Genomic DNA, 144,179 nt, shown 5'->3' with positions numbered 1-144,179 from the left:
GCCGTGAATGGGGCCATGCTTGATGTTTCACGAAAGAACCGCCATTTGGGGCCTGGAGGTTTTGCCTGGGAGCAGGGCCCAGACGTTTTCAGGTTTGACGGCCGAAGGCGGGCGACGGCCAGCGAGCCGCTCCGTCGCATGTCGGAGTTTTTGGATGCCTAAAGGAGCCTGCAGCCCCAGGGTTAGTAGGGCCGTGAATGGGGCCATGCTTGAGGTTTCACGAAAGAACCGCCATTTGGGGCCTGGAGGTTTTGCCTGGGAGCAGGGCCCGGACGTTTTCAGGTTTGACGGCCGAAGGCGGGCGACGGCCAGCGAGCCACTCCGTCGCATGTCGGAGTTTTTGGATGCCTAAAGGAGCCTGCAGCCCCAGGGTTAGTAGGGCCGTGAATGGGGCCATGCTTGAGGTTTCACGAAAGAACCGCCATTTGGGGCTGGGAGGTTTTGCCTGGGAGCAGGGCCCGTACGTTTTCAGGTTTGACGGCCGAAGGCGGGCGACGGCCAGCGAGTCGCTCCGTCGCATGTCGGAGTTTTTGGATGCCTAAAGGAGCCTGCAGCCCCAGGGTTAGTAGGGCCGTGAATGGGGCCATGCTTGAGGTTTCACGAAAGAACCGCCATTTGAGGCTGGGAGGTTTTGCCTGGGAGCAGGGCCCGGACGTTTTCAGGTTTTACGGCCGAAGGCGGGCGACGGCCAGCGAGCCGTTCCGTCGCATGTCGGAGTTTTTGGATGCCTAAAGGAGCCTGCAGCCCCAGGGTTAGTAGGGCCGTGAATGGGGCCATGCTTGAGGTTTCACGAAAGAACCGCCACTTGGGGCTGGGAGGTTTTGCCTGGGAGCAGGGCCCAGACGTTTTCAGGTTTGACGGCCGAAGGCGGGCGACGGCCAGCGAGCCGCTCCGTCGCATGTCGGAGTTTTTGGATGCCTAAAGGAGCCTGCAGCCCCAGGGTTAGTAGGGCCGTGAATGGGGCCATGCTTGAGGTTTCACGAAAGAACCGCCATTTGGGGCCTGGAGGTTTTGCCTGGGAGCAGGGCCCAGACGTTTTCAGGTTTGACGGCCGAAGGCGGGCGACGGCCAGCGAGCCGCTCCGTCGCATGTCGGAGTTTTTGGATGCCTAAAGGAGCCTGCAGCCCCAGGGTTAGTAGGGCCGTGAATGGGGCCATGCTTGAGGTTTCAGGAAAGAACCGCCATTTGGGGCCTGGAGGTTTTGCCTGGGAGCAGGGCCCGGACGTTTTCAGGTTTGACGGCCGAAGGCGGGCGACGGCCAGCGAGCCACTCCGTCGCATGTCGGAGTTTTTGGATGCCTAAAGGAGCCTGCAGCCCCAGGGTTAGTAGGGCCGTGAATGGGGCCATGCTTGAGGTTTCACGAAAGAACCGCCATTTGGGGCTGGGAGGTTTTGCCTGGGAGCAGGGCCCGAACGTTTTCAGGTTTGACGGCCGAAGGCGGGCGACGGCCAGCGAGCCGCTCCGTCGCATGTCGGAGTTTTTGGATGCCTAAAGGAGCCTGCAGCCCCAGGGTTAGTAGGGCCGTGAATGGGGCCATGCTTGAGGTTTCACGAAAGAACCGCCATTTGGGGCCTGGAGGTTTTGCCTGGGAGCAGGGCCCAGACGTTTTCAGGTTTGACGGCCGAAGGCGGGCGACGGCCAGCGAGCCGCTCCGTCGCATGTCGGAGTTTTTGGATGCCTAAAGGAGCCTGCAGCCCCAGGGTTAGTAGGGCTGTGAATGGGGCCATGCTTGAGGTTTCAGGAAAGAACCGCCATTAGGGGCCTGGAGGTTTTGCCTGGGAGCAGGGCCCGGACGTTTTCAGGTTTGACGGCCTAAGGCGGGCGACGGCCAGCGAGCCACTCCGTCGCATGTCAGAGTTTTTGGATGCCTAAAGGAGCCTGCAGCCCCAGGGTTAGTAGGGCCGTGAATGGGGCCATGCTTGAGGTTTCACGAAAGAACCGCCATTTGGGGCTGGGAGGTTTTGCCTGGGAGCAGGGCCCGAACGTTTTCAGGTTTGACGGCCGAAGGCGGGCGACGGCCAGCGAGTCGCTCCGTCGCATGTCGGAGTTTTTGGATGCCTAAAGGAGCCTGCAGCCCCAGGGTTAGTAGGGCCGTGAATGGGGCCATGCTTGAGGTTTCACGAAAGAACCGCCATTTGAGGCTGGGAGGTTTTGCCTGGGAGCAGGGCCCGGACGTTTTCAGTTTTACTGGCCGAAGGCGGGCGACGGCCAGCGATCCATTCCGTCGCATGTCGGAGTTTTTGGATGCCTAAAGGAGCCTGCAGCAACAGGGTTAGTAGGGCCGTGAATGGGGCCATGCTTGAGGTTTCACGAAAGAAATGCCACTTGGGGCTGGGAGGTTTTGCCTGGGAGCAGGGCCCAGACGTTTTCAGGTTTGACGGCCGAAGGCGGGCGACGGCCAGCTTGACGCTCCATCGCATGTCGGAGTTTTTGGATGCCTAAAGGAGCCTGCAGCCCCAGGGTTAGTAGGGCCGTGAATGGGGCCGTACTTGAGGTTTCACGAAAGAACCGCCATTTGGGGCCTGGAGGTTTTGCCTGGGAGCAGGGCCTGGACGTTTTCAGGTTTGACGGCCGAAGGCGGGCGACGGCCAGCGAGCCGCTCCGTCGCATGTCAGAGTTTTTGGATGCCTAAAGGAGCCTGCAGCCCCAGGGTTAGTAGGGCCGTGAATGGGGCCATGCTTGAGGTTTCAGGAAAGAACCGCCATTAGGGGCCTGGAGGTTTTGCCTGGGAGCAGGGCCCGGACGTTTTCAGGTTTGACGGCCTAAGGCGGGCGACAGCCAGCGAGCCACTCCGTCGCATGTCGGAGTTTTTGGATGCCTAAAGGAGCCTGCAGCCCCAGGGTTAGTAGGGCCGTGAATGGGGCCATGCTTGAGGTTTCACGAAAGAACCGCCATTTGGGGCCGGGAGGTTTTGCCTGGGAGCAGGGCCCGGACGTTTTCAGGTTTGACGGCCGAAGGCGGGCGACGGCGAGCTTGATGCTCCGTCGCATGTCGGAGTTTTTGGATGCCTAAAGGAGCCTGCAGCCCCAGGGTTAGTAGGGCCGTGAATGGGGCCATGCTTGAGGTTTCACGAAAGAACCGCCATTAGGGGCCTGGAGGTTTTGCCTGGGAGCAGGGCCCGGACGTTTTCAGTTTTGACGGCCGAAGGCGGGCGACAGCCAGCGAGCCGCTCCGTCGCATGTCAGAGTTTTTGGATGCCTAAAGGAGCCTGCAGCCCCAGGGTTAGTAGGGCCGTGAATGGGGCCATGCTTGAGGTTTCACGAAAGAACCGCCACTTGGGGCCTGGAGGTTTTGCCTGGGAGCAGGGCCCGGACGTTTTCAGGTTTGACGGCCGAATGCGGGCGACGGCCAGCGAGCCGCTCCGTCGCATGTCGGAGTTTTTGGATGCCTAAAGGAGCCTGCAGCCCCAGGGTTAGTAGGGCCATGAATGGGGCCATGCTTGAGGTTTCAGGAAAGAACCACCATTAGGGGCCTGGAGGTTTTGCCTGGGAGCAGGGCCCGGACGTTTTCAGGTTTGACGGCCGAAGGCGGGCGACGGCCAGCGAGCCGCTCCGTCGCATGTCGGAGTTTTTGGATGCCTAAAGGAGCCTGCAGCCCCAGGGTTAGTAGGGCCGTGAATGGGGCCATGCTTGAGGTTTCACGAAAGAACCGCCATTAGGGGCCTGGAGGTTTTGCCTGGGAGCAGGGCCCGGACGTTTTCAGGTTTGACGGCCGAAGGCGGGCGACGGCCAGCGAGCCGCTCCGTCGCATGTCGGAGTTTTTGGATGCCTAAAGGAGCCTGCAGCCCCAGGGTTAGTAGGGCCGTGAATGGGGCCATGCTTGAGGTTTCACGAAAGAACCGCCATTTGAGGCTGGGAGGTTTTGCCTGGGAGCAGGGCCCGGACGTTTTCAGGTTTGACGGCCGAAGGCGGGCGACGGCCAGCGATCCATTCCGTCGCATGTCGGAGTTTTTGGATGCCTAAAGGAGCCTGCAGCCCCAGGGTTAGTAGGGCCGTGAATGGGGCCATGCTTGAGGTTTCACGAAAGAACCGCGATTTGAGGCTGGGAGGTTTTGCCTGGGAGCAGGGCCTGGACGTTTTCAGGTTTGACGGCCGAAGGCGGGCGACGGCCAGCGAGCCGCTCCGTCGCATGTCGGAGTTTTTGGATGCCTAAAGGAGCCTGCAGCCCCAGGGTTAGTAGGGCCGTGAATGGGGCCATGCTTGAGGTTTCACGAAAGAACCGCCATTTGGGGCTGGGATGTTTTGCCTGGGAGCAGGGCCCGAACGTTTTCAGGTTTGACGGCCGAAGGCGGGCGACGGCCAGCGAGCCGCTCCGTCGCATGTCGGAGTTTTTGGATGCCTAAAGGAGCCTGCAGCCCCAGGGTTAGTAGGGCCGTGAATGGGGCCATGCTTGAGGTTTCACGAAAGAACCGCCATTTGAGGCTGGGAGGTTTTGCCTGGGAGCAGGGCCCGGACGTTTTCAGTTTTACTGGCCGAAGGCGGGCGACGGCCAGCGATCCGTTCCGTCGCATGTCGGAGTTTTTGGATGCCTAAAGGAGCCTGCAGCAACAGGGTTAGTAGGGCCGTGAATGGGGCCATGCTTGAGGTTTCACGAAAGAAATGCCACTTGGGGCTGGGAGGTTTTGCCTGGGAGCAGGGCCCAGACGTTTTCAGGTTTGACGGCCGAAGGCGGGCGACGGCGAGCTTGACGCTCCATCGCATGTCGGAGTTTTTGGATGCCTAAAGGAGCCTGCAGCCCCAGGGTTAGTAGGGCCGTGAATGGGGCCATGCTTGAGGTTTCACGAAAGAACCGCCATTTGGGGCCTGGAGGTTTTGCCTGGGAGCAGGGCCCGGACGTTTTCAGGTTTGACGGCCGAATGCGGGCGACGGCCAGCGAGCCGCTCCGTCGCATGTCGGAGTTTTTGGATGCCTAAAGGAGCCTGCAGCCCCAGGGTTAGTAGGGCTGTGAATGGGGCCATGCTTGAGGTTTCAGGAAAGAACCACCATTAGGGGCCTGGAGGTTTTGCCTGGGAGCAGGGCCCGGACGTTTTCAGGTTTGACGGCCTAAGGCGGGCGACAGCCAGCGAGCCACTCCGTCGCATGTCAGAGTTTTTGGATGCCTAAAGGAGCCTGCAGCCCCAGGGTTAGTAGGGCCGTGAATGGGGCCATGCTTGAGGTTTCACGAAAGAACCGCCATTTGGGGCTGGGAGGTTTTGCCTGGGAGCAGGGCCCGAACGTTTTCAGGTTTGACGGCCGAAGGCGGGCGACGGCCAGCGAGTCGCTCCGTCGCATGTCGGAGTTTTTGGATGCCTAAAGGAGCCTGCAGCCCCAGGGTTAGTAGGGCCGTGAATGGGGCCATGCTTGAGGTTTCACGAAAGAACCGCCATTTGAGGCTGGGAGGTTTTGCCTGGGAGCAGGGCCCGAACGTTTTCAGGTTTGACGGCCGAAGGCGGGCGACGGCCAGCGAGCCACTCCGTCGCATGTCGGAGTTTTTGGATGCCTAAAGGAGCCTGCAGCAACAGGGTTAGTAGGGCCGTGAATGGGGCCATGCTTGAGGTTTCACGAAAGAAATGCCACTTGGGGCTGGGAGGTTTTGCCTGGGAGCAGGGCCCAGACTTTTTCAGGTTTGACGGCCAAAGGCGGGCGACGGCGAGCTTGACGCTCCATCGCATGTCGGAGTTTTTGGATGCCTAAAGGAGCCTGCAGCCCCAGGGTTAGTAGGGCCGTGAATGGGGCCATGCTTGAGGTTTCACGAAAGAACCGCCATTTGGGGCCTGGAGGTTTTGCCTGGGAGCAGGGCCTGGACGTTTTCAGGTTTGACGGCCGAAGGCGGGGGACGGCCAGCGAGCCGCTCCGTCGCATGTCAGAGGTTTTGGATGCCTAAAGGAGCCTGCAGCCCCAGGGTTAGTAGGGCTGTGAATGGGGCCATGCTTGAGGTTTCAGGAAAGAACCACCATTAGGGGCCTGGAGGTTTTGCCTGGGAGCAGGGCCCGGACGTTTTCAGGTTTGACGGCCTAAGGCGGGCGACGGCCAGCGAGCCACTCCGTCGCATGTCGGAGTTTTTGGATGCCTAAAGGAGCCTGCAGCCCCAGGGTTAGTAGGGCCGTGAATGGGGCCATGCTTGAGGTTTCACGAAATAACCGCCATTTGGGGCCGGGAGGTTTTGCCTGGGAGCAGGGCCCGGACGTTTTCAGGTTTGACGGCCGAAGGCGGGCGACGGCGAGCTTGATGCTCCGTCGCATGTCGGAGTTTTTGGATGCCTAAAGGAGCCTGCAGCCCCAGGGTTAGTAGGGCCGTGAATGGGGCCATGCTTGAGGTTTCACGAAAGAACCGCCATTAGGGGCCTGGAGGTTTTGCCTGGGAGCAGGGCCTGGATATTCTCAGTTTTTACGGCCGAAGGCGGGCGACAGCCAGCGAGCCGCTCCGTCGCATGTCAGAGTTTTTGGATTCCTAAAGGAGCCTGCAGCCCCAGGGTTAGTAGGGCCGTGAATGGGGCCATGCTTGAGGTTTCACGAAAGAAATGCCACTTGGGGCCTGGAGGTTTTGCCTGGGAGCAGGGCCCGGACGTTTTCAGGTTTGACGGCCGAAGGCGGGCGACGGCCAGCGAGCCGCTCCGTCGCATGTCGCAGATTTTGGATGCCTAAAGGAGCCTGCAGCCCCAGGGTTAGTAGGGCCGTGAATGGGGCCATGCTTGAGGTTTCACGAAAGAACCGCCATTAGGGGCTGGGAGGTTTTGCCTGGGAGCAGGGCCCAGACGTTTTCAGGTTTGACGGCCGAAGGCGGGCGACGGCCAGCGAGCCAATCCGTCGCATGTCGGAGTTTTTGGATGCCTAAAGGAGCCTGCAGCCCCAGGGTTAGTAGGGCCGTGAATGGGGCCATGCTTGAGGTTTCAGGAAAGAACCGCCATTTGGGGCTGGGAGGTTTTGCCTGGGAGCAGGGCCCGGACGTTTTCAGGTTTGACGGCCGAATGCGGGCGACGGCCAGCGAGCCGCTCCGTCGCATGTCGGAGTTTTTGGATGCCTAAAGGAGCCTGCAGCCCCAGGGTTAGTAGGGCCATGAATGGGGCCATGCTTGAGGTTTCAGGAAAGAACCACCATTAGGGGCCTGGAGGTTTTGCCTGGGAGCAGGGCCCGGACGTTTTCAGGTTTGACGGCCGAAGGCGGGCGACGGCCAGCGAGCCGCTCCGTCGCATGTCGGAGTTTTTGGATGCCTAAAGGAGCCTGCAGCCCCAGGGTTAGTAGGGCCGTGAATGGGGCCATGCTTGAGGTTTCACGAAAGAACCGCCATTTGGGGCCTGGAGGTTTTGCCTGGGAGCAGGGCCCGGACGTTTTCAGGTTTGACGGCCGAAGGCGGGGCGACGGCCAGCGATCCATTCCGTCGCATGTCGGAGTTTTTGGATGCCTAAAGGAGCCTGCAGCCCCAGGGTTAGTAGGGCCGTGAATGGGGCCATGCTTGAGGTTTCAGGAAAGAACCGCGATTTGAGGCTGGGAGGTTTTGCCTGGGAGCAGGGCCTGGACGTTTTCAGGTTTGACGGCCGAAGGCGGGGGACGGCCAGCGAGCCGCTCCGTCGCATGTCGGAGTTTTTGGATGCCTAAAGGAGCCTGCAGCCCCAGGGTTAGTAGGGCTGTGAATGGGGCCATGCTTGAGGTTTCAGGAAAGAACCGCCATTTGGGGCCTGGAGGTTTTGCCTGGGAGCAGGGCCCAGACGTTTTCAGGCTTGACGGCCGAAGGCGGGGGACAGCCAGCGAGCCACTCCGTCGCATGTCGGAGTTTTTGGATGCCTAAAGGAGCCTGCAGCCCCAGGGTTAGTAGGGCCGTGAATGGGGCCATGCTTGAGGTTTCAGGAAAGAACCGCCATTTGAGGCTGGGAGGTTTTGCCTGGGAGCAGGGCCCGAACGTTTTCAGGTTTGACGGCCGAAGGCGGGCGACGGCCAGCGAGCCGCTCCGTCGCATGTCGGAGTTTTTGGATGCCTAAAGGAGCCTGCAGCCCCAGGGTTAGTAGGGCCGTGAATGGGGCCATGCTTGAGGTTTCACGAAAGAACCGCCATTTGAGGCTGGGAGGTTTTGCCTGGGAGCAGGGCCCGGACGTTTTCAGTTTTACTGGCCGAAGGCGGGCGACGGCCAGCGATCCGTTCCGTCGCATGTCGGAGTTTTTGGATGCCTAAAGGAGCCTGCAGCAACAGGGTTAGTAGGGCCGTGAATGGGGCCATGCTTGATGTTTCACGAAAGAAATGCCACTTGGGGCTGGGAGGTTTTGCCTGGGAGCAGGGCCCAGACGTTTTCAGGTTTGACGGCCGAAGGCGGGCGACGGCGAGCTTGACGCTCCATCGCATGTCGGAGTTTTTGGATGCCTAAAGGAGCCTGCAGCCCCAGGGTTAGTAGGGCCGTGAATGGGGCCGTACTTGAGGTTTCACGAAAGAACCGCCATTTGGGGCCTGGAGGTTTTGCCTGGGAGCAGGGCCCAGACGTTTTCAGGTTTGACGGCCGAATGCGGGCGACGGCCAGCGAGCCGCTCCGTCGCATGTCGGAGTTTTTGGATGCCTAAAGGAGCCTGCAGCCCCAGGGTTAGTAGGGCTGTGAATGGGGCCATGCTTGAGGTTTCAGGAAAGAACCACCATTAGGGGCCTGGAGGTTTTGCCTGGGAGCAGGGCCCGGACGTTTTCAGGTTTGACGGCCTAAGGCGGGCGACAGCCAGCGAGCCACTCCGTCGCATGTCAGAGTTTTTGGATGCCTAAAGGAGCCTGCAGCCCCAGGGTTAGTAGGGCCGTGAATGGGGCCATGCTTGAGGTTTCACGAAAGAACCGCCATTTGGGGCTGGGAGGTTTTGCCTGGGAGCAGGGCCCGAACGTTTTCAGGTTTGACGGCCGAAGGCGGGCGACGGCCAGCGAGCCGCTCCGTCGCATGTCGGAGTTTTTGGATGCCTAAAGGAGCCTGCAGCCCCAGGGTTAATAGGGCCGTGAATGGGGCCATGCTTGAGGTTTCACGAAAGAACCGCCATTTGAGGCTGGGAGGTTTTGCCTGGGAGCAGGGCCCGGACGTTTTCAGTTTTACTGGCCGAAGGCGGGCGACGGCCAGCGATCCATTCCGTCGCATGTCGGAGTTTTTGGATGCCTAAAGGAGCCTGCAGCAACAGGGTTAGTAGGGCCGTGAATGGGGCCATGCTTGAGGTTTCACGAAAGAAATGCCACTTGGGGCTGGGAGGTTTTGCCTGGGAGCAGGGCCCAGACTTTTTCAGGTTTGACGGCCAAAGGCGGGCGACGGCGCGCTTGACGCTCCATCGCATGTCGGAGTTTTTGGATGCCTAAAGGAGCCTGCAGCCCCAGGGTTAGTAGGGCCGTGAATGGGGCCGTACTTGAGGTTTCACGAAAGAACCGCCATTTGGGGCCTGGAGGTTTTGCCTGGGAGCAGGGCCTGGACGTTTTCAGGTTTGACGGCCGAAGGCGGGGGACGGCCAACGAGCCGCTCCGTCGCATGTCAGAGTTTTTGGATGCCTAAAGGAGCCTGCAGCCCCAGGGTTAGTAGGGCTGTGAATGGGGCCATGCTTGAGGTTTCAGGAAAGAACCACCATTAGGGGCCTGGAGGTTTTGCCTGGGAGCAGGGCCCGGACGTTTTCAGGTTTGAGGGCCGAAGGCGGGCGACGGCCAGCGAGCCGCTCCGTCGCATGTCGGAGTTTTTGGATGCCTAAAGGAGCCTGCAGCCCCAGGGTTAGTAGGGCCGTGAATGGGGCCATGCTTGAGGTTTCACGAAAGAACCGCCATTTGGGGCTGGGAGGTTTTGCCTGGGAGCAGGGCCCGGACGTTTTCAGGTTTGACGGCCGAAGGCGGGCGACGGCCAGCGAGCCGCTCCGTCGCATGTCGGAGTTTTTGGATGCCTAAAGGAGCCTGCAGCCCCAGGGTTAGTAGGGCCGTGAATGGGGCCATGCTTGAGGTTTCACGAAAGAACCGCCATTTGGGGCTGGGAGGTTTTGCCTGGGAGCAGGGCCCGAACGTTTTCAGGTTTGACGGCCGAAGGCGGGCAACGGCCAGTGAGCCTCTCCGTCGCATGTCGGAGTTTTTGGATGCCTAAAGGAGCCTGCAGCCGCAGGGTTAGTAGGGCTGTGAATGGGGCCATGCTTGAGGTTTCAGGAAAGAACCGCCATTTGAGGCTGGGAGGTTTTGCCTGGGAGCAGGGCCCGGACTTTTCCAGGTTTGACGGCCGAAGGCGGGGCGACGGCGAGCTTGAAGCTCCGTCGCATGTCGGAGTTTTTGGATGCCTAAAGGAGCCTGCAGCCCCAGGGTTAGTAGGGCCGTGAATGGGGCCATGCTTGAGGTTTCACGAAAGAACCGCCATTTGGGGCTGGGAGGTTTTGCCTGGGAGCAGGGCCCGAACGTTTTCCGGCTTGACGGCCGAAGGCGGGCGACGGCCAGTGAGCCGCTCCGTCGCATGTCGGAGTTTTTGGATGCCTAAAGGAGCCTGCAGCCCCAGGGTTAGTAGGGCTGTGAATGGGGCCATGCTTGAGGTTTCACGAAAGAACCGCCATTTGAGGCTGGGAGGTTTTGCCTGGGAGCAGGGCCCGGACTTTTCCAGGTTTGACGGCCGAAGGCGGGGCGACGGCGAGCTTGACGCTCCATCGCATGTCGGAGTTTTTGGATGCCTAAAGGAGCCTGCAGCCCCAGGGTTAGTAGGGCCGTGAATGGGGCCATACTTGAGGTTTCACGAAAGAACCGCCATTTGGGGCTGGGACGTTTTGCCTGGGAGCAGGGCCCGGACGTTTTCAGGTTTGACGGCCGAAGGCGGGGCGACGGCCAGCGAGCCGCTCCGTCGCATGTCAGAGTTTTTGGATGCCTAAAGGAGCCTGCAGCCCCAGGGTTAGTAGGGCTGTGAATGGGGCCATGCTTGAGGTTTCAGGAAAGAACCGCCATTTGGGGCCTGGAGGTTTTGCCTGGGAGCAGGGCCCGAACGTTTTCAGGTTTGACGGCCGAAGGCGGGCGACGGCCAGCGAGCCGCTCCGTCGCATGTCGGAGTTTTTGGATGCCTAAAGGAGCCTGCAGCCCCAGGGTTAGTAGGGCCGTGAATGGGGCCATGCTTGAGGTTTCACGAAAGAACCGCCATTTGAGGCTGGGAGGTTTTGCCTGGGAGCAGGGCCCGGACGTTTTCAGTTTTACTGGCCGAAGGCGGGCGACGGCCAGCGATCCATTCCGTCGCATGTCGGAGTTTTTGGATGCCTAAAGGAGCCTGCAGCCACAGGGTTAGTAGGGCCGTGAATGGGGCCATGCTTGAGGTTTCACGAAAGAAATGCCACTTGGGGCTGGGAGGTTTTGCCTGGGAGCAGGGCCCAGACGTTTTCAGGTTTGACGGCCGAAGGCGGGCGACGGCGAGCTTGACGCTCCATCGCATGTCGGAGTTTTTGGATGCCTAAAGGAGCCTGCAGCCCCAGGGTTAGTAGGGCCGTGAATGGGGCCGTACTTGAGGTTTCACGAAAGAACCGCCATTAGGGGCCTGGAGGTTTTGCCTGGGAGCAGGGCCCGGACGTTTTCAGGTTTGACGGCCGAAGGCGGGCGACGGCCAGCGAGCCGCTCCGTCGCATGTCGGAGTTTTTGGATGCCTAAAGGAGCCTGCAGCCCCAGGGTTAGTAGGGCCGTGAATGGGGCCATGCTTGAGGTTTCAGGAAAGAACCACCATTAGGGGCCTGGAGGTTTTGCCTGGGAGCAGGGCCCGGACGTTTTCAGGTTTGACGGCCGAAGGCGGGCGACGGCCAGCGAGCCGCTCCGTCGCATGTCGGAGTTTTTGGATGCCTAAAGGAGCCTGCAGCCCCAGGGTTAGTAGGGCCGTGAATGGGGCCATGCTTGAGGTTTCACGAAAGAACCGCCATTTGAGGCTGGGAGGTTTTGCCTGGGAGCAGGGCCCGGACGTTTTCAGGTTTGACGGCCGAAGGCGGGCGACGGCCAGCGATCCATTCCGTCGCATGTCGGAGTTTTTGGATGCCTAAAGGAGCCTGCAGCCCCAGGGTTAGTAGGGCCGTGAATGGGGCCATGCTTGAGGTTTCAGGAAAGAACCGCCATTTGAGGCTGGGAGGTTTTGCCTGGGAGCAGGGCCCAGACGTTTTCAGGTTTGACGGCCGAAGGCGGGCGACGGCCAGCGAGCCACTCCGTCGCATGTCGGAGTTTTTGGATGCCTAAAGGAGCCTGCAGCCCCAGGGTTAGTAGGGCCATGAATGGGGCCATGCTTGAGGTTTCAGGAAAGAACCACCATTAGGGGCCTGGAGGTTTTGCCTGGGAGCAGGGCCCGGACGTTTTCAGGTTTGACGGCCGAAGGCGGGCGACGGCCAGCGAGCCGCTCCGTCGCATGTCGGAGTTTTTGGATGCCTAAAGGAGCCTGCAGCCCCAGGGTTAGTAGGGCCGTGAATGGGGCCATGCTTGAGGTTTCACGAAAGAACCGCCATTTGGGGCCTGGAGGTTTTGCCTGGGAGCAGGGCCCGGACGTTTTCAGGTTTGACGGCCGAAGGCGGGGCGACGGCCAGCGATCCATTCCGTCGCATGTCGGAGTTTTTGGATGCCTAAAGGAGCCTGCAGCCCCAGGGTTAGTAGGGCCGTGAATGGGGCCATGCTTGAGGTTTCAGGAAAGAACCGCGATTTGAGGCTGGGAGGTTTTGCCTGGGAGCAGGGCCTGGACGTTTTCAGGTTTGACGGCCGAAGGCGGGGGACGGCCAGCGAGCCGCTCCGTCGCATGTCGGAGTTTTTGGATGCCTAAAGGAGCCTGCAGCCCCAGGGTTAGTAGGGCTGTGAATGGGGCCATGCTTGAGGTTTCAGGAAAGAACCGCCATTTGGGGCCTGGAGGTTTTGCCTGGGAGCAGGGCCCAGACGTTTTCCGGCTTGACGGCCGAAGGCGGGGGACAGCCAGCGAGCCACTCCGTCGCATGTCGGAGTTTTTGGATGCCTAAAGGAGCCTGCAGCCCCAGGGTTAGTAGGGCCGTGAATGGGGCCATGCTTGAGGTTTCACGAAAGAACCGCCATTTGAGGCTGGGAGGTTTTGCCTGGGAGCAGGGCCCGAACGTTTTCAGGTTTGACGGCCGAAGGCGGGCGACGGCCAGCGAGCCGCTCCGTCGCATGTCGGAGTTTTTGGATGCCTAAAGGAGCCTGCAGCCCCAGGGTTAGTAGGGCCGTGAATGGGGCCATGCTTGAGGTTTCACGAAAGAACCGCCATTTGAGGCTGGGAGGTTTTGCCTGGGAGCAGGGCCCGGACGTTTTCAGTTTTACTGGCCGAAGGCGGGCGACGGCCAGCGATCCGTTCCGTCGCATGTCGGAGTTTTTGGATGCCTAAAGGAGCCTGCAGCAACAGGGTTAGTAGGGCCGTGAATGGGGCCATGCTTGAGGTTTCACGAAAGAAATGCCACTTGGGGCTGGGAGGTTTTGCCTGGGAGCAGGGCCCAGACGTTTTCAGGTTTGACGGCCGAAGGCGGGCGACGGCGAGCTTGACGCTCCATCGCATGTCGGAGTTTTTGGATGCCTAAAGGAGCCTGCAGCCCCAGGGTTAGTAGGGCCGTGAATGGGGCCGTACTTGAGGTTTCACGAAAGAACCGCCATTTGGGGCCTGGAGGTTTTGCCTGGGAGCAGGGCCCAGACGTTTTCAGGTTTGACGGCCGAATGCGGGCGACGGCCAGCGAGCCGCTCCGTCGCATGTCGGAGTTTTTGGATGCCTAAAGGAGCCTGCAGCCCCAGGGTTAGTAGGGCTGTGAATGGGGCCATGCTTGAGGTTTCAGGAAAGAACCACCATTAGGGGCCTGGAGGTTTTGCCTGGGAGCAGGGCCCGGACGTTTTCAGGTTTGACGGCCTAAGGCGGGCGACAGCCAGCGAGCCACTCCGTCGCATGTCAGAGTTTTTGGATGCCTAAAGGAGCCTGCAGCCCCAGGGTTAGTAGGGCCGTGAATGGGGCCATGCTTGAGGTTTCACGAAAGAACCGCCATTTGGGGCTGGGAGGTTTTGCCTGGGAGCAGGGCCCGAACGTTTTCAGGTTTGACGGCCGAAGGCGGGCGACGGCCAGCGATCCATTCCGTCGCATGTCGGAGTTTTTGGATGCCTAAAGGAGCCTGCAGCCCCAGGGTTAGTAGGGCCGTGAATGGGGCCATGCTTGAGGTTTCACGAAAGAACTGCCACTTGGGGCTGGGAGGTTTTGCCTGGGAGCAGGGCCCAGACGTTTTCAGGTTTGACGGCCAAAGGCGGGCGACGGCGCGCTTGACGCTCCATCGCATGTCGGAGTTTTTGGATGCCTAAAGGAGCCTGCAGCCCCAGGGTTAGTAGGGCTGTGAATGGGGCCATGCTTGAGGTTTCAGGAAAGAACCACCATTAGGGGCCTGGAGGTTTTGCCTGGGAGCAGGGCCCGGACGTTTTCAGGTTTGAGGGCCGAAGGCGGGCGACGGCCAGCGAGCCGCTCCGTCGCATGTCGGAGTTTTTGGATGCCTAAAGGAGCCTGCAGCCCCAGGGTTAGTAGGGCCGTGAATGGGGCCATGCTTGAGGTTTCACGAAAGAACCGCCATTTGGGGCTGGGAGGTTTTGCCTGGGAGCAGGGCCCGGACGTTTTCAGGTTTGACGGCCGAAGGCGGGCGACGGCCAGCGAGCCGCTCCGTCGCATGTCGGAGTTTTTGGATGCCTAAAGGAGCCTGCAGCCCCAGGGTTAGTAGGGCCGTGAATGGGGCCATGCTTGAGGTTTCACGAAAGAACCGCCATTTGGGGCTGGGAGGTTTTGCCTGGGAGCAGGGCCCGAACGTTTTCAGGTTTGACGGCCGAAGGCGGGCAACGGCCAGTGAGCCTCTCCGTCGCATGTCGGAGTTTTTGGATGCCTAAAGGAGCCTGCAGCCCCAGGGTTAGTAGGGCTGTGAATGGGGCCATGCTTGAGGTTTCACGAAAGAACCGCCATTTGAGGCTGGGAGGTTTTGCCTGGGAGCAGGGCCCGGACTTTTCCAGGTTTGACGGCCGAAGGCGGGGCGACGGCGAGCTTGAAGCTCCGTCGCATGTCGGAGTTTTTGGATGCCTAAAGGAGCCTGCAGCCCCAGGGTTAGTAGGGCCGTGAATGGGGCCATGCTTGAGGTTTCACGAAAGAACCGCCATTTGGGGCTGGGAGGTTTTGCCTGGGAGCAGGGCCCGAACGTTTTCCGGCTTGACGGCCGAAGGCGGGCAACGGCCAGTGAGCCGCTCCGTCGCATGTCGGAGTTTTTGGATGCCTAAAGGAGCCTGCAGCCCCAGGGTTAGTAGGGCTGTGAATGGGGCCATGCTTGAGGTTTCACGAAAGAACCGCCATTTGAGGCTGGGAGGTTTTGCCTGGGAGCAGGGCCCGGACTTTTCCAGGTTTGACGGCCGAAGGCGGGGCGACGGCGAGCTTGAAGCTCCATCGCATGTCGGAGTTTTTGGATGCCTAAAGGAGCCTGCAGCCCCAGGGTTAGTAGGGCCGTGAATGGGGCCATACTTGAGGTTTCACGAAAGAACCGCCATTTGGGGCTGGGACGTTTTGCCTGGGAGCAGGGCCCGGACGTTTTCAGGTTTGACGGCCGAAGGCGGGGGACGGCCAGCGAGCCGCTCCGTCGCATGTCAGAGTTTTTGGATGCCTAAAGGAGCCTGCAGCCCCAGGGTTAGTAGGGCTGTGAATGGGGCCATGCTTGAGGTTTCAGGAAAGAACCGCCATTTGGGGCCTGGAGGTTTTGCCTGGGAGCAGGGCCCAGACGTTTTCCGGCTTGACGGCCGAAGGCGGGCGACAGCCAGCGAGCCACTCCGTCGCATGTCGGAGTTTTTGGATGCCTAAAGGAGCCTGCAGCCCCAGGGTTAGTAGGGCCGTGAATGGGGCCATGCTTGAGGTTTCACGAAAGAACCGCCATTTGGGGCTGGGAGGTTTTGCCTGGGAGCAGGGCCCGAACGTTTTCAGGTTTGACGGCCGAAGGCGGGCGACGGCCAGCGAGCCGCTCCGTCGCATGTCGGAGTTTTTGGATGCCTAAAGGAGCCTGCAGCCGCAGGGTTAGTAGGGCCGTGAATGGGGCCATGCTTGAGGTTTCACGAAAGAACCGCCATTTGAGGCTGGGAGGTTTTGCCTGGGAGCAGGGCCCGGACGTTTTCAGTTTTACTGGCCGAAGGCGGGCGACGGCCAGCGATCCATTCCGTCGCATGTCGGAGTTTTTGGATGCCTAAAGGAGCCTGCAGCAACAGGGTTAGTAGGGCCGTGAATGGGGCCATGCTTGAGGTTTCACGAAAGAAATGCCACTTGGGGCTGGGAGGTTTTGCCTGGGAGCAGGGCCCAGACGTTTTCAGGTTTGACGGCCGAAGGCGGGCGACGGCGAGCTTGACGCTCCATCGCATGTCGGAGTTTTTGGATGCCTAAAGGAGCCTGCAGCCCCAGGGTTAGTAGGGCTGTGAATGGGGCCGTACTTGAGGTTTCACGAAAGAACCGCCATTAGGGGCCTGGAGGTTTTGCCTGGGAGCAGGGCCCGGACGTTTTCAGGTTTGACGGCCGAAGGCGGGCGACGGCCAGCGAGCCGCTCCGTCGCATGTCGGAGTTTTTGGATGCCTAAAGGAGCCTGCAGCCCCAGGGTTAGTAGGGCCATGAATGGGGCCATGCTTGAGGTTTCAGGAAAGAACCACCATTAGGGGCCTGGAGGTTTTGCCTGGGAGCAGGGCCCGGACGTTTTCAGGTTTGACGGCCGAAGGCGGGCGACGGCCAGCGAGCCGCTCCGTCGCATGTCGGAGTTTTTGGATGCCTAAAGGAGCCTGCAGCCCCAGGGTTAGTAGGGCCGTGAATGGGGCCATGCTTGAGGTTTCAGGAAAGAACCGCCATTTGAGGCTGGGAGGTTTTGCCTGGGAGCAGGGCCCGGACGTTTTCAGGTTTGACGGCCGAAGGCGGGCGACGGCCAGCGATCCATTCCGTCGCATGTCAGAGTTTTTGGATGCCTAAAGGAGCCTGCAGCCCCAGGGTTAGTAGGGCCGTGAATGGGGCCATGCTTGAGGTTTCAGGAAAGAACCGCGATTTGAGGCTGGGAGGTTTTGCCTGGGAGCAGGGCCCAGACGTTTTCCGGCTTGACGGCCGAAGGCGGGGGACAGCCAGCGAGCCACTCCGTCGCATGTCGGAGTTTTTGGATGCCTAAAGGAGCCTGCAGCCCCAGGGTTAGTAGGGCCGTGAATGGGGCCATGCTTGAGGTTTCACGAAAGAACCGCCATTTGGGGCTGGGAGGTTTTGCCTGGGAGCAGGGCCCGAACGTTTTCAGGTTTGACGGCCGAAGGCGGGCGACGGCCAGCGAGCCGCTCCGTCGCATGTCGGAGTTTTTGGATGCCTAAAGGAGCCTGCAGCCCCAGGGTTATTAGGGCCGTGAATGGGGCCATGCTTGAGGTTTCACGAAAGAACCGCCATTTGAGGCTGGGAGGTTTTGCCTGGGAGCAGGGCCCGGACGTTTTCAGGTTTTACTGGCCGAAGGCGGGCGACGGCCAGCGATCCATTCCGTCGCATGTCGGAGTTTTTGGATGCCTAAAGGAGCCTGCAGCCCCAGGGTTAGTAGGGCCGTGAATGGGGCCATGCTTGAGGTTTCACGAAAGAAATGCCACTTGGGGCTGGGAGGTTTTGCCTGGGAGCAGGGCCCAGACGTTTTCAGGTTTGACGGCCGAAGGCGGGCGACGGCGAGCTTGACGCTCCATCGCATGTCGGAGTTTTTGGATGCCTAAAGGAGCCTGCAGCCCCAGGGTTAGTAGGGCCGTGAATGGGGCCGTACTTGAGGTTTCACGAAAGAACCGCCATTAGGGGCTGGGAGGTTTTGCCTGGGAGCAGGGCCCAGACGTTTTCAGGTTTGACGGCCGAAGGCGGGCGACGGCCAGCGAGCCGCTCCGTCGCATGTCAGAGTTTTTGGATGCCTAAAGGAGCCTGCAGCCCCAGGGTTAGTAGGGCTGTGAATGGGGCCATGCTTGAGGTTTCAGGAAAGAACCGCCATTAGGGGCCTGGAGGTTTTGCCTGGGAGCAGGGCCCGGACGTTTTCAGGTTTGACGGCCGAAGGCGGGCGACGGCCAGCGAGCCGCTCCGTCGCATGTCGGAGTTTTTGGATGCCTAAAGGAGCCTGCAGCCCCAGGGTTAGTAGGGCCGTGAATGGGGCCATGCTTGAGGTTTCACGAAAGAACCGCCATTTGGGGCTGGGAGGTTTTGCCTGGGAGCAGGGCCCGGACGTTTTCAGGTTTGACGGCCGAAGGCGGGCAACGGCCAGTGAGCCGCTCCGTCGCATGTCGGAGTTTTTGGATGCCTAAAGGAGCCTGCAGCCCCAGGGTTAGTAGGGCCGTGAATGGGGCCATGCTTGAGGTTTCACGAAAGAACCGCCATTTGAGGCTGGGAGGTTTTGCCTGGGAGCAGGGCCCGGACTTTTCCAGGTTTGACGGCCGAAGGCGGGGCGACGGCGAGCTTGAAGCTCCATCGCATGTCGGAGTTTTTGGATGCCTAAAGGAGCCTGCAGCCCCAGGGTTAGTAGGGCCGTGAATGGGGCCATGCTTGAGGTTTCAGGAAAGAACCGCCATTAGGGGCTGGGACGTTTTGCCTGGGAGCAGGGCCTGGATATCCTCAGTTTTCACGGCCGAAGGCGGGCGACAGCCAGTGATTCGTTCCATCGCATGTCGGAGTTTTTGGATGCCTAAAGGAGCCTGCAGCCGCAGGGTTAGTAGGGCCGTGAATGGGGCCATGCTTGAGGTTTCACGAAAGAACCGCCATTTGAGGCCTGGAGGTTTTGCCTGGGAGCAGGGCCCGGACGTTTTCAGTTTTACTGGCTGAAGGCGGGCGACGGCCAGCGATCCATTCCGTCGCATGTCGGAGTTTTTGGATGCCTAAAGGAGCCTGCAGCCCCAGGGTTAGTAGGGCTGTGAATGGGGCCATGCTTGAGGTTTCAGGAAAGAACCGCCATTAGGGGCCTGGAGGTTTTGCCTGGGAGCAGGGCCCAGACGTTTTCCGGCTTTACGGCCGAAGGCGGGCGACAGCCAGCGATCCGTTCCGTCGCATGTCGGAGTTTTTGGATGCCTAAAGGAGCCTGCAGCCCCAGGGTTAGTAGGGCCGTGAATGGGGCCGTACTTGAGGTTTCACGAAAGAACCGCCATTTGGGGCTGGGACGTTTTGCCTGGGAGCAGGGCCCGAACGTTTTCAGGTTTGACGGCCGAAGGCAGGTGACGGCCAGCGAGCCGCTCCGTCGCATGTCGGAGTTTTTGGATGCCTAAAGGAGCCTGCAGCCCCAGGGTTAGTAGGGCCGTGAATGGGGCCATGCTTGAGGTTTCACGAAAGAACCACCATTAGGGGCCTGGAGGTTTTGCCTGGGAGCAGGGCCCGGACGTTTTCAGGTTTGACGGCCAAAGGCGAGCGACTGCGAGCTTGACGCTCCATCGCATGTCGGAGTTTTTGGATGCCTAAAGGAGCCTGCAGCCCCAGGGTTAGTAGGGCCGTGAATGGGGCCATGCTTGAGGTTTCACGAAAGAACCACCATTAGGGGCCTGGAGGTTTTGCCTGGGAGCAGGGCCCGGACGTTTTCAGGTTTGACGGCCAAAGGCGAGCGACGGCGAGCTTGACGCTCCATCGCATGTCGGAGTTTTTGGATGCCTAAAGGAGCCTGCAGCCCCAGGGTTAGTAGGGCCGTGAATGGGGCCATGCTTGAGGTTTCAGGAAAGAACCGCCATTAGGGGCCTGGAGGTTTTGCCTGGGAGCAGGGCCCGGACGTTTTCAGTTTTACTGGCCGAAGGCGGGGGACGGCCAGCGAGCCGCTCCGTCGCATGTCGGAGTTTTTGGATGCCTAAAGGAGCCTGCAGCCCCAGGGTTAGTAGGGCCGTGAATGGGGCCATGCTTGAGGTTTCACGAAAGAACCGCCATTTGAGGCTGGGAGGTTTTGCCTGGGAGCAGGGCCCGGACTTTTCCAGGTTTGACGGCCGAAGGCGGGGCGACGGCGAGCTTGAAGCTCCATCGCATGTCGGAGGTTTTGGATGCCTAAAGGAGCCTGCAGCCCCAGGGTTAGTAGGGCCGTGAATGGGGCCATGCTTGAGGTTTCAGGAAAGAACCGCCATTAGGGGCTGGGACGTTTTGCCTGGGAGCAGGGCCTGGATATCCTCAGTTTTCACGGCCGAAGGCGGGCGACAGCCAGCGATTCGTTCCATCGCATGTCGGAGTTTTTGGATGCCTAAAGGAGCCTGCAGCCGCAGGGTTAGTAGGGCCGTGAATGGGGCCATGCTTGAGGTTTCACGAAAGAACCGCCATTTGAGGCTGGGAGGTTTTGCCTGGGAGCAGGGCCCGGACGTTTTCAGTTTTACTGGCTGAAGGCGGGGCGACGGCCAGCGATCCATTCCGTCGCATGTCGGAGTTTTTGGATGCCTAAAGGAGCCTGCAGCCCCAGGGTTAGTAGGGCTGTGAATGGGGCCATGCTTGAGGTTTCAGGAAAGAACCGCCATTAGGGGCCTGGAGGTTTTGCCTGGGAGCAGGGCCCAGACGTTTTCCGGCTTGACGGCCGAAGGCGGGCGACAGCCAGCGATCCGTTCCGTCGCATGTCGGAGTTTTTGGATGCCTAAAGGAGCCTGCAGCCCCAGGGTTAGTAGGGCCGTGAATGGGGCCGTACTTGAGGTTTCACGAAAGAACCGCCATTTGGGGCTGGGACGTTTTGCCTGGGAGCAGGGCCCGGACGTTTTCAGGTTTGACGGCCGAAGGCAGGTGACGGCCAGCGAGCCGCTCTGTCGCATGTCGGAGTTTTTGGATGCCTAAAGGAGCCTGCAGCCCCAGGGTTAGTAGGGCCGTGAATGGGGCCATGCTTGAGGTTTCACGAAAGAACCACCATTAGGGGCCTGGAGGTTTTGCCTGGGAGCAGGGCCCGGACGTTTTCAGGTTTGACGGCCGAAGGCGAGCGACTGCGAGCTTGACGCTCCATCGCATGTCGGAGTTTTTGGATGCCTAAAGGAGCCTGCAGCCCCAGGGTTAGTAGGGCCGTGAATGGGGCCATGCTTGAGGTTTCACGAAAGAACCACCATTAGGGGCCTGGAGGTTTTGCCTGGGAGCAGGGCCCGGACGTTTTCAGGTTTGACGGCCAAAGGCGGGCGACGGCCAGCGATCCGTTCCGTCGCATGTCGGAGTTTTTGGATGCCTAAAGGAGCCTGCAGCCCCAGGGTTAGTAGGGCCGTGAATGGGGCCATGCTTGAGGTTTCACGAAAGAACCGCCATTTGAGGCTGGGAGGTTTTGCCTGGGAGCAGGGCCTGGACGTTTTCAGGTTTGACGGCCGAAGGCGGGGGACGGCCAGCGAGCCGCTCCGTCGCATGTCGGAGTTTTTGGATGCCTAAAGGAGCCTGCAGCCCCAGGGTTAGTAGGGCTGTGAATGGGGCCATGCTTGAGGTTTCAGGAAAGAACCACCATTAGGGGCCTGGAGGTTTTGCCTGGGAGCAGGGCCCGGACGTTTTCCGGCTTGACGGCCGAAGGCGGGCGACAGCCAGCGAGCCACTCCGTCGCATGTCGGAGTTTTTGGATGCCTAAAGGAGCCTGCAGCCCCAGGGTTAGTAGGGCCGTGAATGGGGCCATGCTTGAGGTTTCAGGAAAGAACCGCCATTTGAGGCTGGGAGGTTTTGCCTGGGAGCAGGGCCCGAACGTTTTCAGGTTTGACGGCCGAAGGCGGGCGACAGCCAGCGAGCCGCTCCGTCGCATGTCGGAGTTTTTGGATGCCTAAAGGAGCCTGCAGCCTCAGGGTTAGTAGGGCCGTGAATGGGGCCATACTTGAGGTTTCACGAAAGAACCGCCATTTGAGGCTGGGAGGTTTTGCCTGGGAGCAGGGCCCGGACGTTTTCAGGTTTGACGGCCGAAGGTGGGCGACGGCCAGCGAGCCGCTCCGTCGCATGTCGGAGTTTTTGGATGCCTAAAGGAGCCTGCAGCCCCAGGGTTAGTAGGGCCATGAATGGGGCCATGCTTGAGGTTTCAGGAAAGAACCGCCATTAGGGGCCTGGAGGTTTTGCCTGGGAGCAGGGCCCGTACATTTTCAGGTTTGACGGCCGAAGGCGGGCGACGGCCAGCGAGCCGCTCCGTCGCATGTCGGAGTTTTTGGATGCCTAAAGGAGCCTGCAGCCCCAGGGTTAGTAGTGCCGTGAATGGGGCCATGCTTGAGGTTTCACGAAAGAACCGCCATTTGAGGCTGGGAGGTTTTGCCTGGGAGCAGGGCCCAGACGTTTTCAGTTTTACTGGCCGAAGGCGGGCGACGGCCAGCAATCCGTTCCGTCGCATGTCGGAGTTTTTGGATGCCTAAAGGAGCCTGCAGCCCCAGGGTTAGTAGGGCCGTGAATGGGGCCATGCTTGAGGTTTCAGGAAAGAACCGCCATTTGAGGCTGGGACGTTTTGCCTGGGAGCAGGGCCCGGATGTTTTCAGGTTTGACGGCCGAAGGCGGGTGACAGCCAGCGAGCCGCTCCGTCGCATGTCGGAGTTTTTGGATGCCTAAAGGAGCCTGCAGCCCCAGGGTTAGTAGGGCCATGAATGGGGCCATGCTTGAGGTTTCAGGAAAGAACCGCCATTAGGGGCCTGGAGGTTTTGCCTGGGAGCAGGGCCCGTACATTTTCAGGTTTGACGGCCGAAGGCGGGCGACGGCCAGCGAGCCGCTCCGTCGCATGTCGGAGTTTTTGGATGCCTAAAGGAGCCTGCAGCCCCAGGGTTAGTAGGGCCGTGAATGGGGCCATGCTTGAGGTTTCACGAAAGAACCGCCATTTGAGGCTGGGAGGTTTTGCCTGGGAGCAGGGCCCAGACGTTTTCAGGTTTGACGGCCGAAGGCGGGCGACGGCCAGTGAGCCGCTCCGTCGCATGTCGGAGTTTTTGGATGCCTAAAGGAGCCTGCAGCCCCAGGGTTAGTAGGGCCGTGAATGGGGCCATGCTTGAGGTTTCACGAAAGAACCGCCATTTGAGGCTGGGAGGTTTTGCCTGGGAGCAGGGCCCGGACATTTTCAGGTTTGACGGCCAAAGGCGGGCGACGGCCAGTGAGCCGCTCCGTCACATGTCGGAGTTTTTGGATGCCTAAAAGAGCCTGCAGCACCAGGGTTAGTAGGGACATCAATTCCTGGGGAATTGAGACCATGATAAATGATTTCAAGGGAGAGATTGCAAGTGTTAGAATGACCGGAACTATAAAATGTGTGGTAACAAATGTGAAATTTGTCTCAGGCACAATCGTCAACATTTTAGACGGCCACCTATGGGAGCTGTTAGAAAAAGGAATAGTCCAGGAGATTTTTCTGGCAAATAGATTTTTCTGAATTGCCCCATCAAAATGGTTAGCGACGTTTAGTGGTGCTAGCAGACACCTTTTCTGGATTGCCGGAGGCTTTTACCTGCTGCCCCAACAAGGCTAGAGAAGTCATAAAGGCATTAATGAAAGAAATGATTCCCAGATTGTATCCCACCGGTCTCTTCCAGGATCCCAAACCTTGAGCAAGGACTCCCAGAGCCAGGTGAAACCTTTCATGAACGAACAATTCAAAAGTTGTAGTCAGATTTGGTAATCCTAGAGCTGGGGCCGTTCTTTGAAGTGACTCAAAGGCTCAAGGACACCGCGAGGTCCAGAGCAAGCTGTCTACTGATTCTTTCAATGCCTTGTCAAGAGGTGGTACTATTAAGCCCTAGTCCATTAGCCATAACCTGCACCACCCCGCCGTTGCCTTTTTGAAGTTGGTTCCGGTATTGGACATCTAGCTTCTTGCCTCTCTGTCCCCAGGCTCCACAATCCTTGGGAAATAGTGAAGCCTAACCATACTACTTGTTGTTTTAGTAGAGGAGCCTTATTTTTTTACACTCACTAGCCAGCTTGTCCCAAGAAATATCAAAGGCTTATAGTGATTTCCGTACACTGCTCAGGTGACTCGGCTGCAATTAACACATGATCCACATAGTGCAGTAAAGTCGAGTCTTCATTATGCCGCTTCTAACTCTTTGGCTACTTGATTCCCCAAGAGAGTGGGGCTATTTTTAAACCCCTGGGGAAGAACTGTCCAAGTCAAGTGAGTTTTTCGCCCTGTCGTGGGGCTTTGCCATTCGAAGGCAACCAGTTCCTGACTCCCTTTTGTCCAAGGGGATGCAAAAGAAAGCATCCTTGAAGTCCAGAACTGGGAACCACATGTCCGTTTCTTTACTTGTCCTAAGTAGCAGATATGGGTTAGCCACCACCGGGTGGATATCTTCTCCAGTTTGATGGACAGCTCTCAGGTCTTGTCCCAGACGGTACTCCTTTGAATGAGGTTTCTTTACCAGCAGTATTAGTGTTGCACACTGACTAGCATTCAACCAAAAGCCCGAATGTTTTCAAATTGCTGATTAACATCTCTAATCCCACGCTAGCCTCTAAGCGTAAAGGGTATTGTTTCTGCCTTAACGGTTAGCTGCCAGCTTTAACCAGATCTTGACGGGTTCCATGGCTCGCAACCTTCCCGCAGTTCCACTGGCCCGTACCAATGGGATTACTGCCTTCTCGATTTCCTGTGGGATTTCTGCTTCCGTTCGAGCTGGGTCCTGTAACATAGCAACTTGAGCATCAAAAGACTGAGGTTCAGGTGTTTTTACACAGATCCTTCCTCTCTGGAAGTTATTTGTGGTCCGACTTTGGTGAGGAGGTCTCTTCCCAGCAAGGCAACAGGGCCCTCTGGCATAGAGAAAACCAGATGGGTTACTTGCTGTTTCCCAGTATTAAAATCTAGCGGTTGAAAGAAGGCTCTCTTTTTCCTTTTTCCCTCTAGCACCACCACATGCTCTTGGCTGAGCTTCCCTTTGGCATACTGCCTGGCAGTGACTTTTAAGAGCTTCCTGAAGGCGGACGGAGATTCATTTGGTTCTCGCTTAACCTCATATAATTTGGACCACTTGATTGCTTGCAGACGGGGATTAATTTGGTTCTTGCTTAACCTCATATAATTTGGACCAGTTGATCGCTTTTGGCATAGCATGCCCTATGCCAAAGAGTACCCATCTCTGAAAGCTTGCTAAAAGGCCCCGGGATCCCGGCTGGTTGGGATCCCGGCCTGGGTCTATGGCAGGAAAATTCTCATCTACTGTTCCCTGCAAATCCCTATTAGCATGTGCCCCTTCCACCTGTTTCCGAGCAGTGTTTAATACTATCTTCTTTTCAGTTTCCTCTAACAATGTGTCCATGACAACCTGCCTGTCATTCCAGTCAGGATCTTGAGGTTTAATGATGGTTTTAAACAGCTTTGCCACCCTTTCTGGGTCTTCCCTATAAGTACCCACCATTTCTTCCCAGGATCTCAGATCCGTTATTGAAAATGGCGCTTTAACTGGTACTGGCCCATTGTTGCCAACTCCTTGCCTGAGAGGAGCTTGAATACCTGCCCTTGCCTCTTCCTGTCTCACCCTTGTTCTTCCTGCAATTGGGCTAAACCCCTCTGCCCCGCCAAATCGTCCTTCTCGTTCGTGACTACCTCCTCCTGTCTCTCTTGCGCTTCTAACTTCACCATCCTGTCTATGACCGCTCCCTCTCGCTCCTCTTATGCTATTATCGTCATCGTGCTCATCCACAGGGTTCTCCTCTCCCCATCTCCATGGCATCAGGGAGCAACCATGAACTCCACATCGTCCTCTTCCTCTCTCACACATTTCAAGCACCTTTTTCCAAGACCTTTAATGTCCCTTAATGAAAAGAATGCCTTTACCTTCCCAGGGGTCTTGCTCAGAGCTCTTTGGTCCGGGGATCGGAGGTTCTCCCTGAGAAGCCCTCGGTGCCAGCTGGAGGTGCTACGATCCCGTGGATCTGTCAAGGTTCAGAAGCAGAGTCCCATCTGGGTCGCCAGAAACTGTTAGCAAAAACCAGCAAAGAACTCCTTAACCCTCCTGGAGTATTAGAGAGCAAGTGTTCTTTATTACAGTGCCAGATGCACAGGGGGATAGTTCTATTGCACCTGCCTTATAATGAAAAGTTCATTCTTTGTATACCTTAATGATATGAATATTCATACATTTTCTGAGTAGTCTCCACCCCTCCGCCTGTCTAGTGCAGTCACATAATGCAGCATTGCAATACCATACTATGTATTCACGGGGGTTTTGCGTAGTCCTCGGTGGTCATTTTGGGAGGTAGCCGCCCCATACACTCCTATTTCCCTTTTATGGTCACAAGTTTTGAGGACAATTTCCTCTCCTTGGACGTTTCTCAACTCTCTTGTCCAGCCAAGCTGTTCTTTCTTATGAACCTTGTTTGAGCAATCCAGGCAATAAGGCTCTATTCTCAAGGTTAGGATATCTTCTCCAAGCACATTAATCACTCACTGGCCTTGTTAAATTCAAAGCTCATCATTGTTTTGTAAAAGAATTTCTCAAGAGGGGCAATTGCAGGGCCATTTGTAACAAGCATGCATCAAGGTAACCAGGAGGCCAAACACCCACTTTCCCTCTGTCCCCCCCCCAGAAACTATCTACCCAAGGCCTGCAAGCAAATGAATCCCCAAAACATTCGTCGGCAAAGCTCCCAACATCATGATTGCTTCTGTTATATCGTCCTCCCCAGGCAGCCAGCATTTAACTCTGACTGTTTGCTGAGGTCAGGAATTTCCAAAAATGTCAGTCAAATCTGTTTTCTGTCTGTAGCTGTACAATTGCAGTCCGCGACATGCTGCCTAAATGCAGGCATTTGAGCCCCAGTATCTACTAAAAGGTGACTGGAGTTTTAAGGGAAGGCTGGGGAAAAAGTGATGAGTAGATCTCCTTTAATGTTTTCTGTGAGCCTCCTTCAGTGAACCCACTTAAGGGGGGGGTGGGGGGGTGGGGCGTGCAAAGTGCAAGGTTGCCTTGGAGTAAATTAAGGTGAAATGACACCAAACGATCACTTAAGTATTTTATTTAATTATGGGGCAATATAAATGTCTCTCTCCCCCATGCCTCTGAAAGCGTTGGTGGAGCAATATAAATTCCTCCCCCCCCCCCCGCCCCGCCGGGAAAACGTTGATCTGTAGTGGTTTGTTACAAGAAAGGGAAAAAGTGGAAAGGAGGAAAAAGAAAGAAAATGGAGACAGGAAAGCTGAGGAAACAGCACCCTTGGATCCCACGGCATTCCGAAAGCCAATCCTCAGGTGGTGGGAGTGTGCAGCTCTAATGAGGGGGGGAGCAGGGGGGGCACGCGCGGTCTCATAGGTGCAGCCTCCTGATAAACGTAGTTCATTTGCATGCGAGGCGAGATGGGGTAGTAGGTAGTCATCAGTCCCTGCCTTCAGTCTTGCTTCATATGCTAATTTTTCCGCATGCTCAGTCCTCCTGAATCTGGCTGGAAAGGGGGGGGGCGGTATGTGTCTCCAGTGGTCGCTGTGCCCCCTCTACGATCGTGACTGCGGGGGTGACCCCGGTTCTGCGCATGCGCAGTAGTTGGCAGTTGTGGATCCGAAGGAGGCAACGGGATCCGAAGCAGACATTATATACCCAGAACTTCTATTCCTGTTATCCAAAGGTCACTGGAAAACAACTTGGTGAAGGCATACCATTTGTGCTACTGATCTGGTTCATTACAGGTGGGTAGGCAAACCCACACTCTTAGGACTCTTTAGGTGGCTAGTTAAGCTCGCAGCCCCACTGTTAGTTGGGCTGTGAAAGGGCTGCTGAGAGCAGGTTCAGGACAGAAACAACTTTTAGTGCTGGCGTCTTTTGTCTGGGAGCATTGGCTGGGCTTTTTTTCGTTTGTTGTTGCTTTGAGGCTGGAGTCTGGTAGACAGCAAGAGAGACTTAAGGCACTGTTAGGACTGTTTAGGTGGGTAGTGAACCCTGTAACACCACTGTTAGTGGAGGTGCTGTTGTCCTAAAAGTAGGGGTTCATTTACCCAGTGTGCAACACGCCAATATACGCACACAGACCAGAGGTATTTTCTTGCATATTTGTGCAGATATGGGTGTCAGTGTGTGGTGGGTTGTGAGCTGCTCTATCAATCACTCCCCTTCCTTAACTAGACAGGGAAGAAAAGATACAATGAAAAGCTTGTGGGTCGGGATAAAGACAGGGAGAGATCACTTACTAATTGTTGTCACTAGCAAACCAGACTGAATTTAGAGAAAAATTCATCTACTTTATTCCCAAGCAAAACAGAGTAGAGCAATGAGAAATAAAATCAAATCTTAAAACACCTCCCCCCACCCCTCCCATCTTCCTGGGCTTAACTTCACTCCTGGTTTTCAACCTACTTCCCCCTCAGCGTCACAGGGGGAGGGGGAATGGGGGTTTCAGTCAGTTGATCACACGCTGTTTCTGCCACTCCTTCGTCCTTCGGGGGAGGACTCCTCACATTCTTCCCCTGTTCCAGCGTGGGGTGGCTCTCACAGGAGACAGTCCTTCATGAACTTGTCCAACCTGCATCCTTCCCACGGTCTACAGTCCTTCACAAACTGCTCCAGCGCGTGTCCCCCACGGGGTCACAAGTCCTGCCACCAAACCTGCTCCGGCATGGGCTCCTCTCTCAACGGGTCTACAGGTCCTGCCAGGAGCTTGCTCCAGTGTGGGTTTTCCACAGGGTCACAGCCTCCTTCGGGTGTCTCCACCTGCTGTGGCATGGGGTCCTCCATGGCCTGCATGTGGAATCTCTACACCCCCTCATCCTTCCTCCATGGGCTGCAGGGGGACAGCCTGCCTCACCATGATCTTCACCACGGGCTGCAGGGGAATCTCTGTTCCAGCACCTGGAGCACCTCCTCCCCCTCCTTCTGCACTGACCTTTCTGTCCGCGGAGTTTCTTACATCTTCTCGCTCTTCTCTCTCTGGCTGCAAAAGCTCCCTCTGACTTGTTTTTTCCCTTCTTAAATATGGTATCACAGAGGCACTGATTGGCTCGGCCTTGGCCAGTGGCGAGTCTGTCTTGGAGCCGGCTGGCATTGGCTCTGTCAGACATAGGGGAAGCTTCTAGCAGCTTCTCACAGAAGCCACCCCTGTAACTCCCCGGTACGAAAGCCTTGCCACACGAACCCAATACACTGTCCCAAGGCAGCACCCCAAAGCTCCAAATCAGTGGTTATTTATACATACAACATCAACATACTCATCTTTCTAGTACATATGCATTGTTATCCTATTAAATTATTTGTTTAGATTTCTTCTTCTAGCATGCAGACTAGAATGCATGCTCAGTTCTTTTCTCCGCCTTTGTCTTTTGAGTCGGTGGTCTAATTGGGGTAGGTGTGCCATGGGTTGGTGGTTGCAATTCCCCTTGCTGGAATTAACTTTCCCCTAGTTTCCCAGTACTTTTAGCAAGTTCAAATGGTTCTTCAAGGCTTGTTGGTCAACCTAACAATTTATCAGTTATGCTTCTACTTCCTGACAATCACGTCTTCTTTAGTACATTGTTTAGATATACATTACCTAACATAGGGATTGGCCTATACAATGGTTGCCCTTAGCAGCAATAGTCTTGTTTACATTTCATTTTGCTGTAATACTGTGAATGGGCTGCTGAGGGAAGTTTCAGGCCAGAAACACCTTTTAGTGCTGGCGTCTTTTGTCTGGGAGCATTGGCTGGATGTTTTTGGTTTTCAGGCTGGACTCTCGTAGACAACGAGAGAGAAATAAGGCACTGTTAGGACTGTTTAGGTGGCTAGGCAAGGCCATAGCCCCGATGTTAGTGTGGTTGTGATATGGCTGCTGAGCGAAGTTTCAGGCCAGAAAAACACCTTTCAGTGCTGGCATCTTTTGTCTGGGAGTATTGGCTGGATGTATTCTGTTTTGAGGCTGGACTCTCATAGACAGTGAGAGAGACTTAAGGTGCTCTTAGGATTCTTCAGGTGGTGTCTCAAAGCCAAGCTACCCTGGGTAACATGGGCGGGGGGGGGGGGGCGCCATGCGGGGTGCGAGATTCCCTTGGAGTACATTAAGGTGAAATGACACCAAACGATCAATTAAATATTTTATTTAATTATGGGGTAATATAAATTTCTCTATCCCCCCCACCCCCTCCTGCCCTGAATGTGTTTAGGAGAGATATAAATTCCACCCCCCACTCCCCCTACCCCCGCAAAAACATTGGTCTGTACTGGTTTGTTAGAAGAAAGAGGAAAAGTGGAAAGGAGGAAGGAGAAAGAAATGGAGACAGGAAAGATGAAGAATCACCACCCTTGGATCCAGCAGAGTTGTCAAAGCCAATCCTCAGGTGGTGGGCACGTGCAGCTGTAATCAAGTGGGAGGGGCACACGCGATGGCAGTATGCGCTACCCCTTGAGAAGCTTAGTTCATTTGCATGAGGGACAAGAGGGGGTGGTATCCGGTCATCATTCCCTGCCTTCAGTCTTACTTCATCTGCTGATTATTTTGCATTCTCAGTCCTCCTGGATCGTGCTGGAAAGGAGTTGGTGGTGGTCAGGGGGTCTCCAGTGGTCGCTGGGCCCCCTCTACTGTCATGACCATGGTGTGACCTGGCTTCTATGCAAGCGCAGTTGTTGGCAGTTGTGCCATGAGGAAACTGGATCCAGGAGGAGACACCGTCCCACCTGTGGAGAACTTGACTCTTCCTGTTATCCAAAGGTCACTGGAAAACAACTTGTTGAAGGCATACCATTTGTGCTACTGATCCAGTTCATTACAGGTGGGTAGGCAAGCCCGCACTCTTAGGACTGTTTAGGTGGCTAGGCAAGCCCACAGGCCCATTGTTAGTGGGGCTGTGAAAGGGCTGCCGAGGGCAGGTTCAGGCCAGAAACACCTTTTAGTGCTGGTGTCTTTCTTCTGGGAGCATTGGCTGGACATTTTCAGTTTTGAGGCTCAACTCTGGTAGACAGTGAGAGAGACATAAGGTACTGTTAGGATGCTTTAGTTGGCTTGGCGTCGTGGTTTTACCCCAGCTGGCAGTTGAGCACCATGGAGCCGCTTGCTCACTCCCCTGCATCAGTATTGGGGAGAGAATTGGAAAAGTTAAAGTGAGAAAACTCATGGGTTGAGATAAAGACAGTTTAATAGGCAAAGCAAAAGCCACACACACAAGCAAAGCCAAACAAGGAAATCATTTACCACTTCCCATCGGCATGCAGGTGTTCAGCTATCTCCAGGAAAGCAGGGCTCTGTCACGCATAATGGTTACTTGGGAAGACCAATGTCATCACTCCAGACGCCGCCTCCGCCCCCTCCCTCCCCCCTCCCCTCAGTCCCTCCTTTTCCCCAGGCTCCTTATAAACTGAGCATGATGTCATATGGTATGGAATATCCCTTTGGTCAGTTTGGGTCAGCTGTCCTGTCTGTGTCCCCTCACAACTTCTTGTGTACCCCAAGCCATCCCACTGTCAGGGCGGTGTGAGAAGCAGAAAAGGCCTTGACTCTGTGTAAGCACTGCTCAACAGCAACATCTAACAAAAACATCCCTGAATTATCAACGCTGTTTCCAGCACAAAGCCAAAACATAACCCCATACTAGCTACTGTGAAGAAAATTAACCCTCTCAGCTGAAACCAGGACATTATGCACCCCTTATTGCATACTATTTACATCATGCTCAGGTCCCACACAATCCAATACATCCTCATTAATCACCACCCCCCCCTTTTAAAATGTCCATAAAATGTCCATAAAATGTCCATTGGGTTCACTCAGTCCATAACCTTGGGCTCCATCCACCATGGTGTTCACTCAGGACAGGAGCGGTGCCACAGCCCCAGTGTTAGTGGGAGTTCAAAAGGGCTGCTGAGGGAAGCTTCAGGTCAGAAACTTTTCAGTGCTGGCATCTTGTATCTGGAGCATTGGCTGGACGTATAAAATTTTGAGGCTGGGGACCTGTAGACAGTGAGAGAGACATAGGGGACTGTTAGGTGGCTAGAGAGTGCAGAGCCCCCAGGGCTGTGAAAGGGCTGCTGAGGGGCATTTCAGGCCAGAAACACCTTCCGGTACTGGCATCTTCCGTGTGGGATCATTCTCTGTACACTTTCAGTTTTGAGGCTGGGACACCTGTAGACAGTGAGAGACATGTAGAGGACTGTTAGGTGGCATGGGGAAGCGCAGAGTCCCACTTGTTGTGGGGCTCTGAAAGGAGTGCTGGGGGAAGTTTCAGGCCAGAAGCGTTTTTTAGCTCTGGCATCTTCCATGTGGGAGCATTGGCTGGATGTTTTGAATTTTGAGGCTGGACATGGGTAGAGTTTGAAGGACACATATGGGACTGTTAGGTGGCTAGGCAAGTGTAGAGGCCTACTGTTAGTGGGGCTATGAAAGGGCTGCTGAAGAAAGTTTCAGGCAAGAAAGATCTGGAAAATCATGAAATTATTTTTGATCTCTTACAAGACTATTTACATCTCCAAACCACCATTGAGACATTTTGAACTGCTCCTTTCAAATAAAGGGAAGAAAGAGGAAAAAAAGTTTCTTAACTGGCTGTGTTTTGAGTAAACATATACTTTAAATTCTAAAACCATAACAGTTACATTAATCTTCTGGATTTTTTTTTTCTCTCATAAACCACTAAGGTTAGCTGCTATGTGTTGGTGCCAAACTTTGTTCGACCCTTTACCTTTTTAGCACTTCTGCTTAATTTATGACAGTAGTCAGTGTTCTTTATTCAGCAGCAGTGTAGTGACTTCTCTGTTCTGAAACTAGAAGAAAGTTCCAAAAACTGTAGAACTACAATGATTCTATTAAACTGCAGTGTTAATGGAGGTGATTTAGTTTTACTTAAGTAATTTTCAGTGAAGAATTCCTTCTCATAGCATAATTTGTTTAAAAATGCTTTCCTTATTCATGAAAGAAATATAAAGTACTACTCAGACTTGTAGTGATGGAGCATAAATAACAAAAGGAGGTGATGTGTGCTGAAGATATCGCACTGTATAATAAAGTGCCAGAAAATGAGAAGCAATATACCCTGGTCACTGATGTGTCCTGTCACATTGTGGGAAAGCATCGGAGGTGAAAGGCTGCTGTATGGAGTCCTGTACAACAAGCTAGAGTAACTGCGGAAGGAGAAGGTGAAAGCTATCCAGTTGGCTTTAGACATTGCTGAAAAAGTGGCTGATGCTCTGCCTCTGTACTGACTCATGAATGGTGACATGACAGGATGATGGTCCTGTGAGGGTGGTTACAGCAATGGAAGCAGAGCAACAGACAGTGCAAAGGCAAACCCATCTGGGCTGCCCCATTGTGGCAAGATATTGCTGCCCGGTTACAGCATGTAGATGCTGACATACCCAAGAGTCAGGCCACTGAGGAACATCAAAACAACCAGCAGTTGCAAAGATTGAAGTGGCTCAGGTGAATTTGGACTGGCAACGTAAGGGCTCCCTGGGCCCATGACACGTCAGGCCATCAAGGAAGAGATGCAACATATAGATGGGCTTGTGATCAAGGGGTGGACTTTACCGTGGACGCCATCTCCACATGTCAGCCAACAATGCGAGATGATCAAGCAAGCCAAGCAGTTAAAGCCTCTGTGTTATGGAGGATGATGGCTGAAATACAAATATGGGGAGGCCTGGCAGATTGATTACATCACACTCCCACAAGCCCATCAAGGCAAGCACTATGTACTTACAATGGTGGAAGCAATCACTGGATGGCTGGAAAAACACGCTGTGCCCTGTGCCACTGCCCGGAACACTATCCTGGGCCTTGCAAAGCAAGTCCTGTGGCGACATGGCACCCCAGAAAGAATTGAGTCAGACAATGGGACTTACTTCCCAAACAAGCTCATAGACACCTGGGCCAAAGAGCATGGCATTGAGTGGGTGTATCACTATCCCCTGTCGTGCCATGCACCTGCCTCTGAGAAAATCGAATGATACACTGGGCTGTTAAAAACTACACTGAGAGCAATGGGTGGTGGGACCCTCAAACATTGGGCTACACATTTAGCAAAGGCCTCCTGGTTAGTTAACACGAGGGGATCTGCCAATCGAGCTGGCCCTGCCCAGTCAAAACTTCCACATCCTGTAGAAGGGGATAAAGTTCCCGTAGTGCGCATGAAGAATATGTTGGGGAACAGTCTGGGTTGTCCTTGCTTCAGGCAAAGGCAAGCCCATCTGTGGGACTGCTTTTGCTCAAGGACCAGGGTTCACTTGGTGGGTGATGCAGAAGGATGGGGAAGTCTGATGTGTACTTCAAGGAGATCTGATTTGGGATGAGGTTAGGCAATTATTTCAGTTGTATGATGTTAATTGCTAAATAACCCTGTCATTGTATGTCATCACTACTACAATTGCTATCTGTTTTATCAATGGTATTACAGTAAGAATCACCCAAATTAATGAAGGATGAACTTTGATGAAACTGAGCAAAGCACGGCGGTGATGGAATTAGAAGTGACTTCAGCAACTGGTGCCCAGCAACCTCCTCGAGATCATCACCTTCAGCCTGCAAACCATGGGCAGGGGCCATGCCAGATACACCAGCCACAAGCACTGGATGCAGCATGCAACAATAGTAGGGCTGTGGTGGTTTAGGCCCAGTTGGCAGCTAAGCACCACATGGCCACTCATCCCTGCCCCCGCCCCCCCCAGTGGGATGGGGAGGACAGTCAGAAGAAAAAGGTAAAATTCATGGCTTGGGATAAGGACAGTTTACTGGGGCAGCAAAGGAAGAGGGAAAATAACAACAGTACTGATAACAGAATATACAAACAGGTGATGTACAATGCAATTTGCTCACCTGACGGTGAGCTCTCCCAGCCCATTCCCAAGCAGCAGCCTGTCCTCTCTGGCCAGCCCCCTTTATACCATCGTATGGTATGGAATACCCCTTTGGCTAGTTTGGGTCAGCTGTCCTGGCTGTGTCCCCTCCCAGCTTCCTTGTCAAAATGAACTGTATCTTAGCCAAAAACCAGGCTAGCAGCTGGTCAAAAGAGGTGCTTATCCTGCCGTATTTAGTGTTGGTGCAGCCTCACCTTGAGTATTGTGTGCAGTTCTGGGCTTCACAATTTAAAAAGGATGCTAAGGTCCTTGAATGCATCCAGAGGTGGGCAGCAAAGTTTATGAAGGGGCTGGAAGGCATGTCCTCTGAGAAGTGGCCGAGGATACTGGATTTGTCTAGTTTGGTGAAAAGGAGACGTCATTGCTTTCTAACAGCTTCCTGAGCAGGGGAAGTGGAGAGGGAGGTGCTGATTTCTTCTCCCTGGTATCCAGTGCCAGGATGTGCGGGAATGGTTCAAAGCTGCATCCCTCAGGAGAGGTTTGGACTGGACATGAAGAAACATTTATTTACCAAGAGGGTGGTCAAACACTGCAACAGGCTTCATGCCTGTCAGTGTTGAAGAGGCATTTGGACTTCTGGTCCCTGAAGTTGTCAGGCAGTTGGACTAGATGATCATTGTAGGTCCTTTCCAACTGAACTATTCTTGTTCGTGGTGGTGTTTTGTTGTGACCAAAAAAAAAAAAAAAGTATACATTTGCAATACCTACAACTATCTTACCCATGTGGTGCATCTGTACATTAACTTAGCCTTCCTGTAAGGCTCTTAACAGAACTGCATAAATAACATAGGGACTTGTCTTGTGCAGCATAGGCAGAAAATATATTCTACGTTCGTTGTATACCTTAGAGAATGAGAAAGCAAGAGAAAACATACCATGAACCACTGAATCCTTAAAGTTTACACTGATACATGACAATCCTCAGTTCATATATTGAGCTGCTATACCAGTTTGCAAAAGAGAAAAAGGGAACCTTTCAAACCTGAGAAGAACAAAGATCATAGCCTAAATACTTTCTTTCCTCATTGAGATTGCTATAGCATTCAAGCAAGAATGTGTCTGACTGCAAAATTCACAACATCAATACTTGATTCTCTTCTACAATCAAATCTGCAACAGTCAGCAAAATGTGGGGAAGACAATTTTTTTTATTTTTTGTTACAGAAGGTACAGCAGGTTCTCTAGTTTTGAAAGAGGAACAGCTGCCTTCAAAGTCAACACAACTAGAAAAAAAAAATCACTCAGGGTTTAGGGAAGTATCATTTTTAAAATAGATGAAAGTAAAAGTAGTTGGTACCCATGTATTGAATGTGCAATTTGAAAGGAGGATGTTTCTTGGGCCAAGGGTTAGACATGAGAAATAATTTACAGCTTGTGCAAAAAGGAAATGTTAACAAGGAGGAAAGGGAGCATACTGTTGCATGCCACCAATATTTCTACTGATGTTTATAATTTTTGATATATTATACACCTATGATTTTTAGCTCCCACCTTTATCTTTGGAAGAAGTTTTCTAGGATTTCCTAGAGAATTAGGAGACAGTGCACTTGTCTTCTGACAAATCTAATAGGTGGATGTTTTTATCCATTGATAACACAAATTAATTGTGTTGAATAGTGGTTGTTTTTCAGCTACAAATATGATGCACTGGTGTAAGTACATAAAGTAAAATCACAGGTGCAGGATCCAAAGATATCCATCTTGATGGATAAGTTACTGCTAAAAGGAGGAGGAGGAGGTGGATTTGTGGATGGTCTTTGGCAAGGTTAACATTTCCTCATAGTCTAGATTAATCTTCGGTATATTAGAATTGTAGAATGGTTGACGTTGGAAGGGACCTCCAACCTCAGCCAAAAAGTGGTATTTTGACTCACTAGGCAGAATCTGTTTCTTATGGTTAGATAATGTTTGGAATTTGAAGACTGCAAATAATTCAGCATAGACTACAATTTCCTAGCAACTTCCTACAAACATGGTCACATGAGGTTCCGTTCTGTACAAATAGGGTTCTAATATGGGCAGTCAGTGAGGGTTTTTTGTTTTACCCTGAAGTAATTGTATTTTGGTGGATATTTTAAAAATGCAGTTCACTTACTTGACTGAAAACATTTGGTGCACAATAGCTTTCCTTAGCTTACTGAGATGGATGTTAGAAATTTTTTCACAAAGTAAGTTTCTTGATGTCTAATGGTCTGTCTATATAGTGTTTTAGGCATGAATTGGATAGTTGTTTTTAGAGAAGTGGGTGTATTGTCCATGAATTTTCCATTAAATGTAAGATTTTGGTGGTGTTTGAGTTTAGTTTTGTTTGTTTGATACTGGAAAATATTGCTTTATAAATAAAAGCTGAAGCACTTTGACAGACAGGTGATGTTTATTGAATTAATGGCAAAAGTACAGAAGGGAATGGATGTCTTGGCTTTCATATCTTATTGCTTCTTCCAACTCAGAAAAACATACTTTCCAACAGCAAACATTCCAGACTATGGGCAGAGATATGCCAAGCTTTCAGAATATAGTTTCAAAGTTCCTTGAAAAGGAAATTAAATATGTAGTTTTTAAAATCCCACAAGCCCATGCTATACCTATGATACAAAAATAACATCTTTTATTATAAAACTGGCCTTATTTATTGACTTCATTCTGAAATGCAATCAGCTAAATCAGACTCCTCATCCACAAGTCAGGTTCTTGAGGAATACTGAGGGAATCTATCCTCCTCTTGTAGCAGGGGCACATGGGTTAGTTTCTAATATTTTTACCAAGCAGTCCAGTTCTTTCCATCTTTATAAAACCATGAACTTACCAGACCACCCTCTCACTCTTTTATTTAAATTACTCATTATCATGTCAGATTGAAGTTTTGTATCACTGTTATCTTTGTTTGAATCAAATTTTCATTAAGTTAAATTTCAGCTTTACAGTTGTCGCTGTTTAACCCTAGCAGCCGCTTGCTCACTCCTCCCTCGGTGGGATGGGGAGGAGAATGGGAAAAACAAAGACAAAGCCTCGTGGGTTGGGATAAGGACAGTTTACTGGGACAGCAAGGGAGAGGCAAACAACAACAACAGTAGTGATAATGGGATATTCACAATGGGTAATAACAGAAAGCAATTTACCAATTCCAGGACCCACCGGACACTCAGACCACCCTGGAGCCACGCCAAACCCACCCCTCCCCAACTAGCCCCCTTTTATGGTGAGCATGATGTCACATGGTATGGAATAGCCCCCTGGCCAGCTTGGCTCGCCTGTCCTGGCTCCTTGTGAAAATTAATTCTATCCTAGCCAGAATCAGGACATTATCCACCCCTTATTCTATACCATCTACATCATGCCCAGATTATTCACAGATACCATTCCCTTTCTCTATGGGCCATCACTCTAAAATGTCCATCGAATTCATTTAGTCCATGGCTTTGGGCTCCATCTGTCACTACAGTCTCTCAGGGCAGGAGCAATGGTGCGTGCTGCTGGACTGTTGCACGCTGCATCCAGAGTTTCATGGCTGGTGTATCTGGCATGGTCCATGCTCACAGTCTGTGTGTCGAAGATGTGATTTTCAATGAAGCTCCTGGGCAGCAGTTGCTGAAGTCAGTTCTAGTTCCATTGTCATGGCACTTTGCTCAGTTTTAAAGTCCATCCTTCGTTAGTTTTGGGTGATTCTTATGGTCATAGCATGGATACAGTATATAGCTATTAACATCATACAATTTAATTTATTGGCTATTCTCACCCAAAATCAAATCCCCTTGAGGTACACATCGGACTTCCCCATCCTTTTTCATCACCCACCAAGTGCACCCTGGTCTTTGAGCAAAAGCAATCCCACAGCTGGGCTTGCCTTTGCCTGAAGCAGGGACAACCCAAACTGTCTTCCCCAACATATTTTTCATGCGCACTACGGGAACTTTATCCCCTTCTACAGGATGTGGAAGTTTTGACTGGGCAGGGCCAGCTCGATTGGCAGATCCCCTCGTGTTAACTAACCAGGAGGCCTTTGCTAAATGTGTGTCCCAGTGTTTGAGAGTCCCACCACCCATTGCTCTCAGTGTAGTCTTTAGCAAAACATTGGTCTGTACTGGTTTGTTAGAAGAAAGAGGAAAAGTGGAAAGGAGGAAGGAGAAAGAAATGGAGACAGGAAAGATGAAGAATCACCACCCTTGGATCCAGCAGAGTTGTCAAAGCCAATCCTCAGGTGGTGGGCACGTGCAGCTGTAATCAAGTGGGAGGGGCACACGCGATGGCAGTATGCGCTACCCCTTGAGAAGCTTAGTTCATTTGCATGAGGGACAAGAGGGGGTGGTATCCGGTCATCATTCCCTGCCTTCAGTCTTACTTCATCTGCTGATTATTTTGCATTCTCAGTCCTCCTGGATCGTGCTGGAAAGGAGTTGGTGGTGGTCAGGGGGTCTCCAGTGGTCGCTGGGCCCCCTCTACTGTCATGACCATGGTGTGACCTGGCTTCTATGCAAGCGCAGTTGTTGGCAGTTGTGCCATGAGGAAACTGGATCCAGGAGGAGACACCGTCCCACCTGTGGAGAACTTGACTCTTCCTGTTATCCAAAGGTCACTGGAAAACAACTTGTTGAAGGCATACCATTTGTGCTACTGATCCAGTTCATTACAGGTGGGTAGGCAAGCCCGCACTCTTAGGACTGTTTAGGTGGCTAGGCAAGCCCACAGGCCCATTGTTAGTGGGGCTGTGAAAGGGCTGCCGAGGGCAGGTTCAGGCCAGAAACACCTTTTAGTGCTGGTGTCTTTCTTCTGGGAGCATTGGCTGGACATTTTCAGTTTTGAGGCTCAACTCTGGTAGACAGTGAGAGAGACATAAGGTACTGTTAGGATGCTTTAGTTGGCTTGGCGTCGTGGTTTTACCCCAGCTGGCAGTTGAGCACCATGGAGCCGCTTGCTCACTCCCCTGCATCAGTATTGGGGAGAGAATTGGAAAAGTTAAAGTGAGAAAACTCATGGGTTGAGATAAAGACAGTTTAATAGGCAAAGCAAAAGCCACACACACAAGCAAAGCCAAACAAGGAAATCATTTACCACTTCCCATCGGCATGCAGGTGTTCAGCTATCTCCAGGAAAGCAGGGCTCTGTCACGCATAATGGTTACTTGGGAAGACCAATGTCATCACTCCAGACGCCGCCTCCGCCCCCTCCCTCCCCCCTCCCCTCAGTCCCTCCTTTTCCCCAGGCTCCTTATAAACTGAGCATGATGTCATATGGTATGGAATATCCCTTTGGTCAGTTTGGGTCAGCTGTCCTGTCTGTGTCCCCTCACAACTTCTTGTGTACCCCAAGCCATCCCACTGTCAGGGCGGTGTGAGAAGCAGAAAAGGCCTTGACTCTGTGTAAGCACTGCTCAACAGCAACATCTAACAAAAACATCCCTGAATTATCAACGCTGTTTCCAGCACAAAGCCAAAACATAACCCCATACTAGCTACTGTGAAGAAAATTAACCCTCTCAGCTGAAACCAGGACATTATGCACCCCTTATTGCATACTATTTACATCATGCTCAGGTCCCACACAATCCAATACATCCTCATTAATCACCACCCCCCCCTTTTAAAATGTCCATAAAATGTCCATAAAATGTCCATTGGGTTCACTCAGTCCATAACCTTGGGCTCCATCCACCATGGTGTTCACTCAGGACAGGAGCGGTGCCACAGCCCCAGTGTTAGTGGGAGTTCAAAAGGGCTGCTGAGGGAAGCTTCAGGTCAGAAACTTTTCAGTGCTGGCATCTTGTATCTGGAGCATTGGCTGGACGTATAAAATTTTGAGGCTGGGGACCTGTAGACAGTGAGAGAGACATAGGGGACTGTTAGGTGGCTAGAGAGTGCAGAGCCCCCAGGGCTGTGAAAGGGCTGCTGAGGGGCATTTCAGGCCAGAAACACCTTCCGGTACTGGCATCTTCCGTGTGGGATCATTCTCTGTACACTTTCAGTTTTGAGGCTGGGACACCTGTAGACAGTGAGAGACATGTAGAGGACTGTTAGGTGGCATGGGGAAGCACAGAGTCCCACTTGTTGTGGGGCTCTGAAAGGAGTGCTGGGGGAAGTTTCAGGCCAGAAGCGTTTTTTAGCTCTGGCATCTTCCATGTGGGAGCATTGGCTGGATGTTTTGAATTTTGAGGCTGGACATGGGTAGAGTTTGAAGGACACATATGGGACTGTTAGGTGGCTAGGCAAGTGTAGAGGCCTACTGTTAGTGGGGCTATGAAAGGGCTGCTGAAGAAAGTTTCAGGCAAGAAAGATCTGGAAAATCATGAAATTATTTTTGATCTCTTACAAGACTATTTACATCTCCAAACCACCATTGAGACATTTTGAACTGCTCCTTTCAAATAAAGGGAAGAAAGAGGAAAAAAAGTTTCTTAACTGGCTGTGTTTTGAGTAAACATATACTTTAAATTCTAAAACCATAACAGTTACATTAATCTTCTGGATTTTTTTTTTCTCTCATAAACCACTAAGGTTAGCTGCTATGTGTTGGTGCCAAACTTTGTTCGACCCTTTACCTTTTTAGCACTTCTGCTTAATTTATGACAGTAGTCAGTGTTCTTTATTCAGCAGCAGTGTAGTGACTTCTCTGTTCTGAAACTAGAAGAAAGTTCCAAAAACTGTAGAACTACAATGATTCTATTAAACTGCAGTGTTAATGGAGGTGATTTAGTTTTACTTAAGTAATTTTCAGTGAAGAATTCCTTCTCATAGCATAATTTGTTTAAAAATGCTTTCCTTATTCATGAAAGAAATATAAAGTACTACTCAGACTTGTAGTGATGGAGCATAAATAACAAAAGGAGGTGATGTGTGCTGAAGATATCGCACTGTATAATAAAGTGCCAGAAAATGAGAAGCAATATACCCTGGTCACTGATGTGTCCTGTCACATTGTGGGAAAGCATCGGAGGTGAAAGGCTGCTGTATGGAGTCCTGTACAACAAGCTAGAGTAACTGCGGAAGGAGAAGGTGAAAGCTATCCAGTTGGCTTTAGACATTGCTGAAAAAGTGGCTGATGCTCTGCCTCTGTACTGACTCATGAATGGTGACATGACAGGATGATGGTCCTGTGAGGGTGGTTACAGCAATGGAAGCAGAGCAACAGACAGTGCAAAGGCAAACCCATCTGGGCTGCCCCATTGTGGCAAGATATTGCTGCCCGGTTACAGCATGTAGATGCTGACATACCCAAGAGTCAGGCCACTGAGGAACATCAAAACAACCAGCAGTTGCAAAGATTGAAGTGGCTCAGGTGAATTTGGACTGGCAACGTAAGGGCTCCCTGGGCCCATGACACGTCAGGCCATCAAGGAAGAGATGCAACATATAGATGGGCTTGTGATCAAGGGGTGGACTTTACCGTGGACGCCATCTCCACATGTCAGCCAACAATGCGAGATGATCAAGCAAGCCAAGCAGTTAAAGCCTCTGTGTTATGGAGGATGATGGCTGAAATACAAATATGGGGAGGCCTGGCAGATTGATTACATCACACTCCCACAAGCCCATCAAGGCAAGCACTATGTACTTACAATGGTGGAAGCAATCACTGGATGGCTGGAAAAACACGCTGTGCCCTGTGCCACTGCCCGGAACACTATCCTGGGCCTTGCAAAGCAAGTCCTGTGGCGACATGGCACCCCAGAAAGAATTGAGTCAGACAATGGGACTTACTTCCCAAACAAGCTCATAGACACCTGGGCCAAAGAGCATGGCATTGAGTGGGTGTATCACTATCCCCTGTCGTGCCATGCACCTGCCTCTGAGAAAATCGAATGATACACTGGGCTGTTAAAAACTACACTGAGAGCAATGGGTGGTGGGACCCTCAAACATTGGGCTACACATTTAGCAAAGGCCTCCTGGTTAGTTAACACGAGGGGATCTGCCAATCGAGCTGGCCCTGCCCAGTCAAAACTTCCACATCCTGTAGAAGGGGATAAAGTTCCCGTAGTGCGCATGAAGAATATGTTGGGGAACAGTCTGGGTTGTCCTTGCTTCAGGCAAAGGCAAGCCCATCTGTGGGACTGCTTTTGCTCAAGGACCAGGGTTCACTTGGTGGGTGATGCAGAAGGATGGGGAAGTCTGATGTGTACTTCAAGGAGATCTGATTTGGGATGAGGTTAGGCAATTATTTCAGTTGTATGATGTTAATTGCTAAATAACCCTGTCATTGTATGTCATCACTACTACAATTGCTATCTGTTTTATCAATGGTATTACAGTAAGAATCACCCAAATTAATGAAGGATGAACTTTGATGAAACTGAGCAAAGCACGGCGGTGATGGAATTAGAAGTGACTTCAGCAACTGGTGCCCAGCAACCTCCTCGAGATCATCACCTTCAGCCTGCAAACCATGGGCAGGGGCCATGCCAGATACACCAGCCACAAGCACTGGATGCAGCATGCAACAATAGTAGGGCTGTGGTGGTTTAGGCCCAGTTGGCAGCTAAGCACCACATGGCCACTCATCCCTGCCCCCGCCCCCCCCAGTGGGATGGGGAGGACAGTCAGAAGAAAAAGGTAAAATTCATGGCTTGGGATAAGGACAGTTTACTGGGGCAGCAAAGGAAGAGGGAAAATAACAACAGTACTGATAACAGAATATACAAACAGGTGATGTACAATGCAATTTGCTCACCTGACGGTGAGCTCTCCCAGCCCATTCCCAAGCAGCAGCCTGTCCTCTCTGGCCAGCCCCCTTTATACCATCGTATGGTATGGAATACCCCTTTGGCTAGTTTGGGTCAGCTGTCCTGGCTGTGTCCCCTCCCAGCTTCCTTGTCAAAATGAACTGTATCTTAGCCAAAAACCAGGCTAGCAGCTGGTCAAAAGAGGTGCTTATCCTGCCGTATTTAGTGTTGGTGCAGCCTCACCTTGAGTATTGTGTGCAGTTCTGGGCTTCACAATTTAAAAAGGATGCTAAGGTCCTTGAATGCATCCAGAGGTGGGCAGCAAAGTTTATGAAGGGGCTGGAAGGCATGTCCTCTGAGAAGTGGCCGAGGATACTGGATTTGTCTAGTTTGGTGAAAAGGAGACGTCATTGCTTTCTAACAGCTTCCTGAGCAGGGGAAGTGGAGAGGGAGGTGCTGATTTCTTCTCCCTGGTATCCAGTGCCAGGATGTGCGGGAATGGTTCAAAGCTGCATCCCTCAGGAGAGGTTTGGACTGGACATGAAGAAACATTTATTTACCAAGAGGGTGGTCAAACACTGCAACAGGCTTCATGCCTGTCAGTGTTGAAGAGGCATTTGGACTTCTGGTCCCTGAAGTTGTCAGGCAGTTGGACTAGATGATCATTGTAGGTCCTTTCCAACTGAACTATTCTTGTTCGTGGTGGTGTTTTGTTGTGACCAAAAAAAAAAAAAAAGTATACATTTGCAATACCTACAACTATCTTACCCATGTGGTGCATCTGTACATTAACTTAGCCTTCCTGTAAGGCTCTTAACAGAACTGCATAAATAACATAGGGACTTGTCTTGTGCAGCATAGGCAGAAAATATATTCTACATTCGTTGTATACCTTAGAGAATGAGAAAGCAAGAGAAAACATACCATGAACCACTGAATCCTTAAAGTTTACACTGATACATGACAATCCTCAGTTCATATATTGAGCTGCTATACCAGTTTGCAAAAGAGAAAAAGGGAACCTTTCAAACCTGAGAAGAACAAAGATCATAGCCTAAATACTTTCTTTCCTCATTGAGATTGCTATAGCATTCAAGCAAGAATGTGTCTGACTGCAAAATTCACAACATCAATACTTGATTCTCTTCTACAATCAAATCTGCAACAGTCAGCAAAATGTGGGGAAGACAATTTTTTTTATTTTTTGTTACAGAAGGTACAGCAGGTTCTCTAGTTTTGAAAGAGGAACAGCTGCCTTCAAAGTCAACACAACTAGAAAAAAAAAATCACTCAGGGTTTAGGGAAGTATCATTTTTAAAATAGATGAAAGTAAAAGTAGTTGGTACCCATGTATTGAATGTGCAATTTGAAAGGAGGATGTTTCTTGGGCCAAGGGTTAGACATGAGAAATAATTTACAGCTTGTGCAAAAAGGAAATGTTAACAAGGAGGAAAGGGAGCATACTGTTGCATGCCACCAATATTTCTACTGATGTTTATAATTTTTGATATATTATACACCTATGATTTTTAGCTCCCACCTTTATCTTTGGAAGAAGTTTTCTAGGATTTCCTAGAGAATTAGGAGACAGTGCACTTGTCTTCTGACAAATCTAATAGGTGGATGTTTTTATCCATTGATAACACAAATTAATTGTGTTGAATAGTGGTTGTTTTTCAGCTACAAATATGATGCACTGGTGTAAGTACATAAAGTAAAATCACAGGTGCAGGATCCAAAGATATCCATCTTGATGGATAAGTTACTGCTAAAAGGAGGAGGAGGAGGTGGATTTGTGGATGGTCTTTGGCAAGGTTAACATTTCCTCATAGTCTAGATTAATCTTCGGTATATTAGAATTGTAGAATGGTTGACGTTGGAAGGGACCTCCAACCTCAGCCAAAAAGTGGTATTTTGACTCACTAGGCAGAATCTGTTTCTTATGGTTAGATAATGTTTGGAATTTGAAGACTGCAAATAATTCAGCATAGACTACAATTTCCTAGCAACTTCCTACAAACATGGTCACATGAGGTTCCGTTCTGTACAAATAGGGTTCTAATATGGGCAGTCAGTGAGGGTTTTTTGTTTTACCCTGAAGTAATTGTATTTTGGTGGATATTTTAAAAATGCAGTTCACTTACTTGACTGAAAACATTTGGTGCACAATAGCTTTCCTTAGCTTACTGAGATGGATGTTAGAAATTTTTTCACAAAGTAAGTTTCTTGATGTCTAATGGTCTGTCTATATAGTGTTTTAGGCATGAATTGGATAGTTGTTTTTAGAGAAGTGGGTGTATTGTCCATGAATTTTCCATTAAATGTAAGATTTTGGTGGTGTTTGAGTTTAGTTTTGTTTGTTTGATACTGGAAAATATTGCTTTATAAATAAAAGCTGAAGCACTTTGACAGACAGGTGATGTTTATTGAATTAATGGCAAAAGTACAGAAGGGAATGGATGTCTTGGCTTTCATATCTTATTGCTTCTTCCAACTCAGAAAAACATACTTTCCAACAGCAAACATTCCAGACTATGGGCAGAGATATGCCAAGCTTTCAGAATATAGTTTCAAAGTTCCTTGAAAAGGAAATTAAATATGTAGTTTTTAAAATCCCACAAGCCCATGCTATACCTATGATACAAAAATAACATCTTTTATTATAAAACTGGCCTTATTTATTGACTTCATTCTGAAATGCAATCAGCTAAATCAGACTCCTCATCCACAAGTCAGGTTCTTGAGGAATACTGAGGGAATCTATCCTCCTCTTGTAGCAGGGGCACATGGGTTAGTTTCTAATATTTTTACCAAGCAGTCCAGTTCTTTCCATCTTTATAAAACCATGAACTTACCAGACCACCCTCTCACTCTTTTATTTAAATTACTCATTATCATGTCAGATTGAAGTTTTGTATCACTGTTATCTTTGTTTGAATCAAATTTTCATTAAGTTAAATTTCAGCTTTACAGTTGTCGCTGTTTAACCCTAGCAGCCGCTTGCTCACTCCTCCCTCGGTGGGATGGGGAGGAGAATGGGAAAAACAAAGACAAAGCCTCGTGGGTTGGGATAAGGACAGTTTACTGGGACAGCAAGGGAGAGGCAAACAACAACAACAGTAGTGATAATGGGATATTCACAATGGGTAATAACAGAAAGCAATTTACCAATTCCAGGACCCACCGGACACTCAGACCACCCTGGAGCCACGCCAAACCCACCCCTCCCCAACTAGCCCCCTTTTATGGTGAGCATGATGTCACATGGTATGGAATAGCCCCCTGGCCAGCTTGGCTCGCCTGTCCTGGCTCCTTGTGAAAATTAATTCTATCCTAGCCAGAATCAGGACATTATCCACCCCTTATTCTATACCATCTACATCATGCCCAGATTATTCACAGATACCATTCCCTTTCTCTATGGGCCATCACTCTAAAATGTCCATCGAATTCATTTAGTCCATGGCTTTGGGCTCCATCTGTCACTACAGTCTCTCAGGGCAGGAGCAATGGTGCGTGCTGCTGGACTGTTGCACGCTGCATCCAGAGTTTCATGGCTGGTGTATCTGGCATGGTCCATGCTCACAGTCTGTGTGTCGAAGATGTGATTTTCAATGAAGCTCCTGGGCAGCAGTTGCTGAAGTCAGTTCTAGTTCCATTGTCATGGCACTTTGCTCAGTTTTAAAGTCCATCCTTCGTTAGTTTTGGGTGATTCTTATGGTCATAGCATGGATACAGTATATAGCTATTAACATCATACAATTTAATTTATTGGCTATTCTCACCCAAAATCAAATCCCCTTGAGGTACACATCGGACTTCCCCATCCTTTTTCATCACCCACCAAGTGCACCCTGGTCTTTGAGCAAAAGCAATCCCACAGCTGGGCTTGCCTTTGCCTGAAGCAGGGACAACCCAAACTGTCTTCCCCAACATATTTTTCATGCGCACTACGGGAACTTTATCCCCTTCTACAGGATGTGGAAGTTTTGACTGGGCAGGGCCAGCTCGATTGGCAGATCCCCTCGTGTTAACTAACCAGGAGGCCTTTGCTAAATGTGTGTCCCAGTGTTTGAGAGTCCCACCACCCATTGCTCTCAGTGTAGTCTTTAGCAGTCCATTGTACCTTTCAATTTTCTCAGAGGCAGGTGCATGACAGGGGATGTGGTACACCCACTCAATGCCATGTTCTTTGGCCCAGCTGTCTATGAGCTTGTTTGGGAAGTCCCATTGTCTGACTCAATTCTTTCTCGGGTGCCATGTCACCACAGGACTTGCTTTGCAAGGCCCAGGATAGTGTTCCGGGCAGTGGCACGGGGTATGTTTCCAGCCATCCAGTGATTGCTTCCACCATTGTAAGTACACAGCACTTGCCTTGGTGGGTTTGTGGGAGTGTGATGTAGTCGATTTGCCATGCTTCCCCATATTTATATTTAAACCATCATCCTCCATACCACAGAGGCTTTACCCACTTGGCTTGCTTGATTGCAGCACGTTTCACATTGATGGATGACCTGTGAGATGGCATCCATGGTAAAGTCCACCCCTTGATCACGGGCCCATATATATGTCACATCTCTTCCTTGATGGCCTGAGGTGTCATGGGCCCAGGGAGCTATAAACAATTCACCCTTATGTTGCCAGTCCAAATCCACCTGAGCCACTTCAGTCTTAGCAGCCTGATCCACCTGCTGGTTGTTTTGATGTTCCTCAGTAGCCCAGCTCTTGGGTATGTGGGCATCTACATGACGTACCTTTACAACTAGCTTCTCTAGCCGGGCAGCAATATCTTGCCACAATGGGGCAGCCCAGATGGGTTTGCCTTTGCGCTGCCAGTTGCTCTGCTTCCATTGCCATAACCACCCCCGCAGGGCATTTGCCACCATCCACGAGGCAGTATAGAGGTAGAGCATCAGCCACTTTTCCTCTTTGGCAATATCTAAAGCCAGCTGGATGGCTTTCACTTCTGCAAACTGGCTCAGTTCACCTTCTCCTTCAGCAGCTTCTGTGACTCGTCGTGTAGGACTCCATACAGCAGCTTTCCACCTCCAATGCTTTCCCACGATGCGACAGGACCCATCAGTGAACAGGGCATATGGCTTCTCATCTTCTGTTAATTTATTATACGGTGAGGCCTCTTTAGTGCGTGTCACGTCCTCCTCTGGTGACATTCCAAAATCTTTGCCTTCTGGCCAGTCTGTGATCACTTCCAGAATTCCTGGGCGATTGGGGTTTCTTATTTGTGCCCACTGTGTGATCAGTGCAACCCACTTACTCCACATAGCATCAGTTGCACAGTGTGTAGAGGGGGCCCTCTCTTTGAACATCCAGCCCAGCACCGACAGTCGGGATGCCAGGAGGAGCTGTGCTTCAGTACCAATCACTTCTGAAGCAGATTGAACCCCTTCATATGCTGCCAATATCTCTTTTTCAGTCGGAGTGTAGCAGGCCTTGGATCCTCCGTATCCCTGACTCCAAAACCCCAGGGGTCGACCTTGAGTGTCCCCTGGTGCTTTCTGCCAGAGACTCCAGGTAGGGCCATTCTCCCCAGCTGCGGTATAGAACACATTTTTCACATCTGGTCCTGCCCGGACCGGCCCAAGAGCTACGGCATGAACTATTTCTTGTTTAATTTGTTCAAAAGCTTGTCGTTGTTCAGGGCCCCATTTGAAATCATTCTTCTTCCAGGTTACGTGGTAGAGAGGGCTTACTATCAGACTGTAATTCGGAATGCGCATTCACCAGAAACCCACAACGCCTAAGAAAGTCTGTGTTTCCTTTTTGTTGGTCAGTGGAGACATGGCTGCCATTTTGTTGATAATATCCATTGGCATCTGATGACATCCATCAAGCCATCTTACTCCTAAAAACTAAATCTCCTGCACAGGCCCCTTGACCTTACTTCGTTTTATGGCAAAGCCAGCTTTCAGCAGGATTTGGATTGTTTTCTTCCCTTTCTCAGAAACCTCCTCTGCTGAGTTGCCCCATACAATGATGTCATTGCAGGTGCTCTGGGGCTTCACCCTGTTCCAGCGCAGTCTGGATCAGTCCATGGCAAATGGTGGGGCTGTTTTTCCATCCCTGGGGCAGTCGGTTCTAGGTATACTGGACGCCCCTCCAAGTGAAAGTTCTAGCATGTCTGGCACGGCAGTATTCATGGGCGGCGTGACTTCATTCAGGCCACAATAGTCTACTGTCAGCCTCCACTCTCCATTGGACTTCTGCACTGGCCATATGGGACTGTTAAAAGGTGAGCAGGTTCTGCTGATCACTCCCTGACCCTCCAGTTGATGAATTAGCTTGTGGATGGGAATCAGGGAGTCTCGGTTGGTGTGGTATTGCTGCTGGCGTATGGTTGTGGTAGCGATTGGCACCTGTTGTTCTTCAGCCCTCAGCAACCCCACAACAGAAGGGTCCTCTGAGAGACCAGGCAAGGTAGACAGCTGTTTAATTTCCTCCAACTCCAAGGCAGCTATACCAAAAGCCCACCGGTACCCCTTTGGGTCTTTGAAGTACCTTCTCTGGAGGTAGTCTATGCCCAGGATGCACGGAGCCTCTGGCCCAGTCACAATGGGGTGTTTTTCCCAGTCATTCCCACTTAGACTCGCTTCAACCTCCAGTACAGTTAACTGTCGGGATCCCTCTGTCACACCAGAAATAGAGATGGGTTCTGCCCCTTCATAGCTTGATGGCATTAAGTACACTGTGCGCCAGTGTCCACTAGGGCCTTGTACTCCTGTGGGTCTGATGTGCCAGGCCATCGGATCCACATAGTGCAATAAACCCGATTGTCCCTCTCCTCCACCTGGCTGGAGGCAGGGCCCTTCTAATCCTGCTCATTATATTCACTACTGACTTCTTGCAAAAAGGACTTAGAAGTCCCTTCAAGAGGATCATAAGTGTGAGCAGGCCTTTCATTCAATCTGGGGGGCTGCCCGCTGGAAACTGGAGCAGCATTTTTCCTGGAAGAATCCCTTTTTATGACTGTCTTGCCTTGCAGCTCATGTACTCGTGCCTGTAGGGTTGAGGTAGGCTTTCCATCCCATTTCCTCATGTCCTCTCCATGGTCGCACAGGTAAAACCACAGGATACCTCGTGGTGTGTATGCTCTATATCCCCTCTCTGGAGCAGAGGAACACTTACTCCTAATAGCTGAAATACTGGTCTGTGCAGGTGACGACTAAGACATATCCTCTTTGAGCTGCCGGACCTCCCGGGACAGTTTCCCCACAGCTGAGACAGGGGAGGAAGAGAGACTCTCTTCATATTGACAGAGTAGGCCAACCACTTCATCCACTGTTGGTGCCTCTTCGCTTTTCCAGTCTATTACCACCAGTGAGTTGGCGTACGATGATGGTGCGCTCTGTACAAACTTCCGCCACATGGGTCAGGTACATTGGAGTTCATCGGGGTCTGTGCGTAACTGCGCGTTTTCCGGGTCATAATAAACCATCTCCTGCACAGCTGATTCCCTCAGGTATTGAATACCTCTCTCCATGGTGGTCCACTTGCCTGGCTGACATACAACATCTTTGCTGAAGGGATACCTTTCCCTCACACTTGACAGGAGTCGCCTCCAGAGGCTGAGGGCCTGTGCCTCTTTCCCAATTGCCTTGTCAATGCCCCCTTCCCTAGACAGAGATCCCAGCTGCTTGGCCTCCCTACCCTCAAATTCCAGGCTACTGCCCCTGTTATCCCAGCATCAGGGCAGCCAGGTAATAATGTGCTCCCCTGGAAGGCAGCTGAAATCTTTTCTCATATCTCGCAGCTCACTCAGGGACAGGGATTGGGTGATTACTTCTGGTTTGGGCTCTTCTTCCTGTTCTCGTGGTGGTCCCAGTTCATCATGATCCCTCATTATGCGAACCAATTTCCTTGTGTATTTCTTCTTGTGTACAGGGGCGACTGATACTGGTATAGGTTGGTCTTTTGGCTCGGCTACAGTGCCTGTTGTGGGGGTTTGGGTAGCTGCAGTGCCTGTTGCAGGGGTTTGGGTATCCGCAGTGCCTGTGGGTCTGTTCTCCCTCTCTCCCCCCAGATGGTGCTGTCTACTGTCAAGCAGTGTTTGGTAGATCATGGCCAGGGCCCAGCACAGCACAGTAAGTTGTGCCTCCTTGAAATAGCCACAGCATTTTCCTTTCAAATATTCTACCACTTTGTCAGGGTCTTGCAGTTGTTCGGGAGTGAAGCTCCAAACCATTGGGGGTGAGAAGGTCTCTAGATACCCACCCATATTCTCCCACATGCCATGCCAGCCCTGACTATTCAGCCTCGGGGAAGATCCCTGGGCGGTATTCTTAAAACAATTTTTGGTAACCCTGAACAGGACTTGAAACACATTCTGGAGACCTAGCAATAGGAATATATTGGCCTGAACATTCCAAGGGTATTCAAAATTCTCAAAAATTGTTGTAACCAGCCAAAAGGGAAAAAGGGAGGTGAAAGAGTGCGAGAAGGTATCCCCCCCCATCTTCCCCATAGATTGGGTGCAATTATTAATCAATTCTGAGAGATGTTGACTGAGGTACGGACATGACAGAAATGCTACATACAAATAGCAGCTTAGACTCATGACTGTCGATGTTATCATAAGTCGGTATCACGCAATACAATAATACAAACCCCTCTCCCAGAGGTGATAAACAGCACCGCAGGGATTACACAGAGTAAACATGGGTTTACATACCAGAGCCATGTGACCAAACAGAACAACATTGTGACCAGCGACTGCTTAAATAACATTATAAATGCTTACAATAACTTTGTTTTAACACATGTGGGTCAGACTTGTCCTTATCACAACCCTTCATGCCCCACATTGGGTGCCAAAAAGGACCGACCGGTTCAGCCCCAGCCGGCAGCTGAGCACCACGTGACCGCTCGCTCACCCCTCCCCCGGTGGGATGGGGAGGAGAATGGGAAAAACAACGGCAAAGCCTCGTGGGTTGGGATAAGGACAGTTTACTGGGACAGCAAGGGAGAGGCAAACAACAGCAACAGTACTGATAACGGGATGTTCACAGTGGGTGATAACAGAAAGCAATTTACCGATCCCAGGACCCACCGGATGCTCAGCCCGTCCTGGAGCCACACGGAACCCACCCCTCCCCAACTAGCCCCCTTTTATGGTGAGCATGATGTCACATGGTATGGAATAGCCCCCTGGCCAGCTTGGCTCACCTGTCCTGGCTCCTTGTGAAAATTAACTCTATCCTGGCCAGAACCAGGACAACAGTTTAAAATATAACAAAAAGTAGGACTACCTCACAATATAATGTACACTACATAGTATGATCTAAAGAATTTTTTAAAGCATTATCTCATGCAGCTTAACAGGATTTTTGCCATTTCTCTGCTGTCTCCATTAGAAGATACAGACTGGAGAAGGTCAAAACTGTTGACAATTTATTTGGCTATGGCAATACCTCTAAGTAGGTGATTATGAGAGAACCACAGTAGGTTGATTAACTTTTACATAAATTGACAGGGAACTGCCAAAAATAAACTCCCATACCCCTTAGAGAAAAAACAAAATGCTTCATAGTCTAATTCTAAGAATGAAGTAGTTCTCCAAACACACTGGTCTTGTGATCTTCTTTAAACAGTATATTTGTCAATGGTCATGTGCTGATTCAGCATCATGTAGCACAGATATTTTTAGCACCTTATTGTCTGAGATTAGTTCTTACAGAATTACTACTTTCTCAACCACTCTGAGTGCCCAGTGTTGCTGGCACTAAAATGTTCAAGATGGGGATAAAACTTGCTATTTCTCAAAAGTTTCTTATGAAAAAAGAAAAGTTTTTTATGAAATCCTTCTAATGTTTATTAATCCTTGTATTTGAGTGGAGCAGTAACAGCAGCAGGAGCACTAACAGATACAGCACTCACTTTTTTCCAGCATTTTTATCCACAGGTCAAGTGTTCTCTGAGCAGCTGACATGACACCTGTACCTGGGAGTTATAGCTACATTACAACCATTGATGATACAATTTATATCAGAAAATTCTGCTAGGACAGAAAACTTAGGGAAGATCAGCAAGCATTTGGATTGCACTTTTCCATTATATACTTGATCTGCTTAAAGCTAACCAAAAGTGAATGCTTATATTCAGAATAGGTTATAACTTTATGAAACATTTATTTTGTTAATACTTAATTCCTGTGCTGATGTCAAAATTGAGAATTCTGTACTTCAGAAGCACCATTCCCAAGTAAACACAAAAATACATTACCAAAGTAGTTATACAGCTCAGCTACACTTTTCTGGTTTGTTTTGGGGAGGGGCGAAGAATTTTGCAACACTATATGTTTTCAGGTCCACATCTAAATTTACAATTCTAGAGACACCTAACTGGCCTATTTAGTTCCTCTCCTCTATCTTTCAACACACAGTGCAAACAATTGGTACGTGATGTAATGCTGTTCCTGTGCATGGTCATGAAAATTGAAGGAACAGTAGCAGACTGCTATTCAATTACTTATCTGTTGATTTGGACTTCCTTCACCAACTATTTAACATGCTGTTCCATTCACCATCAAATGTCTCAGAGAGGAAGTCACCAAGTTATATGAGCAGCCATAAGAGACCTTATCAGAAAGGGAAAATTACTGAAGAGAAGAAATTGCCTGCCAGCCTGGGAACTAGGTCTTTGAACCAGAAGCATCCTTGAAAAGTGCAGCTGGAATTTTTGAAGCACAGCTGTGTGCCTAGACACTAGAGACAGCCTGAGATAGGTAAGGGCAACTAACAATGAACTATATTGGCAACTTATCATCTGAAAAGGTGAAAAATAGTCTGGAAAAAGGGGAAAACATCCTGAAAAAGTAAGAATCAGAATAACTTGTTCTAACTGCAAGAACAGGAAAACAGTCTGCAAAAATAAAAACTGGTCTGCAAGAACGGAAGACATCGCCACCTGTTGTCTATTCCAGGTGAAAAATCAGTAGCACCTATTGGCTGCTTGAGGTGATGGAGTTCTATGCCCTCTTATGTCTCTATGATATAAAAATTACTTACTTTTTAAGCAAAATGGAGCATCTCTCTCTGAGCACTTTCCCTGCTGCATGTACTTTTCCCTTTCCTAAACAGGTTGAACTCTCTGCACAAACTTTCTTTGAGATCTTGGACCATTGCTGGGGATGCCTGGCTGACTCCAGACTCTGTGATGTGGATAATCTTTGAAGTGAGACTCTGTTACTTCATTGGTCCTCCTCTGGGCCCACTTCTGGGGTTGGTTTGGTTGTCCTCCTATGTTTGGGATGGTTGGGTCCTCCTCTGGGATTGGTTTGTCTGCCCCTCTGGGATGGTTTGGCCCCTTCTGGCATCTGTCTAATTCACTTGATACCAGTATTATATATCCATACAAGTAATTTATCGTAAGCATATCTGCTGTTACATTGCTGACAAGTTTGCTTCATTAATGATAAGTTTGGAGTAACCTATAATAATATATATTTGGTTGTTGCTTTAATATTAATTTTTTGCTGTACTATTAATTGGTGCCATATTATTGATTGCTGATACGGATGGACATAATTATATATTCACTTTATTAATCATAGTCATACTTGCAAGTATTTTTGTGGTAATATATTTGTAGTGGTGATTTCTGTGGTATTTGTGGTAATCTGTAATAAAGTAAAGAAATTTAGAGGATGAAGTGGTGCATGATCTGATTCTCACTGGGCACTAAAACTATGGTCTCTACATACTTCTGGACTAGAGAGTCATAAATAGACAGCATATATATGTAAGAGTGAAAATGGAAGACAGGCAGGAGTTTGTGGGAAGCAGAAGGAGGAGGAAATAAGATAAAGCAGTGGACCAGGACTGGCTTTGGGCAAGGAGAAAGCAGGGAGATAGCTGCATAGGCAGCAGTCTTCATAAGGCATCTAAATATTCTGAAACAAGAGCTGATCTCTGAACAAGCTATTTTGTTTGCACGGAAACAGGAGGGACTGGCTGTTGTAGCACAACTTGCTTCCAAAATGGCTAACCTTCACCTCCAGGTACAACCTGTTAGCTGGCACTGCTGCTAGGGTGGAGGAATCACCACACATAGGTTTTCAGCTATTGTACATGGAATGTCCTCTCCCAGCAACACGAAGCGCCATTACTCATCCCAAAGGAATAAATCCTTGGCCTAGCAAAATTCAAACCACTTAAATCTGATTGAGAAGTCATGGGTCGAGTCTAGACTGGAAAGAACGGCATGGTCGAGGGAGGGAAAGGTAAAGAGTAGAGGCAAGGATAACACAGCACGTGAAACTCTATCCAAATATAAGCAAGACAATGTAGAACCCAATTCTGGCATTTTCTAAATCACAGCTGCTTGAATCAGCAACCTAGATTACACCTTTTTTTCTTTTTTTTAGCACTCTGTAAACATAAACAGGTCATGTCCATTCACTTTCAATTTTACCATCATATGTTTAATCAATAAAAGGTGTTAGAAGGAAGAATATAAGCTACGAAGGCATCAAAAAATAATTTAAATGCATGCTGTGGGACCTGTAAGTTCTGCTTAGTACTCAGTCCATTATTTTTTTTTTTTTTTTTTTTTGTAAACTAGGATAGTAGCTGCTTGCGTATTCTTATTTTGGATAAACAGAAAGCTTCATAAACCAGCACCGCTTAAATGAAGAATGTTTCTTCCTTACCTCAGATGATGAGATCCCTTACTATTTCAAGTAAGCTGCCTTTGTTATCTTAATAATGATCTTTAGTATGACAATGATACCTCAACTCTTGCTACAACGTTCACTTTCAGGTGTTGTTTCATCAAGTTTTCATGAACTGTTAAAGTATATTTGATAGCAGAGTGCTGGGCATTAACATGATCATTTTACCTTTCTATTTTTGGATCACCTAGAAGCTAACCAAGACTCTAGTTCTAATCGGAGCAGTTTGGGCTCTGGTAGGAGTTGACAGAGGCTGTCAGCTGAGGTCTCAAATTGACTGACAATAGGTAAGATTTGCTAATAGCTTTCTCTTTGGTCTGTCCGCAGTTATTACAGGTGAGAAGCTGAGTAGACTATGCCACTCGCCTACTACCCGGGGATTCCTCCCTCATTTATAGTAATCTCCCCAGATTTGTTTTGTGGCCCTACTGCTACATCCTGACACCCTGTCGGCCCACGTTCCAACAGTGTGTGTGTGGGGTCTGGGATTCTGTTTTTCTCTGTCACTCAAATACATTTCTTGCACTGGAGCTTGCCAAATAAACGTGATTCTCCCAGGCACTGGTTTAAATTCTGCAGCAGAATGATACACAGTCCTGGCAGAAGAGGGCAGTATTTTAAGCAGATGAACTACTACTTACTCAGCAACCTGCCTTGTCCCTTTCCCACATTTTTGAAATTGGCATTGGATTCATTTTCCTGCGTGTGTTTTCAACACTAGTCTTTTTTGCGTTATAACCACTGGCCTAGGCTTTCTTTAAAACAGCTGAAAGCAGCAGGGTACATTCTACCAGCCAAGAAGCCAATTCAGCAAAGGGAGCAGCTTGAGGCACTTACCTGCTGACATCACAACCATGGCTGTGCAGCACTGTCCTGGTACACCTTTGTAAAATACACTTTGCAAGAGCTTAGGCAAAGCTCTCACAGGCTGCTTTATATTGCTGGGGTAAGTGGGGAGAAATCCCCTGCTGTCAGCCAACCATTTGGTTTGCTGCCTCCTTAGTATGGAACTCCTCACCAGCACAATGTATTAGACAAACTGTAATTCCCCGTGCAAAAGGAGGTTTATCATGCTTGCCTCTGCAGAAGAGAGGTGCAGGGACATGGAGGCTGTTATACATGCCCCACTGATGGGAACGTACTAGATAAAACACAGACTGGTGAATTTGGAAGGCCAAGGGCAAAACCAAAAACTGGTTTAGGGAGCCATAGGTGACGATAGGTTCACAATCTTTGGGACATCCTGCTGGACTTGAGAAAGGATTGTCCTATGTTTTCTGTAGTGCCATAAGCCTCACTGCTAAATCCAGAGGAAACTGTATAAGAAATCAGCCAAGCTTGGACACCTATTGTTTTACTGAGAAGCAGAGTGCTTTTGTGTAAATTAATAAGCTATTAAGGGTCCTCCCCTCTTTTGAGAGCATGAAAGGCTTATGAAAGATGTATGCAATATAGTGTAGTTAAAATATCTCACATGATCAAAGGCTATTCAAACAGAAGTAAATTCAGCTGAGAAATCAAAAAACCCCCTCGAGACTGATCAATGAAGGCACAGTTCTAGAAAAGACTAAATTAACTTCTGACAGAGTTAATTGACAGAGCATCTCATCACCACTATGTTATACCTTTAACTCATTTTGTTAAGAGTAGTGAACTTTTCTAAAGTCTCTTTGAAGGACTTGATCAAGTAAGCTCCCAGTTCATTGTTTGTCTCCTGAATAGCTGCATCATAACTGCCAAAGAGTGGAGTTGAAGCCTTCACATCCTCCCTATTTGCTTGGAGTAAAATGAGGTTAAGCTCCTCTGCTACACTTTCATATTTTTGGTGATCAAATCTGCAGAGACTGGCATCATCAATTGGGTAGGTAATGCCAATAGGGTAGCAGTCCCTTGGAACTGGGAACTCCACATTTTTCAGCATTGGTAACTCACAGAGAAATGTGAAAAGGTGTTTAAGTGCTTGGGATGACAGTGGGTTTCCAAGAAACTTAAACTCCTGTAGTTTCTGACAGGGGCTTAAACTTAAAATCAACATGTTGACATGAGTGTCTTGGATGTTACAGTCCTCCAGGGTAAGACTCCTGAGCACTGAAGAGGAATGGCTGAGAAGCTTAAAGAATATTGATGGGTAAAGGTCAGGTATATTGTGACCACTGAGGTCCAGGGCTTCTAAGTGATTAGCATGGAAGCTACTGGCTAAATAGGCCATATCAGCATGGTTCAATGAGCAGTTAGAAACATCCAGCATCTTCAGTGGAGTTTTTAGTGGGCTGCAGAATTAAAGAGAAAAAAGTTTTATGGAATAAAACATTGAAAAGCTACATTTACAAAATATCATACAACTATCCACGTTATGAATGCAGCCATCTACCACATTCATTATTTTTTCTAACCTTTTTTGAGAAAAAGAATCATGTGCCAACAAGGACAAGTATAATTTCCTCCTGAAATCTGTTCCATGAATTAGGTCCTACTTTACATGACTCCAACTGTGTTGTTTTAATGAAGATTAATTTGGTAACATTCCATGTGTCTATTTTGTAACCAGTTATGTGTTGTCAGGTGTCTATAACTTGCTGAATTAATAGCAAGTCATTACTACCATAAAAGCATTGGTGGCTGCTTCTTGTAGAAATAAATCCATTATAATTCCAGAGATTTGGATCATTGCCATTAAGGAAGGATTAATGCCAAGATGAAAGCCAATCAGTATTCTAACAAGATATCTGCTTTTGTTTCTAGCTTTGTTTCTACTATGTTTTTAAATGCCCAAGAGGCATTGTGCTGGATTTGCAAAGAGAACTTCTGATGAAGAAGACAACTGGAAGAAGTGTACATTCTAGTTGAATATAAAATAGTTCTAACATGAAAATCAAGAGATCCCTTTCATACATACTAAATCTTAGTAAGACTTCTGCCACAGATCTCGGCTGGATCAAGGTTAAAAAGTTGTAATTTATTTCTATCAATATAAACAGTGTGCCATTCACAACTTTTAAAGGAAAATATTTTTGTATACAGGAGGAATTTTAGACCAAGGTGATTTGTCTCGATGAAATTTTTATCTGCTTTTTTACGATGCTCTGAAAAGCATACAGTTAACTTATTTTCTGTTCAAATATGAACATGATTGCCAATTTTTCCTCTCTTGCCTTGAGATCAACAAACAACTGAAATAAAAGTCTTAAAGTTGTTTATCCCCCTGCCCACTTGAAAATACAGTATCTGTGTAATCTTAGTATATTTACTGCCTGTTCTTTAGAGGACAAAAATTCACTAGAGATCCTGAAAAATACTTGGAATCTGGCCCAAAGGCCGACCCAAGCTGATTGAGATATAACCTCAATGTGGCAAATCACATATGTCTGGGTGTACCCCTCTCTTATGTGATAGCCAAATGTTTGTTCTCATCATACTCATCAGATGGGTTCTGGAAGACTAATAAAAACAATCAATTCTTCTAAGTGTATTAGATATACATTGGCTTCCAGTTCTCCCCAATGAATACTCTGACCTAGTTTCCTGCTGCCCCTTCTCACACACACCCTGAGATATACTCCCCTTATTCTCAGAGATTCTCAGCTTGCTGATGGCACAAAGGGCTTTTCTTTACAGTTTGACTGAAAGCAGAATGACCAAATTACCTGAGCAGTTTCTGTATTCTTCCTGTGAGTATAGAAAACGGCATACTCAGCTCAGTCAGCTGCATCATTTCACCCATCTTTTCTCCAATGTTAGTAAGCATCCGTTCATCTGTAGCCGTGAACCTCTGCACATTAAATGTTCGTGCTGGCAAGGTCAAGGACATTAATAGAGGGAAGTGGATGCTGTTGAAGAGTATTTCCAAGTGCTCCATATCCAAGCGAACATTGTGAACTATTTCCAGTTTGCGCAACAAAGAAGGATCAGCGAGCTTTATGATATAGAAGAATTTCTGCAAAGCCAAGTTGTCAGATCTGAATGCCACACAGCAGATCTTCAGTGGACAACAGTATTTCTTCAACAGGGCCTGTACTACCAGGTCATAGTTCCGCTCTGTAACAAACAAGTCAATTAGCACATCAATACTGATTTCAAAGGTACCTGAATTGCACTGTGTTTGTTGCAGGTAAACCACCAGTTCTAAACAAAGCTTAGAAAGCAGCTGTGTCCTCGCCCACCTGCCCATTGTCTTCTTACACTCACAAAATTGAACTTCAGCATCTTTTATGCCCGTCAGATCGACCACTTTCAACCTTTTCACGTAGGGAGAAGGATGATTCAGCACGTAGTCTCTCAGCCCTGTCAGACAGCTTTCCAAACACACTGAGCATGTTCTATGGCTCAGGTCTTCCTGGTAGTCCACAGTAGTTCCCAAAAGTTTGCCCATGTTAAAGTCAGTAAGTGGCCAGTTCTCTACCAAGTCATGAATCACTTCCCCTTGCTCCAGTAAATAACTGGCTTTAAAAAGAAGAGGAAAAAGATTATGGGCAACATTGCTGAGACTCTTCCTGGCAAACTCTGCATTTGACACGAATACTTCAGCACTAATGAATCGGAGAGACTTCATTGTTGCTCTGGACTCCTTGCCATCATGGAGAGCAAATTCTGCATTTAACTAAAGATCATAGTTGCATATCACCTTCTATTTTTATCTGCAGCTGCTGTTTGCTGCTAGTGAAAGCCTTGCTGGGAAGGCAAAATGAACAGTCACATGCTGATCCTCTGCTTTCTATTTTTGAGCTATACTGTGATTCTGCAGTAATTACCTGTAGATCTTTAGTCACAGAGCATTTATTCATTCAAACTCTCCTATTTATAACAAAGTTAACTCAGCTAAGTACAGGCCATTGCCTAGCAAGAACAGTAAGATCAGGGCAGCACACATACATGAGAATATTTCTGTATCTTTCCCATGCCATACAAAAAGGCACTTATGGTTCCAACGTAAACATGTAACATGATCTCTATTCCACTTTCTTCCATGAAAGATGATAAGCTGGGGAATCACATGCTGATTTCAATGGGGAAGGTTTCTCAGAGTTACCGTAGAGCTTCTGCTAAAAACTATTCCCATAAGTAAAGACTGAGGTGCTAGTCATTGAGCTACACAAAGTGCCTCCATTTTGCCCTTCTTATCAGCAAGGAATAGTGGCTCCAATGGAAAAGACAAAAGACTCTAAAAGAGCTCAGAGTCTTGGTGACCAGGATAGGTCACGAAGACCTTGCCTGTGATAGGAGACTAAGGGTTAAGACAAGGTGAACAAGACAGAGTACAGAGTTAAAACTTTCTTATAACTTCCTAAGCAAGTATCCCATTGCTGTTGCTTTGAGCAACAGATGGGTGTTTTCTTTCCTGTTACTTGAGAAATCATGCTTTCATTGTGATACAGAATGGGAAAACATTTGAAATGTGTTATCTTTTCAGGACAGGAGAAAAACCTTTCTCACCCAGGTGTCACAGAAGCAGAGATGATGTTTGTTTCTTTCAACCTGATACTTGCCTGTTCACCTTCACCCTCTGCAGATGACCTCTACCTCTTCCGTTCTGCACCTCCCAATTCTCCAATGTAATTTGTACAAAGTTTTCTGAGATAATCTGCATGGCTGGCAAAAGTGGCTGTCTTGAGAGGCCTTTGTTCAAATCCAGAAGAGGTCCTGTCAGATTTATTGACTTGAGTTCCATGCCATGCCCCACCTTATTGTTGGAAATGGACAATATGGAAGATTAAACTCCTGCTGAGAAATGCATCAGGCTCTCACATTACCCTGCTGAGCTGAAAAAGTTGCAGATGACAATACCAAATGTAACAAGGAAAAAAGTATTAAATTTACTGTTTCTTTTAAAACAATTATGAAAGAGTGGAAGGAAAGAGTCAAACTGTGTTCCCCAGCAAAGCAGCAATAACTATTTTGTATATAGAAGCAGCTACAAATATTTATTTCAGTTTTTTACCTCTATAAATGTTGCTCTATTCTAATGAAAATCTAGGACGTTACTAGAGCAGTTTATGTTGGAACTTTTGGACCACTGGTCCAAATATACTAAGTAAGCAGATAAAAAGTTGTGTATATATGTTAATAATTAGCTGTTTAAGTTTTGAAAGGTAGTAACTCCATTTATAAAAGTTTCAAGCATTTTTTACATTTTTCTTGTCATACAAGAATAAATATTAAATTAATTTTAACAGAATAAAAAAATTTTTTTCAGTTACTATTGAAAAGAACTCATCAGAGCAGTGTAAAAAATGTTCATCAAGTGGATTTTAATAGGTTTTTAACCTTTAAAAACAGTATATTAGAAAAAAAAGTATTTAATGATAAAATAGCTGGTTTTCAAATTAACTTGAAGTAGGCTACCACTGACAACCTCCGAACTGTCACGCTAAATGTGTGAAGAAACTAATTATTACTGAAATGGATCAAATATGGAAGAAAGTTTGATTAAGAATTTCACTTTTATAATCCATTACAGGATATATACATCTATCAGCAGCTACAGAAGCAATTCTGGGCCAGATCAAAATGAGATGGAGCAGAGGAGAAGACAGGTAATCCATTACTTTTGCACTGATCTTGCAAGTTTATTTTGTTTACATTCAACATTTATTGGCAAAGCAAAATTCAGAGGTTCAGGTTTGCAAAGATGCAGCTCTGGCATAAATGAGGGAAAAGAACACAGACTGATTTACGAAGGAATGAAAGTTAAGCAAAGAAGGGAGTATAGAACTATGTAACAACACAATGAACGAAGTTCATTTTAAATTCAGAAGATGCTGAGAAGACTGCTCTGCAGAGAACGTAGGGGAAGGCAGGCATGACAGGTCTAATTATTTTTGTGGGATTTCTCAGTCCAAAAACAATCTGTCACTATAAACATTTTCTGCAAAATTTTTTGTTACAATTATAATCTATATTTTCTTTGAGGTGTTACAGAGATGACAATAAAAATTAATTAAAAATTACAAAGATTTCTCACTTGTTAAGAAGTCATCTTTCATATAGATTTTGTGGTTCTCAGGAAGGCGGAGTTCAGATAGTTATGTTGATAGTTATGCGTGACAATGTTTTAAAATTCCCACAGAAAACAGCACTCCTGGAGTGCATTGAGGATAACTTCTTAAGCCAAGTAATAGGCAGCCCTACCAGAAGGGATGCGTTACTGGACCTGTTGAGTCACCAACACAAGTGAGCTAATCAGAGATGTCAAGATTGGAGGCAGCCTGGGCTACAGTGATCACGCACTGGTGGAGTTCACAGTCCTGAAGGATATGGGTCAGGTGAAGAGTAAAGTTAGGACCCCAAATTTTAGGAAAGCAAACTTCCAGCTGTTAGTCATCATAGAATCATAGAATGGCTTGGGTTGGAAGGGACCTTAAATATCATCTAGTTCCAACCCCCCTGCCATGGGCAGGGACACCTTCCACTAGGCCAGGTTGCTCAAAGTCCCACCCAACGTGGTCTTAAACACTTTCAGAGATGGGGCATCCACAATTTCTCTGGGCAACCTGTTCCACTGCCTCACCACCCTCATAGTGAAGAATTTTTTCCTAATATCTAATCTAAATCTACCATCCTTCATCTTAGTCAATAGGATCCCCCTGGGAAACTACCCTCAGGGACAAGGGAGCAGAACAGAGCTGGTGGATCTTTAAGGACAGATATCCTGGGAAGAGTACAGCAACATTGCCTGGTTGTGCAGGGATGGTTCAGGAAGGCCAAAGTGCAGCTGGAGCTGAACTCGTCAAGGGATGCTAAGAATAATAATAAGGGCTTCTATAGGTATGTCAGCCAGAAAAGGAAGGTCAAAGAAAGTGTACTCCCCCAATGAACACGACTAGCAAACTGGTAACAACGGACAAGGAGAAAGCTGAGGTACTCAATGTTTTTTGCCTCAGTCTTCACTGGCAATCTCCGTTCCCACATCTCTCGAGTGGATGGACCTCAAGGCAGGGACTGAGGGAGCAAAGTCCCTCCCACTGTAAGAGAAGATCAGGTTCAAGACCACCTGAGGAACCTGAACATACATAAGTCTATGGGACCTGATGAGATGCATCCCAGAGTCCTGAGGGAATTGGCTGATATAGTTGCCAAGCCACTCTCCATGGTATTTGAAAAGTCATGTCAGTCAGTTGAAGTCCCTGGTGACTGGAAAAAGGGAAACATTGCACCTATTTTTAGAAAGGGTAGAAAGGAGAACCCTGGGAACTAGCCTCACCTCTGTGCCCAAGATGATGGAACAGATCCTCCTAGAAGCTATACTAAGGCACATGGAGAACAGGGAGGTAATTCAAGACAGCCAGCATGGCTTTACCAAGGGCAAGTCTTGCCTGACCAATCTAGTGGCCTTCTGTGATGGAGTGACTACATCAGTGGACAAGGGAAGAGCTGCAGATGTCATCTATTTGGAGTCCTCTAAGGCCTTTGACATGGTCCCCCACAACATCCTTCTCTCTCAGTTGGAGAGAGATGGATTTGATGGGTGGACTGTTTGGTGGATAAGAAATTAGCTGGATGGTCACATTCAGAGAGTAGTGGCTGACAGCTCAATGTCCAGATGGAGATCAGTGACAAGTGGTGTCCCTCAGGTCTCTACTGGACCAGTATTGTTTAATATCTTCATCAATAGCATAGACAGTGGAATTGAGTGCACCCTCACAGCAAGTTTGCAGATGACACCAAGCTGAGTGGTGCAGTTGACATACCTGATGGATGAGATGCCATTCAGAGGGACCTGGACAAACTTGAGAAGTGGGCCCATGTGAACCTCATGAGGTTCAACAAGGCCAAGTAAAAGGTTCTGCACTTGGGTTGGAGCAACCCCAGTATCAGTACAGGCTGGGGGATGAAGGGATTGAGAGCAGCCCTGAGCAGAAGGGGTACTGGTGGATGAAAAGCTGGACATGAGCCAGTAATGTGTGCTCATGGCCCAGAAAGCCAACTGTAGTAGGACCTGTAGTGATAGGACAAGGGGTAATGGTTTTAAACTAAAAGAGGGGAGATTCAGACTAGATGTAAGGAAGAAATTTTATAAGATGAGGGTGGTGAAACACTTGAATAGGTTGCCCAGAGAGGTGGTAGATGCCCCGTCCCTGGAAACATTCAAGCTTAGGTTGGGCGGGGCTCTGAGCAACTTGATTTAGTTGAAGATGTCCCTGCTTATTGCAGGGGGGTTGGACTAGATGACCTTTAAAGGTCCCTTCCTACCCAAACTATTCTAAAATTGTTTCATTTCAATTTTTTTTTTTTTTCAAATTTTATATTTTGGGTGAGGATATTTTGCAGTTTAGTTTAAGGTTTTTAATGCTTTACAAACAGTTTAAGCCTGAAGTGATCAATACATTTTTCTGTCTATGCAAGAAAATTCCATGTATTCCCTTTCTCAGCAAGCTACTATCTTTGCACAAAAAAAGGGTTGTGTTTGTAACCCACCCTACATGAAATATAGCCTGGAGTTGTACTTGTTGGTCCCCACAGTCAGAAGGATGGAGACAGCTCATGCCTAATTCTCTGAAAACTATCACAATGAAACATCTCATTATGATGCTATCTATAGGTAACTCAGAGATGACAAAGGTTGCTAATGAGCATGGGAAGCAAGAGAATTAAACAGAGCAGTGGTAGAGGTTTTATTTGCCTCACAGTGACAGACTAATACCCATGTGGCCAACTCAGCCTTCCATATACCCAGAGAGTCTCGCAACCTTCCATAACTTAAGCAATCTGATCCAGTTCAAAAGGGTATTAAGTCAGAAGTGTATTTGCACATTTTCTGTTTGATTATTGCATTGGTACAAACATCAGTGTTTAAAATGAAGTACTGGAAACATCTGTCTGTACATACCTAATACGCATGAATCACAAAGCACAGGTAAAAATGCATTGCTCTGCTTTATGTCAGAGAATGGGCTTAATCCATGATACTACATCATTTCATATTCTTATAAGCTAGCTGCTGCATGAAAGTGACAGTGCTCTGAGAAATGCTGACCATTCAAGTTGAAATAAGAAAACAACTTACAAGAAGGAGGTCCACATAAGCTTTCCACCAGACTACCCTTACAAAAGGTAAAGTCATAAAGTCTCATAAAGTCTCCAGATCTGAAAAGTCTGTCTGAGAGAACCAAGCACACTGCTATAAAAAAATTTTGTTTCAGCCAGAAGACACCCTATCATCTCAAAAGCTCTGCTGAATTACAATCAGTATGGATGTGATTTATTCCTGTAATGCTATCTCAACTGTTTAAACCAAACTCATGAGGCCAGACTCTGCCATCCTCGCACTGGGCTTGGACTTCTGTCATGAGAAGTCTTACTGAAAGATGTATATCACCACTGCCAGAAAAAAGCAGCACAGCATTGTACAACAGAGACAATAAAATAACTTAAAGAAAAATGTTGGCACTCATGTAATGAACTACACCATGAGTTAATGTGAGATAGAATCTATTTTTTTACTCAAGCAAGTCACTCAATAAAAGTATAACTGAAGGCAGAAATTTAAATCAGTGAATTGCTTTAAGTAAATTAAGTTAGGAAATAAATCATTTGACAACTGTGCATGTGGGACTAATATTTCTAGTTTCTCCCAAATTGATTCTAAAAGATGGATTTTTAAATGCATCAAACACAGAAGAGTAAAATAACACTGTATGGGGTAAGATGCTACAAGCCAAAGCCTGCCATACTTACCAGTTACGTCACCATTGCAACACAAAGCAAAACATGGCAATTTTGCAACACAAAAGAAATCAAAATACGGCAGGTAGGCAACTGACGGTTTAATTTAGTTACTCATCCCATGGAGAGCAGTTTGACGTCCACAGGAGCTGGATCTTCAAGAGACCTCAGCATTAGGTCAATATTGCATTTTTCTAAGATGACAAAGATATGCAAAATAAAAATTGACTGGCTTTTTGCCAGTAACAGTACTTACAGGTGTAACATGTTGCACTTTGATCTGTGATTCTTCTCGTGGAGAAGAATCTGCACTGTGAGAAATATTTAGAACTAGCACTTGAAACATCTTAATTCAAAAATGTCTCTGTAGTAAGCTGTGACAACTCAGAATCGGCAGAAATACTAAAACCACTCACACTTTCACCTGAAGTGCACTGAGATTACTCCAAACTCTCTGTGACTAAGAAGAGGAATAACAGCACACAAAAAGTGAAATGCACTGTAATGCACAGCATGAACTCCAACAACACAACAGAAGAAAGTAAACACCTGGTTTCCAAAATCTTAAGACTATTTTTGTCCCAAACTGAACATAAACCCCCAAAGATGATATAAATGAATGTTAATAATGTGAAAGACAATGCCTCTGGACTTTCGGTATTTACCTGTCCGACACCACACAGTACATTGACGAAACACTGTCATTAAAATGCATGTGTCCAAAGAAGAGCAATGAAGCTGGTGAAGGGTCTAGAGAACAAGTCCTGTGAGAAGCGACTGAGGGAACTGGGGTTGTTTAGCTTGGAGAAAAGGAGGCTGAGTGGAGATGTTATCGGTCTCTACAACTACCTGAAAGGAGGTTGTAGCCAGGTGGGTGGCAGTCTCTCCTTCCAAGTAACAAGCAAGTAAAAATATCCTCTTCAGCCAATGCTGAAATCCATTTACTCATTGAAGGTTGACTTCCTGTTTCTTGCTCCAGTTCATCTTCCTCAATGCAGGTGCAAATATCATATGACCAGTGGTAGAAGGGTAGGCCTAAGAACCCTGAATGTGATAGGCTGGAGCAGACATGCAAACTCAATGAACCTACAATGGATAATGATGTCTGGTTGCTTGAGGAAGATGTGCTACTACTAGTGATAGAATGTGGTCTCCTTAGTGGTATGGAATGGTCAAAGACAGACATTGCTATTGATGCTCAAGATCTTGACTCTGTAAGAAAAAGACATTTGGGTCATTATGGAAAAAAGGGGGGAACATTATCTTGAAAACAATATCAAGTACAACACTGAGAATTTACATTTGACCAAGTATTATCTACTTCACAAACCAATCTTAGTAAACTGTGATAAAATCTATTCAGTTCTAGGACTACCTTGAAGCTCTTGTAACAAGGGAAGAAGAAATACAGTGATACACTCTATTCTCAACTTTCTTGGAAAAGAAAGAAAAAGTATGAAACAATTATTGAAAGCTGTCTTCTGACTGGACCCAGATGCAGGGAAGAAGAGAGTCTGTACAACACAGGTAATATATCATACCTTTTCCCTTCATGATGTAGTCAATAGCTTGATTGCCTAGGGCTGCTTCACTGGGTTCAATATCCATGAAAGGTTTATTGCCTATTGCCATTGATACCATCTCTTGCATTCGAAGTTCTAAAATGGATGTTGCACACTAATAAATTTTAGGGAGCTCTTTGAAGATTTACTGCAGGAATAAAACATCTTAAACAACCAGACATTTCCTATAGGTAATTACTGACTCCCTACCAGAAATTCATTAAGTACAAAATAACAGATGCAAGCGTTCCTGAACCTTGGTGCTTTTGCTATTATTTTCTTTAGAAATATAAAAGAGATTTCAAGGATGAGTCTCTCCCCTCTTCGCCCTCCTCTGGCCCATACTGTCACCATCATAACTGACTGTCTCCCAGTTACTTCAGTTATACTACAAACTTGCTTTGTCACCTAGCAAGGTAAAGATTTCTTTCAAAGGGAAACAGTGTGATGATTTTTCCCATTATAGCTTTGTCAATGTTCAAGACATTACTTTCCTCTGGTCAGCTAATTTGAAGTCCAAAGCAGAAATCATCATGTTCCTCTGATCTAAAGTAATACCCAAGAGTTAGACTTATACTGTAGGCACTTACACTTTGTATTTGTACTAAAACTGCTACTGAGAGGTAGTGATACCTCCTGGGTACTACACAAGTGGTCTTCTATTGAAAACTGAGGGACATGCATGATAACAAACCTCTCAACCTCAAAAATATTTTGGTGCTGCCAAAAAACTATAAAATAGAAGGTGGTGTTTATCTGCCCAGCTTCATGCCTGGAAAGGTAAATGCAAACTTTCCTAAAATCCCTTCTGCAAATAAAGAACAGAGGCACTTTCTTGTTACAGTAGAGCCAGATAAGATGTGGCACAATCAAATGTGCAGGGCCAATGGAAAGCTGCAAAACTGGGAAGTCCAACAGCAACAGCATTTTTTTTAAATGACAGAAAAAAATGCCAAGCACATTCATCCAGCATGTATATCCACTGTGAGGTGGTGGAGACCTAGAGAAGAACAGTACTAGATTCAAAGCCATAAAGAAATACTCCCATACTATCAGAATTTAGAAGGATCTATCTGATTTGTCCTGTAGCTAAAAATTTTCACAGTATAGAAGGAAAAGAGGCACCAGCATTAGCAACATATCTATACAATATCTTTTTGATTACATTCTTTCATTTCAGTTTATTGTTGTTTTCTCACTGAATTTTTTTCTCTTTTTGTGAACAAAGACTTTTAAAGTTAGCTGCCAGCAGAACAGCACAGAGAAATGGAAAACCAAAACAGAAACTGCCATAATTTCTTTATTTCTAGATGTTGCTGCGCTGACTTCAGTGAATCTTCTTGCACCTATCTTCATCCTTTCTTCTCCTCCTTCAATTTATGTTTTGTGTTATACCCTTCAGAAGAAAACATGTTACAGAAAATTCTCATTCAAGATGGTATATCTGCGATATTCCATTCTTGAACTTGCAGCATTTTGCAAACATTTTTCAGTGGGGTTTGGTTAAAAAAAAAAAAGAAGTTAAATTTAAAAATAAGTCTTACTTATCTTCAAAATAACCTGGAGGAAGGTAAAAAATATTCTTCAGCATTAACTTTATGGTCACCTTTACTGTACATGTGTACTGTAATACAGATCACCAAAAGGTATACAGTTATTGCTTTGGTTTCAATCAGCATGTACAAAAATTTCTTTGCATCTGCTTTTTTGACAGATCAGAAAAAAAGCTGCAAATTGCAAAGATAAAGCAGTGACAATCTGGTGAAAACAGTGGGGAAAACAGATGTGATAATTTAAAAAAAGTGGAATAGGCAAGTTAACAATTTGTAGTGACTCAGTTTTAAATGACAGGACACAGGCTGACAAAAATTAGTTGGCTAAAGTACGATGCAGAACTTTTAATATCACTTAGAAAATTTTGTAGGATTCTACACTTTCCCTTTCTAGGGAACTTAAAGGAGTTTTCTGTTACAACTTCTACAAAGGAAGAATCCTAGGATTCTACAGAGGTTTCTAAGTGATCATCCTTAAAATAACAATTAATTAAAAAACCCTGTAGAACAAGAAACCCTGCTTGATGTGTAATGTTTATGAAGAGACACTGTGCTGATAAGGTGAGACAACTAACATAAACAAAATATTGCCCTTGACTATTTTCACAGAAATATTTGTCCAACAGGTTTCAGCACCCTTGGATCACTTGTTAAATAGTCTTCTTTTCCTAAGTGAAACATTTAACTGCTAACTAACAGTTTATTTCCAGAAAGCAATGATGGTATACAGTATCTTATGTCTTATGGAGAAGGCTTAAAACTCAAAAAACATTTTGTTTCCCATTTCCCTGTTTAAGGCTTTTGTGTTTGAGGGAGAAGAAGAAAGACTGAATTGTTAAAGTTTGATTTTGCCTTATTTTTTTCTAAGAGAGAGTACGTATGATTGCAGAATAGACAGGATCACTGATACAGTGAGAATGAATAAGAAGGTCTTTATTTCTAAAATCATGGTGACATCTCACAGCATGCTTAAGCCAACATAAAATTAGTCTGAGAATCAAAGACATACTGGTTAACTGACAGGTGAGATAAGCAGCAATACTAAAGCATGGAGGCTGGCAGGAGAGTGAAGGAGAAGCTATAGCAGATCACTGAAGCTCCCTTTTCCTTTCAGCTTCTACCAGTTGAAGACACAGCAGGTGACACTATATGCACAAGGTGAACTCCGGTTATGACTCCAGTTCAATGGCTACAGAAGTTTAAACATGCATTTAAATTAAGCATAAGTATCGGTATTTTGGCAATCCACAATCAACAAACAACAGTGGACATGTCCATATTTTCAATCCAGGTGACTGCAAATTAAAACTTCATATATTTACCCATTGTTGTCCAAATGGTAAGACTCTTAAGCCTTTTGTGCTTCTTATGCACTTACGGCATAGAAAAACTGAATATCCATATTTTACTTATTCAGAGTTTCTCCAAACTCTGAAAAAAACCCAGCTTAATATCTTTTCCCTAGAACAGTTATAGTAAAAAATTATTTGTAATTAAATTTACAGATTGATGCTGGTCCATTCACCCAATACTGCTAAAGACAGCACATCCCTGTTCAGGGCAGGCTACTGAGAAAGGAGCATTGTGCATTATATAATTTTCCCAATAGGACAACAGGATTTAATTTACCTTGAATGATTGTTTGTATGTATGGATGTCATATCTCCTATTAATCTTTCTTGTTTTGCTAAACAAGATCTTCAGAGGAAGACATGCCTCAAATACTTCTTCCTTTCACACCAAACAATAAACTCATCCTGACATTGCAGTTACCCTTGCTCTTTCACATTAACCTGTTGTGAGAAAAATGACAAAGTTCTGACAGATAAGAGAAAGTTGCATTGATTTCACCATGTATAATGAAGGAGAAGGGGAGACTCCAGAGCTGAAAGTAAGCTAAGCTACAGGGAAACATGGCATAATATTCTAAGAATACACTGTTCTGGGTGCACAGCTGCATTTGCACTACAATTAAAGCAGAGCAATGTGAATCTGCCAGAACCACTTTCAGATCTGTCAGATAACTGAAAGGTTCAGGTATCTCTTCATCGTGCTCACATGCAATTCCAGAGCCAAACAGCATGTCTAGGCCCTCTGCTGCACACATGTCCTACAAGCAGAAGCATTTTAGGATTGGCATGGCTTCTCCCCACACACTGTTTTCTTATTTATGGTGTACAGCACTGGGCACTGCAGGATTTTGATCCATAACTGAGTCTTATAAGCTCCAGAGCAGGACAAATCATAGGTGTTAAAGCACTCCTTTCTGTCTGTCTTGGTGACATGTTATCTTGGAGAAAAACACGGCAGGAAAGTCAAGAGAACAGCAAAGTAACAGTGGAAAAATGCTTACATCTCATCCTTGAATATCATCCATAGCAAGCAGATCATTTCCAGGTGTAGTTGGAATTTCACCATCGCCTCAGTAGCTGTCAGATCACTGAGCTCCTGCTCCTGGGCTTTTGTGCACTCCGTGATCATATCCTCCAGCAGAAGTGCATACTTATTCTGCTGAAGCAGCAGAAATGGGTAAGTACTGCTAAGCTATGTTCTCTAAGCAACTATAAAATCAACAAGTCATGATCACACAATTTTCATGAAGTGAGGAACTAGACAGTAATTACTTTAAAGATGTCATTTCTATGGCTGATTAGGAAGGCATCCAATAGTAGCTTGTTCTTGCTGTACAATGTATACATGCCAATCTGTTCTTCCTAAAAAAAAAAACCCCAAACCCCAGAGAAGGTGCTGTTAGTCCTTGCTACTTCTGTATCATTAGTTCGTTTCTACCATTAGAATTTTTTCCAGTTAAAAGAAGCAAAAAATTTTGTCTGCATATAGATTTAGGGAAGTTTTTTCTAAACTGTAGCTGTACTGTTTTATCCAGCCAGACATTAGCAGGACAACCAAGGACTACATATGCAGGGAATTTAGCTTTCTATAGGCATCAACCCTTCCAGATCCAACACTCTGTAAAACCAGGCAGTTGTAGTCATAGTTATTTAATTTTTCCAGAGCAAAGGCTAATATATTATCAAAATTCCTAACCAGTACAGTTAGTCTTAAAACAGTACTAACATCCTATCTACCCCATCGAATTTTTTTAATATATGAATACAGAAGAATCCTATGAGAATGGGCTAATATCTTGTAGCATTAACAACCTGCAGGAGTTGTAAGAGTTCAGCTACTGAATGCAGCACAGACAGAAACACAGATGCTTCACTGCACTACTCCCCTGGTGAGAAGATGGGATCACGCCCAAATTAAGGGCTACTAAGCCTTAACACAAGTTTCCCTTAAGCTTCCTAGAAAGGGGAAATAATAAGAGGGAGACAGAAAAAGAAACAGGTTGCCCAACATCCAGCAGTATCATGGGAAACTCTCTTGTCATCTGCTTAGAACACTGAATGAGAAAAAAAACCGCTTGAAATGTGCGTGTCCCCATCTTGGGAAACACGAGTATCTTCCTAGCTTTAAATTAAAATGTTCAAATCTATCATCCAAAGGTAAATAAACAGATCTTCCTTTCATGAAACAACCTGACCAATGAAATACAGCAAGAAGGGTTTGCTTTCGAGAGTCAAACACAAACATTTTATTATCTTCCATCATCTGTTTTTTACCTATTGTGAATCCAGCCAGACACTGATGTGCCCTAAAGGTATTAATTGCAAGACTGAAGCATAGCTCTTTTGTTAGAGAATACAATCATAAAAAAATCAAAGTGAAGGATTATAGTCCTTTTCAAATAAAAAGCACGACATCATTCGGCATCCTTCAGATCTCTTATTTTCCTACATATATGTCATTTACATCAAAAGGTAAAGCAAAAACCTTACCTTCCCACTCAGAAATATTTTTTAACACAGATTTTCTAACAATAATTAAAGAGAAGTTTATTTTAAAAATGGATCTGACCTAAGTGATGATTAGCTCCTGCATCAGCATTTTTAATGTCATCAAAGAAAACCTCTCCATTGCTTCTGATTATATTAAAGGCTTGTATTCTTGTCTCCCTGCCCCCTATTTTGTTACCCTAGCAGAAAACATAGCGACTGTTAATGCTAATGAAATTCTGTAATGAGAAAATACCACAGCCTATCTGAGAATACATTGCTTCAAGGCCAAAATTCAAGCGCATTTTTTCCATAATAATCCAAATACAAGAAGCATTCTTTACACTGACAGTCCTGTAGGTAGCTGCAGGAAATCGCCTCTGTGACAGGGCACATTTTAGCTGCTTTTAGGACAGAAAGCATTACCCCACTCCTGATCCCAGGATGAACAACTGTTCATTCTCTGCTTGGAGACTTGCTGAGTAGTGAGACATTACTGTCTGCAATAGTTGAAAAAAAACTTGATCAGAGTAGCTAGATGGAAAGATACAATTTGGAAAAGTCCTGCTGCAGAAAAGCCTGGTTCCCTCTTCTGGCACTCACCAAACAAGAAATTCTCAGGGAAAGCCATCTGGAGGTCAGCTCTGAAGACCAGCAGTGTTATGAAGTAGTCACTGCTTATACTTACCACAATGCATTTCCTGAATTGAGCCATCCTACACAGACACTGACTCTCCTCCTATCACAAGCAGAAAAACTGAGAACAGGCATAGAACAACTCTCCTCTCAGCTACTTACCAAGCATGAGCCAAAGAAGGATATGGGGAAAACAAAGTGTTACAAAAAGGCGAAAAATACACAAACTACAGAATTGGGCAAGGCTTCACCCAAAGGTTTCTTCAAAGTGACTTTGGGAATTCAGCAAATGTTTGCCATGCAAACTATCATATCTCCTGTAAATATTACAGTGGGCTGAAACCAGCTACCATAGGTCATTTACAATTTTTCCAGTTTACTGTCATAAATAGAATGTGGCTTTTCCTTCGGATCAGCTAGAAAAAGCATGATTGTGCTTCCAGCTGACAAATAGGACTAAGTATGTCATTGTCCTGGTTTTGGCTAGGATAGAGTTAATTTTCACAAGGAGCCAGGACAGGTGAGCCAGGCTGGGGGGGGGGGGGGGGGGTGCTATTCCATACCATGTGACGTCATGCTCACCATAAAAGGGGGCTAGTGGGGGAGGGGTGGCGCAGCTCTGGGACAGCCTGAATGTGGGCTAAGCATCGGTAAATTGCTTTCTGTTATCACCCATTGTGTATATTCTGTTGCAAGTACTGTTGTTGTTGTTTCCCTCTCCCTTGCTGTCCCAGTAAACTGTCCTTATCCCAACCCACAAGGCTTTGCTTTTGTTTTTCCCATTCTCCTCCCAATCCCACTGGGGAAGGGGTGAGTGAGCAGCCACATGGTGCTCAGCTGCTGACTGGGGCTAAACCATAACAGTCGTTAATGATCATTTCAGGATTGATATCTCAGAAAGAGGCACAACAGTGATTTTCTCAAACAGCTTGAAGAAAGAATATTCCAGATCTATTACTCTACATAATACACTGATGATGCAGAAAAGAACCAGAAACTGAAATCTCACTTCTTTTGTCAGTTCACCACAACAGTTTTTCAGCTTTGCACATAGACTTCAAGGCATCCTGATATCAGAAGCAAAACAGATTTTTGTTCTGGCTTAGTCATCAAGAGAAAAATGAAGTAACAACTGAATTTCCAGATTAGCTAATTCAAACAAACAAGTTTCATTTTTCACAACATGTAGATGTTATTTCAAAACAAATGTACTCTCAGTTACTAGGCTGTTCTTTTCCCTAACAGTACTTATGCAGATTTATTTGGACAAACCAAACAGAATACCACATAAAAGTTGATGCCTTCTTTTCATCTACAGCCTCATAATGCTCTTGAATACAGGCATGTAATGGCAGAAAATAAATTCAAAACATGCTACTGGAAACATATGAAAGTGAAGTGGGTTCAGAAAGAAAGGGGGAAAAAAAAACCCAAACATGCAACTTGAAGTCACTAGGTTTAATCCAAGACCATTTTAATGACATAAGAAGGTGGGCAACTATTTACATAAGAAAAATAAAATAGAACCCAAAGATCATAGTCTTTTTTGGTGAAGATGCATATTCATTTTGTAATGCACATCACTAAAGATTTTCAAACCTTGACTAGACAGGACCCTGTGCAACATGATCTAGCTTTGAGATTTGCCCTCCTCTGAGGAGATCGTTGATCTAGAACCTTCAGAGGTCCGTTCCAATCTAAAACATTCTATGATTGCATGATTCCACACTTTGATTTTCACGTTTGTGTGACCCACTGAAATGACAGTATAGAAAGCTGCAATCTGGCAAGAAAACAGCATTATATGAGATGAAATTACTTTTACATGTTCCAATTCGTTTTTATGGTGACAGAAACATCGTTTATCTTCATAAAAAAATTCATTTCCAGAAACTATCTTGCCAAGCTCAAACACAGGAAAACAAGGCCTTTCTGCTCCTACCACAACCAAAAACACTGTAAAAGCAAACAGCAACTAGAACTCTGCCAGCCCTTCCATCTGTATCCAAGCACTTCTATATGAAAAACTACCCAGCTTCAGCAGTTTGTCTAACCTTGCAAGGGTCTCACAAATTCCAGTTGTGTCTACCCTAACAGACAAATGCTGAAGAATTCATTCTTCCTAACTCTTACAGCCTGAAAATAATTATAAAATAGACACCAAATTCAAGGATCTCTGTATGTGCTTTGTTACACTCAAATGTTTAGGAAACGCTTAGCAAACGACTTAAATGCTTAGCAAATAACTCAAATGCTTAAGCAGAAGTTAAGTTGAGAGGAAGATGGAGAAAGAACCATTTACCAAATATGCCCAAATCATAGGCAGTCAGTCAGGCCAGCTTCATATGAGCTCAGTCTTAAAGCTGTATCTATAAAAGCCATATCCATATTACACCTCCCACACATACACTATCTTTTCCACTCAAAAATCTATTGCATTTAGCACACATCCAGAGCAGATGCATGTGACGTGGTTTAGCCCTAGCCGGCAGCTGGGTGCCACGCGCCGCTCACTCACCCCTCCCCTGGCGGGATGGGGAGGAGAATGGGAAAAACGACAGCAAAGCCTCGAGGGTTGGGATAAGGACAGTTTACTGGGACAGCAAGGGAGAGGCAAACAACAACAACAGTACTGATAACGGGATGTTCACAGTGGGTGATAACAAAGAATAATTTACTGATCTGACAACCGAGAGACCAACCTGTCCCGGAGCCATGCTGAACCCACCCCTGCCCGACTAGCCCCCTTTTATGGTGAGCATGATGTCACATGGTATGGAATAGCCCCCGGCCAGCTTGGCTCACCTGTCCTGGCTCTTTGTGAAATTAACTCTATCCTTGCCAGAACCAGGACAGCATGAAAAAATCCCCAGCAATGTGGTGCTTTGTCTATTAGGAACAAGTAACCATATTCAGAAGTTACATTTAATTCTTTTGAAATGAGGAAGCCACACTGTTCACAGAATCATAAAAAATCTCAAGTTGGAAGGGACCCATAAGGATCATTGAGTCCAACTCCCTGCCCCTCTCAGAACTACCTAAAAAAACCTGTTACCTTCATAGTTCTCATTTGGTATTATAACACTAGCATGTGACTGAAAAGATTGCATCATTATATACTGTTTCATATTAAGGAGAAGAACTTAGTATCGGGGTCCTGAGTGCACTAGTAGGCCTTAATTGCCCACACCAGACACACCTGAACCTATACCACACCCTCTGCCTGTGGGCCCAGAGGCTGCATTCAAGCTCCATTCTGGGCACCAGACAGGTGTGCCTGTTGCAGCTTCAGCTACCTTTGTCGCTGTACCCCTGTTGATCAGGACCCTGACCCACAGACTGACCTCCTGGCCTCATCTGGACCTGCCTGTCACTATGGAGTGACTGGTGGTATGGACTCTTGACTGACACTGGCTGCCACCCCCGGGCCTGCCTTCCTCCCGTGCATGGATACTCCAGGACTGGGCTCTGCCTGGCGATACCCATGTCCTGCCAACCTTGGTATCACACTAGCCTCACAGCTCCCCTGTCCCTTAGGGAGCAGCTGGCCTTCACTGCTCCTTGACATTGAGTTTGCATAAAATCAGAAATACTGAAGTTAGATTACTTTATTGCTTACACATTATGAGATTTAAACATATTGGCCAGGTAGTTTTAAATGCTAAAATTGTAGCAAAAAAGATAGGCCTGTAACAAAGGCCTACTTATATGTGATAAGAAACTATTCATTGTTACTTTAGGTAGAAGGCTAACAATTCTTAGAATGAGCACCTGCTACACATCATGATAAAGAGGAGGAGCTACAAGACACTTCCAGGCCCTTATGTACACACTTTTCAGAAAGGGAGGACACTAATTGCCTCCAGCAGCATCCTTATCTTCCTGAGGCGTATAGCGAACAATTACCAACACCGAAGTACTGACAAACTAGGGGAAAGGTAATTTGGGCCAGGGTCCCCACAACCACCGACCCATAAGCCCCCTACCCAAATTATCCCACCTACTCAAAAGATAGAGGTGGAGAAAGTAACTGAGCACGCGTTCTAGTTTGCATACTAGCTGAAGAAATATGAACCAATTATTGTAACAGGGAGTGTACCACTTTGTAATCTTTGTAACATTTGTGTATAAATATGATAAGAGAACCAGTGTTAGGTGTGTCTGATTAGAGCAACTATCCTCCTGACACCCAGTGCTGCAATAACAGGAAATGCCTGCTTCTTAATGCTAAATTGGTGTTAAGGAGTTTTCTTTTATTCCTGAATTTCAGTGACAAAATTACTAGCAGGCACAGGACCCTACAGGTGACACAGACTGACTGACTGACAATAGCATAAATTTGTCAGGCTGAGATTTGCAATTGAGATGATACAATAGGCAACAGAATTTGTAGTTAACTCAAAACGTCAGACTAGAAGAACACATCCTCCTTTGATAATGGGACTTACATGTTTGAGAAAGCAGTAGCTGACAAGACAGTGGAAAATCTCGGCAGTGCTCCAAATCTTTCAGAAAGTATTGGCAGTGGAAGTCATGGAGTTTCTCAAGGTTCCCAAAGGTAATATTCTTCTTTCCTCACAAATCCTGAAGTAAATAATTTTTTTCTATTTCTGGAAAATAGTTGTTGATGATATATCCTAAGGAGCTAACATATGCCCTTTCTGTTGTGATCATCTGTCCTGGGTTCAGCTAGGATAGAGTTAATTTTCACCAGAAGCTGGGATGGGACACAGCCAGCACAGGTGACCCAAACTAGCCAAAGGGGATATTTTCCATACCATGTGACATCATGCTCAGTATAAAAGGGGGGCTAGTCGTGGAGGGGTGGTGTGGCTCCAGGATGGGTTTGAGCTGTATGGTTGTTGGGTGAGAAACTGCATTGTGTATCACCAGTTTTGTGTATTCTGTATACTGTTATCAGTACTGTTATTTCCCTCTCCCTTTGCTGTCCTAGTAAACTCTCCTTATCCCAACCCATGAGGTTTTGCCTTTGTCTTCCCATTCTCCTCCCCATCCTGCTGGTGGGGAGTGAGTGGCCACGTAGTGCTCAGCTGCTGGCTGGGGCTAAACCATGACATCATCTCATCCGCTATGTGCTGTAGCATTAGAGAAGTCATGTAGCCTAGTGGCTAAAGGACTAGACAGGCAGTCAAAATACATAGCTCCCTTTCTTATCTACACTACTGAACTGCAGAGTGTCTGTTCTCTTACATCTAAGTTTCCTCATTTGTAAGTACTGACTATGGTAAACAGCAAAAAAGACTAAAACCTTCCCTAATGAGAGCATTACCTGCATTTGTAAAGCTCAAGAGGGATACAAGTTATAGCTTTAAAAAAATAGATGCCTTTAAAAATTACAGTCAACACCAGCCTGAATATTCTCATCAGACAACTGGGGCATTACATGGAAGATAATGCAAAAATGCCTATCAGGAATATTCTTTACTTACAATAAGAAACCTACTTTCCAGTAGACCTTTAAAATTTCACAGGATTCATTCTTTCCAGAGGACATGATAGGAGGGCTTCCTTCTGGCTATCTCAAACATGAAGAGTCCAGGATTCACAGGACAGCCAGGATCCACCTTAGCTACAAATAGTAAGGTAGCAATGGGGGAGAGGGAGAAGAGGGAAGAGAAGCCAACCTAGGAAGCCTTTGGACCTAAGCCAAGGAACTCATATCAATGTTTTTATTCATTGGTAAAAAAGCACCACAAAACTTCCAATTCAAAAGGAAGAACTTCTCTCTTTTCCAAAGTTTTCTCAATCCAGAATGAAATTGTGGTTTCTCCTAAGACAGTAGGAGAACAGTAGGACAGTAGCTCCATAGCTTTGCTGAAATGTAAGAGCAACCTCTCTCATACACTATATACTTTCTACTTTCTTGGCTGCTAAGAGGAAAATTGTTTCTTCAACTCAGCCTTTACTCTAGCATTCCAGATGCTGCACAAGTTAGCATGGAGATTATTACAATTTCATATTACTATTAGATTTTAATCAGCCATGTTAATATTGGTTTGTTTGTTTTTAAGTCTGAAATCCAAGAGAATGACTGAAAAAACATGCGATGCTAAAATCCTGAGTGTCTGAGCTTTGATTTTCTGACCATTTCTTTGCAATCAGGAAAGAAAAAAAGCAAAAAAAAAAAAAGAGGAAAAAATTAAAAAGGCATTTCTTACTGTTCTATTCATAAGATTCCAGAGCTGGAACTTTGCAATGCCATCAAGTGCCACAGCTATCCCAAATAGCGGAAAGGAATTAACACAATTTTGTCCATCACTCTCCAGCTACCTCACTTTGTTAAAACCATAAAAAGCAGCCTTTAAATTTTCTAAACAACTGGAAAGACAGTAGCAAATCCAGCCTTAATTGCAGACAATCTTCATCTACCAAGGACTCAATGTATAGTTTAAAATCAGTAAGAGAGCTTAAGTTCATTAACATAAGTAGTAAGAGGGTCTTTTTCCCCACAGTATGTATGAACTAGAAATCAGAATCTGATTCCAACTTAAAAGAATTGTTGAGAGGCTGGAGAATTATGTTAATCTAGTATTGGAGGGGGATAGCAGGGGGAAGGACTAAGAGGGCTAAACAGACTTAAATCTACACTGTTAAAAGAGGACATATTTCCTCTGTCTCCAGACAAATATCCTGCTCTTTCAGAGTGCATGTATGCCATTCACCAGACTCTGTTCTGTTCCCATAAAAAATATCAAGGTTTCAACAGTTTAACACCAATGAGTGTTCCCTAACTTTTCCACCAGACACTGCAAGAATCTGGATATTACTAGGCAGGAAGGAGAAACACATTTAAAATGGCCTTGCTTTTCTGGGAGCATAAACAGAGTATAAAGAAGAAAATGCTTACAAATTAAAAATTTTAGAAGTGCTACAGTAAAAATGTATTACTGAAACTTGAAAAGAAAGCTGGTCAAATACCAGATGATTCAGGTATATCAAACCAGAAAAGTTTATCTAAGGTTTAAATTTATAGGAAGTTTATGTTACAGCAGTACATTTTGCTAGTGGTTCTGTTGCTTTTACTGAAATGTATACTGTCTTTTAAAAAGGGTTTACTCCCAGAAAAAACTTTCTTCTTTTCTCATCTAAAAATATTTTAAATAAATTACCGAATCTAAAGCAAACATGCTCAGAAGACAAATATCCAGAACAGGTTTTAATAAAAAATATTTTCAGGTTTCTTCCAAACTGTGCTGACATTCCAGTGCACTGGATCCTGGAGGCATAAAATATATATTTAAATAAACAGATTTAAATTTTTTCCACTATTAATGGGGGGGGAAGTAATTTAAAGAACATGCTTAATAAATTGCTTTTATTAAATAAGAAATGGCTGCTTGTCTAGGCATCTTCAATTAAATTAATTTTAAAGCATTTTCTTGCCTTACTAAAGAAATGTAACAGTAGTTTCAATGAAAACAATCATACAGAGAGAATAGTCATTGTAAAAAGACAATAATCATTAAAAATGCTGTTATTTCCTTCAGAAATATGAGAAAACTCACAAAATGAGATTTCTGATAAAACAGTAATGCTAGAAGAGGATGAGTACAATCTTGGAATCAGAAAAGCCACCATTCTTTCATAGAATCATAGAATGGTTTGGGTTGGAAGGGACCTCAAAGATCATCTACTTCCACCCACCCTGCTGTGGGCAGGGACACCCTCCACTAGACCAGGCTGCCCAAAGCCCCATCCAACCTGGCCTTGAACACTTCCAGGGAGGGGGCATCCACAACCTCTCTGGGCAACCTGTTCCAGTACCTCACCACCCTCACAGGAAAGAATTTCTTTCTAACAGCTAATCTAAATCAGCCCTCCTTCAGCTTGAACCCATTGTCCTGTCACTACACTCCCACATAAACAGTCCCTCACCATCTTTCCTGTAGGCCCCTGTCAGGTACTGGTAAACTACAATTAGGTCTCCCCAGAGCCTTCCTTTCTCCAGGCTGAACAATCCCAACTCTCTCAGCCTGTCCTCACAGAAGAGGTGCTCCATCCCTCTGATGAGCTTCGTGGCCCTCCTCTGGACTTGCTCCAACAGTTCCATGTCTCTCCTGTACCGGGGCCCCCAGAGCTGGACGCAGTACTCCAGGTGGGGTCTCACAAGAGCGGAGTAGAGGGGCAGGATCACCTCCCTCAACCTGCTGGTCACACCTCTTTTGATGCAGCCCAGGACACGATTGGCTTTCTGGGCTGCAAGCGCACACTGCCGGCTCATGTTGAGCTTCTCATCAATCAATACCCCCAAGTCCTTCTCCTCGGGGCTGCTTTCAATCCATTCCTCGCTCAGCCTGTAGTAGTGCTTGGGATTGTGCCAACCCACGTGCAGGACCTTGCACTTGGCCCTGTTGAACTTCATGCGGTTCGCACGGGCCCACCTCTCCAGCCTGTCAAGGTCCCTCTGGATGGCATCCCTTCCCTCCAGCACGTTGACCACACCACACAGCTTGGTCTCGTCAGCAAACTTGCTGAGGGTGCACTCGATCCCACTGTCCATGTCGCCGACAAAGATGTTGAACAGTGCTGGTCCCAGTACCGACCCCTGAGGACCACCACTCGTCACCGTTCTCCACTTGGACATTGAGCCATTGACCACAGCTCTTTGAGTGCGATCATCCAGCCAATTCCTTATCCACCGCGTGGTCCATCCATTGAATCCATGTCTCTCCAATTTAGAGACAAGGATGTCATGCGGGACAGTGTCAAATGCCTTGCACAAGTCCAGGCAGATGATGTCAGTTGCCCTTCCCTTACCCACCAGTGCTGTAACCCCATCATAGAAGGCCACCAAGTTTGTCAGGCACGATTTGCCCTTAATGAAGCCGTGTTGGCTGTCACCAATCACCTCCTTATTTTCCATGTGTCTGAGCATAGTCTGCAGGAGGGTCTGCTCCATAATCTTGCCAGGCACAGAGGTGAGACTGACCGGCCTATAGTTCCCTGGGTCTTCCTTTTTACCCTTCTTAAAAATGGGGGTTATGTTCCCCCTCTTCCAGTCAGCGGGAACTTCACTGGACTGCCAGGACTTCTCAAATATGATGGTGAGTGGCCTGGCCACTTCATCCGCCAGTTCCCTCAAGACCTGTGGATGCAACTCATCAGGTCCCATTCTCGAACCTGATCTTCTCCTACAGTGGGTGGTTCTGCATTCTCCCAGTCCCTGCCTTTGCCTTCTGTGACCTGGGCAGTGTTGTTCAAGCACTTGCCAGTGAAGACTGAGGCAAAGAAGTCATTGAGTACCTCAGCCTTCTCCATATCCTGGGTAACCAGGTCACCCATTTCATTCCGGAGGGGACCCACATTTTCCTTCGTTCTCCCTTTATCACTAACATACCTATAGAAGCTTTTCTTGTTGTCCTTGGCATCCCTGGCCAGACTAATCTCTATCAGGGCTTTGGCTTTCCTAACCTGATCCCTGCCTGCTTGCACAGTTTTCTCTGTATTCCTCCCAGGCTACCTGCCCTTGCTTCCACCTTCCGTAGGCTTCCTTTTTTTGTTTGACTTTGCTCAGGAGCTCCTTGTTCATCCACAGGGGCCACTTGGTGTTTTTCCCTGACTTCCTTTTTGTTGGGATGCATCGCTCCTGAGCTTGGAGGAGGTGAAGCTTGAGTATTAGCCAGCTGTCTTGGGCCCCTCTTCCTTCCAGGGCTTTGTCCCATGGTATTCTACCAAGCAGATCTCTGAAGAGGCCACAGTCTGCTCTCCTGAAGTCCAGGGTAGTGAGCTTGCTGTGTGCCCTCCTCGCTGCCCTGAGGATCCTGAATTCCACCATTTTGTGGTCACTGCAGCCAAGGCTGCCCTTGAGCTTGACATCCCCTACCAGGCCCTCCTTGTTGGTGAGAATAAGGTCCAGCATGGCACCTCTCCTCATGGGCTCCTCTATCACTTGGAGGAGAAAGTTGTCATCGACACATTCCAGGAACTTCCTGGATTGCTTGTGCTCTGGTGTGTTGCCCCTCCAACAGATGTCAGGGTGATTGAAGTCCCCCATAAGGACCAGGGCTTGTGAGCATGAGGCTGCTCCTATCTGCCTATAGAGGGCTTCCGCTGCTCAGTCTCCCTGGTCAGGTGGCCTGTAGCAGACCCCCGCTATGATGTCCCCTGCCCCAGCCCTCCCTTTAATCCTGACCCATAGGCTCTCGGTGGGCTCCTTATGCATCCCCAGGTGGAGCTCCATGCTTTCCTCATTCACTCTCGAAACATCATGTAAAATACCTCAAGAGATAGATACACAAATACTAACAACACAATGAAAACATTTACAGCCTGTGCACATTAGAAAATTGCAGGCATATGCTACAAGTAACAGAAGATTAGTGGTTCTCTAAGTCAGAAGTTCTATTAACAGAGTTGCATTACCCCAAGAGTTTGATTCTCTAGTGCCTTACAGTTGTGCAGTAGTCTACATCTAAACAAGGACAGGGAAGCTGTCAGGCCACTTCTGATTTTGAATGGGAGCCTTCTAACAAGAAAGAGCCATAAGACTAGGAAAGCAGAAAATGGAGCTAGAGAAAAAGAAGGGATAGGAAAGCAGACATAGGAACCGTTGTGATATCTCTAAAGGAATGATGCACTCTGCAGTTCCTGTTACAATTTTCTATACATATAGAAAGACCTCATTACCTTCCCTGACATGAACACTGCATATGCAAAGCACAAACTAACTGGATATTCAATCTAGTCTAAGATGTAACATATTCTGTATTTTAAAATAGTCAGCCTCTGATGCTTCTTCTTTTGGTTAATAGCAGTTCATGACTTTTTTGTTTGTTGGGTTTTTTTTGGTTTTTTGTTTTGTTTTGTGGGGGTTTTTTAAGAGGTTCATCACATTTACCACTTCCTTAGAGCACATCACAACAGTTCCTGTATCTCAGTTTTTCTATCCTCTCTTTTCTTTCATGTTCTGTTTTTTTCCTCCTCCCTGCAGCAATTTTGACCAACTCTTTTCTCTCCTCAAATCCATTTTTTGATCTTTATTTTTAAAAGCTTGGTTGATAGAGGAAAAAAAAAAAGAAAAAAGAGAAAGTGAACTATCTTTTTTCGACAAAGTGGAAACAGCTACAACTTTTAGTAGCTTTTAATTATTTTACTTGGAGATGGAAAAGGGGCAAGATTTAGAAGATTTGGTGCTTCATTTGTAAAAAACCTCACATTTATTAATAACAGTAGGATTTGTGCTTGATAAGCTCGATAAGCACTCTGGTCTCCGACAAAACAAATGATCAGCATTTTTTCACTACAGTAATAAAACAGCCCAGGAGAAAAGGTAGTAAGTTATTTAGAGGGACAAAATACCTGTCCAGACCCAAGACAGAAAAGTTCCCCTGGATCTATCTGTCTGCAGCATGCCTCAGTGAACACAAATCTACTGACATAAGTCAGTCTGTTCATCTTGATAGGTAATGGACAACCACAAAGTTTACCCTTGCCCTAAGACACTAAATACAACATAACTGTTGTTCAAGTAGGTTTTATTATAAACTCATAACCCTTAGTCCAAGTTTGTTAAAGGTTTATATGTTATTCAGTGTGATATGTGCACAGAATGTAAAACCTAGGGAAAAAATGGCTCAATGGTTCTTGCCCTAACTGGAAACTAAGAAAACCAGGAAAAGACTCTCATACATGCTAACCCAGAACTGCAGAGCAAAAACCTCATCCAACAAAGGCAGGATAGACATTAGCTAACAATTCTAGTGAGAAACTATATAATTTAAAAATAAAACAAAACAACAACCAAAAAAAAAAAACCCGAAACATAGCCGGCTTCAAATGTCCTTGGAACTCTAATGAGCGTTTGTCAGTTTCTGATTACAGTCTCGTAAACTACTATTTCTGTGTTTGATTCCAGTAGAACCCTTCTGAGCAGAAACATGTAAGAAATACAAGCAGATCTGACTTGTTACCTACCAATAAACAACAAATAAACTTCAATATGAAGAGACAACAGATGTAAAGGTGTTTAGGTTCAATTCTGAATGGCAGAAAGTTTTGAACTACAGCACTGCTGCATTTCTTTAAAATTTTAAACAAAAACAGGACTTCAGAAAATACTTAAATGTCTCTGATACCATACTTATCTCCCAAATGTCTCCAAATATATTTCAGGAAATTAAGTGATAATGTACCATCTCCTTTCTGTGACCTAAGAGCTTTAGTTAAATCATTTAAGTTTTGCTTATGAAACAATGAAATTAGTGTCTTTTATGAAACACCTTTCAGAAATCTTTACCTATGTCTTCTCTCTAATGAACATGCAATGGTGTGTTGTAGAAACATGATGAACAGCACAAATTCTAAAGCTTTTAATGTTAAACATTTATGAACAGGGCCATTAACTGCCCTAAGCAGAATGTGAAAAACTGCTAGTTTCCTTCACAAAATGTTTTAGGTTGACATTCAAGTAAGAGGCTTTTAGAGGGGGTAAAGCAGGTAAGGGATTAGAAATATGTGCACGGAGGTACCTTTTAAAATTATATCTTTCCATCCATCTCGAGCAGGGGTAGATCATTGCACTGTGATACTATTCCAAAATTTGGATTGCCACTATTCACAGCTCCAAAGAAAAAAAGTAACCGAACTACTACTTTCTGAAATGGAAAAATGTCAACTGCATTATTTAGATAGCTTCCAAGAGCAAATGCAACATTATTCTTTACAGTATCTCCCCAAGAGCTTTTCCCTGTCTAACATTAGATTATTCAAATATTCTACTTCTGAATTCAGGGTGGGGATGGTATTATTTTCCCAGCTCCTAATGTTAAAAACATTACTGTGTTACTGCACCAGCAACTGCAAGATGTGCAGTTCATCTTCCCAATTAAGTAACAAGATACCATAGGGAGGGTGAGGAAGGTGGAGGAGTAGACCTGAGGCAAAATGGAGGAAGGCAGGCATTTGTAACATCTGTTATTAAGGCAACAAATAACTGCTTTCTGATTATACTACAATGAAAACATCCATTCTGCAGTCACATCACCATTATTTTGAATCCCAAAGAGATTTGTGACTGATCAATAAACTCCTAAAATGGAAGAAGGCTGAGAGAAGATGGGCAAGGGCAATGTGCCCATGAAGCTCATGGAACAATGCAGACTGTGACTGACCACAGCTGTTGCAAAGCTGACTTCATCTCAGCACATAGGGGACTTTTGTGAGGGTGGCCCTTATTTTAGGTAAAGGGCTATCATAACTGAGTGGATCAACTGGTGACGTAAATATTTCTCCTCAAGTTAGCTAGACTAGCTCGGGTGAGTGAATATTAGAGGGGGTAAAGCATGCTCAGCCTGAAAGAGTATAAAAAACTAAACTAAAAAAAGAATTTCAAAGAGAACAACAGGCTTGAGCTGGCTCCAACCCATGTTGAACCCATTCCTTCCCAGTGACTGGGGATGCCCAGCAGTGTGACAGTGACCATATTATAGAGACCACTAATGGGAATCACACTGGTATTGACATTGAACTGTGTATTGCAAATGCTATATTTTGCCCAAATATATTTAGTGTTTTCAGTATATTTTGTATCACTCTGCTAAATCAGAAATCCCATGTAACATCAAGTATCTTCAAATAACTAAATTTGTTATTAAACGTTATACCATCCGTATGTGGAATATCTAAAAGAACCTGGTCAGAGACTTTTGGACTCTGACAAGATTCTGCACTTTGGACAAACAATGGGTAATAAATCCTTTAGCCCCTTGTAACTGCAGCCTGAATACTGTAAATTTTCAAAGCACTTCTTGAATAGTTGTGTACCTGAGAAATTTCCAGTTCACACAATAGAGACTAAGGCAAGTTTCTCATACCTTGCCCTTCCATTTATCAGACTTTAAATTTGGTAGCACTTATTGGAAGAAGTAGAAGACACTGCAGACTTTAAATGGAGCAGGCTGGAGTCATGGAAATTTCAGTTAGATTCAGCTGTTTCTGATAAGGAAAAGACACTGATTTATGAAAATTTAATTCTTTCACCGCAGAGATGCCTCAACTTAAACACAGAACAAACATTTCTCCAGTTTCAAAAAGAAAAAATTTATCACAAATATATTAAGGCTTGGTCTACAAACTTTTCAAAACACCTCTGTAGTTTGCCTTTGTCACTGCTCACACTAAAGATAGGCAGCTCATTGAAGACAAATCTCCAATTAAGGCATGAGTCTGCTAAGCTTTTTTGACATGTGAGTACTCTAATTATTCTTGGATAAGAAGAGCCACATAACTGATCAAGCACTAAAAGTGTTGAGCAGCAACTGCATAGTAATGAAAACTACTTGCATTTGCAGTTTAGTTTCCAGCTTCTCTAGAAAAGCAGCACAAAGGCAATAATCACAAAGACTGCTTAGTTTCCTTTTGGAAATTGGAATGGATATTTGATATTTGTTTCCAATTGTCTATTTGGACCAATAACCAATCAGTTCATGTCTTACAACTTTTGTGACAAATGGCTCTGTTATTATTTCCCAGTACATTTTAAATTTGATCTGCAAATTCAATCTGTAATTTTTGTTACTGTGTTTGCAATTGGTCTTGGGTTGATTGAAGGAGGAAAGCTAACTCCCTCCATTGAAACCTTCTTTGACAATTAGGTCCACCACCAACTAACCAAATAAAAGATGTTTTTCCTTTATACAAAATAGGAAGATGATGATGGACTCATTACAAAAGCTGGAGGACTACTGCTCTTTATAGAAGGATAAAACTGTCAATAAATTTTCTTTTAAACAGGAGCACAGAGAGAAAGTGGAAAGGATTGCATTTTTGGATACTCACTGTAAGCTAGCAATATTAAGCTGTTAGCTGTATCCAGATAAAGCATTGCTATAAAGATAAGGAAACAGATAGAAGGAGGAAAGTGAAATTGCAATAGAAGTTCATGGAATTATCTCATGATTCCTGTTTTTAAAAGTCTTTTCAGGCTCAGAAAAGGTTAAGAGATGAACCAGTTGGGCACACAGCTCTCCGAATCCACAGAATTAGGTAAAGAACCAACCAAGTGGACTGGTGAGCAAAAAAGTGACAGAGACCATTGCTTACATACATTTCCAAAAGAAACAAATAAAAAGATAATTTTTAATTACCTAAGAGGCAAGAAATTCTGAATGACAATGACATGGCCAAATACTCATTTTTGTTAAGTGTCATCTGGATTCTAATAGACACTGTTAAATCCCAAACACATGCCAGTGCAGGCTCAGCATCATCTTGGGAGGCATGGTTTTCACAAACTGCCAGACTGAATCCAAAATCATCCATGTTTTAATCAGAAAATATAACATGGAAAGGCAAAGATTTAGTAAGAAACGATCTGCACACACAACAGTAAGTTAACTACCAAATACTTTGCATTTCATGTGGAATATGATGCTGTACACAAGCTGCTGAGTTGGAGCAACTGAAAAAGCTGTAAATTTACAGCTCAGCTTCCCTTTGCAGTAGTTTGATAAAATGTTGTACAGTGGGGTAACCATGGAGGTCCCAATGAGATGTTAATATTGCTTTGTTACCAGAGTATGGCAGAAACAGAAGAATAATTATTAAGTATGTTACAGGCTTTCATGAAAAATAAGCATCATCACACTGCAATGGCAAAAAAAGGGCTTAGCCTTAATCCATAGCTTTAAGATTCTGTATATACCCTGGGGAGACCTGAATTAGTTAAAACTGGCCATGAATCACTCATTGCCAAAACACACCTACAAATTAGCATCCTTACCCCTCAAGGATACAGTGGTTACTTTCTCCAGATATAAATATGAAGCTCACAAACAGACATGAACATAATATAGCACTGAATCTAAACCAGTAAACTCCTGAAGTGAGTTTCTCAAGAAATTGGCTGTAGGGTCTCATTGAGTAGGTCCTAAAAGGAAATTATGTAACCTTTGCTCTTTTGTTTCTGGCTTCATTGAAACCAATGGTGAAGTGGAGGTCTATGGATCCATCATCACTGCAACAGTCATACACTACATTTTTAAATGCAAAGACTGCTCCTACAAAGTTGTCACTCTTTCTGAACAGTTTGTCACCTTTCATCTTTGCTTAGAAATATATGCAGTAATGTCAACTTCAGAGAGTCAAGAATAAAAATGAAACAACTGAGAATTAGAAGAAAACAGTTACACTAGGAAATAGAAATCACTAAAAAGACCTCTTGTGTAACAAATATCAGGTGAAGGAACATCAGACATTCTCAGTGAAAGTTATGACGTGGTAAACAGAAGACAAGTATAGTCAGTCCACGTACAACAAGAGCAGCAGTATGTTAGGGCTGTTGCCAGCTCTCCTCTTCTTCCTTCCCATCTCCCAGACAAAAGGCAGGGCTTGATTAAGAAGCCTGGTATAACCTCAGTTTGGTAGCTGTATTTATTCAGGTGCGAGTCTGCTGAAACACATGAATTTACAAAGCAGTAAGCTATCTACAGGTAACAGATCACAGTTCTGCTTGAAGACTTCAGGGAATAAAGGGAGTGGGAAGGACTGGAGGTCACAACGTGGAAGTTTCCCTTTGAGAGCCCACAGGTAGAGGCAGTGATGCATGCCACTAAAAATTAATTTATTATTTTTTAAAGGAAAGCTCACTGTGTATGGGGGTATTCCTCTACAAAAAATGAGGTAAATGGATTAAGCAGAAAAGACTTCCCCTGCTTGAGAACTTGGAACAAATCCAGAAATCACTGAAATGTTGAGAGGTCACTGTTGAGAGCAATGAAGTGGCAAACAACGTGCTGTCTTTAGTTCTACTGCTCTTAAGAGGAAAACAATGTTTGTAGTTAGTATACTGCTTTGCAAAACATTCTAGTCCTCATTTTACTGTTATAGCATTGATGTATGCATCTATAAACCAGATAGAAGAAGGCAGGCTCTGAAAGAAAACAATTTGGGGGGAGGGGGGAGAGGAGTAGACAGCAGAGGAAAAGCAGCAAGTTTAAGCAGTTGAGGACGATTAAGTTATTTCAGCTATTTGGTCTGCACACAGGGGAGGGGCTCAAGGGACCCAAAACCAAGGGGGCTTAGAAACTAAGGGAATTCAGCAGCAGAAGACAGTCACACAATAGATGTTGGCATCCCTGTAGAGAACCGAACTGGACTGGTTTGTGACCAACACATGCTTACTGGCAACTTAGCTATCCCCATGAGTCATCCATCCAAATGCCTTTAGTACAAAGAAAATTTGAGACAGAGGACTCTGCTTTCAAGGGAATACATCAGTCTAGGGAGCACCAGTTTGCCATCCTTCCAACCATTGCTAAGATACATAAGGAGCAGGATGCTTAAAGACTAAATTTTATTTCTTAGATTTCTCAGATTGCTATGGAAGTTTCTTGTTAAACAGCTACAGAGACTTCCCATACTGCTTTTCTACAGGCAAAACAGCATAGTGCCCAACAAATTTGGTTTATTCTACAGCCTTTTAAAAAAAAAAAATCAGTGCAATTTGCAAGGTAAACGATATTCCACATATTCTCCATTAACCATATTCTCATTAGAGAGTGCTGTGGAAGTACAAGGAAATTCCTCAGTACTTCCCCCTCTTATCTCTTTGGTGATGTCGTTATATAGCCCAAGAAGAAACAACATTGCTAACTGAACTGTTCTGAAGACTTAGGGATTAGTAAATTAAAAAGGCATAAAAGGCCGTCTTTTACACACTAAGATGGGAAACTAACGTGCAATCACATCAAGCGCCAGCTAACTGATGTTGTTTGTCCTGCCTTTGGTCTTGAAGCAAAAGAAATGTGTGAAATCCCATCCACACTGAAAAAAGAACTGTCATAGACTCAGATCTCAAATAGCAAATTTTTTACTTTCTCAAGAAATCAATATCCTGTATTTTCATGGTACTTTCAGCTATGAATGTATATCCCATTACAATTAAGAAGACAGCTGAGGACCTGCAATGACACCTATGTTACATTAGTTCTACATCAGGGTAGCTCTTCCACAGAACCCATTTTTGTTGTCTGGCTATAAGGCTATTACAGATAATCTAGCTCCAGATTTCAACATTCCACTTGGTTCCAAATCTGCAATTACTAAGAACCTTTGCAAAGGTTCTTTTTATTTCCAATTTCTTAAATAACAACAAATTTCAAGTTACATAGCAAAGAAATCAAACAGTTGTCTTTTTTTTTTCCCCAAAAAAGCGCTTACAAATTTCTGCAAGTGACAAGTATTGTTTGTTAAGAAAACTTGCAACTGGTCCCTGAATTACAAGGGTAAATGTTTATTCATGTGCATGAGGTGTCCCAGCCAAACTGAGGTACCCTAAATGTGGTTTTACACAGGGTTCTTATACTCTTCAGTGTTCAGGTACAACACAATTTGACTAATTACTAACACCTATCCTACCGATTACTAATCATAGCAAAATTTCACAAAGCAACTATATTTCTGCAGCATTTCTGCCGCTTGTCTGATGTCCAGTTGTCCCTGGAGTCAGTTTTGCTATATTTCCTTATCTATGATGCCAGACAACGCTGGGAGGGTTTCAAAGATGTGTTAGAGGAGTGAGGATGCTGGCATTATCTTGGTTGTCCTGGGGTGTATCTTTTATCCTTCATGGACAGCTCCAAGCTTCCAAGAACCAAAGTCCTTACTTCCCAGGCCAGGCTGTCCTCAGTTTGTTTTATTTAAGCACGAACAATACCAAAGTCTCCAGTAAAATTCCACTACCTCATTACATTGCAGCGTATAATGGCAACTAATAAATAACAAAGTTAATACACTTTTATACTACAAAGACTGATTGATGTAATAGTTAAGGATGGGAATTTTCATAATAGGTTATATCAGGCTGCTATAGCAAGACTAAGGTTTGAGCTGGCAACAAGCAATTGGATAGTCAGAATTGTGTGAACGATTATAATGAAAATCTCAATACTTAATATGCAGGAAAGAAATGCAAGATTAAAGAACTGACACTGCCTCCTTTTTGGTTTCAGCAATGTGGCTACTTAATGCAATGCAATACCATGAAAAAATTTTAACCCAGTCTACACCTGTATGATATTACCTATGTTGATTTGGGGTATTCAAAGCCTCATACCTTGCTAGACACTGTATTTTGTTGCATAAACAGAGACTGGTAACATAGACAATGTTAGCAATGACACCTCACAACTCAATGGTCTAAGCACACTTTCTTTTTATAAATTTTAATCCAACCAGTAGTAATAGGAAGTTTATTGATCAAAGGGCTTCAAACATAAGTGGGGGTGATCAGATCCCAATTTCAAGGATCTTCCTGCACAATGAACAAACCACAGAGAAACTCCAGACTAAAAGACTGGGAAGATACAAGGTATACTTCCAATTTTCTCTCTGTTGTGAATCTGTTACTGCCAGCTTCTCTAATGCAAAGGAGGAAAGTCATCTGCACCACCTTGAACAAGTGTTTGTATTTCATAAGCAACACAGCACACAGATGGTATGGATGTCTATTATGCCATACAAAGATAAGCCTGGAATCAGGAAAAACATGCAAAAAGAGAAACACTGACTACTGGAAAACAAATTAGGAACTTTCCAGATGAAAGGCTCCTAAAGAAAATATTTGTCTTTTGTGAAAACAGAGGCAGCCTGAAGCAACAACAGAATGCTGTTGTATGGGAGGGCAGGAATCAAAGCAGCAAAAGATAAACTATTTTATGCTGATTTACATAAAATCATTTATATTCTCATTGGATTGTTCATGGAAACAGCTATTTAAATTAGCCATTCAAAACCCTTTTCAAATGTTTGCTTTTATACTAATTTGGTAAAAAAATATCACTTTATATTATTAGCAGCCATGCTAGAGTGATGACTTTCCACAGGAAAAAGAAATGGCATATAAAAGTATTTTTAAAACATTTGAAAAAAGTAGTCTCAAGGTATGCACTTATCTCTAGACACAGAAGATTATTTGAAGGCTGAATCGCTAACAGATTAACAATTCCTTTAGCAAGAATTAACACAATCTCTCACCAAAAAAAAGCCTTTTGGGGGCTGATCTTTCCCACATCATCATCTTTGTCCTAGAGAACATAAGTCTTTTTTTTCCTGGAGATAAGCAGAATACAGGTTTGGCAGCAAACAGCTTCATTAAGCACTTATAACATTTGCATAGCTGAGACGTATGTTATACAGTCTTTGCTTTCTTCTCAGGAATGAGGTAATGGCTGTTACCAGCACTAATACTTTGGACTGTTCATGATAAAACTCTCTCTTGGCATGGACAGGTCATGTATGTTTGGCTTATTGCCAAACAATCAAGATCACATTAGTGAGTTCCAATGCATAAAATTAATCTGAAGTCCTACTGAAGCACAAACCCCAGAATGACTCAAAGTTGAAGCAGAAGACAACAGCAGTCATGGTAGGTAGAATGCTCTTGAATATAACAAACATATAGATTGAACATTTAGCAGGTGAAGAATAATTTTGTCAGTCAGTGCACCAGGGCAGGAGTAAAGTCTAAACAGCCTATGGTTTATGTATGTGGAATATCTAGTATGTGGTACATGCTGCAGAGAGGAAAAAAAAGACATACCTAATATGTCTGAGTTTTAAACTCAAGCTTTTCTTTCAGTTCTGCATAACACAGCTATGTCTTTTCTGCCTGTGTTACATTATGTCATATTGATGTATTTTTCAGCCCAACATCAGAAGGTGATCAGTAAAGCAAAGGCTTTTATAATTTATTTGTACAGTTGTATAAGGGAAGAAAAAAAATATTTGTGGATTCTGTTTCTCAGAAATACACATAAAATATGATAAAATATGAATTATCTACTTAGCTTACAGATACATATATCTAATTATACCCTACTATCAGACTATCATATTAAAAAGTATACACATTTGCTCTGAACTGAGTTCACATTGAACACATAACCCACTATCTCAGTACCAGATTAAACAGCTCCCATGACATGAGGCATAGATTTATTTAGATGATTTAAGAGCAATAATCAGAACAACAGTTGGTTCACAAGGAATTTTGCTTTGCATGTCATTTACATACTTTTCCCTCCAGTAACTTCTATCTCAAAAGGAGATAAGAAAGGTCTTGGAAAAACATCAGTGCCAATAAGAGGAACAGATGCGCTTGCCAAGGGTTGCTGTGTGTTGGTAACGGGGTTACACTACCAGAGCTGACTACATGGAAACAAAGGGTTTGTCCATTTTTAAAATCAAAGTACGTCTCAATCCTAAGGTTCTTGCATCACCTGTCTATTCTCACTTGGAATTTCCACCTCTGGCCATTGCAACTGGAACATTTTTTTTTTTTTTTTCTTTTTATCCACTTTTACCAGGAGTGCTCAGATTCAGAAATCCTCTCTGTGTAGGCTGGGGCCTACAGATTGCTAGCATTTTCCAATTATGCCATTATAAATATTAGAATATTATAATGATTATTATGATAATGATAAAATGAAATCATTCAACCTAGCATCCACTATGGTATCATTAGAACATTCCTGAAGCAGACTCACAAGGAAATCAGAGGTTGTATTGCATCTTGCTTTTAAAACTGAACCCTTGCCAGTGTTAAAATTTCTTACCTTGCAAAATAAGTACCCGAAGCTACTCTCTCTTCCCCCTCTATGAATGCCTCTAAATTTGTACCCTGACAGCATCCCAGCATCCTGCATGAATGCTTGCCCACACTATATTTTGTTGTGCCAGAAGGTGTAAATGCAGTGGAAGCAGAGCTGACAGACTTTACACAAGCAAAACATAATCAGTACGATGCTCCTGCTGAGAGAAAATAGTAGACACAGTCAATAAGAACAGGAAGAATCAGGTGAGAAACACCTGGGAAAACAAATATGCATTCCCTCAACCAGTATTGCTCCCTCCCACTCTCAGTCTCAGTTAATGATACACTCCTGTACCTTATTTCCCTGCCAGAGGCAAAGTTTCTTTACTCCTAATTAGTTAGCATCTCTTTCCTTCCTATGCCCAGCCACAACCAGTGGTTTTACAATGGCTCCATAGCTTTATTCAGTTCATCTGAAGTGCTCAACTGTGAATCCTTTCACCTTCCCCAAATGTTCTAAGCAATAAAACAAGTTTGTGCTGCCCTGCAAGAAAACAGGTTTAAAGAACTTCAGGTATTGCCTGTAGCACAATCTTTCAGAAACCCATTGACCTTAGAGGAAATTTCTTGGCCTGAAAACAAGCTAACAAATTACAGCCCTAAAAAATCCACAAGCAAGATGATAATTACTTATATAAAGGCCCAAATAATGCTACATTTCAACTGACCGGACTGCTAAAGAAATAAACATTACATCTTTACACTTCTGAGAAATAAAAAGGAAGACAATTTATTCCCGCATACTGCCAATTCATTTAATTTTCCAATTTATGAGACCGAGAAAAGAGAGAGAGGGAGAAGTAACAAGAATGAAGGTCAGGCAGCCTTTTCCGTTCTCCCTCTCCCATTCCCCCCCCTTGCTTTCCCAAAATACCTGTCTTCTGTTACAGGATCTTCCTGGTACCAAAGCATTCCAGAAAGATAGAGCTTGTGATGGGCTGGCATATTAATCTATGATTAGATAAAATGTGTCATACCATCTATCACAGCTTCATTGAGCAGCACATACAAATATTAAGTTTAACCAATTTGTTAGTTCAAGGGTAACAATATCTTTGTTTTAATTGAAGATTTAAACAAAATGAGGAAAAAAGTTAAAATAAAAAAAAAGAAAGTAAAATGAGGATTTATTTCTAGGAGAAGACATAAAAAGACTAGTTGTCAAGATAGATGTCCACTTAGGATGTGTAAGAATTCATGGTAACACGTTTACATAACAGATAAGCACTGAGAGCGGAATCCGAAGAGGTGGCTGCCATTTGCAATTCCACACTTGGCTTGATGGTGAGGCCATTTTACCCATAAGTTTCCACGTCCATAAAATGGAACCAGCCTGTGGTTCCGCAGCTACCTCTAATGGCTCAATGCCATTCAAAGGGAGAGGGGTTGTACGCTGTCCCTTCATCCCATCCTCTTTTCCCTGCCACAAGGCTCAGCATCCTAGCTTGCACAGGTCTAATTCTCAATGGATGCAACTCACTGGAAAATTCCAAAGTTTGGGAAGAGAAGGGCTTGTTTTCTTGCTGAGTTCTTTTCCACTTCTTTTGAGAGTTAAATTGAGTAAGGAACTAGAAATGGTAAATGAGAAGAGTACAAGAGCAGGATCATCCTTTCAACAGCAGTGAGCAGTTAAATCATCTCACTGCGACTCACTAAGGCATACCCTTGAGTTTTACAAGGGTACAGTATTAAGATAGCTAAGTACAGCCTCTTGTTTGAGCAAATAGAAATAATTATTCATATTGTACATTTGCTGGGTTAGGGCATAACAGTCTTATCCTACAAATCTCTACAATTGAATTCCCTACTTCTTAATATGATTCATGCTGGACAAGCATGTTTCTGAGGAAACAAAGATATATTGATAGCATTAATGACATGAAGTCTGGGTTCTTAAGGGTCCTGAAACTCCCAACTGGTAAAGGAGACCTTGCTGTCAAGGCTTAAAGCATCAGGAAGATGGTAACGCAACAGTCACAGCAGGTAACTACTGCCACAATAAGGAGGATGCTTTAGCTCACATTATTATTTAACAAACTGCTGCTATTTAAAAATTTTCCTCCATGATAAAAACAGCCAGAAGAAGACAAGAAGGTTCATGTTCCAAAAAGCTAGAGAGGTAACTCAAGACTTCTTAAAGACAGTCAGTCTTCTTTAATTTAGAATTGTTTAGCTCATCTAACAACCTACATACACAAACTCATTCTAGCCCTTACAGATCACTCACATATTTAAATATTGATTTTTTTCCCCATCTTTCAAAGGGAAAAAAACAAAACAAAACAAAAAAAACATTGAAGAATTGTTGAATCCTTTCCACTCATTCGCCTGGAAGGAGAGGGGGCACCTAGTTTACCAACTAGGTGTATGTTATTTTTCAGATTATTTATTGTCTTACTAAGCTAATAAATACCCATTCTTTTTAACCAGGGTTTCTATCCCACCAAACAGAATTAATCAATGCAATGAATTATAAACAGGAAATTGACAAAACATATAACTTGTTAATTACTTTGAGGTGATATATGTCCAACAGATTCACACACTTCTTTTAGCTATTGCTTGAGCAAAAGAAGAATAATTACATTGTCTTCATGTAGTCTTTAGCTAAATTTCAATACCAGTTAACATCAAGAAAAAATGTCATATTAAGAACTACAGATGTGTCTTAAGATGCATCTTATTTATCACTACTAATACTACTTTTCTATAAACACCAGTGTTACTGACACCTTAACTAAGAACTGTACCTTTCTTGAACTAACAGATATTAATAACCAACACTTTCACTCTCAGTCCTACCTGCATTTAATAATATAGGGATGCAATTACTAATACAAGGGATGTTAAAAAATATTAATCAACAAAATATGTAGCAATTCTTCTTTGGGTATATCATGTCTGTTTTTTTCAGTGTCATACACTCCTATACTGTGATAGGAAAAGCTACACTGAATATTTGCAATACCCAGTGTTCACAAGTCTCTGTAGAAACCCAGTCTTGGGTTTCAAAAATAAGTATGTTACTAAAAAACAAAATTAAAGTCAAGATTTTTATACTAAGAATTTGATGGATACCTCCAAGATCTTATTTATCTATTCATCTGTCTATGATATAGCTACATGTACAGCAATTCTTACTTGTTTTAGAGCTAATTTCTGCATTAGAATATAACATATACTTATAGAGTGGCACAAGAACGGGCAAATTCCATTTCAGATAAGGAAAAAATACTGTCTTCCTTTAAAAAAAATAATAAAAGGAACAAAAGCAGGAACTTCACTTTGTATAATAACAATAGGGTTCCAATTAATTAATGTTATTCATTTCAACAACAATTACTTGTCCAGTTCAAATATGTTCCTGATTTTGTAAGCATTCTAAGCTTAAATAAATCTCCTCACATACTGGTTTTATAAATCAGTGAAGAGTAGTAGTCTCTGGAAGAGTCAGTTGCTATGATGTTGATCCAGCCACAGATTAATTAGTAGTGAGGGGGCAGGGAGTTTACTGTTAAAGAGACCTAAACAGCTGACCTGAGGCTTTGAATTTTTTTTTCCATGTTTTGCCCCTTCATTTGGCTTGACCATCTAGTAGGCATCTTACTGATTATTTTCACAATGGTATTCATCACTGACTTGTGCAATAGCCTCCCAGAGGAACATTAAGAATTCTTTGTGCCCTTTAACATCTATCTTTCTCAAAGTGCACCAGCATCCTTCTTTCTCATCAAGTTAATTCAGTAGTTTCTAGATATTGTATCAATCTTAATGGTCCTGTTGCAATACACAGTAACACTAGAGGGTGACAACTGCACGTACCATAATTCTGGATAATGCTGCCACTCCAAGCAGGCTTTGATGACACCAAGATGTTTGTAAACCAAAGTAAGCTATCGAATAAGGGTGAGAAGAACATTCTGTAAAAACAATTACATTCCACCATCAAGAGAAGACTTTTTTTGATCTCTGAACACAGAGAGATAAAGTTAGCCCAGTCTTTACAAAAAAAAAAGGAAGAAACTGAAAGCTGCCTACAGCTCTGCAGTTCTAAAGTAAGGCAATAAGTATTTCAGACTGCACTGACAACATACACCTCCCAGCATAGCTAAGTAAACCTGCTATGTAATGAAGTAGCTCCTTTGTCTTAACCAAGAGACAGATTATCTAAGATACATGATAAAAACAGCACCTGAACAAAACCAGGCCAAAGATAATGTCTGCATCCTTCTTGGAAATCTTTGCAAAGAATAGTATACAAGAAAAACACTTTTGCATTAAGCTGAAATACCAAAGAAGAAATAACAGCACTTCATACTATATCCATCCAACTAGCATAGAAAGAGACAATGAAAACGTAATAGCTAGAACCTAAACTCTTAGTGAAGCCTTGTTCACATTGTTTATGCTGGCTAGGCATAGTCAACAGCTCTGAAAGTCAGAAGCTGTACAAAAATAAGATATGTAGCCAGTCATCACAAGGCATCACATTTCTTAACACTTTAATTCCAACAGTAGTTTCACCTGCACTAACTACAGCCAAAGTCTACATAGACTTGCAGTATTTCACTTCGTCTCTCTTTTTCAAATAACCACTCATCCCTCAGTTATATAATTTCTGTATCTGTTAACTAATCTTTTTATTTAACATTTATTTGTGTTGATTGACTTGGCTTAGCTACACAACAGCATGTGGCTACCTTACAGCAAGAGAACTGATGGTGGGCTCATCTTTCCTCATGTACAGCTGTGTATTTTAGCTGGCACAAGAATATTTGAGTGAGTGTGGTTTGCAAACCTAGGAAAAAATGTTTTTCCATATTCAGTGGATATAGCTAGTAACCTCCTCCCAAGCAGTACACAGTGCTCCATTTCCAAGTTACTAGATGGCCTGGGGTGCTGCTTCTGTCCCAGTGGGCAAAGCAGCTATAGTTACTGGTGCTCCACAACCTATTCCTCATCTTCGTAACACATTTGAAGGCTATCAATCAGAGTCAGTCTTCTGCAACAAAGGGAAGCTGACGGTAGTGGTCTGTAACCCTTCAAAGAATTCAGGACGAGAGTCTCAGTAATGATTACTTTGGTCACTATCTTCTCTCCTGCTTTGAGCTTACATGCAGAATGTGCACGTCTGCATTCTACTTCTTTCTGGATCATACATGAATTAGAAGTAAAAGAATACTAAACCAGGGACACTGAGCAACAGAGGACAAGTGAAGGACTGAAAGAGTATTTCCTAGAAATGTGAATAAAGCAACGCAAAGAACAGGAATCACTTTTTATTGATTGCAAAGTTTTGCTGCCTCTGTTTTTTTGTTTGGGAGCCTGCAGAATTAACTGTGTTTTCTGATCTAGGCAGTGGGACAGACATTGAACAATCAGATACATTGGTTGATTCCCTTGAACTAATTTGGTCAGAAAAACTCTGTTCATTTCATGTTCCAAGGATCAAAGATGGAATCAGCAGAAGGGTTGTGCAGACTCATGAGTTTCCCAGATTCAGAGCTAGTGGCAAGCCCAAAAACAAATGCAGAAAACATTTGCAAGGGAAAAAGACAACTTTCAAACTTTCAGATTATCATCCATGTCTTGGGTTTTGTTCAAAAGCACACGGACTGCACTCGGGCTGTCAGTAAATATTTACAGGCACCAGCTATTGCCACCAACTTACTAAAAAAGCTGTACTCCCACTAAGTTAAAATGGGAATAAAGCAGATGGTTGCAGTTATGTTACACTGTCAGCAAAAGAAGTGGTCCAATGAGCTGTCGGGTCAAAAAAGTTCACTTCAACCAGATTCTGCTTGTAAAGAAAATACCTGGATATGGCTTTGTTCTGCATGATAAACAATACACACTTTGAATAGCTGCACTGAACTTTCCTGATACCATTTATGTATTAACATCCATTATTTTTCTTCTCATTTGAGACACACATGATTTTAACAACTATTTACAATGACTTCATTGCTTCATCCTACTCGGAAATTAATCTTAAGTAAATCCAAATGACATAATATTTTATGAAGATAGTTTACAAGTTTGTTTGAAACATTGCAAGTTTATATCTCCTAATGGTCTTTACATTGAAGTGAGAGAGATGGGTCTTGAAATACATCTTCAATGTAGAGGAATGTAAACCAGTTTCTGAAGCTGTGGACCCATTCTGAAGGACATATCATGGAGATGAAAGTATTTTATGAAGATGACAGCTTTTTTAAAAAAAAAAATTAGTATTCAGAAAGGAGAGCATGGAGTTTTCCAAAACATACAGTGGATGATACAAAAGGTTTTTCAAGCACATCCAGCATTCTGAGCCCATGGTGTTGGATATCCACACACAAATCTGGTTTGAGACCACTAAGAAACAGAGTGGGTAATGCAGCATGGACTGAGAACATTGTCATGCCATATAGTGTCATGCTATATTGTGTCACTGCACACAGATCATAGACTGTCTCACTGAGATCAGTGTGGGCTCCAAAAGGAGCCAAACATACTACAAATGTCTTTTCCAATACCTCAGGCTTGTTAACAATCACAAATCCTAACTTAGATTAAGAAGAGACGAAGAAAAAACCTACAACCCTGTGTAATGCAAAGCAGCAGGGCATCCCTATAAAAATCATGCATTTAATTCTACCTTGCTGGAAAAAAAAGGTTAAAATCCTTTAATGTTCCTCAACAGAAGATAAAACTTAAAGACGGACCCTGAAATATGAGTTCATATTTTTAAACATATAATTTTGGATCAAATGGTCTGAATGTGAGTTGCATAAGAGCACCAGATTTTCTCCCGCAATTTGGGAGAAAGAGTACTCAGAGAAATTTTTCTGTACCATCACCTCAGTCTAGGCCAGTAGAGTACTCAGAGAAACTGTTTTTCTGTACCATCACCTCAGTCTAGGCCAGTGTTCCTCAATCTGTGATCTATATGGCATCATAAAGTGTTCCTCAGCACCACTGCAGAAAAGCTGATAGGAAGACAACAAAGCAAAGGGAGAGGAAATTTTCACATGTATTTGAAAAGTCTGCATACTTACCATTTGGTTGGAAACAAGAAACACTGTCAAAATACTCCAACATCATACAGATGATGCACAGGAATAGATAAACAAGGCCTATCTGTCAGAGATGATCTGAAATTTTCTTTTTATCCTAAAAAAAGTAACATACAAAAAAGTAACATTCTGCAAAAATATCCATTGGTCTGATTATAGTCTGGTTGACTTGATTGGCATATAAAAGGGCCAACACAATCAGCATTATCTTTTGCATAGCCCATCAACCATTCCTGTTTGGTTATTCAAAACAGGGCTTGGGGCTAGATGAAACAACATACGATCACCGAAAGGATCTCCAGAATAAAACAGAAGCCTCCATATGAGCGATTTTTGTCTTTGCAAGTTAATAAATCAAGTGGACTTCCCATATGTGGCTATTTTGAAAAGGCACACAACTCCATCTCCACTCCTTCCATAGGCTTCTTCAAAACATTTAAGTTAATCTAAATCTTGGGGGAGGGCGAGATGTGTGTGGGGGGGGGAATCTTAGAGTATTGGTTCCTGATGTGATTTGTGTCAGGAAAAAATAAAGGGAGAATAAGGTTAACTAGGATATGGGAAGAACAATAATAATTACGCACACACTCAAAAAGCGAGAACTTTTCTTCATTTCTAGTTCTCTTCTGCTTTAAACACCACAAAGTACAAGTATAGGAGAAGCTTTATTTACACCTAAACACCAATAAGTATTAGTACAGCTTAGAAGTGTTTCAGGGTAATTATTCTTTTTAGTATCTTACATAAGCAAAATGTGTTGGGTTTGCATGGCAAGGTTTTGGTAGTGGGGAGGGAGTGCTACAGGGGTGGCTTCTGTGAGAAGCTGCTAGAAGCTTCCCCTATGTCTGACAGAGCCAATGTCAGCCAGCTCCAAGACGGACCCGCCGCTGGCCAAGGCCAAGCCAATCAGTGCCTCTGTGATAACATATTTAAGAAGGGAAAAAACCAGTTAGAGAGAGCTTTTGCAGTCGGAGAGAGGAGTGAGAAGATGTAAGAAACTCTGCAGACACCAAGGTCAGTGCAGATGGAGGGGCAGGAGGTGCTCCAGAGATCCCCCTGCAGCCTGTGGTGAAGACCATGGTGAAGCAGGCTGTCCCCCTGCAGCCCATGGAGGAAGGATGAGGGGGTGCAGAGATTCCACCTGCAGCCTGTGGAGTACCCCACGCCACAGCAGGTGGAGGCACCTGAAGGAGGCTGTGGCCCATGGGAAACCCGCACTGGAGCAAGCTCCTGGCAGGACCTGTAAGCCTGTGGAGAGAGGAGCCCACGCCAGGGCAGGTTTGCTGGCAGGACTTGTGACCCCGTGGGGGACCCCACGCTGGAGCAGTCTGCTCCTGAAGGTCTGCACCCCGTGGGAGAGACCCACACTGGAGAAGTTCATGAAGGACTGTCTTCCGTGGGAGGGACTCCATGCTGGAGCAGGGGAATGATGAGAGGAGTCCTCCCTCTGAGGATGAAGAAGCAGCAGAAACAACATGTGATGAACTGAGTGTAACCCCCATTCTGCCTCCCCCTGTGCCGCTGAGGGGGGCGGAGGTTGAAGCCGGGAGTGAAGTTGAGCCCGGGAAGATGCGAGGAGTGGGGGCAGGTGTTTTAAGATTTTATTTCTCATTCCTCTACTCTGTTTTGCCTAGTAATAAATTAGATGAATTCCCTCTCTAAGTTCGGTCTGTTTTGCTCGTGACAACAATTAGTGAGTGATCTCTCCGTGTCCTTATCTCGACCCATAAGCTTTTTGTTATACCTTTTCTCCCCTGTCTAGTTAAGGAAGGGGAGTGATAGAGCAGCTCTGGTGGGCACCTGGCCCCCAGCCAGGGTCAACCCGCCACACAAAGGCACATTTATTGCAAATCCAGCATAAGAGGTTTTAGGTTTTAACACCTACTAAGATTTTGTCAGGAGAAAATAATACAGGCTAAAAACCTCAGATCATATCTGACCTAGGTCAATTACAAACTTTGTTAAATGTCCTAACAATTTCTATAAAATCATACATTTTGAAAGCCTACTAAATGTGTTCCTCATGAGAAAGGGATAATTTCAGAAATTAACAATATGCCAACCATGAAGATACACATATTTTTAAAAAGTAATCAAATTACAGAGAATGTATCACACTCCCTAATTTATATTAAGGACTCTGAAAATGCAGGGCACTTTAGATTATAACTGTATGACACTTTAGACAAGCTGTTCAGACTGGAAGTGACAAGTTCTCCAGCCCAGACTTCCAGACATTTCACAGAAGAGTGAGCTTGCTCTGGCAGTGCGATCTGGTAAGTTTTACAAGTCCTGTTTTAAGAACAAGAAACTGGACCACAGGGAGCACAGTGACCCAGGGTTGGGTCCCACAGAACCTAAATATATCTTACAGCACACTGAGTACACCAGAATCTGTTTCTATATTCAGTATTTCTGGTGTAAAATATAAAGGGCTGGACTGTGTTACTCATGCGAAAGCACAAAGCATGAAGAGCATCTATTCAGGGAGCAATCATCTCCTAAACAGTTGCTAAGCTTCAAGTTCTCTCTTCCTTGAAGGAAAGAGAAATGAACAATGATCCTGAGAGTGGTGCCTGCCTCACACAGAGCAGACAGGAAGAGGTCAGAACAGAGTACAGTTTAGCTCCTGTTCCCCACCAGCTCATTTATCTGGAAGTGGGAGGAGGAAAAGAGAGACAGATTCTTTTGGCACATTGTTCTTATTCTCACTGGCATACATGCCAGAGAATTCCACACACAATTCTACTGATATAAGATTATGTCAGCCTCATGTTGCAGTAAAAAAAACCTTCTAGAAGAACCTTATACCAAGTGCTGGTCAGGCAAACGCTTGGTAGTGCTACTACACAGTCTGAGCCTTTCTCAAAGCACAGTGCTGGAGGTACTTCACTCTTTGGAACCATCTCCTAATCAGCCGCATCTTAGAGCCAGCATTTATTTCAGAGTTAATTGTGATGCTATGGATTTGCTAGCAACAAAGGTATTCTATAACCTTAAAATCAGATGTGATCTTTAGATAATATTTTCCAAAAGGATAGGTCCCTTGAGGTAAAAAAAATAGTTTGATCTGTTTTCTAGAATTAACTCTTCTTTTACAGTTATTTCAGCACACATTTTGAACTCTGAAAATGCACAGTATTGAAATAATATTTGAGAGAAAAAAGTAGATTTTTATTGCCTGACTACTTCTGATCCACCTAGCCTCACTACTACAAGGATGTCTAGTTGCTTCCACCTGCTAGTACAAAAGAAGCAGAAAAACTCTCTATCAAACACACAACACAATTTAAAGATTCACTCACTGCCCCAGGAAGTCTGTAGGTGACAAATTAGTAGGAAGTATGCTTGGTTCACCTGCTGATTAAAGCTCAAAGACAAATAAGGTGGTAATTTCAGTCTTCGTAGCCAGACACTGTTGAACTCAAAAAAAGATCAAAATGTTCCAATTCTCTCTTGAGCTATCTACTGAACATTAACTTGTCCCCCAGTGCTGAACTGATTTTAAACACAGAGCTCACCATTGAACTGTGAATTGCTATACCTAGAATGTTTCTCAACAGGCATGACAGATGGACATGTTAAACTTACTAAATGTTATCTTCCCCATTATGCACCAGATAAAACTGCTGAGCTTTCCTGTGACCTCACAGGAAAATGCTACAGATAATATATCAATTTTTAACTAATGGAGATTTGCTTATGTATAAAAAAGAACTTGATTTCTCTTCATGGTAAATATTGCATAGCAAAAATACACACTGAATCATACTTGAATCCACCATTTGTCTGACAGCAAGTTATAAGCAGTGAACACTTATTCGAATGTTTTGTGAATTATGGGGCTATAGCAATACAGTTGCACTACAAGGCAACTCAAACCGCCTGTCAGATCAATGAATTTGCCCATTCTTTAAAACTTTGTCTTTAATAACAATGTTTTTGGATACCACAAGCACTTTCTTTTCCTTTCAAGTATTTTTCTGGCATTATTTTGCTTGCACAATTAATGCATAAACGTTGGGGGGGGAAATCACATGCTTTTCTCCAGCCAACAACTGTAACTGTATCTGTTATTTTATTCCAAATTTGGTATAAATATACAATATTGTTGATTAGCAATCTTTTTCTACTGTAATGTCAGTCAATCCAAGCCTCTCTCAAAAATATACATGCAATTAACACTGTTGTGTTGTCTTGCTTTATTAAGTCATACCTATTTGTTAAGCCAAATGGAAAGTTCTCTAAATAATAAAAATCAATGGCTATAATGAAAGATTGCCAAACCCTACTTTTTTTCCAGCAATGAACAGCAGCCTGTTGAATGTACTCGGTTCCAAAGCTGAGGAACAAAGGGAGAAGGAAGGATGGTGTGTTGCCCTTTCCCTCATAACTTACACACAGGGACCAAGTTATTCTTGAAAAATGTAAAGGTTTATGTGTATTTATTTTGTTTGTCTCTTATGGGACAAAGAAAAACTAGATGTAAACCCCAGAATTTACCTGAACATTTTGATTACTTAGAATAACCATAAAATCATCACCAACATCCATAAACTCACTTTTGTTTTCTTCAGTTCTTTTTTAAGGCCTGTCCTGGTTCTGGCCAGGATAGAGTTAATTTTCACAAGGAGCCAGGACAGGTGAGCCAAGCTGGCCAGACGGCTATTCCATACCATGTGACATCATGCTCACCATAAAAGGGGGCTGGTCGGGCAGGGGTGGGTTCGGTGTGGCTCCAGGACGGGCTGAGCATCCAGTGGGTCCTGGGATCGGTAAATTGCTTTCTGTTATTACCCATTGTGAATATCCCATTATCACTACTGTTGTTGTTGTTTGCCTCTCCCTTGCTGTCCCAGTAAACTGTCCTTATCCCAACCCACGAGGCTTTGCCTTTGTTTTTCCCATTTTCCTCCCCATCCTGCCGGGTGAAGGGTGAGTGAGCGGTCACGTGGTGCTCAGCTGTCAGCTAGGACTGAACCACATCAAGGCCACACACATCTACTATGACTTCCCTGAGTGCATTTACATTCAGCATACCTTTATGCTTAGACAACTCTCATCACATGTCTTTGGAGCTTGGGCTGGGTGATTCGTGTTGAGACTTCCTCTGTTCCAATTTCAATGCAAAACAGATTCCATAAATTGCACTTTGCCAAGACAACGCAAAGCACTGACATCCATGTGACTCTAATAATTTCACTTGACATTTCTTCCAGCTTACAGCCCTCTTTATAAAATTGCATAAACAGTAAGTGTTCCCAGGAAACATTCTTCACTGCCAACACCTGCTAGTCAGACCATAAGATTAGAGTAACTGCTTCCAAATACTGCAAACTGGTCCCTTACTGCTTCAGTATGCATGCTGATGTAATTTTTGCAGTTAACAAAAAAAAAACACAAAAAAAACCAAACAAAAAAACCCCAAAACCAATACAATAGCTTTTCCACTGCCTGGCCAGGAGCTAAATTTCACCATCCATCAGGGAAGGCATGAGGAAGGCTAAAGGCAAAGGGATAAAGGAAGGTAAAAGTGACAGGGCAGAGAAAAGGGAAGGGGGATGGGAAGGGTAAAAGAATCAGTTTGAATTTGAAATGCAAATGTTTTCCCACATGAAGAAACAGCTTCTTCAACATTCATACCAGGACAAAAGTGAAATTGTGAAAAAGCACTCAGCCACTAATTCAATGGGTAATAACCTACTCATACACTCAAAAATAATATAGTCGGTAAATCTAAAATACCTTTAGAGCTTGCTAGCAGTGCCAGAGGACTCAAGCAGCTGATATGATCACTAACATTTGGTCTCCACGGCAGTTCTTACTGCTGTTGAGAAACCTTTTGTTGTAAGCATGCTAAATCATGCTGTCAGTAGTTTAAATTTTCTCCATTACCAAAGGTTTTTACTGGTTAATGTAATATGCATTAAGTGTGAAGTATAACGCTTCAAAATCTTATTCTGATGTTGTAAGAACTATGTGACCAAATATTCTGGACTGCTCTTTTCATAACTACTCTAATTACAAGAAACTGTTTCTACAGATAGCTGGTATGTAAATCATCTTCCACTGACATTATAAGAAGCCATTCAACTTCCACCACATGAGAAATAATCAGCTTGCATTTAAAACAGAACTCTCAAGTTGTTTAGCATTCACAAAACTCACTGCAAATCACCAATGACTGCATGTCAAAGAAAAAACACAACTACCTAATCCAACATAGAAGATAGCCTTTGCTCTGTGAAGGCTGGAGAAGTGGAGATCATAAAGAGTTGCTGTCTTCCTACTCCCAGACATCTACTTACTGCTGCTGGTTTTGTTGGGTTTGCTTTCTTTTTTTAATCACAAGAAAAGCATGCATACACACACTCCTTCCACTACCACAAATTATCAGTTTTCTGTATTCAACCTGGCTGAAGTAGTCGACATACCGGGTGCAAAGGAGGAGTCCCATCCTGGGAAAATCATCTTCCTTTTAAACTCAAATAAACTTTTCCAAGTCAATATACTTAATGTCTGCCTATGTATCATGCTGTACTGAAATAATCAAATAATTGAAAGACTGAACTTGTAATTTGATCAGGTAAGGGTTTCACAACTAGTTGAAAATATCTTGTATCTTTTTGGCTTAAAACCTTAAGATTAAAAGCAACTGCCACTCTGCTGAATCTTTGTTTATGATGCAAGAAGAAACTGGGACTGTAAAGCCCTGCATGGAGTTGTAGTTTGTGGATAGCGTGCTCAAAGTTAGTATTAAGCAATCATAAGCAACTGTTCCCTGAGTCAAATCATTGCAGCATTTATTTTCAGTAAAACTCTTAGAATATATATTCCTCCATGGTGGGGCCTGGCTATTGCTTATGCACCAGCACAGCATGAATCACAGCAGAACTGCAGTTTCAATAATATACTTTTTCATCATTATCATGATAATGTATGATTCATTTCAGACATGTTCATGTATTATTAAAGTGATTGTTTCACCATTTTAATTTCTAGCTACTTTTAAGTCATTTTTTGTGGCACCTACATGTAAAAACTGGTTTGCACCAAAATCTATGTTTTTGTGGAGTATCATCTGGGAATTCCCACTTTTTTTCTTCAGGTTCCCCCAACTGTGAGTCCATAGCATATGGACCGTACTCTGCCCTTTTGGCTTTTTGTCTCGAATACGTAAGAGATCAGATATGTGGGAGATTACACAAAAACACTGCAAGGCATTCACTCCCTAAAGATGAAATGTTTCTTCATACCTCCATGCTTTATCAAAGTGGAAAAAGACCCCTTCTAGCCCAGGTCTCACATTTTAATACTCCTGCATGAGACATGAACTGGAGCTCTTTGACAGTCTGTAGCTACCTTTTAGAGCATATCACCTCCATTAATTGCACAAATAAATCTTACCTGAAGATGTTATTTTCAAAATGCAGTTGACAGAACACCATCAAAAAACTGAGAACCTGAAATCATCCAGCTCCCTCTTAATATTTGGCAGTTATACTTTTGTTATAAGAAAGAAAATATTCATTGCAGGGACTTTTTCTGTGGGAGTGTATTTAAGCAAAATCAGTTGGAAATACTTGAAAATTGGGTGTTCCTGCCATACTATAAAATAACCACAGAAGACTATTATGGAGGAACAATAGTGGTCCCAAATAAAATTACTGCTTATCATTAGCAAGAAAATCTAAATTTATTTTAACTGCTTTAAGAAAACCTGGTTTGCAAAAGGATTTATAAATTAAGCTTTAAAGCAACATCCTTACTTTGGAAAGTTCCTAGTTTCAGTTTTCAAGAAATTCTATCTTCAGCCTACAAACCATATTTCAAACATGCTGTTACACATCTGCACAAAGCATGTGCAGAAGTACAGGAATTTGCTATTGAGACCTTTGACATACATTTGCATTAAACATGCCCTCACTTGAGATTCACACAAAAATCTTTAAATGATCTAAGAGCAATATTCCAATCAGAAAATGGGAGACTAACAGTTTTCACAGTCACTAGGCCTGTGATTTTGTCCTCTTTACAAGGATGACTATTATAAGGCACCAAGTGGCTCTGGATTCAATCATCAAATGTTTCAGAGATCTGAAAGATCTATTTTTTTTAAGAAAATAATTAAACTGAGAAAATAATTAAGAAAATAACTGAGAAAATAGTTTAACTGAGGAACATATTTTGCTCTTCATGACTCTTTACTGTATTAAATTCCAAAGTTAATTTTACAATTCAGCTTTGACAAAATGTTCCTTTAAATTACATGCCTAATGATTGTCCACACTGAGTGAAGATAAATAATGAAGAAAATCTTGGTTAACATAGAAAACAGTTGACACAAAAACGATCAGAGTACAAAAAATCCATCTTTTCATCAAAATCACAATACTAACCTATTTATAACACAAGACACTTTGACTTGAAGTGATACTTAACCAAAAGAGAGTAAATCTAATGCAACTAACACAAGTAACTGATTTTTTGAATTTATAATATTGTTTTTCAGGACCAGCAGTTTAAATTGTCAAAAAAAAATGTCCCAGTAATCTCTCTAAAAGTTTTTGTTCTGAATGTGTCTCCTCTGCTATTAATGGTCTTAAGCAGAACTAACCTTCAGTTCACAGATCACTCAATATGATATCTGGCATCGAAGTTAAGAGTTAATCATGATTTGTAGCTAAGAAGTTACAGATAGTTCTTCATAGTTCCATAATTAGGAATGTCACAGATAATTTTGCAAATAGTTGCTAGGTGCTGCTAAGGACGGCTATTGTACAGTTCTACCATTATGTTAGTTAATATACACCCAAACGATGTATCAATTAAGATGTGATTGTTAAGAGGTAGAAGAAATCATTAGTCTGATCAACAGACCCTAAAGAACCATTTGGAAGTGCCAGAAATATTGAGAAACTAGGGGCAAGGTAATTTGGGCCAGGGTCTCTCCTTGACCACCGACCCATGAGCCACCTACCCAAAAGATAAAGGCGGAGAAAAGAACTGAGCAGAACTGATCATGCATTCTAGTTTGCATACTAGGCGAAGAAATATGAACCAATCATTGTAACTGGGAGTGTACTAATTTGTAACTTTTGTGTTTAAATATGACAAGAGAACTGCATTAGGTGTGCTTGATTTGCGGAAATCCACCAAGCACCCAGGCCTGAATAAAAAGCAATCTCTCTCCTGTGTGTGTGAGAACTGACTTATTGCACACCGGGCAACAAATCCGCTTTTTGGACAACAAATATGTGGAGTTTTAGAATTTGGTCTAGGTGCCTTTTTTTTTTTTTTTTTTTCTCCACAGAGAAAGAAATAAAAGGAAAATTCTTCTTCCCCACCCCCCATTTTTCGGTACTGAAAATGTACTTGTAACTGTTCTGACAACTCAAAACCAGAAAATAAATCTATTTCTACTCAGAAACTGCTGTCAAAACCACAAAATAAATCTATTTATAGTAGAAAAATACTTTAAAAACATGATATGGAATAATGGCAATGATTTGTAACAGTCTTTTGGAAGAACTTAGTATTACAGTTTCTTTTTTAAATTATGTAATATTTAAAACCTGCAGGGCTATAACTACTGCAGAGATATTTGAAGAATGCAGAGGGTACTTTATTAGCAAAAAACATACCCAAAATTTTTTTTTTATGTGAAGACAATGTACCAGCACCAAAGATTTATTATCCTGAAAACAAAAAAACCCAAACCAACTGGCATTAAAACTACTCCAGTATTCACTGTCTGAATTTCTATCAAGATTAACAGAAAGGTAAGAAAAATGCCACTGTCCACACTACCTAACAGCATTTGCCATCCAGCGCTAAAGATTCAATATCATGTAAACTGCCAGAGTATTTTAATACATTTCAGCAAAGAACAAAAGAATCTTACTGAGTTGACAATGAAACTTTTAAAAGTAAACATAAATCTATTTTGCATTTCCCTGCCAAGGCTGTACTGTGTTAAAACCAGAGTTCTGATGCTATTGGACACAGCAATTTGGGTATTCAATAAACCACATGCTTATTATGCCCCAATTGCACGCTCAGGAAAACGACTTTGAACACATGTGAGGGCCATATTAGAATGAATTTACTTTCATTTATGATAGGAATAATAAACATACTCTATTGACTTGGCATCATTTTCAATAAATAAAGCATTCAGGCAGAACACAGTCAATAAAACAAACCCATAAAGCTACTCAGAAAGGATATTAATGCTAAGTAATATCAGCATACATCACATAGCTATGCCTGAAATTATATCAAGAACAGAAATAGATTACTGAGTGTGGAAGACACCAGACTTTGAATAGTTTCTTGTTAAGAGTGTTGTTTCCATTTAGTGACCCATTCAATCAGTCATAGAATCATAGAATCTTAAGGTCGGAAAAGACCTCTAAGATCCTCAAGTCCAACTGTCAACCCAACACCACCATGTCTACTAAACCATGTCCCGCAGTGCCACATCTCCCCGTTTTTTGAACACCTCCAGGGACGGTGACTCCACCACCTCTCTGGGCAGCCTGTTCCAATGCCTGACCACTCTTTCGGTGAAGAAATTTTTCCAAATATCTAATCTAAATCTCCCCTGGTGCAACTTGAGGCCATTTCCTCTTGTCCTTTTGCTAGTTACTTGGGAGAAGAATCCTGCTAAATTACACTTCTTAATCAGAAGGATCCAAATTTTTTCAAGCATTTATGAGTGATACCAAGCATGTTTCTCTGGCAGACTACAGAGCACCATCATTAGGTGCTTGTTTTAGTGAAAACCTGGTAATAAAGCATCGGTCCACACTCTGCACCACAATCAATAGCCACATCAAATCACTTCAATGCTTTCCTGTCATACTAATTGTGGTGGGTTGACCCTGGCTGGAGGCCAGGTGCCCACCAGAGCCACTCTCTCGCTCCCCTCATTCACTAAACAGGGGAGAAAAGGCATAACGAAATGCTTGTAGGTCGAGATAAGGACAGGGAGAGCTCACTCACTAATTGTTGTCACGAGCAAAACAGACCAAACTTAGAGAGGGAATTCATCTAATTTATTACCAAGCAAAACAGAGTAGAGGAATGAGAAAATAAAATCAACTCTTAAAACACTTCCCCCCACCCCTCCCATCTTCCCAGGCTCGACTTCACTCCCGGCTTCAACCTTCCCCTCCCCTCAGCAGCACAGGGGGACGGGGAGTGGGGGTTACGGTCAGTTCATCACATGTTGTTTCTGCCGCTTCTTCATCCTCAGGGGGAGGACTCCTCTCATCGTTCCCCTGCTCCAGCATGGAGTCCCTCTCACAGGGTGCAGACCTTCAGGAGCAAACTGCTCCAGCGTGGGGTCCCCCACGGGGTCACAAGTCCTGCCAGCAAACCTGCCCTGGCGTGGGCTCCCCTCTTCACGGGTCCACCGGTCCGGCCAGGAACTTGCTCCAACATGGGCTTCCCACGGGCCACAGCCTCCTTCAGGTGTCTCCACCTGCTCCGGCGTGGGGTCCTCCACGGGCTGCAGGTGGAATCTCTACACCCCCTCATCCTTCCTCCATGGGCTGCAGGGGGACAGCCTGCTTCACCATGGCCTTCACCACGGGCTGCAGGGGGATCTCTGCTCCGGTGCCTGGAGCACCTCCTCCCCCTCCATCTGCACTGACCTTGGTGTCTGCAGAGTTTCTTACATCTTCTCACTTCTCTCTCCGGCTGCAAAAGCTCTCTCTCTCTCTCTAAGTGTTTTTCTTCTTCTTAAATATGTTATCACAGAGGCGCTGATTGGCTTGGCCTTGGCCAGCGGCGGGCCCGTCTTAGAGCCGGCTGGCATTGGCTCTATCAGACACAGGGGGAGCTTCTAGCAGCTTCTCACAGAAGCCACCCCTGTAGCCCCTCTGCTACCAAAACCTTGCCACGCAAACCCAACACACTAATGAAGGTCTGCACTTCTGAGGGAAACATATATTAATTGCAGATCTGCAGGGGTAAGTGAAGACAGAGGACACACCCACATTCCAATATCCTGTTCTTTTCAGAATTTTACAATAGTCCTGATCTGCATAGCAAAAATGCTCACTCCCAATAAGGCTACAGAATCAGAATTAGTAACTGCAGAGTTGAGTGGTGCAGTTCAGATGTAGGCACAATGCGCTATACTTTATGACATCAAAGATATAGGCACATCTCCAGTGTCATTCCCTGAGGTCAGATCCTACAGAGAAGAGGAAAACGTAGTTCTGTGTTTTCTCCCATTGCCTTTGTCTCCTTTTCACCTACCTATGAAACTGACACGTATTCCTTCAGCTCTTTTACTAACTTCCCAGCTAAGAGAAGGCTTATCAAGCCAAACAGACTCCTCCCTACCTGCAGCCATGATTTTTCTCCCCAAAATTAACAAAGTCAGCCAATAAACAGTGGTGACCTCTTTTACTTCAGAATTGAATGACAGCCATGTAAATGCCACAAACTTGGTCAACAGCCTGGCAGCAGCAAAGTGGAACAGCACAAACCACTGCTGCTAGTGCAGCTTCACTCCCACTCTGGGATGATCTAGTAATGTGATGGTCCAGTTCCTCAACACTTAGCACCTCAAAGAAAAAGTCTAAGTCTCCCTGAAAACAAGAAGGCTGTTAGTCAAGAGACTTATTCCTCAGCAAACATTTGTCATTCTGTTCTCAGAAAAAGTATCAGACGATCATCAGCAATTGTGACTCCATTTTCTGAGATGTTAGCAAGCAATTTCAGGCCACTGACTGGATTGGTCACAAGAATAACCTGTCTGCATTGTTTGAGAATAGTTCAGTGGGAAATCTCAGGAGAATTCACCAAAGAAACAACAGACAAGAGGGCAGGAAGCAGTAGGGGAGGGGAGTACTGAAATACATCAGCATTCATAAGATGTTAACCCATTTCCCAAATCCTTTGATGGTTCAATGGTTGTGACCCTGTCAGATCATTTTACACCATCCCAAGCAGAATGTCTGAGCTCTGTATGAGCCACTAAATAGACGGACCTCTGTAAACTTCCATCTGTAGCGGTAAACAGGCATTTTATAAATACATAGCAAAACAGACTTGATGTAGGAAAAATAAGGGTTAAGACTCTGCAAAGTATATGCCACCTCAAGTATCCTTTACAGTATGTTCTGAAACTATAGTAACCAGGATAGGATCTCTCAGTGGACCAAGGATTTAGAACAATAGTACCCTTCAAAGTATTCTTTCCCTATTGTAAGTGTATATAAAATATATCTAGCCTTGGAATAATATCAAGAAATAGTGTATCCTCAGCTAACCTGTATTGATTATAATACTAAAATGTACACCCCTTTGTGAATAATGAGCATGCTAATTAGAGGACCTCCCCAAATGTTCGAAACATAAAATAAAATGCATATGTATGATGAGGGCAGGTGAAAGGTGGATAAGGAAGTTTAATAACAACAATCATCCACATTTTGTTACTATAAGGAAGGAACACTTGCTACATTCGGTGTGCTGGCTGGTGTTAGATGCCTAACACCCTACTCTGCAGACTAGAAATAAAAACAAATCTCAGCTGTGTGTGTTGATTGGCTCTTTGCATAACAGGTGAAGAACTCAGATTTGGGACAACAGACTGACTAGATCAAATTTAGTTTAAACACTTTCTCAGTAAGGCTTTTGCTTTGTAGGTATTTCCTATGCTGGGGACACAAAAAAATTTCAGGAAGATGGAACTTAACATCTTAGATGGAGCAGTCTTCAGTACACATCAATAAAAATGCAGCACAAATTATTCCCCCCATTTCACAGTATGCTGTCCTGCAAAACACACATTTATATTTAAAGTGTTTTCAGCACTTAGCACTTTATCTCTAGAAGAGATTGCAGTTTCTAAGGGGTACCTGTAGCAATAAAACCCTATACTGAATCCACATGTGACTCACAGTAAAAATAAAAAATAAAATAAATAAAAAAATAAACCCACTATGCTGTCCCCATACTGAGAAGCATTATAGAGCATTTGGTTGGTTGATGAAAAAAATGACTCAATCTGTATTCTTTGTTTTCCCATTCTATTATGAGCTTTTGCTGAAAAATACAAGCTGAACAGATGTTTAAAAAAAGAAATCTTTTTTTACCTCCCCATCTTCCTGTCCCTAGGAAGTGTAACTGCCTGGTGTGATTCCTGCTGTGTGTCATATAGCAAATGTTAGTCATAACAGTACAGCTATACATGCCTGCCTGTGCTCTCATTTATAGACAATCAGTAGCGCGAGGGGCAGCTAGCAGCTTAAGCAGCATCTGTTTTCATTTCTCTATAGCTTAGTAGCTTTTCTATATGTAATCCAGGCTGGTTTTACAGTGTTTTAGTACAAGTGCCCACTGAGGACCATCTGTGACAAAAACAAGAGGACAGGTACAACAAGATGCAGCTTATGAACAGTCTAGTTCAGCCGCAGGAGTTCTGAGATCGAACAGAAACATTCTGCTTTGGTGACTCTGACATTGCATATGACTGTGTCAAATTTTTCTGGGTTGCTGAAATAATCTTTCTGAAGGTTAAACTGAGTTCTCTGCCAGGTGTGGGTTGTAAGAAGTTCTCCTATCTATGAGAACAGGCACAGTTTCACCTCATAACACATAGGTTATGGAATGCACCTAGGTTTTTCCTGGGATTTCAGGGTTGCTAGTTTGGGTTTTTTGTTTGTTTCCCCCTCCCCTCCCCCTTCTGATATACAGATAAATGCACTGAAATTCAAAATGTAAGAAGTACCTCAGCAACACAGTTGAGACAGACGCCATATTCTCCGAAAATTAGAACATTTCTTTGCAGCAGGTATTCTGGACACATTGATAATACCATCTGGTTTTCTACTGTTTTAGAGTATTTTCGAACCAAGAATTAGCATTTTGGCCTCAAAGAAAGATCAGTCATAGCTGCAATACAAGATCACAAATTCTTTATGCCACAACACATTCCAGACTTCCTCACATAAACTCCAGAATCCTCCTCTGGCATTTCAGCTGCTTAATGCTGAATTCAAATGGTACTTATGTTACTTAACGTCTTATTTACACCAGTTTTCCAGTTACTCACAGAATAACTGAGGTTGGAAAGTACCTCCAAGCTCCTGCTCAAAACTAGACCAATTAGGTTAGGTTCTTCAGAGGCCTTGTAACCGATGTGTTTAACGTTTTTTAATTATGGTGATGGGATAGGTTGTGTATAGTCTCTGTAAACAAGGTGATGAGATTATTAGCAATAGTAAGGTAATGGTCGAATGACTGTGGTGTTAGTAACTAGTCTTGCTGCTGTGGTCCCTGTACAGCCCCAACCTAACAGGTAACTAATGAAATCATTTTAAGAATGAGAACCTGAGAGCTTGGTGGTACCATGGAGCTGATAAATTGTGTAGTTGGTACATGAGCCAAGTAATATTTCATTTTCTGTCAAAATCATGTCCTATGAGTGAACTTTGTTCATTATAATCTAATTATAATACCAAAACACACGTCCATTCTAAAAGCTACCCGCCTCCAAGGTACAACCACCCCTCACTGGGCATGCTCACTGAATTTCTTTAAGTCTATAGCTTTAAAAGCAAAGCGAGAAAGTTTTACACCAATCATAATGAAGTAACTATGTAACTATGTGATGTAATTGTAACTATGTGTGTTTTGAGAATATAAATATGTGTATGTTTGTAGGCTAGGTGGGCACCTTAGGAGGAGAGATCCCCCATGCACCCCAGTGCTGAATAAACCAATGTTGGCTTTCTAAACTGCATTGCTGTTTGGAAAGTTTTTATTGCCGTTTGAGCAGTAACACCCTGGCTCATCAAGTTCTGCATTATCTCCAAGGATGGATATTCCCTAACACCTGAGTAACACATTCTAATATTTGACTTCCATTATTGGGGGGGGGGGAAGAAATCCTTACATCTAATCAGATTTTTTCATGTTCAAACTTATGTCTATTGCATCTTGTCCTATCACTGTGCAGCTCCAAGAAGAGTCTGGCTCTATTTTCTCAACACTCTCCTGTCAGATATCTGTAGACAAATATAAGATCAACCTTTCACCTTCTCTTCTTACGGCAGAACAAATCCAATTCTCAGCTTACCCTCATGGCTTGTGTGCTCCAGCCCCCTAAAGTTCACCATGGTCTCACCCCAGTTTGTCAGTATCTTTCTTGTACTAGGGAGCACAGAATTGGACACTGTAGTCCAGTCACACACAAGTCTCACAAGTGCCAAACAGAAGGGAAGAAACAGTTCTCCCAAGCTGCTGGGTGTTGGCCTTCTCTGCTGCACGGGGACACTGCTGACTCAGTTAACCTTGGGTTCATCAGAATCCCTCAGATCCTTCTTGAAAGCTGCTTTCTATCCATTCAGTGCCCAGTCTGTACAGTTGCATGGAGTTATTCCATTTCAGATGCCGGGCTCTAACACACCTATATAGAATTTCATGAGGTCTCTTCCTGCCAGCCCACTTCCCAGCCTGTCCAAGACCCGCTGAACAGCAGCCCTGCCCTCCCGTTGTAGCAAATTGGCAAAATGTGATTGATATCATCTATGCACTTGCTGAGGGTGCTCTTGATCTCAGTGTCCAGGTTGTTAATAAAGATGTTAAAAGGTACTTACCCCAGTATCAACCCTTGAGGGACAGCAACTAGTAACTGGTAGCAAGTTAGACTTTGTACTATTAATACATTATAAACTTTCATCATAAACTTTCAACTGAGAAGTTTGTCCAGCCTTATAATCCAGTTATCCAGTCTATAATCCGACCAATTCAGCTATATATTAGTTAAATTGTAGTGATAGGATGAGGGGTAATGCTTTTAAACTGAAAGAGGGTAGATTTAGATTACATATTAGAAAGAAATTCTTCACTATGAGGGTGGTGAGACACTGAAACAGGTTGCCCAGAAACCCCCTCCCTGGAAGTGTTCAAGGCCAGGTTGGATGGGGCTTTGGGCAATGTGGTCTAGTGGAGGGTGTCCCTGCCCATGGCAGGAGGGTTGGAACTAGATGGTCTTTAAGGTCCCTTCCAAGCCAAACCATTCTATGATTTTCTTCCTTTCTCTTATGTGAGGGCAGCAAAGCTAATCAGATTTATTTTACATCTTTCAGCTAGAAGTTTGATGTTGGAACACAGAAAGAACATAACTCTGTATGACATCTGGAATCCATCACTGAAAATTCAGTTATTCTAAAATTGATCTGTTAGTCCCCCTCTGCAGTCTCAACAAACACTATTTGCACATAAGGACTAGTTTCCTCTGCTTGCATACCTAAGTGACAAAGGTAACAGCATTTTTCAAACTGTTTAAACTATGTAATATGTTATGTTTACATGTATCCATCTGGTCAGGGACAGCTAAATTTCACCCTTCATTAAAGTTTTTACTATTTTATGACATTAAAGACATATACCAAACACATAACAGCCTCTTTAAGTGCCATCTACATGGAACAGAAACAGATTTGCATGACAATATAGATTCATTCAAAAAAACCCCATCAAAACAGTCTATGAAGTTCTATTGTTTAGAGAAGGAAAATACAATGTGTTCTTTTAGACTATTCATCCTGGGGGGTTTTTTTGTTTGTTTTTTGTGGGGTTGGGGGGGTGTGTTTTTTTGTTTTTGTTTAAATAATTCAGGAACAAAGTTAAACCTGTTGTGAAAAATAGGATTCAATGTTACTGTTGAGGAACCAAATGACATTATCATGTAAGAAGTAACTTTCTTTGTAATCTTTTAAAAAGCTGATTGCAAACCAGCACATGGAAAACAACTTTTATACTAAAACGAGTTACACACCAAAGAACAGAATGAGTAATATATAATTACCTCTTACAGTTCCTTGCCTGGTGTCTCATTCTCATTAACCTGACTTTTCACAATATGGATATGTCACCGAAATTCAGGAACGAAAGAAAACTCCTTAACACCAATTTAGCATTAAGAAGCAGGCATTTCCTTTATTGCAGCGCTGAGTGTCAGGAGGATAGTTCCTGTAATCAGGCACACCTAATGCTGGTTCTCTTGTCATATTTATACAGAAATGTTACAAAGATTACAAAGTGGTACACTCCCCGTTACAATAATTGGTTCATATTTCTTCGCCTAGTATGCAAACTAGAACGCATGCTCAGTTCCTTTCTCCGCCTCTATCTTTTGAGTAGGTGGGATAATTTGGGTAGGGGGCTTATGAGTCGGTGGTCGTGGGGACCCTGGCCCAAATTACCTTTCCCCTAGTTTCTCAGTACTTCGGTGTTGGTAATTGTTTGCTATACGCCTCAGCAAGATAAGGATGCTGCTGGAGGCAATTAATGTCCTCCCTTTCTGCAAGTATGTACATAAGGACCTTGAAGTGTCTTGTAGCTCCTCCTTTTTCTCATGCTGTGTAGCAGGTGCTCATTCTAAGAATCGTTAGCCTTCTACCTAAAGTAATAATGAAGAGTTTCTTATCACCTATAAGTAGGCCTTCATTACAGGCCTTTCTTCTTGGCTACATTTTCTTATTATGTATAATATAAGCAGGCCTTCGTTACAGGCCTTTCTTTTTGGCTACAGATACCTCTGTTGTTTCACGCTTTTTCCACTACTTACCACTTGTGATTACTTCACAGCACAAAAGATCGTGTTTCAGATTTTTCAGATCATACCCATTTGTCTCTCAGTCACTGAACATTATGGGCACACCAAAGTAGCACACTCAGACCATGGAGAATGACCCTTCATTTTACAAACATAACATTTCTTTAGTAATGAAAGAAATATGGCTAAAGACTTCAAGGAATAACTCCATCACAAAAGTTTTGTTGTTATCTTCAGTTTTTTATAACAGGCCAGCAAGATTGGTTTAAGCTAAAACTACTAGATTTACTGTGAAAGCAAAACAATAAAACTGAAAATTGCGCATGATATTGTTTTCCTGTGCTAATTTGAAGAAGGAAATAATTAAAGAACATTCAGTGACAACTAGTATCTAAAATCTTCTAACCTTGCAAATTTCATAGAATTAACCTCCTTGAACTGGGATAGGTAGACTGTACACAAAGTGAAATTAGTAATTTCCCTTTAATTTTTACTTTTCTCCAGTGGTAACTGTTAGAGATACTCCTCAAATAAGTGTAGTCTGTGATAGGAAGTTACAGAGTAGAAAGAATAAGGGTTTGTTTGTCTCTTCCCTTCTTTCCTTTTAGGTTTGTTAAATCTGTATTTTAGAAACTGAGGGAAGAGAGATCCTGCCCATAATTCATCAATTTTCCAATTTCTCCAAGAATTCTCTTGGCTTTTTAGTAATGGATTTGTTATGGAATAGTACAATAAACCATGCTAACTAGTTTTGCAGTACAAAAATCCATACATTCTGGCAGGTTTTGCTTAGTCCTTTGAACTAACCTGTACATACTAAACCTTTAAGCTCATTGTATTTTAACAGTTCAAACTTAAGATTGTTTTTAAAAGTGTATTCTATAGGTACCTTCCAAGTAATTAGAAGTCACTAAGAATAAAAGGTGTTTAACACATAGGTAATTTAAATCAAGGCAATCACATGTATAGGATCACTTATTACTTGGTACATGGAAAGAGGATTTAAAAAGAAAAACTGAAAAATCTGAATGAGGTAGAGTGTAAAAGAGGGAGAAAAAGTGATTATCTTATGATTGCATCATTTCAGAATACAGAATGAAGTGCTGTGACCAATACCAAGTTGCTATCAAGTCTCAGCAAGACAAGGAGAGTCTAGAATGAATTCTGGAATGCAAAAGCTTCAGGAAGAGAAGGAATTCTTGCAGTACAGAAAAGTCATGTGTTAGAAGGAGCTGTGGTGTTTTAATGAGAGCTGAGTAAATGATTAACATCCTGGTCTGCTGCTTAAAAATATATTATCCATTTATACTGGTTGAAGGTGTGTGATCTGCAGCTTCAAAAGAGGTAGCTCTGATCTACTCAAACCAGTGGGCATGAGATGGAAAGACCAGGTCATCTGCCAAAGGGGAAAAGAGATTAAAAGAAAAATAGCTAGGTTACAAAACATAGAAAAAACTAAGATGTGGCATGCTCCAGTTTCTTGACTTTCATAGGTTAAACGTGAGAACTAATAGCCCTGTATCTATATGTGAAACACAAGGAAGGGTGTTCAAAGAAGAGCAACAAAGCTGGTGAAGGGTCTACAGCACAAGTCTTATGAGAAGCGGCTGAAGGAACTAGGGTTTAGTCTGGAGAAAAGGAGGCTGAGGGGTCTGCCTCTTTTCCCAAGCAACAAGTGACAGGACAAGAGGAAATGGCCTCAAGTTGTGCCAGGGGAGGTTTAGATTGGGTATTAGGAAAAATTTCTTCACTGAAAAGATTATCAATCACTGGAACAGGCTGCCCAGGGAAGTGGTTGAGTCACCATCCCTGGAGGTATTTAAAAGATGTGTAGATGTGGGACATGGTTTAATAGTGGACTTGGCAGTGTTAGGTTTATGGTTGGACTTGATCTTAAAGATGTTTTCCAACCTAAATGATTCTATGATTCTAAGTGGAAAAAAAGTTAATGGTGGTGAGTAATGGTTTTTGTAGAACACAGGATACTAATTCCCTAAACTATACAGTTCAGGAGCTTGTGGTATGCAGAGAACTTTGTTTTCTAAAATCATAGCAGAATAAAGATTGTAAGTCAAGTCGTTTGTATGTATATGTGGTATATAATAATAGTGTGTGGCTATATTTGAATATTATTACTGGAGTCCATTTCTGCATCAAGCACTTGGAGCACAGGGGGAAACAGTTGGCTGGTATATCCTGAAATAATTACGGGGGGGGGGGGGGGGGGCGTGAGGGGGTGCGAGGGGAAGGGGGGAGTGGGGATGACAAAAAAAAAAAAGTAGTAACATGTTTTCCTGTTCACCAGTAAAATACTGGTAGAAAAATAACAATAATTAAAGCTTTTTTCCAAGATATTTCCCATACAAAAGGCCTTGGTACCATAATGCAATTAACAGCTTCCTAAATATTTCGCGAGAAATCGTAGCTATCGGTGTTAGTGCCAGTGAAAGAAGTGGAGATAGCCTAACAATTCGGTGTGAACACAACTGCCTTAACTAGCACGATTACAAAAAGCTCGGTTTAAACAAGCCGCTGATCTCTGAAAAGCCCCTGGACATCGCTGTCTGGGGAAACAGCTAAAACTGCTTCATCAACAAAAGGGCGGTTTGAGCCCTGCCATGCCTTTTTGTAACAGAGGTTTGCAGCTCTGAAATCTGGCCAGCCGAACAACTTTTTTTTTTTTTTTCCTAAAACTTGTTGTTGATCCCAACCGTTTCTGCTCCTTTCTCGCAGAAACAGGACGGGTTCAGCCGGGCGGAAAGGAGGAGACCGAGCGGGGCTCTGGATAAGAACCCCCCCAGCACCGAGCGCGGACCTACCAGGCTAACCAGGCGGTGCGAGGTCGGAGATAAGCTGTTCCCACAGCAAGTGGCTGTGTTGGGTGACCAAAGGCTGGACGCGAAAGATTCCGCGCACCCCCCGGCAGCAAAAAGTGACTCGCTACGGTCCCGCCACACGGCAGGGGGGCGCCCCCACCCCGCCCGCAAGAGGAGGAGATGGCAGGAACTGCCCCACAGCGAGGCAGAGAGCTGCCCTGACCGGGGTCTTGCTCCAGAAAGCCCTTCTTTGCTCCTGCTCTTGCCCCCGCTTCCGGGGCCAAGCTCAAGATCGCCCGCATGCCCCCCATCCGGCAGGAAATCCCGCCTCTCTGATCCAAGCTGTACTGGTAGTTCGGCCAGTCCCGGGCCGAATAGGCCCCGCCAAGAGCAAAAGCCGAACAGAAGGCTTTTCCCAAACGTACGCCTCCGCCCCGCCCCAGGCGCCACAGCCGGTCAGCAAGGCGCATGGGCCCTGCACAGCTTCTTTTACCACTTGGGAGGCCCCGCGGGAAGCGGATTCTCTTTACATTGCCGCCTTCCAGAAGCTGAAGGCAAAGGAAATCTGCTGCTGCACAGCGTCCTCTTTTGATCCGTGCCAAATATCTAGGAGCCGCAGACTGTCCGGCAGCCCAGGTGTGCTTTAAATCTTCCTAATCTACTTTCTGATGGTTTGCTCTCTGCATCTCTGAAAATACTGAGTTTACCCAAGCTGATTTAAGGAATTAATACCATGGACCTTCTGCTCAGGTTTTCATAATGATGATAAAAGCTGATGATGTTTTGACATTCAAAGAAGAGTTCTTTTGACACAAATTGTAGAGCAGTGTTTTAGAGCAGTTACAAACTCATGGGGCCTTTATAGAGGTGCTGATGTAGTGGCTTTGTAGTTGATTTGCATGTTGCAAATGTAAAAGATGGTGAATGTGAGAGGAGCAGGTGAGAGACAGAATTTTGTTGGAGTTATACGTGTTGTCCCAGTTTGAACAATGCTTTACCTTGTAAATCACTTTGCATCTGTTTTTTAAGTAGAAACAGGGGCTTCAGGTGGGTAAAATCAAAGTGTGGAAGAAGAAAAACAAGTAAGCTCCAATTCTGTTTTCCACATTCAAAGAGATACATTTGAATGCTGTCACCAAAATAATCAGAAGTTCTTAAACACCAAAAGTTCACAGTTCTTGCCGGATAAAATGTTTAGTATGTTTATTTAGTGGGCACTGTGTAGCTGCTACTTGTATCATCTGACTATAGGTTCAGGGCCTAGCACTTGTTCCAGCAACCACCTGAAGCTGTAACATTTGAACTACGTGAAAACAAATGTAATTTTGAAATCTTTATACACTTTGTCACTGTGCATCCAAGATGGAAGTTATAAACTGATACTTAAAGTATCCTTTTCTAGGCTAGTCTCTTCAGCATTAGAGAAGTTCTTTATGTACATGGTATTTTGAGGACATGCACATATTAAGAAAATGCAGGAAGGTATGTTATTACTTAAGCTGTCCTCTGCTATAGGCAGATATAGTCAAAACATTGTAAGGTATGTTGTGCATTCTTTGCTGATGGAGTGCAAAAACATGGCAAATGATCAGTTTTAAATACTGATCATGTTTTTGGAGCAAACAACATTTCTGAAATAAAGTTTCAAAAATTAGTAAAGATATTTTCTTCAAACCTTTTTTAAAGCTTTTTCTCAGTCTACTGAACTGTAGAAGACATTGCAAAAGACAATTTCAGTCCAAATGTTAGGAACTTAGGTATGTTATAAACTTTATTGGAAATAGGAGCCGGATGTATTCTCAGCCACTAATACAGCATCATTTGAGCAATATTATATTCCTAATAACAATTTATCACTACTTTTCAAAAATAGCAAAGCACTTGTTGACAGCTTGACTTCCTTTTAATCTTTGGAGTTTTTTAATTTTGGGGGTTTTTTTTAAGTTCCTCGTGCTTTCTGTTCCACCATCAAAGTCTGTAGACAGTTGAGTAGTCTATCCCTGAGTAAATAAGCCCTCTCCATTTGAAGTGATTTATCACAAAGGGAGAACTCAGACTGGTTGTATTCAGCAGCATGGAGTGAAGTGAGAGCCAAAAGAATGACCAGAAGTATTGAGATCGTGCCTTGAATCTTCACAACTACAAGCATACCTTTAAATCTAAGACTTTTGCCATCTTTCCCAAGGTTTTTTTTCTTCCATACAGTCTTCTGTAGTAAAATTGTAAGTGTTCACAAGACTAAATGAAATGCATACTCATAGAGCTACCCAAAAAGTGCTTTATTCCAAATTATGCCGTCCATGGATTGCTAACATCTCAGAACTGTCACATGCTATACTCTGCTTGTGCAATGTTCCCATTTTGAGGGCTCTGGCTACATAGCCCTCCCAATTGTTCTGTATATATTTATCATGATTAAAAGTGGATGTAGAACCAGATTTAGTATTTGCAAAAAAGCCTACATACTCATTCTTCACATTGTCTAGATATATGTAGTTTCTTAATGCATAACTGCTACTTATTTACTTATTCAAGGATGTAAGTTGAAGTGGAATCAAAGCTCAGGTGAGTCAGTGAATACTTGAATTCTGCCACTATTTCCTCATCGGGTATGACAAAAATGTAGACAAGAGTCTGTTTTCTGTTATTACAAGAATTTAAGTTGATATTTCTTCACAAAGTAATTCTGGGTGTCCAGTCCCAGTCTTTTTTTTTTTTGTCCTTTTCTGGCCCTGTGGTACAAAGATAACTACAAGCTGTCTGTTGGTCATTGGCTATTCAAACTCAATACTCCATTCCTGCAAACTGGTATTACAGCTAACAGCTATAGGTATTAGGAATCCTAGTAAAAACTAGTAAAAAGGGTCTATTGGTCCACACTCTTAAAAATGAGTCACTCCTGAAAATGTGGTTTGCTTGCCTCCTCACACATTCACCTAATGTATACCAAAAGGCCCAGTATATTCCTCCGTAATAGTTTTTGGTGGTTTTTTTGGTTTTTTTTTTTTGGTTTTTTTTTTTTTTTTTTTACTTCTAGGCCTATCCAGAGTGTATCCAGATCCTACACAGCAGGACAAATTCAATCAGAATCCTTTTCATGTGGGAACCACCATATGATTTAGAAATTCTTGAAAATATTAGCTACACGTTTCAAGACTGGAGGGAGGGTAAAAGAGGGGAAGACAACCAGCTCTTCCTCTCCCACCTTATGAATTAGTTGTCTAGAATGGCAGTGTTTGCATGGGAAGATGTATCACACAGGTTAAACTATTTCTGTATTGCTGTCCATTTTATGTTAGAATTAAGCACAATTCTAACATTAAGCAAAACCATGAGCTTACTAGCTTCAGGTAATTTCAAAATTGCCATTTTTAAAAATGTCTACATTTTTTACAATGCAAGCCTGGGAAAAAAAATGAAGCATTCACAACATAAGGTTGTCCACTAAAGATTTGTATAAGAATTAGAGTTTCTTACAAAGGTATATTTTTCCAAAACAAGAAGGAATTATAAAATTAAAAAGTTGGATTAAGTACAGTAAAAGGTCTTACAGCATGTGGAAGAATGGATTCTCTTCTCTCCAAACTGGGTCAGTTTTTATATCCAGTATCTTTTTACTGCTTGGAAGTGGTTGTGCTAAAGAGTTTTAAAAGGGAGGAAGCCTTTCTGAAAGAAAGGAATTACTGAATTTTATTTTTTTAATATAATTTTTATTAGTTACAAGGTGAAGGCCATATTGTAATTAAACTTCTTTGTACCAGTGTATTTAATTCATGTAATTAGCCATGGAACTGCTTGATTGAAGTTTTCTATGAATCTATAATTTAATGATGAAATACTACCTCATCTATAGAACAGACACCTTAAATTTAAGGCCTCAGGAGAAAGATATCTGTATCTTGTGGGATACCATCCTGCAAGTTTATCACAGAGCTGCTGTTGAAATCACATCAGCAATTGAGCATGGGATGAAATTTAGACAGACTTATACTATATGGTCTAATTCTTTGTAAAACTAGAGTACAACAGTAAACAAATAGTTTGGTGTTTGATAGAAGCAACAGATTCTGTGCAATCTTATTTCATTGTCGACAGGGATAGGATAGGATGGAATGGTTCATTTGTAAGGGATCTACATTAATCATCTAGTCCAACTGTCTGACCACTTAAGGGCTGACCAAAAGTTAAAGCATGTTCTTAAGGGCAGTGTCCAAATGCCTGTTTAACACTGACAGGAAGACTACAGACACAAAAGTAGTAATTGAGATTATGAAATAGAAGAAACGTGTTCCAAGAAATTTCTTCCAGAAATATATTTTGAAACAATTTATGAAGAGTAAGTCATAGTCCAAGATATTGTTATAAAAACCTTATGTTCTTGCAAGAGTATCTCAAAACAACAGCAAGCAAAAGCTAAAGACATTAATATAAAGCTGAGTTCTAAGATAATGCCTCTCTTAGTGTACAGAATTCTTGATCATTAAGTGGCAATGTAAACAATGTTGCCTATAAACTGAGGCATTGGGGACTGGCACATACATGGGTGTCGTAATTTTGCCCCAGACAGCAGCTGAGCATCACGCAGCTGCTCCCTCACTCCTGCCCCCTACAAGGGGATGGGGAGGAGAATGGGAAAAAACAAACTCGTGGGTTGAGATAAAGACAGTTTAATAGGATAACAAAGGAAGAGAATAATAATAACAACAACAATAATAATAATACAAGTGATGCACAAATACAATTTCTCACCACGTGCAAAAGGAAAATAAAACAATCCCACACTCAGTTTCTGAGAAGTGAATCTGCCTCCCAGCTAGCCTCCCAAATTATATATATAGGGAGCATGACATTATATGGTAGGGAATACCCCTTTGGCCAGTCTGGGTCAGCTGTCCTGGCTGTGCTCTCCCAGCTTCTTGTGCACCTGGCAGGGCCTGGGAAGCTGAAAACTCCTTGACTTAGTGTTGACACAACAACTACCTCACAACAACTGAAAACATCAGTGTGTTATCAATATTATTCTCACACTAAGTCCAAAACACAGCACTATACCAGCTGCTAGGAAGAAAAATTAACTCTGTCTCAGCTGAAACCAGGACACTGGGGATTGACAGACCTAGGTGTCTGTTATTATATGCAATGTATTTATACACTATTTCAAATCAGATTACTTTAGATGTATAGAAAAGTTTGGTACATTCAGCCCATGGCTTTATCCCTTGTTGTTTTTATAGCTTTCCTCCAGTCATAATTTAACAAGATTTGAACACCCTTTCCCTACATCTTTTCTTCATGCCTCCATTCATCAAGTCAAAGGTGTGCTTATGTTTTGAAGAGAGAACTTCCTCGATCCTGCTAATACGTGCATTACCAAAGAACAGAAATTAATTATGTGCCAAGAAGCCAAAATAATTTTAACTTTTGATTTAGACACTTGAATGGAAGATATCTTAGATTTACAGACATTCTATTAATGTGTGAGAAGACACATGTTCCTGTGTGGGTCAAGTGGCTAATATAGCTTCTCTTCAGCCCATGTCTTTGTCATTTGTCATGTTTATTTCATGTTTAAAGGCTGTAATTTTCTGGGATTCTCTATCATGACCATGATCTCTTATGTCCTGGTTTCAGCAGGGATAGAGTTAATATTCTTTCTGGCAGCTGGTGTAGTGCCAAGTTTTGGATTTAGGATGAGAATAATGTTGATAACACACTGATGTTTTTAGTCGTTGCTAATTGCTCAAGGACTTTTCAGCTTCTCATACTGCCCTGCCCATGAGAAGGCGGGGGGCACCCAAGAAGCCGGGAGGGGACACAGCCAGGACAGCTGACCATATGACATCACATCCCATTTGTAGCTGGGGGCCTTGCGCGGTAGCTGAGGGTCTTGTGCAGCATCAGCTTCAGGTGGTGGGAAATTGTGCTGTTCATCACTTGTATATATTATTATTATCATCTTTTTTTTTGTTTGTTTGTCCTATTAAACTGTTTTTATCTCAACCCACAGGTTTTCTTACTTTCACTCTTCTGATTCTCTTCCCCCATCCTGCCAGCAGGGAGTGAGTGAGCGGCTGTGGTGCTTAGCTGCTGGCTGGGTTAAAACCATGACATGTTGTCACTACTCTTGGGCTTCCCTTCTCTGACAGTACATGTCTGTATACTGTGGAAAAGAAATGTAAGCAGACATTCTTCCCCATACTTCATAGACTTTAGTGCCCTTGTATATGAATTGTGACTTTTTTCTTTGAAATCTAGATAACTGAGTTTGCTGGGTATTCTTATGTCTTGCATGAAAAACTTTGTATCTGAAGAGTTTCCTGCACCTGGAGGGCAAATCCTGGTATTGGGAGTGTGTTGGGTTTGCGTGGCAGGGTTTTGGTAACGGGGGGGCTACAGGGGTGGCTTCTGTGAGAAGCTGCTAGAAGCTCCCCCTGTGTCTGATAGAGCCAATGCCAGCCGGCTCTAAGACGGGCCCGCCGCTGGCCAAGGCCAAGCCAATCAGCGCCTCTGTGATAACATATTTAAGAAGAAGAAAAACACTTAGAGGGAGAGAGTTTTTGCAGCCGGAGAGAGGAGTGAGAAGATGTAAGAAACTCTGCAGACACCAAGGTCAGTGCAGATGGAGGGGGAGGAGGAGCTCCAGGCGCCGGAGCAGAGATCCCCCTGCAGCCCGTGGTGAAGACCATGGTGAAGCAGGCTGTCCCCCTGCAGCCCATGGAGGAAGGATGAGGGGGTGTAGTGATTCCACCTGCAGCCTGTGGAGGACCCCACGCCGGAGCAGGTGGAGGCACCTGAAGGAGGCTGCGGCCCGTGGGAAGCCCATGTTGGAGCAAGTTCCTGGCCGGACCGGTGGACCCGTGAAGAGGGGAGCCCACGCCAGGGCAGGTTTGCTGGCAGGACTTGTGACCCCGTGGGGGACCCCACGCTGGAGCAGTTTGCTCCCGAAGGTCTGCACCCTGTGAGAGGGACTCCATGCTGGAGCAGGGGAACGATGAGAGGAGTCCTCCCCCTGAGGACAAAGAAGCAGCAGAAACACCATGAGATGAACTGACCGTAACCCCCACTCCCCGTCCCCCTGTGCCGCTGAGGGGGGGGAAGGTTGAAGCCGGGAGTGAAGTTGAGCCCGGGAAGATGGGAGGGGTGGGGGGAAGTGTTTTAAGAGTTGATTTTATTTTCTCATTCCTCTACTCTGTTTTGCTTGGTAATAAATTAGATGAATTCCCTCTCTAAGTTTGGTCTGTTTTGCTCGTAATGATGATTAGTGAGTGATCTCTCCCTGTCCTTATCTCGACCCACAAGCATTTCGTTATGCCTTTTCTCCCCTGTTTAGTGAATGAGGGGAGTGAGAGAGCGGCTCTGGTGGGCACCTGGCCCCCAGCCAGGCTCAACCCACCACAGGGAGTCAGATCATGGGTGCAAACAGCCTAATATATAGGAGAGGGAAGAGAACATCTTAGGCAGAATTGTACAGGACATTCAGAATTACTTAACTTCTCCCATTTTGAGGGCTGTCAGACCAGTAATAGGGTGATTATGCAGCTGGGCTGGTTTTGGGTGGGATAGAGGTTTTTTTTTTTTCATAGCAGCTAGTATGGGGCTATGTTTTGGATTTGTGCTGGAAACAGCGTTAATAATTCAGGGATGTTTTCGTTACTGCTGAGTAGTGCTTACACAGAGTCAAGGACTTTTCTACTCACACCACCCCACCAGCAAGGAGGCTGGGGGTGCACAAGTTGGGAGGGGATACAGCCAGGACAGCTGACCCCAACTCACCAAAGGGCTATTCCATACCATATAACATCATGTTCAGCATATAAAGCCGGGGGAAGAAGAAGGAAGTTGGGGACGTTCAGAGTGATGATGTTTGTCTTCCCAAGTAACCATTACACATGATGGAGCCCTGCTTTCCTGGAGATGGCTCAACACCTGCCTGCCAATGGGAAGTGGTGAATGAATTCCTTGTTTGGCTTTGCTTGTATGCATGGATTTTGCTTTGCCTATTAAACTGTCTTTATCTCAACCCACAAGTTTTCTCACTTTTACTCTTCTGATTCTCTCCCCCATCCTACTGGGGGGGAGTGAGTGAGCAGCTGTGTGGTGCTTAGTTGCCAGCTGGGGTTAAACCAGGACAGCAGCTCAGTTGTTTGCTGCCTTGCCTTGTCATTTAGTCACATGTTCAAGGGAAACTGAGCAAGCTAGCAGAACTTTGCTAGAAATTGTGAAAGGTTGCAGCAGCTAAACAAAAGGAATTTTTTATTGTTTCTTTTAAGAAAGAGAAACCTTATAAAACAAAAAATTATGTTTTGTAAGAGTATGAAAGATCAGCCCAAAAATTTAGGATCCACTCTTCATCAGTTAAAATATGGGCATTGTGGACAATTACTCCAGAATAAAATAGAGTAAGAAATTGCAAACTGTCAGATACCTGTGTAAAAACCATGACCAGAGTATAGAATCCTCCATCAAGGTGGCTGTACTAGTTTGTTTAGAGTTTCTTTGCCTTAGAAGCTTTTTGATGAATGTTTGGGCAAGATAAAGAAGGGTAGGTCAGCTTTACTTTGAATAGTTGGCAGATGTCAGTGAAGTATGCTTTGGAAACCTTCTCTCCCCATATACCTGATACAGTAAGTTGCATGGTCAAGCAAACATACCTGTGAGACCAAGGATCAAAGCCTGGAGGGCACATAGAAACAATGAGAGAAACTAAGAGCACAGGCAAGAAGTTTGGTCTGCTGATGGGCTCCTGTAGTCAACATAGATAGAGAATGGATACATTCTTACCCTATTTTGAGAGAAAGAAATACTGCCCTTTTAAGGAATTCAATGTGGTAATCATTATGTATATTCTCAATATTTTACTTACTCTTATATAATAGAAGCTGTTTTATTTCAGCTGTTTCTTCAGCACACCACATCTCTTCTTAGATCATTCATTTGCTAATGCAGCCAAAAAAATCCATTTTACAGTGGTCCAGAAAACCTACTTTATTTAGGTCTTTGTTACAATTATAATATCTTCTCTATGGTCAGTAACACCTCATCCCTTGACTACAGGTGGCAAGGGCAACAGAATCAGAGAAGAGGTGTACTTGTCCAGTCCTTAGAGTCTTTGGCCAAGAAGTATTCAAAAAAATTGTCTGTACTTCAGTGTTATGAAATCAAGCATTTCTTCCCATGCTGTGGTTTCCTTGGTACAGTTTCTCATTTAAGTAATTCAAGGCAGGCGTGCTTACACTATGGGTATTTTTTCAGGCTTGGTCTGTTGCATTTGGAGGCATTTTATAAAATAGGGGAAAGAGAAAGTTGGTGCACTTCATAAAGTGCACACTTCTCCACATTCCTAAGGAGTTTGGGAATTTGATCATTATGGACAAAGAGCTTGTAAGCACCTTAACAAAAAGTGGAGCTGTGTATTTTTACTCTCCTTGAATGAATACAGTAACACTGGCTAGCTGAGTTGCTTTGCAATGTAATATTGAAGCCAGAATGGAGTATGATCTATCTCAGCTCTGTTCTGGTTTGATCCTTTCACAGATCAGCAAAACGGATGCTGGAACACTACTACCACTCAGCATTTCAGTGTATAGATCGGGTATTTTATGATAGGTAAAGTACATAGCTATTATACAAAGTTTTTGTAGTCTCCACTAGCTCATCAGCTCCTAAATTCACCTTCCCTGGAGATATTTAAAAGACATGTAGATGTGACGCTTAGGTACATGGTTGAGTGGTGGACTTGGTAGCATTAGGTTAACGGTTGGACTCGATGATCTTAAGGGTGTTTTCCAACCAAAATGATTTTGAGATTCTATGATTTACTGTGGACCCACAGGTAAATACAGTGATTTTTCTTGTTGTTAATTACTGACAACCTATATATGACAGGATTAGAGTAAGAAGAGCCACAAAGCTTCACTTCAGCTGAATTGTGTGCTACTTACCCTATGGTCTTGTAAACAGTACCTGCTGCTTCATGTGGCAGACAGTACTCACCCTGTCACCTGGCACAGTGTGGCAAAACAGTCTGGTCACATGGCCCAGATGCATGCTTTTCCAAATTGTATGACTTGACAGTTTCTGTCTCATTGGAAAGAGGCCTGAAAGAAGCTCCATTATAGCCATACTGGGTCATGTTAAATATCATTCATCCTGGTATCTCATCAAACAAAAGATGTCTTTGAAGAGCACAAGACTAAATATATAGTGATACCTCTCTAGAACAATTCCTAGCAATTTTCATTGGGGCAGTCTCTGAAATGGATGTGGTATTTTTGTGCTTTAAATATCCCTGCCTTCCATGAACTTTTCCACTTACCCCTGAATTTATTCTTATAGCAAGCATTCACCATATCCTGGAACAAAGTGGTTAACAGCTCCATTTCACACTCTATGGAAAACATTTTTCTTTGATCAAGGCTGCCACCTCCCAGCTTTATTTGACACTTCTAAGAACTTGTGCTACAAAAAATAATGAATTTTTTACCTATACATCCATACCATTGCACTCATAATTGTATATAGCTCTGTCATTATATCCTGGAAGCCATCCTGTTTCCATTCAGGGAAGTCCTATACTGCTTCCTCACCTTTCTCCAGACTTTCCCCAGTTCTTCTGCATTCTTTCATGGTGTATTTTTTAATTATTTAACCTACTCTTCTTTAGCACTTTAGAGCTCACTATCATGGTATCTGTAAAGAAAAGCTTGTCTGTGTGCCGCTCAGGGGGTTAGGGTGAGGTTAACTTTTTAATTCTCTGTGCGGTAATCAGGAGTAACAACAATTACTTTAGAGGTTCAAACCAATCATAAATTTACTTAAAACTCAGTGGAACTATAAAAGATAGAGGCTTGGCAAAAGTCATAACAATGCTCAAAACTTAGCAGAACTATGAAAGGTAAGGGTTTAGCAAAACATGTGATGATATTACTCTAATGTGCCGAAAATTAAGTTAGAGACAAAGAGAGTGATAGAGAGGAAAAGAAAGAGAGAAAGAAAAGAGAGAGAGAGAAAAAAAAAAGATATCACCACCGTTGGATCCAGCGATGTTCTCTGCTCGTAATTGTAGTCTTCAGGTGGTAGGCGCACGCTGAAAACTTACATTTTCCCTTTTTATAACCCGATGTGCCCGCCCCATAGGCAGGGGTCTGTCATCACTGAGCAGGTGCAGTATGTGCTCGGGAATGCTCAGAAATGTTCTAGAAATGAGTCGGTGGGTTGTTGAGGTCCTGGGGGTCTCACTGCCCCTCCCCCGCCCCCTTCAGGGCTGACCAAGTGAGTTGTGATCTTTCACAGGCACATGGTGCACAGGGCACAGATGGTCTTTGTTTACATGTTTCAGGAATAGAGGAGTGGTCTCACAAGATGTTATCCTGCCTCCGCAGGCTCCGTTCTTGGTCAACACCCCCTGGTCATCATCAGCCCATCCCTGTCCATGTCAAGACAGGTGTTTGCGACATCCACTTGTTATCAGGGCTTTACAGTCTAGTACTGAAATAGAATCATGGAATCATAGAATGGTTTGGGTTGGAAGGGACCTCAAAGATCATCTAGTTCCAACCACCCTGCTGTGGGCAGGGACACCCTCCACTAGACCACATTGCCCAGAGCCTCATCCAACCTGGTCTTAAACACTTCTAGGGATGGGGCCTCTACAACGTCTCTGGGCAACCTGTTCCAGTGCCTCACCACCCTCACAGGAAAGAATTTCTTCCTAACGTCTAATCTGAATCAGCCCTCCTTCAGCTTGAACCCATTACCCCTTGTCCTGTCACTACACTCCCTCATAAACAGTCCCTCACCATCTTTCCTGTAGGCCCCTGTCAGGTACTGGTAAACTACAATTAGGTCTCCCCAGAGCCTTCCTTTCTCCAGGCTGAACAATCCCAACTCTCTCAGCCTGTCCTCACAGGAGAGGTGCTCCATCCCTCTGATGAGCTTCGTGGCCCTCCTCTGGACTCGCTCCAACAGTTCCATGTCTCTCCTGTACTGGGGCCCCCAGAGCTGGACGCAGTACTCCAGGTGGGGTCTCACAAGAGCGGAGTAGAGGGGCAGGATCACCTCCCTCAACCTGCTGGTCACACCTCTTTTGATGCAGCCCAGGACACGATTGGCTTTCTGGGCTGCAAGCGCACACTGCCGGCTCATGTTGAGCTTCTCATCAATCAATATCCCCAAGTCCTTCTCCTCGGGGCTGCTTTCAATCCATTCCTCGCTCAGCCTGTAGTAGTGCTTGGGATTGTGCCAACCCACGTGCAGGACCTTGCACTTGGCCTTGTTGAACTTCATGCGGTTCGCACGGGCCCACCTCTCCAGCCTGTCAAGGTCCCTCTGGATGGCATCCCTTCCCTCCAGCACGTTGACAACACCACACAGCTCGGTGTCACTGGCAAACTTGCTGAGGGTGCACTCGATCCCACTGTCCATGTCGCCGACAAAGATGTTGAACAGTGCTGGTCCCAGTACCGACCCCTGAGGACCACCACTCGTCACCGTTCTCCACTTGGACATTGAGCCATTGACCACAGCTCTTTGAGTGCGATCATCCAGCCAATTCCTTATCCACCAAGTGGTCCATCCATTGAATCCATGTCTCTCCAATTTAGAGACAAGGATGTCATGCGGGACAGTGTCAATGCCAAGCAGGGTAACCCTTACACATCTACAGACCAGTGTTACATCAGCAGTTTTTTAGGGATTTCCTAGGCTTTAGTGTGGTATCTTCTAACCCTGTCTGAAAGACTCAAAATGACCTTTGAGTCATGTCTAGTTTTTTCAAGCTGTCCTGGTTTTTGACTGTGGTAGAGTTAATTTTCACAAGAAACTGGGAGGGGACACAGCCAGGACAGCTGACCCAAACTAGCCAAAGGGCTATTCCATACCTTATGAAGTCATGCTCAGCATATAAAGGAGGCTGGCCAGGGAGGAGTGGCTGCTTCTGGACAGGCTGAGTGTCTGGTCAGTGAGCAGATTGCATTGTGTATAAACTGCTTTGTATATTATAAGTACTACTGTTGTTATTTCCCTCTCCCTTTGCAGTCCTGGTAAATGGTCCTTATCCCAACCCACAAGTTTTACCTTTTTCTTCCCATTCTCCTCCCCATCCCACTGGGGGAGGGGTGAGCTGAGCATGGTGCTCAGCCACCGGCTGGAGCTGAACCGTGACACGCAACATGGGGCACAGAGGGTTGAGATAACAACAGATCTGACCAGAGCATGTTAAAACAAAAGTTGTTATACGCTTTTATTATATTAGGTTAACAGTCGCTGGTCACAATGGTGTTTTTTTGGTTCATATGTGTGGTGGGTTGACCCTGTCTAGAGGCCAGGTGCCCACCAAAACCACTCTATCACTCCCCCTCCTCAGCTGGACAGGGGAGAGAAAATATAATGAAAGGCTCGTGGGTTCTCAACATAGAAAAAAAAATTCATCTAATTTATTACTGAGCAAAACAGTAGAGTAATGAGAAATAAAACCACATCTTAAAACACCTCCACGCCTCCCTCCTTTCTTCCTGGGCTCAACTTTACTCCCAATTTCTCTACCTCCTCCCCTCCAGCAGCACAGGGGGACAGGGAATGGGGGTTGTGGTCAGTTCATCACATGCTGTCTCTGCCGCTCCTTCCTCCTCAGGGGAGGACTCCTCACACTCTTCTCCTGCTCCAGTGTGGAGTCCCTCTCACAGGAGACAGTCCCCCATGAACTTCTCCAATGCAAGTCCTTCCCACGGGCTACAGTTCTTCATGAACTGCTCCAGTGTGGGTCCCCCATGGGGTCACAAGTCCTGCCAGCAAACCTGCTCTGACGTGGGCTCCTCTCTCCATGGGTCCACAGGTCCTGCCAGGAACTTGCTCCAGTGTGGGCTTCCCACGGGCTCACAGCCTCCTTCAGGTGTCTCCACCTGCTCCGGCGTGGGGTCCTCCATGGGCTGCAGGTGGAATCTCTGCTCCCCATCATCCTTCCTCCATGGGCTGCAGGGGGACAGCCTGCTTCACCATGGTCTTCACCATGGGCTGCAGGGGAATCTCTGTTCCAGCGCCTGGAGCACCTCCTCCCCCTCCCTCTTCACCGACCTCGGTGTCTGCAAAGTTTCTCACATCTTTTCACTCCTCTCTCTGGTTGCAAAAGCTGCTGCTCCTTTTTCTTTTTCCTTCTTAAATATGTTATCACAGAGGCACTACCACTGTCGCTGACTGGCTTGGCCTTGGCCAGTGGTGGGACCGTCTTAGAGCCGGCTGGTATTGGCTCTATTGGACATAGGGGAAGCTTCTAGCAGCTTCTTGGGGAAGCCACCCCTGCAGCCCCCCCCGCTACCAAAACCTTGCCATGCAAACCCAATACAATATGGTTGTGTTGTGTAGACCCTTACTTGCTGTATGTATTCCCTGTGGTGCTGTTTATCAGCTCTGGGAGAGGGGTCCAGATTCTCATTTTGCTGTACTGTGTAATATCAAATTATGATATGATGACATTAATGGTCATGAGGTTAAGCTAGTATTTGTATGTGGCATTGCTGTCATGCCCATACCTGGGACAACATCTCTTGGAATTGATTAATAATTGCACCCAACCGATGGGGAGGGGGGATACTTTCTCTCGCTCTTTTACCTTCCCTTTTTCCTTCAGACTAGTTACAACAGTGCAAACAGTTTCTGGCACTGTTAAAACGGGGTTTAAACTGACAGATCCTTTCTACTCCAAGATCTATCCCCATTATTACAAACCTTCATGCTTCTTTTATACGTTTTTATGAGATGACCGCTTCTTTGGTCCAAAAATCTCTTGATAATTCTCTGGTTACTGTTCAGTCTGGTTGCTGGTTATCTTTGTCTTTAGCCCTATCAGTTTGGGCAAACAGCCTTTCAGATTGAGTGTCCCATTCACCTACACTATTTCCACCCACATTCCCATTGATCAGCTGTTATGTTGCCAGTGGTGGGCTATGTGACTGCTCAAGCATGTGCAGTATATGATGTCTGTAATATCAGAATAAATATATAATTTTATTATATTTACTTAGCCCTTCATAAGTAAAAGTAGAAAATCTTTGTAATTTTAGAAGAATTTTTTCTGCAATCTACCATGAAACTGTTAGATTGTGAAGTAAGAAGTTCATCTTCACACACACGAAGGAGCACAGAGGGACAATGATAGTCAGGAAACCCCTATAACCTAAGTAGAGAAAATGGAGCACTCTGATCTGGCTCCTTCCAGCGCTGTCACAGGAGGACGATCAGCTCCATTGTCTGTGTGGTGAAAGCCATCAAGATGAGTCAACTGGATAGGCTTCTGATCACCTTACAGACCAGGGAAAGTTACTGCCTATGGGATGATGGGCATGAGCATCTTGAGATTCTGCAAGACATTTTATAAGAAGTTTTGAAGAGAAACCAAAGACAGGGAAAGGGGGAGATCAAGATGTTTTGAAGTCGAACAAGTGTAAGAAGATAGAAAGATAAGGGTATTTAATGGACTGGTTGTGTGTTAACAGATTACTGGTCAGTATGCTCATTTCGCCCTACCCTGAACCTGATCACTGCAGTCTCTCCTGTGTTCTTATTAAAATCCATTTCTATTTTCCTGGGTGGAGGGCTCTCTATTTTATATTGAAGTGTGTATATGGAGGTCAAAGTGCCAGCAACTGGCGTCAGATCACAGCTCACAGAGGCCTGTGTGCCAGCAACAGAGAGGACCAGAGTGGGTGCATATGGTGTGGGTACAGTATGTGACACTGGCAAATATCAAGCCAGACTAGCTGGCAAGTAGGATAAGTGGTTTAGAAGTCAGTAATCAAAGCAACATAAGTCTGGGCTGTATACTGGAGAGACCAGAGGGTGTGTGAGTTGGCTACTGGAGGGACCATAGGGTCTGGGGTTGGTGTGAGCGGCTTGTTTGCATGTGTGTGTCTCAGTGCATGAGGCAAATGGAGGAGTTACCTACAGAAGGGATGAGGTGGTCCAGTCCAACTACTGAAGAGATCATAAAGTCTAGGGGTTGACTATGAGACACATTTGCATGTGGGTGTCTATGCATGAGGAACAGGGGACAGCAGGATCCAAGGGCTAGCCAGTGGGTAGACTGTCTAAGCCCAGTTACGGGAGGGATCCATAGCATGTGTGTGTGTGCGCATGTGTTAGTGCGTGCAGGAGGGTCTGAGTACCAGCAACTGGAATGTGGCTGCAGGCTTCAGGGGTCTATATGCCCAGTTGTCAGCCAGCTGGGGAGATCAATGGTTCAGGGCTGGCTTCTTGGTAGCCTGAGTGTTGAAGGCCAGTTACTTGGGAAGCCATAGTATGTGTGTGGGTGCCACTGTGCATGTGAGTGTGCAAATTATGTGGAAGACCAGGGGATCCAAGGCCGGTTATTGAATAGACTGTGTCTATGGACAGTTACTGGAGAGTCCCTTGTGTGCTTCTGTATGTGTGTTGGGAGAGGGGCTGGGGGTGTGTGCATGTGTATCTGTGAGTGAGGGTCTGAGTATCAGCAGGTGGGGCAGGGTTGCAGGCCTCAGGGGCTCATTTGTCCAGGTGCCAGCAGATGGGGAGGCTGAGGTCAAGAGCCTGGACAGACCACCTAAAGCCAGTTGCCGGAGGGATCCACGTTGTATATGGGTATATATTCTCTATTAACAGACCTTCATCCTGATCAGCCATAGAGGGGAACAGAATGAGGCTGTTGGTAGTCTGTGTTTATGTGAGTGCTGCTTTTTCTGTATGCATTGATCTGTGTGGCTGGCCATGTGTTTGTGTGTATGTGTATTGTATTTCTGTGTGTGTGCCTGCATGTGCATGCATGCTTCTATCAGAAGTGCATGTGCAGCCTCACTACTGGCTCAACCTGGGGACAAGGACCTACTGCAGCCTTGCCTCTACTGGGCTACTGGATTTGGCAACTCCTAACTGAAACGTTAATTCAGCAAAATAGCAGAAATCTTATGGTGAATTGCATAAAATCCACAAGCTACTTTGCCAAAAGCAGAACTCTAAAGCTAGCCTTTTCTTACTTAAAAATTGGAATCAGTGATTTTAAAGGCATGTAGGAATGTAGATTGATCAGAATATCACTTTGAAGAGATCAGACGTTGGTTGCAAACACAGAGCAAATTGATTCATCTCTTTTGGTTTAAGTTTTCATTGCCTTTGCAGTAGAACTGCATTTAGTCCTGGCCATCATTTTCACCAGGGATGGACTAATTTAAGCCTAAAAATGCAGAACAGTAGAAGAATCTCTATGTCAGATTTGATGCTCTACTAAAATTTGAATTTATTAAAGAAACATGCAAAAATACCTGTTCTCACAACTTCATACCATGGAAAGGAAAGCTGAGACTTAAAAACATACATATTTTCCTTGTGTAATTCATTTTACACAGTTCTATCTTCTCATTATAATGAACAGATAAACTTTTCTATTTTAACCTCCAGTTAGAAGCTATCAGATCTATAGTGATGTTCTGAAACAGTGAGTATAGAACAATAGCAAGTTTTGTAATCACATCATTTCTTGATACAATCCATGTACCTCACTGCACATACTTGATAGCATCACTTTTAGTTCTTTGTTACAGCTCTTGTGAAATTTTTTCTCACAGCCTGAGTTGTCAATCCACAATTACTTGTAACTACACTAATTGGTATTTCTACTACTTTTACATTGATGGAAATCTTAGTATTAACACATCAGCTAAAATTGTGCATTATAGGGTTAACCTTTGGAAATATGTATGTGTGGGTAGGAATTAAGCTTTAGTTATTAGACAGGTGATATCAGTGTCTTTTGCACATATCTACATTATTTTCCTTTGAGGTCAGCTTTACCCATTTCGGTCTTCATTGTTTCTATCTTGAACATTCTCATGCCCATACTTAGCCTACGTATTTTTGTCCTCACTCATAGCTACTTACATCTTAGCAGTACTAAGCTGATCTTTCTGTTTCAGACTTTTCTACATCTCTGTTTTCAGTCATGAATACAGCTATACTGCCTTTCAGGATTCCTTTTATGCATGCACATGCATTCTTCCTGAAAGCATGCTGGTGAATTCAGCAATAGGTCTGAAAAGCTTCTTCCCTTGTTAATGCTTGGAGGATCACCCTGTAAAATAAACTATAAATGCCTCCTACAGCCAGTAGGATTTTGTATTTATCATTTTGCTTTTCTAAAACTTTGCTTAAACTGATGAAACCATTTCTAAGTCTGGTCTGATCTTTGCTTCTGTGATGCTATTTGGTATACTATAGGATTGACTGACTTCTTCCTTTCCTTACAGCTTCACAGTTTAATGTGATAAGTGACTTGCAGATGCAGGGAACTAGAATTACTGTGATACAAAACAGATAACACATGACAGTAATAAACAAACAAACAAACAAACAGTAAGAAACATCATATGCTTTCATTTGACAAAAACTGGAATTCAGTTTTTTCATGAAGTAGATTAACTTCTTTGCATCAGCAGAAGTATGTAAGGACTAAGATTACAGGAAAACAGTAATGATAGCTACCTTTCTAAATAATTGAATCAGAAGTTAAATGGCTTAACATTATTGATGATATTCTGCTCTTTTAGGGTGTAATGTTCTTCATTAAACATGAGGTACAACTCACCTTTATAATGTCTTACTCAAAAGAATACGAGTTAATGAAAGGAGTTCTTAAAGCATTTTTTGTTTTTAAACTTGAAATGTGAGAGAAAATCCACTTTAAATCAAGGATACATACTATGTTTGCAGTTATGAGTTTATGACTCAATAGAACTCTTTCCTAAATTCTAAACCCAACTGAAATTTAAGTCAGATTTTTTTATAGCAAGACAGTCATTTCAGAAAAAGTACAAACCCCTGATATAGAATTAGAAAGCTACTCCAGGAAAGGTTTAGAAACTTGTACTGTGCTAGTTTATCCTTTCTCATTAATTAAGAAAGATTTTATCACCTATATCAAGGAAAACACCTTTCCTTTTGCTAGCATTAGAAATCTGCTTTCAAGCTAATTGGTATTTCACATCTGTGATACTCAGAAAATCTAAAGAGGAATATACTGAACCAGCATATAAGTGAAATGATTAAGTAATAACAAAAATAAATGGTTCATTGCAACTGGGATATTTTTCTTTTAAAACAAGAACAAAAGTTGCTATAGGTGAACATGGATTTGCTGTCCACCTTATTTCAGAATATGCTTTCAACTTCAATTTATGTGCATGTTCATCTTTTAATTTGCAGTTGCAGTACTTGCCTATGTCATATATGAGCATGTTCCTCTTTGGGCTTCCTTTCTTCTCAGGCTTTCTTTGGGCTTTCATTCTTCTCCATCAGCAATGCATTTAATTCCCTCTGGATACATTGATGGTGGGTCATCTATTGATACTGACATGATTCCTCAGTCCAGCAGAGTTGTAGATGCTTTTACAATAACTTTATAACCATTTCTCCTGGGGTTTCGGAGTCTTACTTCCCCTGCCCAACAGTGCTGCAGTTCAAGGTTCCCATTCTGAGGGTTTGGCTGTCAGGGCCACTGGAGTTGTCAGGCCTGTTTCATTGTATGTTCCAGCATACAGGGGCATACCTTTTGGGCTTTTTGATAGGTGTGGATCTAGGTGTTTGGCAATGTACCAGCTGTCTCCATCTCGGTCTCCAGGGTCAATGCCTACCAGTCTAGGTCCTGCTCAGAGGAGCACAAGTCTCCCATACGTCTTCCTCTTCAAGGACTATGATTCCATTAGCTTTGTACAGCACAGCTGTTTTACCCGATAGGTATTTGCCAGTTACTCTTACTTTGTGTATATACAGCTCAAAGAATCTCTGTATATAACATAAAACTTGCCCAAACCAAAGTGACTGAGTAAAGGGCTTTTACAGTGGGGAAAATAAGAGCTGATTATTCTGCTTGTTACTGCAGAGGGTAGAAAGATAGAGAACAAGCGGCCAATAAACGCAGGAGAGCAAGC

General features: G+C 44.6%; 2 protein-coding genes across 4 annotated transcripts; both read right to left on the bottom strand.

Moving 5' to 3' along the window:
- Positions 1–38,730: 38,730 nt before the first annotated feature.
- LRRC14B (leucine rich repeat containing 14B) lies at positions 38,731–60,832 on the bottom strand. 3 transcript variants are annotated; one of them, XR_008576063.1, is made up of 4 exons: positions 59,559–60,832; positions 57,540–58,184; positions 39,626–40,381; positions 38,731–39,497 (listed from the first exon to the last, which is right to left on the bottom strand). XR_008576063.1 is itself a non-coding variant. In XM_054818166.1 (3 exons), exons 1-2 carry the CDS (start codon positions 60,461–60,463, stop codon positions 57,542–57,544), a joined length of 1,548 nt encoding a protein of 515 aa, XP_054674141.1. In that variant the 5' UTR covers positions 60,464–60,832; the 3' UTR covers positions 38,731–40,381; positions 57,540–57,541. The 3 variants fall into 3 exon arrangements, 2 of the variants coding, with proteins under 2 accessions (XP_054674141.1, XP_054674142.1); XM_054818166.1 differs by having other exon boundaries at positions 38,731–40,381; XM_054818167.1 differs by lacking the exons at positions 38,731–39,497; positions 39,626–40,381 and having other exon boundaries at positions 45,634–58,184.
- Positions 60,833–65,044: 4,212 nt separating this feature from the next.
- PLEKHG4B (pleckstrin homology and RhoGEF domain containing G4B) lies at positions 65,045–134,612 on the bottom strand. Its single transcript, XM_054815044.1, has 6 exons — positions 134,549–134,612; positions 132,885–132,906; positions 124,237–124,642; positions 72,313–72,402; positions 72,042–72,196; positions 65,045–67,785 (listed from the first exon to the last, which is right to left on the bottom strand). The coding sequence occupies exons 1-6, from the start codon at positions 134,610–134,612 to the stop codon at positions 67,746–67,748; spliced, it is 777 nt and encodes a 258-aa protein (XP_054671019.1). The 3' UTR covers positions 65,045–67,745.
- Between the last annotated feature and the right edge of the window lie 9,567 nt (positions 134,613–144,179).

The sequence above is a fragment of the Grus americana genome, chromosome 2, assembly GCF_028858705.1.
Source record: "Grus americana isolate bGruAme1 chromosome 2, bGruAme1.mat, whole genome shotgun sequence".
Lineage (NCBI taxonomy): Eukaryota > Metazoa > Chordata > Aves > Gruiformes > Gruidae > Grus > Grus americana.
This window is presented reverse-complemented; position numbering and strand designations above follow the sequence as displayed.

Coding starts and splice junctions, on each gene's coding strand:
- LRRC14B (XM_054818166.1), bottom strand. CDS start 60,463: ATGAAGTCTCTCCGATTCATTAGTGCTGAAGTATTCGTGTCAAATGCA. Junction 58,185..59,558: donor AGAATACAGAAACTGCTCAG/GTAATTTGGTCA, acceptor TTAATTCTGCAG/CCCACTAAAAACTCCACTGA.
- PLEKHG4B (XM_054815044.1), bottom strand. CDS start 134,612: ATGGAGCTGTTAACCACTTTGTTCCAGGATATGGTGAATGCTTGCTAT. Junction 124,643..132,884: donor TTTGATCCTTGGTCTCACAG/GTATGTTTGCTT, acceptor GTTTGGGAAAAG/CCTTCTGTTCGGCTTTTGCT. Junction 72,403..124,236: donor CGCACCGCCTGGTTAGCCTG/GTAGGTCCGCGC, acceptor TTTTTTTTTTAG/GAAGAACAGATTGGCATGTA.